The 144,179-nt window shown below is 37.1% G+C and overlaps 4 protein-coding genes and 2 pseudogenes across 8 annotated transcripts; 2 read left to right on the top strand and 4 right to left on the bottom strand.

Moving 5' to 3' along the window:
• Positions 1-5,492: 5,492 nt before the first annotated feature.
• On the top strand, positions 5,493-17,822 carry LOC142621579 (uncharacterized). The gene is made up of 13 exons (XM_075794871.1): positions 5,493-5,818; positions 7,017-7,191; positions 7,333-7,416; positions 7,899-8,140; positions 8,247-8,490; positions 9,053-9,132; positions 11,387-11,471; positions 12,050-12,181; positions 12,260-12,373; positions 13,554-13,601; positions 15,232-15,316; positions 17,141-17,191; positions 17,303-17,822. Exons 1-13 carry the CDS (start codon positions 5,688-5,690, stop codon positions 17,392-17,394), a joined length of 1,563 nt encoding a protein of 520 aa, XP_075650986.1. The 5' UTR covers positions 5,493-5,687; the 3' UTR covers positions 17,395-17,822.
• A 1,878-nt stretch (positions 17,823-19,700) lies between these two features.
• On the top strand, positions 19,701-25,562 carry LOC142612763 (protein phosphatase 2C 50-like). Of its 4 annotated transcripts, none has more exons than XM_075784939.1 (6): positions 19,701-19,966; positions 20,538-21,841; positions 21,965-22,282; positions 22,384-22,489; positions 24,343-24,679; positions 25,060-25,562. In XM_075784939.1, the coding sequence occupies exons 2-5, from the start codon at positions 20,960-20,962 to the stop codon at positions 24,675-24,677; spliced, it is 1,641 nt and encodes a 546-aa protein (XP_075641054.1). In that variant the 5' UTR covers positions 19,701-19,966; positions 20,538-20,959; the 3' UTR covers positions 24,678-24,679; positions 25,060-25,562. The 4 variants fall into 4 exon arrangements, with proteins under 4 accessions (XP_075641054.1, XP_075641048.1, XP_075641033.1 ...); XM_075784933.1 differs by having other exon boundaries at positions 25,048-25,562; XM_075784918.1 differs by lacking the exons at positions 19,701-19,966; positions 25,060-25,562 and adding an exon at positions 19,983-20,128 and having other exon boundaries at positions 24,343-25,005.
• Positions 25,563-45,262: 19,700 nt separating this feature from the next.
• LOC142613071 (aminopeptidase M1-like) lies at positions 45,263-52,018 on the bottom strand. Of its 2 annotated transcripts, XM_075785269.1 has the most exons (19): positions 51,655-52,018; positions 51,444-51,589; positions 51,244-51,346; positions 50,887-51,073; positions 50,709-50,802; positions 50,382-50,535; positions 50,154-50,258; positions 49,947-50,063; positions 49,728-49,841; positions 48,583-48,765; positions 48,147-48,429; positions 47,926-48,047; positions 47,750-47,847; positions 46,655-46,832; positions 46,461-46,575; positions 46,311-46,378; positions 46,122-46,196; positions 45,874-45,951; positions 45,263-45,704 (listed from the first exon to the last, which is right to left on the bottom strand). In XM_075785269.1, the coding sequence occupies exons 1-19, from the start codon at positions 51,880-51,882 to the stop codon at positions 45,519-45,521; spliced, it is 2,634 nt and encodes an 877-aa protein (XP_075641384.1). In that variant the 5' UTR covers positions 51,883-52,018; the 3' UTR covers positions 45,263-45,518. The 2 variants fall into 2 exon arrangements, with proteins under 2 accessions (XP_075641384.1, XP_075641375.1); XM_075785260.1 differs by having other exon boundaries at positions 50,709-51,073.
• Positions 52,019-54,828: 2,810 nt separating this feature from the next.
• On the bottom strand, positions 54,829-87,390 carry LOC142618006 (aminopeptidase M1-like; annotated as a pseudogene).
• A 5,884-nt stretch (positions 87,391-93,274) lies between these two features.
• Positions 93,275-105,579, bottom strand: LOC142639632 (aminopeptidase M1-like). The gene is made up of 20 exons (XM_075813785.1): positions 105,418-105,579; positions 103,336-104,076; positions 102,866-103,011; positions 99,522-99,624; positions 99,052-99,238; positions 98,868-98,961; positions 98,545-98,698; positions 98,324-98,428; positions 97,938-98,054; positions 97,719-97,835; positions 96,912-97,094; positions 96,477-96,759; positions 96,257-96,378; positions 96,081-96,178; positions 94,938-95,115; positions 94,739-94,853; positions 94,583-94,650; positions 94,408-94,482; positions 93,868-93,945; positions 93,275-93,654 (listed from the first exon to the last, which is right to left on the bottom strand). The coding sequence occupies exons 1-20, from the start codon at positions 105,445-105,447 to the stop codon at positions 93,514-93,516; spliced, it is 3,135 nt and encodes a 1,044-aa protein (XP_075669900.1). The 5' UTR covers positions 105,448-105,579; the 3' UTR covers positions 93,275-93,513.
• Positions 105,580-112,364: 6,785 nt separating this feature from the next.
• On the bottom strand, positions 112,365-139,067 carry LOC142639639 (aminopeptidase M1-like; annotated as a pseudogene).
• Positions 139,068-144,179: the final 5,112 nt, after the last annotated feature.

Below are 144,179 nucleotides of genomic sequence, written 5' to 3'. Positions count from 1 at the left end.
GGGCATTCAAGGGTTCACCCCTTTTAACCATTGGTCTTGACCGTGTCATTCCCTAACCTGTACCATGAAGTCCCGGGTTCTCTGGTGTCAGTCCGAGGATAAGTTCACCCTCGGCTGAGTCCTCGGACCCTCGGCGCATGGGCCGACCCATAGTATTAACAACTTCCAAACCCAGGGTCAGGTCGGCCTTCCTTAACACGGCCCAAAAGGCCCACGTTCCCATCAGGATCTTTTTACCCCCCACAAATATTACAAAGAAAAATTAATTATTCAAAATGTATTTAAAAAAAGGAAGAAAATTTTAATACATCTACATCACCGAAAAAAAAAAAACCTAAATATATAAAGTTTTACAATTTCTTTCTATTATTAAAATAAAAATGTAAGAATAAATTGATAAGAGATTAAGTGAGAATTGAAAATGTTGAGATTAGAATAGTAAAGTTAAAAGAGAGTCTAAAATAATGAAAAAAAAGTAAGAGAAAATTTGAAAAATGACATGTGGAGCCATGCATCCATGGTTTACTCCTAGGGATAAATGTTTTATATTGAAAGGCGAGTTTCCATGTCGTAATATATATAGACATCCGTACAAAATTTTTTTTATCTTATGCTTGATAATTATGCAGTTTTCTGTTCGATTATTGTATAATTATTCATATGTTATCTTTATTTTCTCCATGGAAGGTAAAAGAATAGACTATTACCTATTTGAAGTAGGCTTTTATGACGGAGGTGTTGCATACAATACAAATGATCGGATGCTATTATTATAGTTTTATTGCCACATTCTTTCTTTTTGTGGTACTAATTTATTCCAATTATTATTTCAACTAATGTAATACAATTTCTCCTTGATTTTGTTTCCCTCCCACACATTTTCACAGTTGCAATGTTGTATAATGCCATGGATCGACCCTCAAATGATTTCTCACACATGTTGTTTCCTTCAAGTAATGATTGACTCTCATATTAGTCAATCAATCATGATGGATGATAGAATTTCAAACATGCATTTTGTATATTTTTAATTATTTATATCATTGGGTTTTCGTTTTCTTTATGAAGCACAAACATCAATAAAAGAAAATTTGTATGGTTAAAAAATCATTATGACACCAGAACTTTTACATGACTTTTCCTTTTAAATTGTCATATGTGAATTTATGGAGGTTGTTTATGCCATTATTGGAATATTAATGTGGAAATGAGTTCCACTTTTCTTTTCTTTTTTTGGAGAAAAAATGAGTTATACTTTTGATAGCAAGTCTTTACTATTAGATTAATTTCTTTTAATGTTAAATATCATAAACATATTATAGTATTACTTTTTTTTTTAGAAGGAGTTTTAACTTATGACGTCCGCTCCTGATAAGAATTCTTTATCTTATCATCAGACCAATATACCAATTGATCATTGGTGTTAGAGAGATCGAAACTCAAACTTTTATGATTAAAACATTTACTAGTTAAGTTAACGAAACCCACGATTATAATATTACCTAATAGAAAAAATTCTTCTCTAAACCGAGTGCGTGCCTTACACATGCTACCAACATTAGTTTTGTTTGAAACTTATTAATTCGTCTAATGGGTTTGGATTTTTCTAAAATGTGGGGAGGATCACATTCTTAAGTGATTTTTACTGTAACCTTTTTTTAGTTTGTTCAATAAAATTTCTACGGTTCACTTCAGAAATAAAAAATTGCTTGTTAAGTCCAACTTGTTGATAGAGTTGCTTTATCAAACCATTAATTTGGCATGCGAAGTTTTGAAGGAATAGGTCCATTAAAGACAGACTTCATCCCTTGCTTGGCTTCCTTTGTACAAATGGAGAAATTTTTAATCTCCATTAATTAAAGAAAAAGTCACTTTTAGTTGGTGCATCAATACATGAATTTTGACATTTTAACAAATGAAAAGTTACCCACAAATACAACTAGCTGTTTTGCAGAAATTTTAAAAATTAAAGAGAGATTCTGAATTCCAGATCAGACCCCATTGCTTCTAAACAATTACTACAACAAATTAGTCGGCTCAGGTTATGTTAATATATACATATGAGTGTGGCATTATTTCTTCCTACTCACATCATATGCTTGCTGAACTTAACATGTGGGATGTGGTAGAGGCAACTTGGAACAAACAATTAATTAATTAATTATGTGAACCTAAAAACAACACATTTTTCTGCTTTTAAAGCTACTTTGGTACTGGTCCAAAAACAGTAATTAATAATTAAATGGATTAAATTGAAACTTTATCAAATAATTGAAAATTTCAAAGATTTTATGCATGTTTTGTCCTAGATCTGCAATTGTATATGACAGATCTCATCTCATCTCAAAGACTACAACACCAACCTGACAGCTAGCTAATTATTAGGAAACCTCGTGCTAAACTGACATTTTTAATTTGAAAAATGGTAGAAGAAGAAAGAAAGCAACAACAGCACAGCAGTACTGCAACTGCAACTGCAAGAAGAAGAGTGTAATGTGATGCTGATGCATCACCTTTGAGAAGTTCTAGGACCAAGACCAACCCACCCACCATGCACAGTACTATTGACACGTCTTAGTGGAAGTGGCATGCACCAGATTCTTCCACTTCTAATTATGGTACAACCCATACCACTTTAGAAGATAACATTTGTTCTGGCTGAATGCTCCCGGTTCACACTTCAATGCTTGGATTTCACTGGACTTTTTCTTTTGATAACACACTGGACATTTGTTTATTCTTAAATACCTGTCTACCTTTTTAACAAATTAAAACACAAAAAATACAACTCTATTTAGTCCAAAAATACAAATTGATATCCCCAAAATTATGCGCCTATTGATAAATCCTTTTGAAATTAGAGTCTTGTTAATGGATAATGTTATGGAATGGGTTAAGGAAAATCAAATATTCAATTATTATTGGTTCTCCTCGAAAGTCTTGTGACATGGCTGTTTGCTTAACAGTTAACACAGGCTTTTTGAAGGCTCCATATGCTTAACCAATGGTGAATTGGAGAGGCAGCAGCCCTCACTCTCATAGGGAGGGGAGGTAAGGTTTAACTTACCATATAGGGGTAGTTAATGCAGGAAGCTCCATGGTAGTAGTAGTACTCCTTAAAGAGAGTTCAGTAAAAGCTCTATTATTGATAGATGAAAGGGCTAAGAGAGAATTGTAGAAAGGTATTAGAGTCCTATAGGCTATAGCTATTCCTATCATTGCTATTACTATTGTACTATTGTTAGATGTACTTTACTCTATATTTTTATACAGTTTAATTTTGTACTTTAAAAGGCCAAAAAGAAGAGAGAGTACACATCAATTTGTTCCCTTGTGACACTCATGACCAAATATATATCAAATTCATATTATTTGATTTTTCTTGGATTTTGAATTGATTCCCCAGAATCTGCATTAACTTCAATATGTTGAACAATATTAATGGGTCATGAGAGTGAATTGGACCCTAAATCAAAGACCATATATAATATTGATTTAGTAATTTGGAACTTGAGAAACCTATGAATTTCTAGAGTATGACGTGTCTATTGACTTGAGGATCCCTTCCTCTCAATTGATCGGTCACTATAGTCACCTTTAAAATAGTCAGTTCACTGACTATTTTATGGCCTGTTTGGGAGTTTAGAGAGGGAAGAGAGTAGAGGAGAGTAGAGGAGAGTAGAGGAGAATGATTACCCTTCACATTGTTTGGATGTTTTTATAATTAGTAAGGAGGAAGGGAGTAATTAGCCATTTCCCTTGTTTTTAACATTGTAATTTTATAAATATAATAAGGGTAAATTAGGTAATTTACTTTATCAATAATTTTATGTGCTCTACTCTCCCTCCAAATCTCTCCAATTTAGGGGAATTAAAAATGAGGGGGTTGGAGGTAGTTGAAATCCCTTCAAACCCCTTCAAACCCCTCTCCCTCCTTCCTTAAAAAACTCTCAAACAAGGTAATTGAATTACTCCCCTTCTCTCTACTCTACTCCCCCTCCTTTTTTAAACATCCAAACAGGCCATTAAGGATATTTCCACAAAATATGACTCCACAGGCTCTATGAATATGCCTCAGTTCTACTTAATGAAGTACGTAGATTCATATGTTAAGAACCTGCTATTTCCATTTCTCATTCTCCTTGTTGTTTATTGGTTTATTGATTTAATCATACCAGTTACCTCTCAATTGATCTAGACTAAACTAAAATTTTCTTCTTGGTAGGAGTACTAGCATACCCATCTTATTGTAAGGATTCGTCATTGTTTAGTCACTATCGTAGTCCTTGTTGCAATTCCATTGTTTTATCTAAAAAGTATATTGACTTTCAAACCTTGTCAATTATTATACTTATTTTTTCAACCTACCAATAATTTTTTAACGAAGGTATTGAGAATTCAAATCACCATTTTCTATTTTACAAACTATTAAATTATTTTGATACAAGATAGAATTCTACTTTAAAATAATCTAAGTGTATATGTGTGTGAAACTCCTTCTCAGAGGCTTAAATTCTGACCTTTACCTTTTATATTTTACAAGTATTTATAAAGTGACCACCTCACTAAAGATGCGTGGTAGTAAAAAAAAAAAAAATATATATTTATTAAATGAGTGTGATTGTGAACTGCTTTAACTCGCAATAGATTATGGAAAAAAAAAATTTTAAAGTTAAAATTGGCTCAACTCCCTATAATAAAAAATAACATCGATTGCATTATAAAATGACAAAAAGTGGCAGTTAAGCGAAGGAGCTAAAACTTGGTAGTAAAAAAGTTAAGGCCGGGGCCCGGGAAGCTGAAAGACAAAAGAGTCCTAATAAAATCCTAATAAAATGCCGCATAAATTTCACACTACAGTAAATGCAAAGTGCGAGAGAGAGAAAGAGAGAGTAATACAAAGGAAAGACACTCGTAAGCAAGCATAAGCATAAGCACAATAGAGTCTCTCTCTCTCTCTCTCTCTCTCTCTCTCTGTCTGACTCTGGAGTTGAGAGACAACCCAATGACTGACAAGAGAATTTAATATACCCCCCCCCCCCAAATCCGTTCAAGGAGAGTGGAAACCACGCCCCCCGAACACGCAAAATAAAAAAGTGGGACCCACCTCGTGGCTATTCCCACTTTTTTCAGTTGTGGTTAAAATGTCATTTAAATATCTGACACTGATACTCTCTCCCGCAACGTTGATTGCTACACACGCACACTATCCAGCGCGTCAACCTACATCTCTCTCTCTCTCTCGGACAACCACAGCGAAACTTACTGATTAATTTAATTTTAAATATAAAAAAGAAGGAGCCTACGATCCTCTACTTTCACCTAACTAGAAACTCCTGCCGCCGGATACTGCCACGTCAGAAATAAAAGGAAAGGAATCCACGTGGCATTCGATAAAGTTATGATGAGGCGTGTTATGTATACGGTGTGGTCACAGGGGATAAAAAGACGACCCCAACAATCGGGTTTTTTAGTTTTACTCATCGCCTCTCGTTGTTTTGCTGCAATAAATATTAAAAAATAAAAAATAAAAAATAAAAAAAGAGCTTAATAAGCAGCAGCAGCTTCTGCTTCTTCTTCTTCTGCTTCTTCTTCTTGTCAACACAACACAGATACAGATAGTGGAAGAGAGGGTTTTAGAGTGAGAAACTGAAAGAAAGTGGTAGTTGTAGAGAGAGAGAGAGAGAATGGAGGATCGAGAGGAGGAAGAAGAGGTGTTAGGGTCGAGCTTGACTATGGAGAAAGTAGCGGCAGCCAAGCAGTTCATAGAAAATCACTACAGAGCTCAGATGAAGAATATTCAAGAGCGCAAAGAGAGGTGAAACTTAATTATATATGAATTATTTTAGCTATTAATGGTTTTGCTATATAGCCTTTTCCTTTTATTGATTAAGAGTTTTAGTTTTACTCACTGTAGGTGTAGGGTGAAAATGTAGGAAAAGTGAATTAGGCATTCGTTTGAACTATAAAAGTCTTGCAGTTCTGATTGCATTTACTACTAGCTGAAGTGAAACTGAGATTGCTAGGCTTTAGATCTTGTTGCTCAAATTTTTGTTTTCAATTTCTTTGTCTGGTGGCTCTGAAAATGTAGGATGAGTAAAGAATCCAATGCTAGGGGCTTTGGATTTTGGAAACAAGGAGATTCCCTCACACAACTGAGACTCAAAGAGGGTGTTTTTTTTTTTTTTTGACTGTTGAGTTTGCTGCAGTGAGTGAGTGAGTGCATCCCTTCTTGTTTTGAATCAAACTCTAAACTGTATGATTATTTGGAATATCAATTTCTAAGAGGGAGCTCTTAAATCTAAACCAGCTGGCTTAATTTTGGACTTTGTTCTTTCTGTTGTCTTTTTGTCTAATACGGTTGATGAGTCTAATTACTATATGTCAACTGGAATAGGCGGAGAACATCATTAATGAAGTCATGGATTTATCTTAAAGCAAAAATTAAAACTTTCCCAAAAAGTGTCTCTCCCAAATCAGAAAGGCCACTCTCAAGAGTGAATCTGAAATTTGCTACTGTCCATTATCTCAGAATCTGCTTCACTTTCCCAAACATTACACTCTCCATAAATTGGGGAAATATTTACTCGTAATGATTGGGCTTAAATAAATGTGTGTGGATACCTTGATTGGCTGAGACAATGGATTAAGAAAATGTGAGCTTATAAAGATTTAAAATTTACCAAAGAAAACAACAACAACAATAATAATAATGCCAATGAGCTGTAGCTCAAATGACACTTCCTTCTCCCACAAGAATGGATGGAGGTTGTGTAACTTACCAATCCAAAAAAGGAATTTAAAGATAAATAAATAAATAAAGACCAGACAGCTAAGGTTCAATTCTCTGGATTGCTGCAATGTATGTGGGTTGTGATTGAAGTTGTGCATTCATAGGAATTGGTCTCAACTGAAATCGGTTGGAGATAACCCAGCAAAGTAAAAAGAATAAAAATTGGGAAACAAAGTTTCAGTTGGATAAGTAATAACCCATATTTTTTTTGTTTCCATTGCAGACGATGGGTGTTAGAGAGGAGATTAGCTACCTCAGATGTGCCTGAGGAGGAACAGATCAACCTGATCAAGGATTTAGAGCGAAAAGAGACGGAATTTATGCGACTTAAAAGGCACAAGATATGTGTTGATGATTTTGAGCTTTTAACCATCATTGGGAGGGGGGCCTTTGGTGAGGTCAGGATCATACATAATATCGTACAATTGATATAATTAACCATTTGGGCAACTGCCATTGTGAAACTATCTTCTTTTTTCCTTATGTAGACTTGTTATGAACAGCTATTTAGCATATACTAATACTTTCTCAATCTACAGGTCCGATTGTGTCAGGAGAAGAAATCTGGCAATATTTATGCCATGAAAAAGTTAAAGAAATCTGAAATGGTTAAGAGAGGACAGGTGAGAACATACAAAATTACATTTGCTACAGAACCTACAGCTGATGCTTAACTTAAGGGATTTCTTTTAGTCATCGCCTTTTTGTTTCCATGTAGGATATTAGTATGTAAGTTCCTGTATATTGGAGACCCACACTATGCACTTTTTAGATATTATTTACAGATTTGTACTAATGGTTGGTACTCTCAATATTATGAGATGCATCTTCATGGGTTTTATTCTCACTATAACATATCATCTCTATTTTGAATTGCTTTGGCTGTTGCTTAGTTCATTTGTGATTTTTCTTTAAAATGAGAGAGTTCGGCCATTTTCAGTAGTTTATGGCGAGTGTAGATTTGAACTAGCATGTGGGAAAGCAGTTCTGTGTATGTTATTTGTTATTTGTCAATTTAAGAAATGTAAGCTATGTATATATTTAATATTTTTGTACCTTATGTCAAATTTGTTAACTATGCACTCTCCTTTTCTTTTGGCCATAGGTGGAGCATGTTAGAGCTGAGAGGAACTTGCTGGCAGAAGTAGCCAGCCATTGCATTGTGAAACTTTATTACTCATTTCAGGATGCTGAGTATTTGTATTTGATTATGGAATATCTGCCTGGCGGGGACATGATGACTCTGCTGATGAGGGCAGACACCTTAACAGAAAATGTGGCTAGATTTTACATTGCTCAGAGTGTCCTGGCCATAGAATCTATTCACAAGCACAATTACATTCACAGGTGAGTATCTTACTGTTGATGATGTCATCGAATCAATGTGTTAGATGCTGCAAGTGTGGTAAGCCTTTTAACATTTCTCATAAGTTTACCATCGCTGTCTTTCCAGAGATATTAAGCCTGACAACCTTCTTCTGGACAAAAACGGTCACATGAAGCTCTCAGATTTTGGCCTTTGTAAGCCTCTTGATTGTACTACTTTACCTGCACTGCATGAAAATAGAACCATGGATGATGAAAATTTGACAGAACCAATGGATGTTGATGGATGTTTTCCTGATGCGGTTAATGGGAGTACTTGGAAGAGCCCCCGTGAACAGCTTCAACACTGGCAGATGAACAGGAGGAAGTTGGTAAGTCATCTTCAGTAGTTCAGTGACATTTTTGTGGTATGTATCTTTAAAGTAAATTTCAGTTTATATATGTACAACAAGCATTAGGGCTAAAACAGTATTAGTTAAAAAGGGTTTGCCTTTTTGGATAATTGTTAGATGAAAACGCTCTGTTGTTTCTTCCTATTTTGACTGGACTGTGATATTTTATGGAGGCAATGGTCCACTGCAAGGTGTTCTAGTTCATGTCTGATTTGCTATTTGAGTGTGTCTCTTTGGATCTAATGGCAAACTTGCAGACATATTTTTCTGATAAGTCACACCAAAGCTATCCGCACCTACCACTCAGCCATCCTGATGTTCTTAAAATTTCGAAGTCAGTGTTTTTAGTTTTGGAAGTGGATTGACAAAATAACATCACTATGGATAACCATTACAATCATTATAACTTTGAAACCGTAACAAACAGTAACATGTCTATATCATGGTCATTTAATTACTAGTTCACTTGGTTTGTACATTACTGTTGTTGCTAAGATTGTAAAACACTTCTTTATTCCCAATTGATGCTTTGTTTTGAAAGGCATTTTCAACTGTGGGAACACCGGACTATATAGCTCCTGAAGTATTGCTGAAGAAGGGATATGGAATGGAATGCGATTGGTTAGTCTATTCTTAATGTTGTCTATCTTATCATTCTTGCACAGTTTCTTTTGTTGTTTATTTATATATTTGTTGGATAAGAGAAGAATTTTCCATTGGTTTTTTTTTAATAAAAAAAATCTAATTTTAGTTTTTAGTCTTTATTTCTGTTGTCTTCAGACTCCATGAGTTATCTGTTTTTCTTGTCCTTGATGTGCAAGTTGTGACCTTGAACTTCAAAATGTCATTAGCATCCTTTTGTTGAGGCTGACATTTTTGGAGAAATCTTAGTTGCCTTTACAATCAGTGATGAATTCTGAGTGTATAGCTAATGTTTAAACATGACACTTACTCCCTCCATCCTAATTTGTTTGTCCTTAATTCCATTTTGTAATGTCCCAAAATATTGTCTTGTTTCTAAAATTAAAAACCATTAATTTACTAATGTTCCTATCATGCCTCTACTTTATTTTTAAAAACATTTTTGATAAATTTATTTAAGAGTTGTTTTGAAAATTTATACATTTTATACGACAGATAAGACAATAGATGATATTCTCTTAAAAAATTGGATTTTTGAAATAGGACAAACAAATTGGGACGGAAGGAGTATTAAATAAGACAGTTTCTGCTTCAATTGCTACTTCTTATATGCAATAATAAAATAAAAGTGCTTCTACTTCTATTATCTTATTTGAGCTATTGTATTGTTATGGTTGGACTATTAAGAAGCAACATGTTCATAAAATGGGTATAACTGAAATGATAATGTTAAAATGGATAAGTGGAAATACAAGAAAAAGATAGGATTCAAAATAAGGATTTGCTTAAGGATAGAGATGGTCCCTATTGATGAAAAGATGAGGGAATGATAAAAGGTGGATGAAGACCTAAAACAACATTAGTAAAAGTAATAAAAAATGACATAGCAATTAAGGAAGTAACAAAAAGTATGGAGGAAAAGAATCATATGGCCGATCCTGACTAGTCTAGTGAGGATCCATAACTGACTGCAAATTTTGAGACAAAGGCTTGTTGTTATTGCTGTACTTCTATATCTACTTCTTATGTATGATTTTATTTACTAGGCATACAATTCCTTAGGTTGCTGATTCTTATACAATTTTATGTATCTGTTGAAGAGAAGGGGGAGGGGTGGGGGGGGGGGGGGGTAAAGCCACATTGTTACCCATATATAGTCCTTTTAATTTTAACAAAATGATGGCATCTTGAAATCTTTGTGTTTGCATTTGTAATATGTTATGGCAAAACACTATTATGGTTGCTGATATCTTAATTTTTCCCCTACAAGATGGGTCAGTAATTTTGTGACATCTTGCTAGTTTTTCCTTTAGGAAACTACAATTTACCTTCTATTTTCTTGAAGACCAAATCAAAACATTGATTGTCATAGAAAATCATGGGATTGGTTAATAAATCAATGGATTGATTGCTCAAGAACGTTGTGTAGTATTCATTATAAATATGGATTCCATTGTAATATATAGTCAAGAAAAGTAAATGAGAAAAATGTAGCCTTTGGCTCTGGTCCATGAATGTAGACCGCGTGGTCAAACCATGCAAGATCCTCATGCCTTCTCTTATCTCCCTCAAATTATCACAAACTTCTACATTTCAAAGTTCTTATCAAGCCATGGATTAAGTATTATCTTTAATGTTGTAAAAAAAAAAAAAACACAAAAAATAAAATAAAAATAACAATAAGCCCCACAACAAAAGATTTAAAGTGGTTTGACAAACTCTATGCCTACATCCACAGGTAATGCCAACAATAATAGGAATTATGACTACATTAAAACTCTCACAAACCTCACAATTATAAATTAATCTGAATCCCCAATAAAACCCACGAGCGTCCTCACAATAGCACACTAGACATAGCTTAGTCTTTAACTCTCTCACTAGACAACACTTTGTCTTCTAGCTCTCACTGTCTCACACACATACTCAACAAAGATATACCACCACTATTTATAGAGACTATCACACCCCTGCAATTTTTTCTTATGAATGTGGGACTAATACTTCTAATGGAATTAGTGTTCTCATCATTGGGATTCCTAAACCACAAGGAACCCCAAACTTATCCTCTCATGGACCGGACTTAACATATACTCTGCAAGTATTATGTTACCCTTTTTTTAATTGAATGAGCAGAATGTTATTGAAACAAACAAACAGGGGAATTATTTTACGTTTTTTTTTCCCCTTTTTTGAGATACTGCATGTATTTATTTATTTGGACTTGAAACAGGTGGTCATTGGGAGCAATAATGTATGAAATGCTTGTTGGTTACCCTCCCTTTTATTCAGATGATCCAATAACCACTTGCAGAAAGGTAACATGCTCAAAACTCTTTGCATTGAAGTTTAATTTCTGTAGGCAAGAAACTTCTTCATGTCATTAGTTTGAACTAATTTATGACACTTTAACCTTTACTATATTTAGTCATGGCATCGGTTGGAATAAAAGGAGATCTTTTCATAAGTCTTCATTGAGTTAATGCCAAATGAAATTTCTTTTGAGTTACAGACTATCACTATAAAGTTCCTTCTTGTAGGATAGGCACAGTTTTGAAATGTCTTTGGATATAACGTATTGCACAAAATATATTGTTATGTTATTCATGTCTATCTCAAGAGAATATAGTTAACTTTCATAGATCAAATTTTGGCTCAGCTGCCTTAGTAGTTAGCTCAGCTCACCTGCCATAAGGAAAAATGTGACGCCATCTTTATTTAGCCTCTTCTTTTGACATCTTTACCATTTCCCTGCTATTCTTCTTCTACTGCTGGTGCCTGTTTTCCGAACTATCTCCTCATGTTTGACTTTAATATGTAAGGTCTTTCAATCATGTATATTTAAATGGATGGGCATATAATTCTTCACTGATAGAATATTGTCAATTGCTGCCAGATTGTTCACTGGAGAAATCACTTAAGATTCCCAGAAGATGCAAAGTTGACACCAGATGCCAAGGATCTTATTTGCAGGTTGCTGTGTGATGTTGAGCAAAGGCTAGGCACTGGAGGGGCACGCCAAATTAAAGTAAGGTTTTTTTTGTCCACCAAAATGTTACGGAGTCTATTAGCTTTCTTGTCTGCCTTCTAAAAACTGTTTTATCAGGCTCATCCTTGGTTCAAGGATGTCGTGTGGGATAAACTCTATGAAATGGAGGCAGCATTTAAGCCAGAAGTCAACGGGGAGCTAGATACACAGAACTTTATGAAGTTTGATGAAGTATAAGTCATCTACCACAACTATTATTACTGCTACTAATTTTTCACCATACTATTATTGTTGCTTCTGCTGTCATTCCTTTGCTACCACTAATACCGCTTAATCTATTTCCACCACCAAAAGCATCAGATTATCTTGAGTTACTGGCTGTCACTCTCTCTTGCTATGATTTAAGAGTTGTTGTTGATAAAAATTTTTTCTCAAAAAACTGAAGCTAGTTGGAGAAGGTGAAGTTAATCACTTAATCGTTAGTCTAACACTCCTTCTCACGTGTGGGTTAGACTCTCCCTCAATAAATGAGGTCCAGCATGTAAAATTTTTATCTATTTTAAATGGGAGGTAGAGTGGAGACAATATGTGAACTTAGAACTACCTACTCTAATATTATGATAAACTACCACTAATCCCAAAAGCTTAATCTGATAGGAAATGATGAATTTAATCACTTAACTATTATTTGTTAACATTTAAGGGAAACTCTAATTAATATAAATGGTTGATAAATTAGTTGATATTATGGTGTTGCGGTCACTGCAACAAGCAGCAGCATTCATAAATGGGTGAAAGCTCAAATTTGCATCAATTGCAAAATCATGGCCAAGCTTACACTTTTCTTGAAATTATCATGCTATTTTCATACAATGAACTAGGATGATATTCATAGGTTAGTTACTCTTTGTGTGCATTATGGAGTCTCCACTCCATGTTGAAATCTCCTTCAAATAGGATGGACATTGAAAGTATTCAATGAGATTGGAGCTTCTATTATTTCTTTCATAGTGGAATGAATGGAAAGGTTTTTCTTTCGTACTCTCATGATTTTTCTTGATTATTGTCTATACTTTTGGGATCTCTCACCATTTTCTTACCCATGGAACTTCTAATTTGGCACAAATTTAGGTTATATATCTTATATCTTACTATTTTCCTATCTTCAAAATATTGATGGGTTTCACATAAAATAGAGTAAGAGAATGCTCGTGGACGTTACAGGTTAACTCTCTGGAAATGCATTTTAGTAATTCTGCAAATTGAAGGTCCACTAAACATTGACATGTTTAGGTTTTCCTTATTTCATTGTATGTTGTATCTAGATGCTTTCTTCATTACTCATATGTCTATTATGACCCTTTATAGATTTCCTTGTCTAATGAATTGGATACTTTGAATTTGCTTTTAGTTGGATCCTCCAGCCCAAGCAAGAACTGGCTCAGGCCCCTCGCGGAAGGTTTGTTGCAATTATGCTGTGTGGTGCTTTGATTATTTGCCTGCTTGCTTTCACCTTTCTTAAGAATTCATGAAATGACACTCACCTCCAGACTACGGACTAAATTACATCCCCCTTTCTTTCTTGCAAGATGAATGTGCATTGATCATAAATGATTTGGTAAAGCTAAAAGATTCTGAAAGCACTAGGAAAAAGGGTCGGTAACAAATAAAAAAAAAAAAAAAAAAAAAATTGAAGTATTCTAACGCCCCTGCAAAAAAAAAGGATGACTAAGAAATAAGAAACTGAAAACCCAATGCATTTGAAAAGCAAAGATGAGCTGAAGGATCATATATGATTTAGTACTGCTATAATTACTTTCTAATACTAACAATATATGCAAGCTGAACCACCACAAGGTTGTTTCCTCTTCATTGAGGTGAAGCTCTCTGATAAGCTCTGATAATCCCACTCACATTTTCTGATCAAACCATGGATGCTTCAGAAAACTGCTGCTTAAGTTTCTGCTGTGCATGATTATCTTTCACACTCAAACTTAGTACGGTAACTTATATTCTATTCTTTGCCCGTTTGGCATCTCACAACCCATCTTCAAAATGCTAAAAATATAAGTGGTACCAAACAGGCCAATCCAAAATCCCCAATCTCCAATGCTTAGGTTTTTCACTTACTCATAGCTCCCATCCCCACCAACGGCAGCCAACAACAAAGAATCAAATCCTTGATCTAGGGCTTACCCAAAATCACAACTAGCGCACACTGTCAACCACTTTAAGATGATGAGTGAGAGCCATAGAACTGTCTTAGTGAAATGGGTTTGGCTGCAAAGAGAGAAACCAGTGGTGAGGAAGAAGAGGCAGAGAAAGAAGAGAAAAAAGGGGCATTCTTGGGTTTTCATGTTTCATTAAAGGGAAATATGGGGTTTCTGTGTTTATTCCAGGGGTAATCTTAGGAATTTTATAGTTTGTGGGCCTTTTTGGTTGAAAATTGTTACTCATGGGTAAATGGTCATTCTACCCATGTAGAAAGGGTAAAGTAAGAGAAATTCTTAGGTCCTCGTAGTAGACAAGTGATATGGTTCAATATTTCACTAAAAGACTCCCACCTGTTTAAAATTGTTGAGTCAAAATTTTTTTTTATATAGAAATTGATTATTTACTCAGCAATTTTAAACAAGTGGGAGTCTTTTAGTGGAATGGTGGACAAGTGACGTGGTCCACCATGAGGTCCACTATGAGGACTGTATAATTTCTCGTAAAGTAGAAAGATTACTTTTAACCAAGGGGCAGATAATCCAAAAAATGCAAATGCTCATTTCACATAGTTAGGTCAAACCTCAAGTTTATGGTTGATTATCATTTTGATTAAGGTTTGGGAAGAAGTGTCATTTTGTGAAACATCAAAGAGGGTTGTTGTAATTTTACCAAAATTTTAATTGATGCCATCTAATATGACTAAAAATGTTATTCAACATCTCAGGCATTCCTGTCTTTTGGCTATAGGGTGCATTGTAATTAAAAGAACTTGCCAGTTTCTCCAGACACCATTCTGTTGATTATATGAATTTTAAGCCTGTTTTATTCTTAGAATTAGTATGAAGTTTGATGGTTTTACTCCTTATGTCATGCAGATGCTATTAGCCCCAAAAGATCTAAGCTTCGTTGGCTATACATACAAGAATTTTGATGCTGTGAAAGGACTTAACCAAACTTTTGGTATGCATTTTTACTTTTGATTTCAATAGTTTGCTTTCTCTGAATAATTGCAGCATTTACTTTTCTTGTATTAGTCAACATGCTTGAATTCCTCTCTTAGTGGGCATCTGCAAGTGTAGTTGTTTATGCATCCTCCTTTAGTTTTCTTTCTTTCTACTTATTTATGTATTTAGAATGTTCTGAATTCCATTTCAGACCTTTTATGGTTTGTCCATTGTAAAAAAATACTTCAGTATCGGTCTATTTCAGCCTAACATTTCGGGGGTTACCACCAAAGTTATGTATATTAACTAATTTATATACCATAGGTTTGCATCCCATGATATTATACCATATCAAATTATTAATTCAAAATCAAATAATGTACATTTTTAATATCATCATTACATAATATAAGTATACAACATGTCATATATAAGTAAAGAAAAAATATATATTAATGAAGAAAAAAAAAATGTCATATGTGGGTAAAGTAAACAAGAAAAACACATTGTCAAAGGAAAATAATAATAAAATGTCACATGTGAGTGAAGTAATAAAAAAAATTAGCTTAGGAAAAAAATACTGATTCATTTATATACTAATCAAAATCACCATAATCACCATACCGGGTGGAATTTAGTGGGATGGACTGAAATAGGTGGAATGGAGCTGAAAGGGCCGAAATTTAGAACGAGATGGAATAAAGGAGTGATTTGTACTGGTTAACTAATTGGAATGGAAAATTCCGGCTGTTTTGGGCGGAACCGAACGGAATTCAAAACTATAATTCACCATGGGAAGAAAATGAAGTACATATTTCGTGTTATACCAGTGCTGGCATTATGGTCAATTTTATTGTCCATGTTAATGTTGATTTTGAACGTGAATGACCTGTCCAAACCCTGATTCTTTCAGTGCTGAACAAGATGTCAGTATAAAGGTTCAGGTTTGGGAGGACAGATTATTGAAAGTAGAGTGTACAGATGCTTTTCAGACAGGAATAGTTTATCCAACAGTTCTTCCCTCAATGGGTTGGTTAAGTTGGGCTGTTAAGTGGGTCCAATGAATTGCTGGTCCTCCTTTTTTTCTGTGTGGGGAACAAAATCTAATGAATTGTGTCTCACAAAAGAATGATAGGACGAGATTCATTAGTATGAGAATTGGGGCTACAATCTTTTGTTGGGCATTAGGGTTTAGTAGCACTTATATTTTTTAGTAGGGCACATCAATGAGTGCAACTATGACATGGAACCAACCCAACAGTGGTTGAACCCAATCATGGCCAAAATAATGCCTTTGGGAGGGTTCCTAGGTAGTGCACTTGCATGGGTGAAATCCACTTAAGGTAGAATGGAGGTTTCATGCTTTCCCATAAAATGCTTGTGTTCAAGTGGAGTTTTTCTGGAAAACAAGGCAACTATTCTCATGATCTTATTGGGTGAATCCAGGGTAAACAGTGTGACAATTAGTGGAATCTGACCAAAAAAACCCTTTTGCAAGTACTTCTGGTTCAGTGTTCAAACATCCACTCTGTGCCCCAATTTTCATGTTAATACAAGGAGTGGAATTTATAGTTTGAAATATAGTTAATGTCATACTCATATCATAGGATGAGATGTTGAAATAATTATTAAGCATATTTGGAATACAGAGCACCTATTTATTTAATGCCATAGATATCATGCAATGATATGTGTCTGTGCTATCTCCAAATGTCCTTGTGGTTATTTTGAATTTCTGGTAACGGTAAACTTTTGGGATACTTTTTGAAATGTTCCAATTTTTGTGCTTCTCCCTATTAGGGAAGAAATATGATTTTTTGAACTCTTTTAACCTTTACAGATCTCAAAAGAAGTATGTCACCAAAACGGCCATCTATCGATTCTATATTTAGTAAGGAATCTTCTTTTATCATCTTCTTCTTCAAGTAAAGGATATATTCATAACAACCAGCAAGTTTTGTGTAATTTAAATGAATGGAAAATTGATAGCCAGTATTTGCAGGTAATTCTAGGACAGATTATACTACTAAACAGACAGCCGAGGACACAGAGGTGCAGATGCTTGCATCATCAGGTGATCCCATGTTACCATAAAATAAAATCATGGGGTGACAAAGTGGCAAGTTTGCTTGCCACCTGGATGTTTGCATATGTTGTGGCTTGGCTGCCATGGCAATTTTTACATATAACCACCATTTAAGTGTACAGCAGTATTTGAAGAACTTCTTAAAGAGCCCAGTGGAGGGAAAATGAGGCTTTAATTAGCTGAAAGAATTTGTGTATTAGAATTAAGAATTTAGAGCAGAGAGTTCTGGAACTTGTATCCTGGCTGCCCAGGTTGGCAGAGTTATACTTGCCTTCTCTAGTGGCAGTTTCTGGTCAAATTTTAATTAATGCCAAGTTACCAGGAGACTCAATAGACGTGTTAAATTAAGAAATTATTCACTGCAACTGTTTGTAAGCCTTGATGGGCACAAGTGACAAACTAGCTATTTAAATATATTGCCGCAAGGTATAAGACTCGTGAGGTGTTAGAATGTGTCATTTAATTACTTTCTGAATTTTGATTATTCTAGCTATGGAATGTCTTTTTAAAGTTTACAGTACATATAGAGGATTTTGAGTCTTGAATCTTTATATCGCCACGCTCTCTCTCTCTCTCTCTCTCTCCTAATCTTCTGCTCTGGCATCCATGGTTTGTACATGAAGTTAATATGCAATGCAAAAAATGAGAAGGTATTTCATGTATTAGATATATTTATCTTTTCTGATTTCTCTCATAGCTTGTGAGTTTTATGGGATGGTTATAGGATTAACACATTGTGAGAGGAATGATGTATATATCGAATGCATTCAATATTAATTATTAAAGGGATAATTATTAAGGGAAGAGAGATTGTAGTTGTGGTCTTTGGTTTTGTAGGAAGAAATGCTAACAAAGTCACCCGTGGGCTATCTACTAGCTACTCCAAGAATGAGCATGCGAGTCACGAGGATCTTACTGTAATGCTTGGATTTAAAATTTATATCCTCTTTTGGCTGGAATCGAGAATACATCTTTAACGAGGATGTCTTTTATTTTTTTTGAGAAGATTGAACGAGGATGCCTAGTTGTAACATTTTCTTGGTATCATTTCCTTGTAGTCAGCATATATATATAAAAGAAATTCAGTAAAAAAGAAAAGAAAAGAAATTCAGTAAAAAAAAAAACTACATTTTCTTGTTTGTTTCTTTTTTCCTCTCTGCAAAACAATAAAACAATTTTCCCCTTGCAAGGTTGGAACTCCAAGGTCCAAACTCTAGAAAAGAGAAATACCATAAGTCACGAGACTAGTACTATCCATATAATAAATTGATGATAATACAAAGCAATAAAAAAAATCTGTTTTAATGAATAACCCAAATTCATCTTAGATACACATGCATGCATTATCTTTTTTTTCCTCTTAATTAAGGAAGGATGGTAATGAAGGAGGCATAATAAGTCCATACAGCAAGCCAATGGTTGCAAAAGTCTACATTTTTCTTCTTTGCACGTGCAAATGTAGTCATGCATCTTCATAGAGGAATTGAATTCATTATGTTGACATTTACAGACAAATTAAAACAAAATAATTAAAGAAGTTGGACAATTTTGCCACATACAAGAAGCACGTGATCAATTAAATTCATTAAAGTGTGTTATATCAACCTAGCAAATCTAGAGTCTTATTGGTGGCCCAATTTAAATTTGCAATAAATAAATAAAATTCACATGTATATGATATATTCCACTTTAATTTTTTTTTCATCTACACATCTATTTTATTTAAACTAAAATTAGTTAAATTTCCTTACATACAACACTTAAGGTTTTTCAATTAAATTAAACTATGTGATAAATTGGATTTTATTTTATTTTTAATTTTTTTATAATGTGATATAACATGTTTATATGTAAATAATTTGAATCCTTACGTAGACACAACTATATTTTGTTTGTTTCAAATTCATAACATGTTTGTATATTAATTTGTGGTTGGCGATTATCACATCCATATTGATAACCATTGATTATTGCGAAAAAAAAAAAGATTTAAGTGTATCATTCACAAGCTAAATATTGTAGATTTGGGTGTGGAAAAGATTAACGTCTCTAAAATTTTCCATTTGGAAAACAACAATCCTTCTAATAATTCAAAGTTGTGAAATTCAATAGTTACTTCATCTATGATGTATTGAAACAAAACCCAAAAGCAATGCAATGCAATGCAGAGTGTGCACTGTTGTGTACGTAAGAAAAGTAATTTTTGGATGGAGTTATTAGGATTAGAAAAATGAAAAGGAAGGGGAAAGGAGCATGAGATGAGATGAGATGGGTGGAGATGCTTTAATATGCTCTTCTAGATTTGACATCTGTCCTTCTCATAACACATCACACCACCACTCTCTCTCTCTCATACCTTTTTTCTATTTTTATTGATTTTCTTTTTAAGTAATACTGGTGTTTATTTATTTATCTATCTATCCATCTCTCTTTACTCCCTTTCTTTGTTGCTCTTCTTCCAAGTTTCATGTTTGAGTTTGAACTTTGAAGTTGAAGTTCAACTTCAACTTCAACACCCACATCAATACAAATTTATTATTAAAAAGAAAGACTTCATTTTGAGATGTTTATTTTTTAATGGTAAGCAAACCTTTTCCAAAGTATCTTTTTTGTTGCTTCATTCTTTTATTCTTTCAATGGCTTTCATATGTCAAAAAGTCTTATGTAAGAGAGAAATAAAGAAACTAAAAGAAAGAAACTAAGAAAGAGATAGAAGAGAAGACTCCACTGTTGACAAATTAGGTAGTCACTCTGACTTTCTTCTTCTTCTTCTTCTTTCACCTTCTTTGTCATGATTGATTAATTAGTCCATAGAGAGAGAGAGAGAGAGAGAGCTGGGTCTATTACTAGAGGCTGAGATGGGTTGCCTCAGATCCAGGGAAGTCTAAGTAATAAGTGAAAAAAGGTGCCATCTTTTCTAGGGTTTTCCTGTGATTCCTGGGACTTTGTGTTTCTTTGTTTTCTTTTTCATGACACCCTTTTATCTCTATCTTTCTTGTGTTAGGGGGATAAGGGGTTGGTTTCAAATTTAATTTAATGTAATTTCGTTATCACAGTGTTTATTTTATTTATTTTTTATTTGGCTTTGTATGTGTGTGTGTCCAATTAAAGTTGTTTTCTTTTGTTTCTGGATGTTTCTCTCTCATTGTAGTTGATGATGGAAGTAGATAAAGAAGAGTCCAGAGATGAAGTTGATAAGGCCCCAACTGAAACAGGTCTATGCTATCCATTTTAGGTTTAGGCTTCTATTTCTATATATGGAAGTTGGGGATCCCATGTTGGTTATGTGTTGACCAGATCTGACTTTTACTACCCATTTCCCTATCACAACCTTTTTAGCTCAACCCTCAAAGCAAAGCAAGGTAAAGTTAGCATCATAAGTCATAACCTGAATTTTAGGCAATGGGGGGAATTAATGGTGTGCTGAGACCCACCATTCACATTCCAATATCATTCTTATTAATCAGAAGAAAAGAAGGTAATGGATTAGTAGTTGAAAAATGACAGGCTGTGAAGGTTTGGGGGGTGACTTTTTGTACTACTGCTGCTGCCTAGATAAGGGTTTTGATTTTGATGGAGGAGATGTCTCCGGCGGTCACGGTGCCATTAAGAGTAGGTAACTCAGTCTCAGTGTGTGATAACCCGACCATAGCTACCCACATAGATATCAGTAGTACACTTAAGCTAATGGCAGACACGGCTGGTCTATTATCTGATTCTGTTGCTGCTGGTGATGTGGTGGACTGTACTTGTGGTGATTTGGTGAATGAAGTTAAGGTGTTGGATAACGTATCTCAAAATGAAACCAATTGGGCTGCTGCTGCTGCTGATGATGATAACAGTGAGATAGCCCGTGGAAGTGAGGAAGATGATTCCTTATCATTGGAGTTGGAGGGTGATCAGATTCTTGATAGCTCTTGTTCTCTTTCAGTGGCGAGTGAGACCAGTAGTTTATGTGGAGAGGGAGAGGATATCTTTGCTCTTGATATAAGAATACCGACTTCCATAGACATTGAGAAGAACATATGTGGTGATGTTGATGTTGATGTTGTTGCTAAGGCCCCCAATTCAGAAGAACAAAATGATGAGACTAAGACAGAGATTGTGAGTGATCCTGTTGCTGTGCCTGTGAGCCCTGATGAAGGAGCTGGTGATGGTTCTGACCCAAAGCCATCTGCAATCGTTAATCAGTTACCTCTGCGTCTGGAAAGAGGGGCCAGTGGAACATCATCCGGCCGCAGTGTTTTTGAGGTAGAGTTTGTGCCTCTTTGGGGATTTACATCTATGTGTGGAAGAAGACCTGAGATGGAAGATGCTTTTGCTACTGTGCCTCATTTTCTGAAGATTCCTATCCAAATGCTAATTGGTGACCGTGTACTTGATGGCATGACTAGATGTTTACCTGACCAGACTGTTCATTTCTTTGGAGTCTATGATGGCCATGGAGGCTCTCAGGTACCATTTATTTTGTTTCCCTCCTTTACATAAGCTCTCTCTTTTTCTTTTCCTTACTGTCAAATGATGCATAACGATCTTCGTGACAAGTAATTTACTCCCATGAGGTACTTATTTGTTCAGGTTGCAAACTATTGTTGTGATCGTATCCATATGGCTTTGGCTGAGGAGATAGAATTTGTTAAGAAAGGCCTAACTGATGGAAGTATCAAGGACAATTGCCAAGAGCAGTGGAAAAAAGCATTCACCAATTGTTTTCTTAAGGTTGATGATGAAGTTGGAGGAAAAACTGGTCTTGAGCCTGTCGCCCCAGAAACTGTTGGTTCTACAGCCGTGGTTGCCATTATTTGTTCCTCACATATCATTGTTGCAAACTGTGGAGATTCAAGAGCAGTTCTGTGTCGTGGAAAAGAACCTATGGCATTGTCAGTTGATCATAAAGTAATAGACCTCTAATAGTAGTTTTGCATCTTTCTATAGTAACAATTGATTTTAGGAAACTGCTAATCATTAAATAAATTTTTTTGTTGATATTGTTTCAGCCAAATCGAGAAGATGAATATGCTAGAATTGAGGCAGCCGGAGGCAAGGTCATACAGTGGAATGGTCATCGTGTTTTTGGAGTTCTTGCAATGTCAAGGTCTATTGGTGTGTGCTTCTTCATCATGACTTTATCCAATCTCATTGCATGTTTTGATCTTTGGGTTTCCCTGAGGTTGCCCCCGCACCAGGGGTTTCTTTTGTCAATAGCTTTGTTATAGGCTGGTTGCCCCATCGTGATGTTAATCACTAGTTACATTTTAAATAATTTGTATGGTCATATGAGATATACCAATTCTGTTCCACATGTATATTTGGATGCCAACCTGGAGTTATGTTTATGAATGTATTGCATTTTGTATGTGCCAATTTGTGGCTCACGTAGTTTACAGCATTAAAATTAAGTGCAGTTGTATTTCTGCATAGTGCAATTTACATTGATCTGACCACTTTCTGCATGTCTGATGTATTTCTGCGTAGTGCTTAGTTTCTGCATAATTATTTGTTTCTGCAGATAATTGTTCTGTTTTTCTGCATAGTTGCTGTTTGTGCAGAATAGGTCCGGCATTGCTGTTTCTGCAGCAGGTTGTCCTGTTTTTGTTTAAAGGGTTTGGATGTAATGTTTTGTTTCTGCAGAATTTTTTGTTGTTGTTGTTGTTGTTTTTTTTTTTTCTGCATAATTGTTATGCTGTTAGGAGAGGATCAGGTTTCCCTGTTTTGCTTAGGTTGTGGTCTGTCTTGTCTATGCAGAAGTTGTTGTTTTTTAATTATAAGTGTTGCTGTTAGCAGAGGGTCAGAGGTCTGGTTTTCCCCTGTTATGTTTGTACAGGGTTCTTATGTACTGTTTTTACATGTTTCACTAAATAAAATTTCTATCTTTTATCTCAAAAAAAAAAAAAAAAAAAAATTGCAGTTGTGTGCTGAGGTGTTATGACCTCTGGAGATTCTTCCTCTAAATTTTTTGGGCTAACCTTGAGATGTAAGCTTCACTATGCTGCTGATTCAGGATACTGATTGGATTAGTCTGATTTCATCCTCAATTAATTTGTAAAGAGGGAAATGAAGGGAAACTGAAATTAGCAGATCATATTTAAGCAGTTTTTATAACTGGTTCACTTTAATTATTTCACCATGTTATGAAAGCAAACTTTTGAGTTGTCAATGAGAGTTTCTGATTCTTGTGCTCGTGGAGGTGCCTTAGAAAGTTTGGAATACCTGTTTTATCCTGATTAACTCTATTTTGGGTTGCATTTGGTATGTATGGACAGTTTTCTAACTTCTAAGTCTGCTAGGCTTTCATGTAAGAAGAGTAGAACATTGCGGACAGACACTATTCTTTTAAACTTTTAAAAGCCTACCATCGTTCCTCAAGTATATATTTTTAATTTGTACAAACCACGTCTTCTGTGTTAATATCCTTAAATTTTGGAAATCACGTAGAAACTAGAAACTAAATTAGCGGATGTCTTTTTCTGTGGTATTTGAAATAATTTTATTCTGGTTCTGTCAATATTATGTAATTAATTTATATTCCAAATGAGGGCAGGGGTCTCAGGTTCAACTCCTAAAGTTGACCTGTGAACACACACAATGGAATGTTGATATTTGTAAAGGACATTGATGCCTTTCTGAAATCAAACCTCATAATAATTTACTTCTTTATTTGTTTATTGTAACGGTCTTATGCAGATCATTTCAAACTAGCTTCTTCTTCCTTAGAGTTTGTAACTCTTATCATTTTCACTTTACTGTTGGAGCCTAACTTCATCCAAAAAAAATGATAGATTATGTCAATACGCAGTATAACACATTATGATTTTTCCTCGTGTGATTTTCATGCTACTTAGACTCCAGAGATGATAATTTATTCTTTTTAGTTAAGTACTTTAGCAATTACATATCAAAAAGAACTTCAGCAATTAAAATACAAGTAGTTTGTCTGACTTGGTTGTGGGTTGCAGGCGATAGATATTTGAAACCATGGATAATTCCAGAACCAGAGGTGATGTTTATTCCACGGTCAAAAGAAGATGAATGCCTTATTTTAGCTAGTGATGGTTTATGGGATGTTATGACAAATGAAGAGGTATGTGACTTGGCTCGGAAAAGAATACTTTTGTGGCACAAAAAGAATGGTGTTACTCTTCCCACTGAAAGAGGTGAGGGAATTGATCCTGCAGCTCAAGCAGCAGCAGAACTCCTCTCAAACCGTGCTATTCAAAAAGGAAGTAAGGACAACATAACTGTGATTGTGGTGGATTTGAAAGCTCAAAGGAAGTTCAAAAGTAAAACATGATGGTTCGTTCACCCTCCTATTAGCTGTTTGATTCATGATTGTACGTTGGAGTATAAAATATGATCCAATATAGTTTTGCTTTTTCACCTGGGCTTTATGGCTTATTGAGAATAGCAGTCTGTATTTACTATAGAATATCCATGATTCTAGAACTCCTCACTGTTTCAAGAGTCTTGTTGTACACTGTGCTGAGTTCTGGGTGTGTAAATCGTATCAGCTTATTGTAGGACAACAGATGGTGACAGTTCCATGTTTTTAGCATTGTGGCTAAATTGTATTCATTATGCCTCCGAGTTAAATGGCTCTGTGAGGTATTTACCTCGTATTATTTCAACTGTGTGGTACTTAATGAATTTTTTTCAAGTCTCAGACATTGTACCAGTTGCTTTTGCTAGAACTCTCTGCTCATTTTGTGAGATAGCAATGGATATGGTGCGGTATAAGTGGCAGCTCTGCTGATAATGGCAATGGAACAGTGGCATCAAGTGATAAAGGTGAATTTGCAGCAGTCTATGGTTATAACGATTCTGACAACATTTGTTCATAACAATGAAGTGGCATGTTGTGATTGGTGTTAATAAAAGTGATGTTAGTGTAGGCCACATGTAATTTGTCAGGTCAGTCATTGTGAATTGTGAAAAAGATAGTAAAAATTGTTGTTTCTAGTATTAGTGGTTCAGATAGCGATGGGCAGTATTTGAAGATGATTGAGTGGGATCATTGATTGCATTTACCTATAGTAAAAGTGACTAAATGGAGGTGTTAGATAAAGGTTAGGAAACGTGTGTTGTGTTTTCTGCATGCCATTAGTAGCAATGTGTAACTGATTGGAGTGTGTAATGTTCATTTCAGATGTCCACTTTTAACTTTGATGGATTTGTCATATATTTGTTTTAAGCTCGTACAATTAGAAGCCAACAAATCCTCAAATTTTTTGCGTCTCTTAACAACAATATGAGTAGGATTCTTGGAAAGCCACTTATTAAAATGTGAATTGGCGTGAGCCACCCATCCGAAAAGACATCTTAGTTGTGTCAACTCAATGAGACTTGAATGGAATCCATTTTTGGTCAACAAGGCTCATGATCATTGAAATGGTCTCTATGTAACTCAAGAAATCCAATCAAATAGAATTTGATTGATCAGCAATCTATGGGGTCAAGGATTGAGGGAAAACAGCTGTTGGAAAGCAACAAGGGAATTTAGACTGATGGAAATCACCTCCTGTATTACATGTTATCTTGGTTTAAAAATCTCATGTATTAAACGCCCTCTTGTTTAGTTTGTTTTTATGGTAGGGCCATTAGATCCAACGGCTCAACCATGTATCAAACATCCTCTTGTTTCATTTCTACTCAGAGAAAGTCTAAAAATAACAATAAAACATGTCTTACAATTTTTATCACAACTAGTCAAAAACTCGTGCGTTGCGCGTGATAATTTTTTAGATAAAATACTATTTTAGTCTCTAGACTTTATAGAGTTAAAAAAAAAAAAGTTTTTATCATATTTTTCATAATCTTGTCTATAACATTTTTTACCATTATCATATATTTATTGGTTGATAATTTGTATAAAATAGACATTAAATAAGAGGTAGAACTATTTAATAATTTTTTTTAAGTCATGGTATGAAGATTATGATTTTATATATATATATATATATATATATATATATATATATATATATATATATATATATAAAATTTCCCTAGTTAGAGTTTGATTAGTTTTAAGCTTAAATTTTGTATTATTATATTGAATTTGTGGGGAGTGAAAAAACCTAAGTGGGTATTTGGGCCTTGGGCTTTATCAATGGGCGCTAGTTCGTTCTTGACTAAAGGCTTTTAGGGCTGCGAGTTGGCTCACAAGCCGAGGGCCCGATGATTTATCCGAGGAAGAGTCTTTCCTTGGATAGACCCGTGATTACTTGGAGATTCACTAGAAAGATCAAGACAGAGTTCTAGAAAGACTGTAGGTTAAAGAGGGGATCTAAATACCCTCTAGACATGGCGGTGTAAGAGAAATATCTCAGAAAAAGGCTGCTGCCTCCACATTAAAGACCCTGTACCTACCTCCCTGGCCGCATTAATGGGGAAGTGACTCCTGAACAGTAGAATTCAGCCTCTAGCTAGTATTTAAAGATTTCAAGAAGGTGGTGGAAGGAGATTTTGGGTGACACGTGGATAAAAGGAGAAGGAAATGAAGTATTTAAGGAGAGAAGGGGGTAGAAGAGAGAAAAGGGAGGCCTTTTTGAAAAGAACTTGAGAAGGACTAGGAGCTGTAACCTTTAAAAGGAAAAAGAGAAATAATATATAAAGGGTCCTTGGCTTACGTCCGAGGAGGTTCATTTTGCCCTATTTGTCCATTGTTTATAAATACTGTAATATTCAGGCCCGTTCATCAAGTTTCGAGCACCATCGAACTAGATTGCGAACCCACACTCTACAAATTTAATTGTTTAAGGCTCATTGGGCCTGAGCCCACATATGTTTTTGGGTCCAGGTACAATTGTGCACTTACAATTGGCGCCGTCTGTGGGGATCTAGCGTTGGAAGAACTCGAACATCATGGCAGGCTTAGGCTCACACCATGCAGAATCTCAGGGATTGCAACCTGAGGATCTTTTCGAGCGTCTTGAGCGCCGGAGGGATCGAAAGGGTAGCGCTCGCACCGAGTATCCTAGAACGAGTCATACTCACAGTGGAGAAGACAGTACCACCCATAAAAGATGGTGCTAAAGCCATGCAAAGGGAGATTGATCACCTTAAGAAGAAGCTGCGTCGCGTCAGGCGGAGGCGTGCTTCACCCTCATCCAATACCTCTTCGGGGGAATCCCGGGGAAGTAGTTACAGTTCGAGGTCATGGTCGCCCCTCAGCAAAACATCCTCTTGCGAAGAGGATGGCCTACCAGGTCATAGGAACAGGAAGCTCCCTTCCAGGGGCTTAGGGAACGATGCCATGAGTCGGGCGTTGCACCAACTCTCTAAATCGCCATTCTCATGCAGGATTGAGAATGGGAGGCTCCCCAGGAGGTTCACCCAGCCCACCTTCACCATTTATAACGGCCAGACCGACCCGGTGGAACATGTGAGCCACTTTAACCAGAGAATGGCTGTTCATTCTCACAATGAGACCCTGATGTGCAAAGTCTTCCCTTCTAGCTTGGGACTTGTTGCTATGAGGTGGTTCAACGGTCTTAAATCAGGGTTTGTAGGTTCGTTCAGGGAACTGACCAGAGCATTCGCGTCACGGTTCATTACGTGCAGCAGAGTTCCTCGACCATTGGACTCACTGTTGTCTATGGCTATGAAAGAGGGCGAGACGTTGAAAGCATACTCCGACAGGTATTGGGAGATGTTTAACGAGATATATGGTGATTTTGATGAGGTGGCGATCAATACTTTTAAAGTGGGCCTTCCCACTGATCATGACTTGAGGAAGTCATTGACCAAAAAACCCGTATGGAGTGTACGTCGCCTCATGGATCGTATCGACGAATACAAGAGGGTTGAGGAAGACCAACAGCAGGGGAAGGGTAAGGCGAAGGTTATCCTGCAGGAGAGAAGGGATTTCAGGTCAGACAGATATCACAACAACAGGCCGAGAAGAGATTACTCCCGGCAGTCTGGCTCGGCGGCAACTCAGACTGTTAATACTGTATTCCGAGAACTAGTGCACTAGCTACTGGAGAAAGTCCGTAAGAACCCTACTTCAGATGGCCCAGTAAGATGGCGGGGGATCCTGCCAAGAGGAATCAGAATCTCTTTTGTCAGTACCATCAAGACGTGGGTCATACTACCGAGAACTGTCGGACCCTCTGGAACCACTTGGAGCAGCTGGTCAACGAAGGAAAGTTAAAGCAGCACCTGTACCAACCTAGCGGGCAGGGCAGTCAGTCTGGCTCGAATAATCAGAGGAATAACTCATCTTGCCCTCCTTTGGGAACGATCAACGTTATCTTCACTGCGCCTGGCAGAATTGGCTCATGTCCCACGAGGGTGATGGCAGTTTCGCACTCCCAAGCCAAGGAGGGGGGCTCCAAGCCGAAGAGATTGAAGCTGAATGTGCCCGTCTTGGGATTTTCAGAGGAAGATAAGGTTGGGACCATCCAACCCCATGACAACGCCCTAGTAGTTACTCTTAGGATAGGGAATTATGATGTGAGAAGGGTAATGATTGATCAAGGCAGCGGCGCGGATATCATGTACCCTGACTTATTTAAGGGGCTGAAGTTGAAGTTGGAGGACTTCACCCCTTACGACTCGCCGTTGATAAGTTTTGAGGGGAAGGTCGTTATACCGAAGGGACAAATCCGGTTGCCTGTGCAATCTGGCTCGGAGACGGTCGAGGTGGATTTTATTGTGGTCGATGCATATTCCCCATACACAGCCATCCTTGCCCGACCTTGACTGCACGCTTTGGGGGCTGTTTCCTCCACCTTGCATGTCAAGGTTAAGTTCCCTTCAGGGGAGTACATTGAAGAGATTCTTAGCAACCAACTGGTGGCCAGGCAATGCATATCGGCCGCAGTGCTGCATCAGACCGAAGCACAATCCTCGCTCTCGGCTGTGAAAGACCCATAGCAATTAATGACTTTGGATGCGCCCGATGTGGTGGCAGCAGAGGAAGCCATATGCGAAGACCTGGAAAAGTTTCTGATATCGGATGATCCCGAAAGGTTCTTTCAGGTTGGGGTATGTTTGCCACACTAAGAGAAGATGGAATTGGTGGAGTTTCTAAAGAACAATGTCGATGTTTTTGCCTAGGACCCCTATGAGGCTCTGGGGGTGGACCCAAGCTTTATTTGTCATCATTTGAACGTCAATCCCGCTATTCCTCCTAGAAGGCAGCCCCCTCGGCGTTCTTCCAAGGAGCACTCCGAAGCCGTTAAGGAAGAGGTGCTCAAGCTCAAGAGGGCTGGGGCTATCAAGGAAGTTTTCTATCCGGAGTGGCTGGCACACACGGTTGTGGTAAAAAAGAAAAATGGAAAATGGCGGGTATGTGTGGACTTCACAGATTTAAACAAAGCCTGCCCAAAGGACTCGTTCCCGATGCCGTGCATCGACCAACTAGTGGACGCCATCGTCGGACATCCTCGGATGAGTTTTTTGGACACTTTCCAGGGTTATCACCAAATTCCACTGGCGGCAGAAGATCAGGAGAAAACTGCCTTTATTACTCCGACAGGGAATTATCACTATAAAGTGATGCTGTTCGGATTGAAGAATGTTAGGGCTACTTACCAGAGGATGATGACTAGAATGTTTGAGTTGCAACTTGGAAAGACCATTGAGATATACGTGGATGATATGGTAGTGAAAAGTAGGACGATATCTGCACACGTGAAAGATTTGGACGACACTTTTCAGGTACTTAGAAAGTACAAGTTGCGTCTTAATGCCTCGAAGTGTTCATTTGGTGTGAGTTTTGGGAAGTTCTTGGGTTATATGGTTACTCATAGAGGGATAGAGGTGAATCCAGCGCAAGTCAGAGCTATTCAAACCTTACAGCCACCTCGGAATCTGAAAGAAGTTCAAAAATTGACCGGAATGATCGTCGCTCTTAGCAGGTTCATCTCTCGGTCAGCTGACCGATGCAAGCCTTTCTTCCAACTTTTGAATAAGTGGAAGGGGTTCCAATGGTCCGAAGAGTGCGTTGTAGCCTTCCAACAACTTAAGGAATATCTTTCCCGGCCACCCATTATGTCTCGGCCTAAAGTGGATGAGGTCCTGTTTGCGTATCTGGTAGTGGCCGTCCATGCGGTCAGCCTGGTCCTCATAAGGGACGACGGTGGGGTGCAAAGACCGGTCTACTATGTCAGTAAAACTCTGAATGACGCCGAGGTGCGTTACTTACTTTTGGAGAAAGCACTCTTAGCCATAGTTCATGCCACGCGGAGGCTTCCTTATTATTTCCAGTCCCACACCGTTGTAGTTCTGACCCAACTGCCTCTCAAGTCAGTTTTGCGTAGTGTTGACTACTCTGGAAGGGTGGCTAAATGGGGAACTATTTTAGGAGTTTTTGACATCAAATATATGCCACGCACCTCAATAAAGGGCCAGGTTCTTGTGGATTTGATGGCGGAGTTCGCGGAACCATTGAAGAAGCTGTAAAGGAATCACACATGGATGAAAAATCAGTGGGCGTGATCACGGGCATAGGAACCCCGACTTGGGAGGTGTATGTTGATGGGGCCGTTAACTAGAAAGGGTCTGGTATCGGACTTGTCCTGGTATCCCCCGAGAGAATTATTTTTGAAAAATCTCTGAGGTTGGCGTTCTCGGCTACCAATAATGAGGCCGAGTATGAAGCAGTCTTGGTCGGCATGAACATGGTGTATAAGATGGGTGGAAAGGGAGTTCATATGTGCTTGGATTCTCAATTAGTGGTCGGCCAGGTAATAGGGACCATGGAGGCTAGGGACCCAAGAATGCAAGAATACTTGGCCCAGGTCAAACGTTTACAATCTAACTTCGATTCCTTTATCCTATCTCACGTTTCTAGAAGTGGAAATACACATGCAGACTCCTTGGCTACCTTAGTGACATCCTCGATTCAGAGTTTGCCTAGGACTATCCTTATTGAAGATTTGCTAGAGCCAGCTCTCACTACTGTTTCTGCAGCTCGGATCCACTTAATAAGGCCTGGACCTAGTTGGATTGACCATATGGTATCTTTTCTGAAAAATGACATTCTACTCGACGACAAGTCTGAAGCAGACAAGATTCGTCGAAAGGCAACGCGTTTTTGGTTGTTCGAGGATCAGAAACTGTATAAACGATCGTTCTCCGAACCATATCTGTTATGCGTGCACCCCGAGTCAACGGAGGCACTTTTGGAAGAACTGCATGAGGGGATTTGTGGAAGCCACACTGGAGGAAGGTCCCTAGCCCATAGGGCCCTGACTCAAGGATATTGGTGGCCCAATATGCAGAGGGAAGCTCAGGATTATGCAAGAAAGTGTGATCAGTGCTAGATGTTCGCTCTTAACATCCATCTGCCTAGAAGAGCCCTTAACCCTCTCTCCAGTCCGTGGCCTTTCGCTCAATGGGGATTGGACATAGTAGGACCATTTCCGAGGGCTGTAGGAAACAAAAGGTGGTTGCTTGTGGGGACTGACTACTTCACCAAATGGGTAGAGGCTGAGCCCTTGGCTAATATTAGGGACGTCGATTCCAAGAAGTTCATCTGAAAAAATATCGTTACTAGATTTGGGGTACCACATACACTCATTTCGGACAATGGGGTTCAATTTGACAGTAGAGCTTTTAGGAAATATTGTAGTGACATGGGCATCACAAATAGATACTCCACTCCAGCTTATCCTCAGGGAAACGGGCAAGCCGAGGCCGTTAACAAGGTTATAGTTAGTGGACTTAAGAAAAGGCTAGATGATGCGAAGGGCAGATGGGTGGAAGAACTACCGCATGTCCTATGGACGTATCGAACTACGCCGCGTAGATCCACAGGAGAAACACCATTCTCTATGACTTATGGGGCCGAGGCAGTGATCCCTTTAGAGTCTGGTTTCCCCACACTAAGGACGAGTACTTTTAGCCCAGAAAATAACAACGGCCTCCTGGAGAAGAGCCTAGATCTAGTGGAGGAGCGGCGAGAGACAGCTATGGTCCAAATGGCTTATTATCAGCAGAAGCTTAAACGAAGGTATGATGCCCATGTGAAGCTCAGGCCACTAGCGCCTGGGGATCTGGTTTTGAGAAAAGTCGTTGGTACTACAAGAAACCCAGCTTGGGGAAAATTAGGACCGAACTGGGAAGGACCATATCGGATTATTTTTGTAGCAGGCATAGGGTCATATCGACTAGCTGATTTAGATGAAAAAGTTGTACAACGTCCATGGAATGTAAACAACCTTCGAAGGTATTATTATTAATAAAAGGCACTTTTGTCATCTGTGGTTTAACTTATAAATGTATATGGACTTATCAATTACAACTCTTGTAATATCAAACAGAAACTTGGTATTGCGTGGTTCTCGGACTACATACCTAGTGGAAATTGATATCTTATTATTTGTTAAACAGAACCTTAGTTATGCCGGGTCCCCGGACTTTCTACTTTGGGGAAATTAACATCTTAAGTTATTATTACTAAGTATCAAACAGAAACTTGGTTATGCACGGTCCTCGGACTACATACCTAGTGGAAATTGATATCTTATTATTTGTTAAACAGAACCTTAGTTATGCCGGGTCCCCGGACCTTCTACTTTGGGGAAATTAACATCTTAAGTTACTATTACTAAGTATCAAACAGAAACTTGGTTATGCACGGTCCTCGGACTACATACCTAGTGGAAATTGATATCTTATTATTTGTTAAACAGAACCTTAGTTATGCCGGGTCCCCGGACCTTCTACTTTGGGGAAATTAACATCTTAAGTTACTATTACTAAGTATCAAACAGAAACTTGGTTATGCACGGTCCTCGGACTACATACCTAGTGGAAATTGATATCTTATTATTTGTTAAACAGAACCTTAGTTATGCCAGGTCCCCGGACCTTCTACTTTGGAAAAATTAACATCTTAAGTTACTATTACTAAGTATCAAACAGAAACTTGATTATGCACGGTCCTCAGACTACATATCTAGTGGAAATTGATATCTTATTATTTGTTAAACAGAACCTTAGTTATGCCGGGTCCTCGGACCTTCTACTTTGAGGAAATTAATATCTTAAGTTACTATTACTAAGTATCAAACAGAAACTTGGTTATGCACGGTCCTCGGATTACATACCTAGTGGAAATTGATATCTTATTATTTGTTAAATAGAACCTTAGTTATGCCGGGTCCTCGGACCTTCTACTTTGGGAAAATTAACATCTTAAGTTACTGTTCTGAAGTATCAAACAGAAACTTGGTATTGCGTGGTCCTCGGACCACATACCTTGTGGAAATTGATATATAATACTAAAGTGTCAAATAGAAACTTGGTTTTGTAAGGTCCTCGGACCACATACCTTCTTAAGATTGATAGTTGATTTTTTGTCGAACAGAACCATGGTCAAATTGAGTCTTAAGTTATATATCTTTAAGTATCAGGCAGAAATTTGATAAGGTAGGGTCCTCGGACCCCACACATTACTAAAATTAGCGTTTCAACTGCTGAAAGTGGACTTATTTATCTCACAAGGCTTTACCCCACGCTTTACTTCACAAGGCAAGTATGTGTATTGCTGTTTAAAGTTTTAATTGTTCAAACTGCTGAAAGTGGACTTATTTATCTCATTCTTTCTTTTCGCTGTGTGCTAATGAGAACTTTTATGGTAAGCATAAAGATGAAAAGATGAAATAAACACAACTCAGATGAAAATCAAATAAAATTGTCTTTCATTAATTATGTCGATATACATCATTACATGGAAAATTTCAAGTATAGAGAAAAAGAAGCCCTAAGCTCGGCCCTAAGCTTTTGGAGGGGGTCTTGCTGAGAAGTACTGCTAGCCTCGGTGCTTTTTAATTCCAATTCAAAAGCAGACAGGACTTTTTTCCCTTTGTCTGTTGTAGTGGTTGGAGGGACGATAGGCTCCATACGTTGGCTTAGGCCCTTCTCGGCACCCCACTCCCTTTCTTCTCTTTATTGGAACATGAAGGTTCTGTAGGATCTGGAATGAGCTCTGGGACTATAGGAGGAAGAGCAGGAGGAGCTGCCTCAGGGGCAAGAGCAACAGCAGGAGCCTTTTCTATCTCCTGTATGTCAAGAGGAAGCCAAACGTTCTCGGATTTCCTCAGCTCGGAGGCTGAAGGAACCCCTACTACGTTTAGGGCTTCCCCTCAGACCTGCTGACAGTATTCTCGGCACAAGGCCGCGAAAGCCTCTGTCAGCTGGTCTTCTGTTGCAGCTACCCCTTCTTTGTAACTTGCTTGCTTCGCGGCCTCCAGAGAACGCTTGAAGGTGCGAGCTTCCTCCTTCATTTGCGCAAGCTCCTTCTCCAAGTCCGAGCGTTCCTTCTGGGCTTGGGAGAGCTCATCATCCTTTTGGTGGAGAAGCTTGTGCTGCCCCTCCACTTGAGTCCTCATAGTTCTCAGGCTGGCCTCGGCACTGTCTCTTTCTCTTTTTAGATCAGCCAGCTAAGAGGAGAGTTTCTCGTTTTCTACGAGGGCCTGGCCTAGGGACTTCTCAGTCTCCATCCGAATTTCCAGCTCCATTCTAGCCTTCTTTCGAGAGTCCTCTATGAACTTCTCGGCGACAAAGACTTCTTGAACAGCCTACAACAAAGTGTTAGAGAGTTAGATATAGCAAAACGCTCACTAATAATCCGATATTATGAAAAATGAAATATTCATAAGAAGTTAAACTTACAAGGGCTAATTCCCTTTTTAAAGACAGGAACAGCTGAGGTTGGCTCATTTTTTCCAAGGTTTCCATATCCTTGGGCAGCAGAAGGGGGCGTTCCAACGCGTCGGCCAGGTGGTGGGCGTGGCCTTGTTGAACTGCCCTAATGCTGGACTGGCAAGAAATTGGTGCTCCGTCCAGTCTCAACTCAGGAGACCAGGTAGCCAGTGCTCGGCGCACTTCGGCCATGTCTCTAATCTCCCTACTCTCAACTGAACGAGCCCGTCCTTTGCCCTTGTCCAGCTTCTGCTGCTGAGCTTGCTGTGGCTGTTGTCTTGGCTTCTTCTGTTTTTCGCCACCAGCCTCCTCAGTCTTCCCCTTCCTTTTCTTCTTGGGCTCCTCAACTGGAGGTTTAGGTTCGGCTGGAGGAGGGGGAAGTGGCAAAGACGGAGGAACTTGGGACCCTCCCGCTCTTTTTTGGGCAACTTTCTCGCCTCTCTTAGTTAGAAGGCCTTGAAGCTTGTCCATTTCTTCCTCCTCGGAATTGTCTTCTGGATGGGCAACTACTAACCCTGCAACTTCGGAGGCCTCGGCGGGTTCTTCTTCCTCGTCAGAAAGCACGACGAACTGGTTTCCTCGGGGTCTTTCGACGTCCTCGAGCTGAAACTTGTCTATCTCGTCGTCCAACGTGTGCGAAGAGGACACTTGCTCCTCCGGGACAGCAGTTGCTTGAGAGTGCGTCGAGAGAGGGATCGCCGCAATGGGACGCGTGTACAGAATGGTGTTGAGGTCGTCGGGGATGTCGTAGTCAGCAAGAAATTTCGGTCTTGCTACATTTATTCTCTTGCGCATCCTATCTCCCGCGATAATCGCGTTCTCTATCTCCTAGAAGTTTGAGGATATTGGGTTGTACCCTAGTATTAGGTGAGCCGCTCTAAGCTGCAAGTCTTCACTCACGAAAACTTCTGAGCGCAGCACGCGGTTCAGGTCAGCGACGTTGCAATGGCTCAAGCATGGGCGCACGAGTTGTTTGTCTGTGGAAAAAGACACCCAAAAAGGCAAATGTGGTCAGATTAGTAATGCATATAACAAATCGGAGTTAGACAGTTTGTGAAAGTAAATAAGCATTTAAGGATTTTTAGATGGAATTACGGGGTTGGGAAATTAGATCCTAAGGAGTCACACCTGGATCTCCCCATACGACTGGGCAGTGTGGGCCGTCGTGCCAGTTGCCTGAGGCGATGAGGTAGTCGTCCTTCATGCCTTTATTGGACTTGGGCAAACAAGAAATTAACCTAACTACACTAGACCGGGATTTAATGTAATAGCCTACGTTCCTAAGTTTGTGGCATTCGTACATGAAGACAACGTCATGCCAAGTGAGGTTCAAGCCCATCTGCTCATTTAGGGCGTCGACACTTCCTAAGACCCTAAATACATTGGGTGCGCACTGGTCAGGGCACAACCGGTGATTGCGAAGATATTCCCTAGTTGCGCTTCTCATAGGGAGGGTCATCCCACCTTCTATGAAGGCAATCATAGGGATGATGACCTTTCTCGTCTTCCTAGAATCACCTACGGCTTCCACCAGACAGTATTTCAAGCCTACGTCGCTGGGAATCTGGTATTTGGCCCTAAAACCTTTCATCCCAGCGGCGGTATCAACTAAACACTTAAATCTACCCATCTATGAGAAAGGAAATGGCAAGTTTTAAGAAGGAAAGTGGTTAAGAAGGGAGCCGAGGATAGAATCCGAGGAGAAAGGAGTAAAAGAAAAAGTAGGAACTTACGAGTTCGTAGTTATGCGAGTTTCCACGGATTTCTTGAGAGAAAAGGCAATGATTGATGTTTTGATATGATTAAGTTCTGAAGAAATAAATGATGGCGCATATTTCCAAAGCGTTATGACATGCGAGAAGCGGCCTCGAAATTGGATTCATCCCGCCAAATTTTTAGGGGGCAATATGGACCGTTGGATGTTCATCTCACCGTTGAATGTGGGAAACAAGGTGTAACATGCGGTCATAAATGCGCGCGTTTTGAAATTCGAAGTGCCAGACGGCATTTTCTGGGAAACGAAACGATTTCCACACAAGTGGTGAGGTACGAAACATGTGGGGAAAGTTTTGGTCGGATCAAAACTCCATTTTTCTCCTCGGATAGGGAAAAATAAAGTTTTGAGGGGCTATTGTGGGGAGTGAAAGAACCTAAGTGGGTATTTGGGCCTTGGGATTTATCAATGGGCGCTAGTTCGTTCTTGACTAAAGGCTTTTAGGACTGCGAGTTGGCTCACAAGCCAAGGGCCCGAGGATTCATCTGAGGAAGAGTCTCTCCTTGGACAGACCCGTGATTGCTTGAAGATTCACTAGAAAGATCAAGGCAGAGTTCTGGAAAGACTGTAGGTTAAAGAGGGGATCCAAATACCCTCTAGACATGGCAGTGTAAGAGAAATATCTCAGAAAAAGGCTGCAGCCTCCACATTAAAGACCCTGCACCTACCTCCTTGGCCGCATTAATGGGGAAGTGACCCCTGAACAGTAGAATTCAGCTTTCTAGCTAGTATTTAAAGATTTCAAGAAGGTGGTGGAAGGAGATTTTGGGTGACACGTAGATAAAAGGAGAAGGAAATGAAGTATTTAAGGAGAGAAGGGGGTAGAAGAGAGAAAATGGAGGCCTTTTTGAAAAGAACTTGAGAAGGACTAGGAGCTGTAACCTTTAAAAGGAAAAAAAGAAATAATATACAAAGGGTCCTCGGCCTACGTCCGAGGAGGTTCATTTTGCCCTATTTGTTCATTGTTTATAAATACTGTAATATTCTGGCCCGTTCATCAAGTTTCAAGCACCATCGAACTAGATTGCGAACACACACTCTACAAATTTAATTGTTTAAGGATAATTGGGCCTGAGCCCACGTATGTTTTTGGGTCCAGGTACAATTGTGCACTTACAGAATTGTTGATTTTATTGTACTATAAAGTTTTTACTGTCCTCTATATAGCCATTTCTATTTTATTTCTTACTCCTCTTTTCCACCTTTTTATTTTCCAAAGAACAGTTATTAATTGACGTTTGATTTCATTTCTTTTTTTCTTCCGTCATTTATTGTTTATTACTTTGTATGTTCCATTGCTAGTTGTAAATTTTATGGTTATTAATAAGAAATAGATATCATGGATGGTTTAAATAGTTATATAGATGTAGTTAAGTTAGTGGTATGTCAGAGGGTTTTTTTTTTTTTTTTTTTTTTTTTTTCCCTTTTGAATTTTTCAAGAAAATATGAAAGACATTTATCTAGTTTGGTCTCAATCAATTAAGATGTCCGTAATATATTAACGGAAGTAATAATGAGCCTTAAATCTTTTATTGTATGAAATGGTTAGGTTAGTGGTATGTCAAAGGTTTTATAAAATTTTTAAAAAATAATTCAAAGGAACTGTAAAAGGCCTTTTTTTGAAAAAAGAAATTGTGACTTTTTGAATTGTATAAATATGATTGTTTTAATTATCTTATTTATAGATTTCATTATTAAGTTATAAACATCTAAATTAAAGTAGATGAATATATCAATGCAAAAATATATTTAAAGTTACAACCGCACAAGATAAATATATATATATATATATATATTTGTTATTCATGAATCATTATTTCATTGTTTACTTATAAATATCTAAATTAAATTTTTATTTTTGGAAAAAAATCTAAATTAAAATAGATGAATGTGTAAAACATTTTTAGTAGATTGTAATATAAAACATTTTTTTCTCAATATTTTATGTAACTTTTCCCATAAGATCAGTATTGTTGGCATCTTTTAAAGATGAAACATAATATTTTTGAGAAGAAAAAGAAGAAGAAGCAGAGACGATGCTAACATATAATATAAAATTATTGAGTTTGAGTGATTTAAATATGAGGCAAATAAGTATTAATGTATTTATGATAAAAGTTTTTATCTAAATGATATATAGTAGTTCATATTTTTTTAGACTTAATTCAAAAAGTTCATTCTCAATAGCCTTTTTTAAGTCTACAAATTGCTCAATCTATGGGCCTAGTCACATTCAAAGGGTGCTATCTAGATTATAAATTATATGACCCTTTATCACACAAATATATTGATTCCCCCATCATATGGTAAAGGAAAACAAGTTTATGTCTAGCCATTTTCTTGACTTGTGCCACATAATTTAACAATATGGAGGATGTGACTGGATTTAAATGTTAAATAAAATAAGATGAGAGTAAAAAAGAGTAAAAATAAACTATATAGCAATAAACATCAAATTATCCAAGTCATTCTATGTAATATAATAACATTATATTATTATATACTATATGCATAATGTAGTAGGATAATATTTAATCAAAGAGAATATAAAAGATAACAACTTAAAACACAAAAATAAATTGCATCAACCCAAAGTAGAATTCTAATTAACATAAAAATCATCAACTTGAAGAATTGATGCAATGAAAATAAAAAAAATCAAACAAAAAATGAAAAAAGTTGAGAGAGAGAGAGAGAGAGAGAGAGAGAGAGAGAGAAGTCACATTTTTTGTATGAGAAAACTATGCATAGAATGAAAAGGAAAATGTCAAATTTATAGTAAGATGTTGAGAATAAGAAGAGACAAAATAAAGGAAGACAAAAAGGTAGAGAAAGAATGATATTAAGGTAGAAAGTAGTGGGAAGATGAAGAGGTAAAAGGGAGGGAGAGCTTTGGAAAATTAATAATAAAATAATGGTTAAAAGATATTTTAATTTTTAAATAATGGAGTTTTTAAGTCATCTTAAATGAGAAAATTTTTAAAATATATATATAACAAACATTGGAAACAAAAAATGATGACGTGGTTGCAGATATGGCTCAACGTGAGTGTAGCAACATTAAATGCTACGCTTCAGCTTTTAGTAATATATAGATTTTGATGTGGTCAACTATGGGTAAGAAAAAAAAGTGGTGAGTTCATATGAAAATGAATACCCACTGCTCACAATCAATTACTAAAATATGGGTGGATTCCAGTTAACTTAACTGGTAAAGTTTCTAATGGTTGTATAAGAGATCTGGGGTTTAATCCCCGTCTACACCAAAAACTGATTGGTGTCTTAGTCTGATGATAAAGAGCTATCATCAGAAGTGGATGCCATAGGTTGAAACTCTTTAAAAAAAAAAAAAAAAAAAAAAAACTAAGATATGGCTATCATAATAAGTTTTATATTATTGGCAGAAAAGTTGGTTATTTTTGGTTAAAACTTAAAAGTAGGAAAAGAACCCGCCACTTGGTCATTTGAGCCACATTAGCGGCTATGCCATCCTTTTCTTCCCATCTTTTAATATATATATATATATATATATATATATATATATATATATATATATATTAATGTATGCAATAATACATCATACATTTACACATTCTCAAAAGTCAAAACTAATTGTAACTTGCTAATCATGATAGGACCATCACTTTTTATTACCATAACTTTACACATTCTTGAACTTAAATGTAACTTATAATAAACATACATATAATACAAACAACTTGGGCAAAGACACTATTTATTTATTTATAGCTTATACTCACACGAAAAAATCCTATTCCACCACTATATTCATAATTGTATGCTAGAGTAGTATTCAAGGTTAGATTGAAGCGTCTAGATTGCCTCCTACTTAGATAACCACATGTCATTTTCATTAACTTCAAGAGATAGGGATAATAAACACCCAATTTGGTTCATTTAGGTCTATTTTGGTTCAATTTAGTTCATTTTGGTCCATTCTAGTCCACTTTGGTTCAATTCAGTCAATTTGGTGTATTTCAGTCCAATTTGGTCCTCTTTGGTCAAATTTTATTTAGTTCGGTCCAATTCAGTCCATTTTGTCCAATTTAGTCCATGTCGGTCCATTTCTGGTGAGTATAAACTAAAAATAAATAAAGTTGTTATCTTTACTATTTCTATCTCTTAAAGTTGATGAGAATGACATATGGTTCTTTAAGTGAGAGCGAAATTATACATTTCAACTTAGCCTTGAATCATTAGCATACAAATATGAATACAATTGTGGAATATCATTTTTTTTTTTAGATGAGTATAAACTAAAAATAAATAAAGCTGTTATCATTTTTTTCTTTGATTGTTAGATATAATCATATTTTATAATAAATATAGTATATAATGATATAATGCTATTTTATTACACAACGTGACTTGGATAATGTGGTATTTACATCTATACTTTTTATTTTGAATATTATTCTCATTATATTTTATTCTATAAATTTGCTATTCTCTCCTTAATGTAGCGTTTGGTACGGGAGAATCCACATTACTCTTGGCATCCAGATTTTTAGGAATGTAATTTCTAGGAATCACATTCCTAGGAATGTAGCTATTCCTATGTTTGGTTTCATTGGAAATCTCTTAAGATTCCTAAGAATGTGAGATGATAATATTTGGTTTATTCCCTAAAATCTTAAATGAATTATTTATTTTTCCCATTCTATCCTTAGATTTGAATGTTAACTACCAAGTCTTAAAAAAAAAAAAAAAAAAAAATCTTCCTCTAAATAAATAATGAAAAACCAAATATAAACTATTAATTATGACAAATTTATTAAAATTACAGTCTAACATTTCAAAATGACAAATACAATACAAAAATAACTATTTAAATTCTCAAATGCTTTTATTCTTAATAATAATTTTTAAAATAGTTTAATCCATAATAATTTGCTTTATATTTTATCTTAATTGCTTAAATGATAAGGAAAAATAGTTAAAATTGTCAATTTATAAAAAATACAATTTCCTTTAAACTTGGAAATCTGGATTTCTATCTGTTTTAAAGGGAATCCACATTCCTACTGAGAGGGGTTTAAGGGGGGAATCCAGATTCCCTTGGCATCTGATTCCCTAGTTTGATTTGGAATCAAACATGGGAATCTTTAAACATTCTTATGAATCCTAAAACATTACCCCGTACCAAACGCCATATAAGAAAAAAGTGGTTATGCTATCTCTCATTCTAGATTTTTAATTCTTTCTTGCAACTTTACTTTAGGTTGATGAATTTTTATATTTTTTAGTATCTCTACTATGGGTTGATATGTTTTGGTGTTGTGTATTTTAACTTCCCCATCATATGTTCTCTCTCTCCATCTTATAGCTTTGGTTTGATCTTTTTTTAGTTAATCCTTTGTTAATTTGGAAGTGTGAATTTGAATTTATATCAAAACACAATCTATATGGCTATGTATCTGAATGTGCCTATCTATTACTTGAGTAATATTAATTGTAATTATGTGATAAGTTTTGATTATCATAATAATTTCCTTAAGATAATGAGAAATTTGAATAATAAATTTGAAGTTTGAAAATTTTAGTTCTACCAAAGGAAATTAGGAAAATATAATGCATAATAATGATAGTTAGAAGAACATGAATCACTTCAAAAAAAAAAAAATATCAATAAAAAATACCAAAAATGATAAATGTAAGGACACAATTTTAGCCCGAAACCACCAGTTAGAATGGAATGGGCTTGGAAGGCCTTTTACAATTAAATTTGTAGAGAGTGAGCTTGAAATCTAGGTTTTAATGATGTTAGATAACAAAAATGATGGGTCTTGATCACAACGACACACAACAAGGAACTGTTTACAAGTAAGAACCCTCTCCTCGGACACCAACTAAGGATGATTTTTATTATCTCTACCCAAGATGTGATACAATTATGGATGATGAGGTATACAGTCTTTTTTCTATCTCCTTTTCTGATCCCTCTTACTGAAGGTCCCCTCTTCTTTTTATTTCCCCTCCTTCTCTTCTTTCACTTCTTTCTCCTCCTCCACCTCATGGTTGGATTGCTCGTTTAGATACTTGTCCCATCCAGCTTCCCTGAAGTCTTTGGAGACAAGACCCTGGCTTCTCTCTGACGCTCAGGCCTCACTTCTCCATTAATGCGGCCAGAACAGTAGCTGTAACACATTAAATGCGAGGGCGGTGACAACAGCTTTATCTTAAATATCTCACTGTCCTTCTTATCTTCTACGTATACCATGCCTACCTTTACCTATAGGATCTTCTTGAATAGTGTCTCCGGCGGTCAATCAGCATTTCTTCAACCTTGACTCAAGATAGCCGAGGGCACATTCATCCTTGGACCATTCTCTTAGATATGCTTGACTAGATACCACTTCTTTATTTTTTAGCATCGCTTCATGGGCTGACTTTTACACATCCTTGGACAATTCAGTATCCTCGGATTGGGCCCTTAGCCCACAAATACCTTTGGGCCATCCTAGTATATGTTTACTAGGCCCATGGACCCTACAATAAAATTATATATTTGTGTTGGAGAAATTACCAATAAAATAATATTTTGATTACAATAAAAATAAAAAATATAATCGAACAATGTCAGACTAAGGCACGGAAATATCGCTTTCTTGAAGGAGATTTAAGCCCTCTGCGGTTGGCAACACGTAGAAACTGATGTAGCAAAAATTCACTTATGACTTGTCCCCTCCAAGATACAACAGTTTAACAGTTCATTGTGTAGCTTGGGCTAACTTTGCATAAGTGGTTGAGCTCAAAGCTCCACCAAAAGAAACACCTTTCTTTGGCCCTAAATCTCTTAAGTATATAGGAGTATCATTAAATTCACTCCCTCACACAATACTCTATACTTTAACTATTTATCTTCACCACCGCACATCCTTGGTGTGATGGTCACTTCACAAGTATAAGTGCTTGTGGAGTGTGGGGGGCAAGGGCCAAGATTCAAGTCTCCAAGAGGGAGTTTCACACACATATACACTTAGATTAGGCTAGAATAGAATTCTATCTTGTATCAAAAAAAAAAAAAAACTATTTATCTTCATTCACTTTTGATATGAAATTAGTCCGTAGCATAGCCATATATATAGTCTTCCAATCCTTCTCATAACCTACATGTTATTTATTATTTTAGAGAACTCTTAAATTTTATTTAATTTAATTTACATACAAGTTAACTTTTTCTTTAGCAAATTCCACTATAATCATCTCTTTATTAATCTTCAGTTAATTTAAGTTTTAACGTACTTTAAATTAAAATGCACTAACAATTTGTAAAAATTAAGAGATAGAAATTACTTTTATAAATTGTTTAATTTGTAGGGAGAACAAATTATCTTTAATAAAATTTAAAGAATAAATTATACGTTATATTTATACTACATCTCAAAATAATTATATACTCCCATGCATAGGTGAGTCTGTGACTAGTAATATTTAAAAGCTGAAACGTAGAATTTATGGTTTCTATGCTCCTATTGAGCTACATCAGCCTAGCATTTTAGTCAACTTTGGTGATGTTTTAGGAGAAAAGGTTTGTGTAGAAAGAAGAGTTGCATTATTGACAATTATGTCACATTCTTAATGTAATATTGGTAGGTTCTTAATAAAATTACATTTTTCTTATATGTTATTAAAGTATTGTATTTAAAAAAAAAAAAAAAGTGATGGATTTACTTATATCTACTTCATCTTTAGGCCATTCAAGACATATAGAGGACGGACTATTTGTAAGAAGCACTAAAAACAAATTCTAACTGCATATTACATTATTTACAAAATAAATAATTGAATGTAAAATGTATTATGTTTCCTTAAAAATAAAAAATAAAAAACTTATAAAATTTGAAACACTTCAAATAACACATAAAGATTACCTAATTTAAAAAACCTAATATATTATGTCAACTATACTTTGTTAGAAAATAATGACAATATTTTAAGAATGGTGTGACTAATATTTATAAGTCTCATTTACTATTTTCATTTTCATTTATCATGGGCCTAAGAAACTTTAACTAGTTAGATTATAATATGTAAGTTCTAGCATAGCAGTGAATCTCAAATGATATCCATTGGTTTCCTTTCGACCTTGGATTTTAACTTTTAAGATGGGTTTATTTTCTTAAAAAAAAAATTTTGACGAGTTTATTTATTTATTTATTTTTTTGAGAACATGACGGTTTTATTTTAGTAGTAAACATGTATTAACACATATATGCCCTTCGAATCATCTATCTCCTTCAATAGTGGTACTTGTCAAAGAACTTTAAAACTTTTAGTAGCAGTGTATGTTGTCTCTTATAAGGATAACCGGAGTTCAAATTCTCTCTCCTATATTGCCTGTGTTGTTGTAACTTGTAACTGTCAAACTATTAACAAAAATAAATAAATGAAATAATATGCAATTTGAACTTCTATGGAAGGGCTTTCTCAAAAAACACTTCTATGGAAGGGGGTAAAATAAATTCATTCATACAGCTTTCATACACGCAAGATACAAAAGGAAGAAAAAATGAAAAATAAAGGCAAAACCCTAATTAAGAACCGACTCCAGAAAATATTATTAAGAGTGCTGTTGTTTGGGAATCACTTTGATAGGGCATATTTGAATTTATGAAAAGAAAGGAAATTTGATCCACTAGCTTTATTGTAAAATGACAACAAGGCCAAATAAGGTGTTTCCTAGTACTTCCTGTGTGCCAACTCCTTCACGGCCTCGGCAAGATGTTTCTCATTTTGAACATTCTGAACCCAATTTGCATTGATGTGAATTCGTTCAATGCTCTGTTTCAGGGTTCTTGCAATAGAGGGCACACTGCGGCTTGCAAAATACTCCTCTATTTCCTTGGCCTTCTCGAATGACGCAAACTGGGGGAGTGGAAGAACCAAATGAGACAAAGGCTAAGCATTCGTAATAAATAATTAACTTCATTTGAATTTAAATTCAGCATAACATCTGTAATTGATACAAAGGGCACAAACTTGATACTAGAGAACTAACTACAGAAGAGATCAGAGGAGGGAGTGAGAGACAAACCGGAGAGACAATTGCACTGACAAAGCGAGTTATTAGAAATCCGGAACCCCAGGTTTTTGATATATGCTCCCAGTTATCCTGTATTTCGATCATATTCATAAGGGAAAAAAAAAATACATCAGATAACAAGCAGCTCATGTATGTTTTCGACTTTTAACAACGCTACACCTAATTGTTTCAAGGACAATATATCATGCAAATATTATGCAAACCAAAATGTCCTTTTTACATTACTGATCGAGTATTACCTTTAGCCATGTCCAACCTGTTTCACGTCCTTCAATACTTATAGCAAGTCCAAAAACAGCATCTTGGCTACGAACCTTAATGAAGTGGAAAATGAAGTCCACATCAGTGTCCAGTGTTCCATTTGACTACAATTTATCAGCTCAAATGAAATTTTTTTTAACCTCCACAATTATATTAAACCAAGATACCTCAGAAGACAATAAAAAGTTGAGAACTTCAAGAATTATGTTGGGGTCTGGAGAAGATGCTAATGAACCTACAAGCACAATAAGATACATCGTTCTAATTCAGTAAAGAGAATCTGATGCTCAACATCTTAAATAATGATATGATATTACTTAGGATGCGTGTTTTCTCCTGGCTTAAATCAGTTTCTTTGTACAATCTCAGAAGAGATTCAAAAGCCAATTTGTTCGAGGTGCTGACCCTCCGCATTACAGCCACATATGCTGCCTGCAATCAAACCCACAATATACATCAATAGCAATTGTAAATGGATAAAAACTAGCGGACCAATGCTTGTTTCACCAACCTTTCTTGTGTCAGGAGGGAGGAGTGGAGTGTTTTTGTCATCCAAGAATGCATGAAAACGCCTGCTTGCTTCATTTAGTGTCAGATCATGTCCAAACAAAGCAAGGGCATTCAAAACCTCTCCTCTCAACATTGCATCTAGATGGCTCTCACCTGTCTTAGGGTCCCAACCAAGCTTCCTGCAAAGAAATTCAAACATTAAAGAAAAAAAAAATGGAGAAATAAATTAAAAAAGAAGCTAAAAGGTTTTGAGTGCTCATTAATTGACACTGGGTTTCCATTAGCATGTAAGGTCTCATATAACTCATTGGTGGTCTGCAATTCCCATGTCAAAGACCTCTTCTCACTAACTTTTCTGACATCCTAGCAGCTTCTTTAGTAAGTATTATACAGATTATACTAGCAACTTCCAAGGTGACCACTAAGGTTCATTCAATATACTCAATAGAAAGCATGACAAATTTTTTCAGACTAAGTATACATTAGATATCCTCAAAAACAAAGATGAATATGCAAATACAATTTGCCTATTAAATATTGCAAGAAATATCTACATCCTAGATCTTGGGGCAAAAATTTGTAAAGTTATCCCTACAAAATTCACACACACACACACACACACACATATATATATATAAGTTTTGTACATTTATCTCTACAAAACTTGACAGTAAAATAAAGTAAACCTTAATCGATTGCTATTTTTTTCTTTGGGTCTTTTTCTTCTTCCTTAAAGCTGTTTATATCCACATTTATAAATATTAATATTTTCTGAGACATTAATAGATATCTATAGACGCAATCAAGCATTAACTCCAATTGTTTATTTGCTAATGGCAGCTTTATTTATGAAAGAAATTTAAATCAGAAAATGTCACACTCACACACACACACACACATAAAAAGCTTGGAATATGTGGGCTGCCTTTTTGTACACTACAGTACCTCAAATTACCTAATGGCTAATGCTTATAGTCAAATATCTCATTGGACTCTAAAAGGTCATGCTAAGAAAGAAGTCGACAGCACAGCCCTACGGACTTATAGACAAGGACCACCATAGGAATTTCAATTATTTCTATGTAAAAATACTTACTCTGCAGAACACTGGAAAAGGCTAACAAAAAATTGTTTAATGTAATCCACTAAATCAGGGGTTGCATCAGCTGCAATTCTTACAATCTTATAACTTATCTGTGAACAAAGACACCAGAATTAGGATTAAGAGCATAACTGAAATAAACATAAATGAGGTAAGATGGTGAACATTACACTAATCAAATTAGACAGCACGGTATATTCAACTTCCTCCCGGTAAGCACCCATCAAGGTTAGCAATGAGGTCAAAGACTGCTTGCGAGCCATACAAAGGGCAAATGAATCATCCAGAATGCCTGTTAAAGGAAGTTGTTGTCGTTAAGTGCTCTTTTCTAGCATCAATGGAAAAAAGAAAAAGAAAAAAAGCAAGTACGATTACAAAATAGCCAATTTACCAAATCTGTCTGTTGCAGATAAGTAATTGTTCTCTATTGCATATCTAAGTCTAGCAGCAAGGTCCTCATCATATTTCACCCTATAGAAACCAGCTTGATCAACATTAAGTTTTATCCAAGCAGATGCTGAATTGCTTTTATCACTCAGGAATTCCTTGATATTAAGAGTTTCAGATTTTGTCTGCAGTAGAAAATTCTTGCGCGCATCATATAAGCCACAGCATAATGTTATAGGGACAATCCATTGCCCATCCCCATGGGAACCACTTGACAAAAATTGCGACTGCCATTATTACAAACATTTGTCACAATTTAGAAAGTTCTAAAACATATTATTACGCGAAACTCATTACAAATTGAAACAGCTGAATACACGACTAAGTTAAAGTTGTTATTTCAAGGCAAAAATGGCTGAGAGAGAGCAGACACAAGAAACCTGCTCAAACACCAATGTCTGATCTTTGACTTCCACAGAGACAACTGGGTATCCCTTTTGCTTTGTCCACGAATTCATTAGTTTGTTCACAGGCTCACCAGATCCCTCCTCAAGAGCAGCCCATAAGTCTTCTGTCTTGGCATTTGAGCAAGCATATTTTTTTATATATGAAGCAAGTGACCTCTGATTACATACACAAATCAGAAAAAAAAAAAAAGGGGGGGAAGAAGCATAAATGGTCAATTAAAACTACAAAAAAATTGGTAATGCAAGAAAAAAGATAATTAACTTACAAGTACATCACAAATATTTCTCATCTCAAATGAGCAGCCCATAGTATACTTCTTAATTTCAATACAGAATCAACCACCTAATCACAATTACTATCAGATATTAAAAAAAACCATATTTGTATATTTTCCTTACAAGCCACCTGAAAGCAAAAGGTACAAGGAGATACTTTCTCGTTCTCTACACAGAACTGATTGCTTCTTAGAAAGGCATTGACATTAACTGACCATATGATGGATGTTCATAATGCTGATCGCACAAACTCAGATCCAACAACCAGCATACTCTATTGAACTACGACTTAATCTAATAATTCTTTCAAATAAAATTTGAAAAATTAATCCCATGAAATGCAGAAGGTGATTGGTTGACACCAATGGAAATGAAAAGGCACAAGCCTCAACAGCACTCAATTCAATAATACCTGGTAGCTACTCTAGCAGGGGTTATGTCACCAGATATCAGGTAGATATGCTTTCTAATTATCTCTAATCTAGATGACCATCACAAACTTCATCTCAATATAACTAGAATGAAATACTTTTTAAATTATTAATTACATAGTATACATCACATTATTGGTTATCTCCAAAACCTCTTTCAAAAAATTTATTTTATAATTCCACATTACCATCAAACCATTTTCTAAAAGAAAAATCTCTTAACCTCTTCTGAAGTCGCAATAAGGAGATTTAATTGCCTATTTTTCTATGTCTGAAAGCTTATAAGGTTTTCTATAACATAAATTTCAGGAGAATTTTGGTTAATGGACGGAAAAAACAAGTTTCTTCAATCATAAGAAATATTTTAACTTGTACAAGACGCATATAAAAGTGATAAACATAATGACCAACCTGAAAGCATTCAGCACCAAGATAGCTTTGCAGCATCCGGATAACAGATGCACCTTTTCTATAACTTATGGCATCAAAAATTTCATCGATCTCACTAGCATGATTTATCTCCACCTAAAAAAACAGAGCGCTTAAATTGAGATATGCTCATAAAATTACTAATACTAATACTTTAAAATAGATCATACTGAGACAAAAACATAGCCCATGCACAGTTACCTCAATGGGGTGTGACTCTGCAAGCCCATCCAGCCTCAGACCCTCTGTGGTTTCATCAAGAAACTGAGTCCATATTTTCCATTCTGGAAACAAGCTATCAGTTGCTAAATAGCTAACCTGAACACACACACAAATAATTGACATAATTTACAAGCATATTTTGCACCTATGTATAAGATTATATGGGCATACGACTAATGAATATACCCATGTTGCGAACCCCTCATTCAGCCATAAATGAGTCCACCATTCCATTGTTACAAGATTGCCAAACCACTGGTGTGCCAATTCATGGGCTACGACAGTCGCAACCTTCATAGTATCCAAAAGAAATGATTATAAGTTTTGTGGGGGTGTTATTATATCAATAGCTCCATATTGCATTTGCCAAACTAAATACAAACAAAAAGAGCAACATTCACAATTGCACATTACCCTCTGCTTATTGGCAGCTGCAGAATGCTGTTCGTCGTAGAGTAAAGCTGTTTCCCGGTATGTAACTAAACCATAATTCTCCATGGCCCCAGCAGCAAAATCAGGGATTGCAATCATATCCAATTTGGGAAGAGAGTAAGGCACTGCAAAGTATCTGTAGAAAGTATCATGGTTAATCTGAATTCCTGATAAGTGCCAAAATGCAACAACTTAAGGAATCACTAGCACCCACAAGCCAGTGTCCAATTATATGTATTTCTCAGCTATATAATTGCAATTCTGTGACAAGCAATTGTTAATTTGGTGGAAATTCACAGAAAATCTTACTCTTTGTATAATCCAAGTGTCTTCACAGCAACATCCAACGCAAATTTCCCTTGATCTGCCTTACCTACCTGACAATACACTCGAACTTTGATCCCTATATGGAGATGTAAGATTACAAATGTCAACAAAAAAAGCTGTAATCTCACAAGACGAAATGAAAATAGTGGATGAAGTTTACCATCAGATGTGTGATCTTCCACATAATCAAACAATCCAACAACAACTGCCACCAAATATGTAGACATTATTGGTGATTCTTGATATGAAACTGTCTTCCGATGCCCATCCACTTTTTCTTCAATGATTGGCATGTTGGAAAGAGCTATTAATTCAGATGGCACATCCAGAGTGATTTTGAATGTAGCCTACAACACCCAATGCCACAAAAGAAGGGCCAAATAAGCTTTTTATTTGTGTTCATTTGAAACGTAAACAGGCAGATCTACTTCTAAATCAAAGAATTCTTTAGCCACAAAATCAAATCACAAGCTCCATTCTTAAATTAACCAAGAGAGAGAGAGAGAGATTGTGACACCTTGCAAGCAGGTTCATCCCAACATGGAAAGCATCGCCTAGCATCAGCTGGTTCAAACTGCGTAACTGCCATATTCTTTTTCTCACCATTATGCTCATATGTACTACGAAGAAGAAGAAGAAGAAGAAGTCAATTAATAAAAGAAGAAGAAGAAGTCAATTAAATAGATAAATGTTTGTATGTATGTATAAAGCTTATACCTTCTATAGAAGCCCTTCATTTTATCGTTCAAAGTTCCTTGAAAAGCGATATTGAGAACTCCGATTCCAAGGGGAAGCGTGTGAGGGAACTCCAGAACCAAAATCTCATCCGCTTCAACCAATTCAATTTTTGAAGGCTCCAAAACCTAAACGAATAAACATAATCAATCTGAAGATGAAAAGAAAGGTCGAAGATGAAGATGATGATTACCTTAGAAGAAGAAGAAGAAGAAGAGCCAGAGTCGAAGGAAAGGGAGGCAGAATGGACGGAGAGATCGGCGGCATTGAGGACGATGAAGGTGGTATCGGCGACGATGTGGAGGTGGATGGCGACGGAGCCGGCGAAGTTGCAGGCGGTGAGGTCTGGTTTGAGGTGTATGTCGTAGCGTTTCGGAACGGCGAATTTGGGGAGGCGAGACTGCCCTTTGAACTGCTCCATAGATTTTGATTTATGAGATTCTCTTCTCTGCTCAACCAAATCCAAAAGCGGCGATAGAGATTTTCGATGAGGACACAAGTGAGAAGTCACACACCACAAGCAATGAATGCTCTCTCTGTCAGGTGCAAATTACAAAATATACCTTTTTTTTTATTTTTATTTTTATTTTTTATTTTTAGAAACACACACGGTGTGTGTATGTATATATATATATATATATATATATATATATATATATATATATATATATATATATATAGACACCAAATTAAAATTTTTTTCTTTAATGTAATTTTTTAATTTGAATTTGTCTATTGTTAGAGAATTTAAAAATGAGTAAACATTATGTGTTAGTTTTTAAAAAAAAAAAAAAAAAAAAAACTACCCACATTATCTAAAACAAACAAACAAACAAACCACAATTGAACTCCATATCTTTTATTCAATCATAAAAAACTTTACCAATTGAGCTGACTGGAACCTACTGTATTGTATTTTCTTAACTACGTATAATGTGAATTGGTAACTTTATAACATTCTATGAAGCATGAACTATATGAAAGATGTTATAAAAAATTTGGTTATGAATTGAAAATTATGATATTAAACCAAAAAAAGAAAAGATACTCTATATATATATATTCTGATAAACATTACCAAATAAATAATTATCATAATAATAACAAAAGAAAAATAAATGAAAACATTCATAAGATGCGTTATTTAAAAGATCTCATTGTTTGATTAATATTAATTTAAGAGATAATTATGGTAAACCCACATATGGTTAGACCGGTTTTCACTTTGCCTACCTGTGGTTTAAAACTTTATACTTTACCCACTAGATATTTGCTCTATTAAGGATCCGTTACCTTCCTCTCCATTTGCCGTTAAACAAACACATTTTTAGACGAACAAACATAAAACAAATAAAAAAACTAAGGTTTCCAATTTTTACAAAAAAGGTATGATCATTAGAAATGTGTGAACATCACTAGTGTTTTGTTTTCTTTACAATAGGAAATGATCTATCTAATACAAGTTGAAAGCATTAAATCTAACACAATCAACACCAAATTCTTAGCAAATCAAACCCATAAACCTAGTAAACAAACCAACCCAGATCAAACCTAGATAAAAAAAACCAATCACAACAAACCTTGAAAAGCACAATCAAACCTAGATCAAACCCAGGCCAACACAATCAAACCTAGATCCCACCACCCCTGACCAACACAATCAAACCACCACCACCACCCCGCCGACCAAACCAAAGATCCACCCCATCAATCAGTCACCAAACCCACCTAACCAATCACCAAACCCTTCGATCAGTCAACAAACCCACGCCAACAAAGTAACCAAACCCACTACCACCATCGTTGATCAAAAAAAAGAAAGGAAGAGAGATTTCACAATCATCAACGAACTGGGCGGAGGCCAAGATCGAGCTCCATTTTGGCCGAGATAGAGGTTGAGATCGGGACGGAGGTCGAGATCGAGCTCCATTCTCTCTAAACTACCGTCGGCCTTCTTCTTGGATTTGCTCCAAACCGCCGAGACGGAGGTTGAGACCGAGATAGATGCGAGACCCATGAAACAAGAACGAAGGAAACCAAAGATCCACCCCACCGATCAGTCACCAAACCCACACAAAAATCAGATGAACCCACAACCAAAACCACAAAAAAATGAAACCCATGAAGTAAGAATGAAGGAAAATGAAACCCATTGCTGTGCTATGGTGGCCGATGTCCTCTTTAACTCCACCATCGGAGAGAGAGAGAGCAAAGAGATGAGAGAGAGAATGTTGTAGAAGAATAGGTGAGAGGAAAATATGATATTTAGAGTGGTTGACTTAGGTTTAATTTTTCTGGGCATATGTTCTCATAGAAGATTTTAAGCAATCAAAACCCTAGTTTTTTTTTTTTTTGTTATGTTTGTTTTTTTTTTCCAAGAAATGTGTTTTTCTAATGGCAAAAGGAGATGTGGGTAACAGATCCTTAACGAAAGTTAGCTCAGGTGGGCAAAGTGTAAAGTGAAAATGGGCCTAATCACAGGTGAGTTTACTGTAATTATCCCTTAATTTAAAAATTTCTTAAATGATTTCTTGTACTAAAAGATTTGGACAAAATAATTAAGTTAACTCATTTATTTATTTACTAATAGATTTTACAATTGAAATGGATTGGATGGATCAAATTGGACTGAAGTGGATTGAATGGACTGAGATGGAATAAGATGCTACATTGATGTGACACAATAGGAGTATAAAAGATGCTACACAATCATGACCAAAAAAAAAAAAACAAGAATAAAAGATCAAAATAATACTAACATCAAAGTTTGAGGATGAGATTTTAAAAACACTAGATGACATTGCTCAAAAAAAAAAAAACACTAGATGACAATGGATTAGAGAGGACTTAAACTCATTATCACTTTTTTTTTTTAATTTTTTTTAATTTTTAATTTTTTTTTAATTTTTTTAAGGAGAAAGATAGTGCATGTCATTTAAGGGAAGCCACTAAAATCAGCCTGTAGCACAGGAAAAAAAATACACCCGGTTTCGGGTGCATATTTCCTCACACTCACAGTTGGTGGGACCCACTAATTATGGGACCCACTCAATTGTGAGTGGGAGGAAGTATACACTTGAAACATAGTATACTTCATTGTAGTGCAAAGATAATATGTGGGGAACATGCATTAACACCAAAAATGCTATATTAGACTTTTACTAAAAATAAATTGAAGAAAGAGAAAATAAACAAAAACACATTCACACAAACAAAAGGGAGACCAAAAGTAGAAACTCGAAAGAACCCTCCAAAAGATATGTTATTAATATACAAACAATATATATATATATATATATATATATATATATATATATATATATATATATATATGTTTGATTCATTATTATCACACTTGTTCGGCAAATTTACACTATGAAAAGTTGTGAAATTTGTAGTCCACTTGCTTTCTTCTTGAGTCTCGACAGCAAAGGCCTAATAAAAGTGTCTCCTAGTGCTTCCTGTGTACCAAGTACCAATTCCTTCACAGCCTTGGCAAGATGTTATTCATTCTGAACACTCTGAACCCAATTTGCATTTATGTGAACTTGCTCAATGCTCTGCTTCAAGGTTCTAGCAATCTTGGGCTCAGCACGATTTGCAAAAAACTCCTCTATTTCGTTGGCCTTCTCAAATGAAGCAAACTGGGGGATAGATAGAACAGAACATTGATGATGCCCAAAAGATCACCAGTAAGCTGCTAGTACTTCACCGATTTGAAGCAACACCTGCGAAGAAAAAAAAAAGTAGGTGGTTGGCAGAGAGCACCGGTGTGGTGTCGGCCAAAGACCCTCCGACGATCAAGTTAGAATCTTTAAACAACCCTAGAGTGCCAGAGTTGAGGTAATTGTGCGTACCTTTGGGTCATGAGGGTCTTGGGGTATATATAGTGGTGTGTGGCCGAAATATGCGCCTTGGTGAAGAAGCACTTTCCTTTTTAAGAGAGCAATTCGCGGATCTTTGCCTATTGTATTGAGCCCTTTCCTTATAGGAATCTTATTAATTAAGTCGAACGCGTAGCGCAAGAACTTTCCTTATGCTCACATAAGCAGAGGTCCAGATAGGCTAAAAATGAAAGTTGGGTTATTCCTTCAGCCTTCACCTGCCATGGTCGTCAGCCCACGTGTAACTCCTATACTGTCGTCAGCTTACGTACGCCAACGTGGTCCGTCAGCCAAGGACATCAGCCAAAGACCTTACAGCCAAGGTCGTCACCCCTGACTCGTCCACGTGATCCGTCAGCTTAATGTTGCTGCGTAAGGGGCATGGCCGTGAATGCTAAAGGGGTGTCAATGACAGTAGTTGACGGATAGCGTATCGCCGTCGGCTTCTTAACGTGCATTCAGTATGTAACAGGTGAACTTCCGTCAGCTTCTTAATGTGCCGTCACCTTGTCGAATAGGTGCTTTGCCAAGGAGGGGGTGATCACCCGTCTGAACGAGCGCGTCAAGTACCTAGCTGACGGCCAAGCGCAGTTCAAAGAGGCAAACAAAATTTTGGGCATGGAGCTGAGAGACTATAAGGAGAAGCTGACGGAGGAAACCCGTCGCCGGGAGCTGGAGACGGAGGCCAAGGTGGCGGCAGAAAAGGAGCTAAGGTCCATCCTAGTCCAAGTGGAAACGGCTAGGAATGACGCTGTGAAGGAGTTTCAAGATTCGTCAGCCTTCATAGACGCTTGTGCCGCCTACTATGGTGACGGGTTTGAGGACTGCCTGAAGCAAGTAAAATCGGCGTATCTTGACTTGGATTTGTCAAGGATTTCAATGGATGAGTCCATCCCGTCAACCCCTGCAGGTGACGCCGTTCCTGAAGAAGCTGACGCCAACAGCCAGAGGGTCAACAGCGTCGTCCTAGCTCAGCCAGCAGCGGACCACTCCGTCACTCGACTCGGCAAATCCTCATAATGGCGACCCAAATGCCGCCAGCCCTTCTCTCTCATGTGCCCAGCCTGTTGATGTCGAAGACGATGGAGGACACTGACGCTCCCCTAGAACTTAAAGTTTTCTTCTTTTTTTTCTTTTTTTTTTTTCTTTTTTTTTTTTTTTGAGAAGTGTAGACGGAGTAGTAATACTTGACGCCCATTTTTCTGGGCCTTTGTACAGACATTGTCTACTTTAATTTTAATGTCGTTTTATGCTTCAATTATGTGTGTTTTGTGTTGTAAGTCAGAATTATGTTCGTGATGAGCTTCGTCAGCTTAGGGGCGACGGGGTTTTTCTCTTTCAATTCAATTTTTGAACTGATGACGGCGTCAGCTTCTTTTCCATGAAAACTCAGGGTCATTTTTTATCATTCCGTCAGTTTCATGGGCGACGTCATTTGATAACTTAATTGCATGCCCGATAGTTTTCTAACGGCGTCAGCCTTTTTCTTTCAGCTAATCTGGCTTGATGTATCCATTTGGCAATGCGCCCATTTTTCTATGAACAATGCCGTCAGCTAGCTTTGAACATAACACTGTTATTAAGTCATCACTTTGAACATAACGCCGTCATTTTGAACATAACGCCGTCACTTTGAACATAACGCCGTCATTTTGAACATAACGCCGTCATTTTGAACATGACACCGTCATTTTAGGTGTAAGACTGTCCACTTTGTGGACTTATTTATGACGCCGTCCACTTTGTGGACTTAGATGTAGATCGTCCACTTTGTGGACTTATAAGCAGGTCGTTCACTTTGTGGACTTGGATGTAGGTCGTCCACTTTGTGGACTTAGACGTAGGCCGTCCATTTTGTGGACTTATAAGCATGTCGTCCACTTTGTGGGCTTAGATGTAGGCCGTCCACTTTGTGGACACAGACGTAGGCCGTCCGCTTTGTGGACTTATAAGCATGTCGTCCACTTTGTGGACTTAGATGTAGGCCGTCCACTTTGTGGACTTAGACGTAGGCCGTCTTTGTGGGCTTAGATGTAGGCCGTCCACTTTGTGGACACAGACGTAGGCCGTCCGCTTTGTGGACTTATAAGCATGTCGTCCACTTTGTGGACTTAGATGTAGGCCGTCCACTTTGTGGACTTAGACGTAGGCCGTCTACTTTGTGGACTTAGACGTAGGCCGTCCATTTTGTGGACTTATAAGCATGTCGTCCACTTTGTGGACTTATAAGCATGTCGTCCACTTTGTGGGCTTAGATGTAGGCCGTCCACTTTGTGGACACAGACGTAGGCCGTCCGCTTTGTGGACTTATAAGCATGTCGTCCACTTTGTGGACTTAGATGTAGGCCGTCCACTTTGTGGACTTAGACGTAGGCCGTCTACTTTGTGGACTTAGACGTAGGCCGTCTACTTTGTGGACTTATATGTAGAGGACCTGTTGTTTTCTTCAAGACATAAAAAATTCACTAGTCGTTTCCGAATGAACCTCCTCTTATTATGTTAAATGCATAAGTAAAATTTTGCTCAAAAATGAGAAAGATAAGTTTTTAGCCCTTTGGACTTAAAATATACTGTAGACAAGAATAAGCTGAGACAAATAACTAAGGATCATAAACTGGTAATGAGGAGTAACGTTCTGCTTGTTATCTTCTACTGGTAGTACTTTCTGAGGTGCTCGGCGTTCCATGGGTGTCGCAGTTTCTGCCCGTCGAGAGTCTCTAGGTGATAGGTGCCCTTTCTTCGCCATGATACGATCTTGTAGGGTCCTTCCCAGTTCGGGCCGAGCTTTCCTTGTGTGGGATCTCTGGCCGCGCCCATTACTTTCCTTAAAACAAGATCTCCGATTTTGAAGTCTCGGTGCTTGACTCGGGAGTTGTAGTGCTTGCTTACGAGGTCCTGGTATCGCGCGAGTCTCCGCTCGCCCACCGCCCTTACTTCGTCAATTAGATCCAATTGTAAACGAAGCTCTTGATCATTTCTTCCCTCGTAGTGTTTGGCCACCCTATTACTTGTGAGTCCTTTCTAGGCTGGAATGACCGCTTCACTTCCGTATGTCGAGCTGGAAAGGGGTTTCTCCCGTAGGGGTTCGCACCGTCGTTCTATATGCCCACAACACGCCGGGTAGCATCTCGGGCCATACGCCCTTTGCCCCCTCGAGCCGAGTCTTGATGATTCGCGGCAAGGATCGGTTGGTGACTTCTACTTGTCCATTTGCTTGAGGATGGGCTGGGAAGAATAATGGTTCTTGATTCCTAACTCTGAACAGAAGGCTCGGAAGGAGTCGTTGTCAAATTGTTTACCGTTGTCTGAGATTAGGACTCTTGGAATTCCATACCTGCAAACAATGTTTCTCCATACAAAACCCCTTATGTTCTTTTCAGTAATTGTGGCTAGGGCTTCAGCTTCAACCCATTTGGTGAAGTAATCGATGACGACGACGAGGAACTTCACCGCCTTGCCGCCATCGGGAATGGTCCCATGATATCCAACCCCCATTGGGCGAATGGCCATGGGGCAGTTATGGGGGTCAATTCTTCCGCCGGTTGCCGAGTGATGTTGCTGAACCTTTGACACTTGTCGCAAGCTCTCACATAAACCTGGGCGTCATTTTGCATTGTTGGCCAATAGTACCCGGCCCGGATCAGCTTTTGTACCAACGACCGTGATCCAGAGTGGTTGCCGCATATCCCCTCGTGTACTTCTCTCATAACATAGTCTGCTTCTTCGGGGCCTACGCACCTTAGATATGGTCGAGAAAAACCCCTTTTGTAGAGAACGTCCTTTATCAAGACAAACCGTGCAGACCGGACCTTCAACTTCCTGGCGGCCTCCTTTTCATCAGGCAACGTGCCATCTTTTAGGTAGGAGATCAAGGGCATGGTCCAAATGTTTTCGGAACCAATTTCCTGTACGCAGACAACGTCAATTAATGGTGAGGACTGAATGAAAGAAAGTACCTTGTCGATGGGGGTCATAGTTTCCGCAGATGCGGCTTTGGAAAGTCGGTCGGCATGTTCGTTTTCTCCTCTTGGAATTTGGACTATTTCGGCTTGCAGTCCGTCCACCCTCTTTTTTGCTTGCTCCCAGTACCTCTTCATTCTTTCACCCTTGCACTCGTACTCGCCGTTTACCTGGCTTGTGACGACTTGGGAGTCGCAATGAACAACCACATTCGTGGCCCCTACAACTTGAGCAAGGTCTAGACCTGCTATCAGGGCTTCATACTCAGCTTCATTGTTAGTTGTAGGAAAGTCGAGGCGAATCATGCATTTTAGCTCGTCGCCTTCCGGAGAGTTAAGCACGACCCCTACCCCGCCAGCCTTCTTGTTGGATGACCCGTCAGTGAAAATGCCCCATTGGGGAGTCTTTTCTTCTTCGCCTCCCGCGTTGGTGAACTCAGCAATGAAGTCAGCCACCGCTTGTCCCTTGATGGCGACGCGGGGGCGATATTGTATATCAAATTCACTTAGCTCTACGGACCACAGCGCCATCCTTCCGGCAGCCGCAGGGCTGCCCATTGCCCGCCGCAAAGGTTTGTCAGTTAGGACGACTATTGTATGGGCTTGAAAATATGGCTTGAGCTTACGGGCCGCTGTAACCAAAGCGAAGGCAAGTTTCTCCATGGGGGGATATCTCTCTTCTGCACCGTGCAATGCCTTGCTCGCATAGTACACGGGTCGTTGGACATTATCGTCTTCTCTAATTAGGGCCGCGGCGGCGCTGCTGGGGAAACGGCCAGATAGAGGAACAGTTCTTCTCCTGGTTGCGAGGGGCTTAGCAATGGTGGGGAAGAGAGGTAGGCCTTTAAATCTTCGAACGCTTGTTGACACTCGGCAGTCCATTCAAATGATTTTTTCAATGTTCGGAAAAAAGGTAGACATCTGTCTGCAGCCTTCGACACAAACCTGCTGAGCGCGGCGACCCTACCGTTGAGGCTTTGTACTTCCTTGATATTTTTGGGAGGGGCCATCCCCATAATGGCCTGAATCTTGTCCGGGTTGGCCTCGATCCCTCTTTGGGATACCATGTATCCCAAGAACTTTCCTGCCGTCACTCCAAAGGCACACTTGCTTGGGTTGAGCTTCATGTTGTAGGAGCGAAGAGTATCAAATGTTTCCTTAAGATCCTCCAGATGAGCTTCTTCCTCTTGGCTTTTGACCAGCATGTCGTCGACATACACCTGGACGTTCCTTCCAATCTGCTGTGCAAACATCTTGTTCATGAGCCTCTGATAGGTTGCGCCCGCGTTTTTCAGGCCGAAGGGCATGACCTTGTAGCAAAAAAGGCCTTGGCTTGTTACGAACGAAGTCTTCTCTTGATCACCCTCGGCCATTCGAATCTGGTTATACCCGGAGAATGCATCCATGAAGCTTAACAGTTGATGTTTGGCCGTGGAATCCACCAGGACGTCGACCCGCGGGAGGGGGTAGCTATCTTTGGGGCACGCCTTGTTTAAGTCCGTGAAGTCGACGCACATCCTCCATTTCCCGTTGTTCTTTTTGACCATTACGACGTTCGCCAACCAGTCGGGGTAATACACATCCATGATAAATCCCGCATCCTGCAGTTTGCGGACTTCTTCTCGCTATTGCTTGGTCTCTTTCTTGGGCGAAGGTTCTTTTCTGTCGGACGGGCGGAAAGGATGGTGACACGTTCAACCTGTGCACCATGACTGACGGGTCGATTCCCGGCATGTCTTCGTGGCTCCATGCGAATACATCTTTGTTTTCTTTCAAGAAAGTAGCAAGTTTCTGACGTACCGCCGGGTCGGCCAAGGTTCCGACTTTTGTCGTTCGCTCGGGTGGGCTTCGTCGAGGTGCACGTCTTCGAGCTTTTCGACGGGTTCGTCGCCACCCGACGTTCTTCTATGTTCATGGCCTGAATGTGATTGTCCATCTCCATCATGGCCACGTAACATTCTCGTGCGGATACCTGATTTCCTCTTAATTCTCCAATCCCGTGATCAGTAGGGAATTTTATCATTAAATGGTATGTCGAGGTTACAGCTTTCCATGAGTTGAGGGTTGGACGTCCTATGATGGCATTGTAAGCCGACGAGCAATCGACTACCAGGAATGTTACGTTCCGGGTGACTTGCTGTGGGTAGTCTCCAACGGTTACTGCTAAAGTGACAGTGCCCAGCGGATGCACCCTCGCCCCTCCAAAGCCAATGAGTGGGGCATTAACCGGAGTTAGTCGCTCCCTTTCAATTCGCATCTGTTAGAAAGCGGGATAGTAAAGGATGTCTGCTGAGCTACCGTTGTCTACGAGAACCCGGTGTATGTTGTAATCTCCCGCCTGTATGGTGACGACCAAAGCGTCGTCGTGGGGGTGATGGAGGCGCTGGGCGTCTACTTCCGAGAATTCAATGGGGGGATTTCCAATCCGCGGCCTTCCAGGCGCAGGACTTGCCGATTGGACATTCTGGACCGCTCTGATGTATGTCTTTCGGGCTTTCTTGGAAGATCTGGCCCTTGTGGTGCCTCCTACAATCATCCTTATGTCTCCTATGGGTTGCCTGGGGCGATCATTATCTCGCCGAGGGGCTTGATTTTGTGGCGGGTCTGCCCTCTCTTTGTTGACAAACCTCTGTAACCTCCCTCGCCTAATGAGAGCTTCTATTTGCTGTTTCGGTCGTAGCAATCGGCGGTGTCATGGCCGTGGTCTTGATGAAATCGGCGGTACTTATCCCTTGGTCTCCTGTTGGGATCTCCCTTCGGCTTTCCGGGAAAGGCCAAAGTTTCCTTGTCTTTAATCGCATCAACACCTGGTCGATGGGCGCATTCGGGGAGTGAAGTTCGTGTACCTTCCCGTAGGCGGCTTGGGTCGTCGATCATCTCGTCCCTCTCGGTTCTCCCCTCTTTCGTCCATTATCGGGTTTCGTATCTTCCTGTCTCTCCCTTTTCTCGGGTTTGTAGTCGTCCACGGCCGTGAAGGCATCCTCCGCGTTCATATACTTCGTCGCCCTGTAGTATACGTCGGACATAGTCTTTGGGTCGTTCTTGCATAGAGAGAACAAGAACTTACCCTCTTGTAACCCGTTCATGAATGCTGCCACAAGTGTCTTGTCGTCTGCCTCGTCTATCGAGAGGGATTCCTTGTTAAAGCGGGCTATATAAGACCTTAATGTCTCACCTTCTCGTTGTTTAATTCCCAGTATACATGCAATAGACCTCTTGCGTCGATGACTTCCAATGAAGTGCGATACAAACTGTGCACCTAATTCCTTAAAAGTGCCGATGGAATTAGGCGTCAACCTGCTGTACCAATCCCTCGCAGGCCCTTTCAAGGTGGTGAGGAAAGCCCTGCACATGATTTCGTTCGGTTCACCCTGAATATGGATTTGTGTTCTGAAAGACTCCAGGTGGTCCAGCGGGTCCTTGGATCCGTCGTAGTTTTCCACATGGGGCATTTTAAACTTTGAAGGGACGGGGTATGAGTTCACCAACGCTGTGAATGGTGAATCCGTTCTATGGACTAGGTCGTCCAGATTGCTGGATACCCGTCCCTTAAGGGCGTTCATCATTGCATCCATGCGCTCCCTCATCTCTTGCATCTCGGCTGTGATATGAGGTGGCAGGGAGTCCGAGGCGGATGGCGGGTTTGTCTCCGGCCGCTCCAGCCTTGTCGGTGCGGTACTACCTTCAGGCCTGACGGCATTCCTCCCCTCCGGGCTCGCTACTTCCTGGTCCTCCCCCGGCGCACTTTGGTGCGCCGTCATCTGCCGTAGTTGCTCTTCTAAGTCGTGGTTCTGTTTAGTAAGGCGCTCGACAGCGGCAGCCAGCGTCTGAACTTGCCTTTCTAGCGCTGTAGCATGCGGTTCGTCGCCTTGGTTGTTGACTGTTGCCATCGATCGAGTGAGTACCATACAACTTTTTGTCTCAGGAATAGAGCAAGGCTAAATGCTTGTTTCTTTCCCACAGACGGCGCCAACTGATGATGCCCAAAAGATCACCAGTAAGCTGCTAGTACTTCACCGATTTGAAGCAACACCTGCGAAGAAAAAAAAAAGTAGGTGGTTGGCAGAGAACACCGGTGTGGTGCCGGCCAAAGACCCTCCGACGATCAAGTTAGAATCTTTAAACAACCCTAGAGTGCCAGAGTTGAGGTAATTGTGCGTACCTTTGGGTCATGAGGGTCTTGGGGTATATATAGTGGTGTGTGGCCGAAATATGCGCCTTGGTGAAGAAGCACTTTCCTTTTTAAGAGAGCAATTCGCGGATCTTTGCCTATTGTATTGAGCCCTTTCCTTATAGGAATCTTATTAATTAAGTCGAACGCGTAGCGCAAGAACTTTCCTTATGCTCACATAAGCAGAGGTCCAGATAGGCTAAAAATGAAAGTTGGGTTATTCCTTCAGCCTTCACCTGCCATGGTCGTCAGCCCACGTGTAACTCCTATACTGTCGTCAGCTTACGTACGCCAACGTGGTCCGTCAGCCAAGGACATCAGCCAAAGACCTTACAGCCAAGGTCGTCACCCCTGACTCGTCCACGTGATCCGTCAGCTTAATGTTGCTGCGTAAGGGGCATGGCCGTGAATGCTAAAGGGGTGTCAATGACAGTAGTTGACGGATAGCGTATCGCCGTCGGCTTCTTAACGTGCATTCAGTATGTAACAGGTGAACTTCCGTCAGCTTCTTAATGTGCCGTCACCTTGTAATAACGTCACTATCAAACATGAAAAAAGAAAAAAAAAGAAAGATAAGCAATAGCAATAACAAAGTGTAACTGAATTTAACTATACATTTGTTTTTTTTTTTTTTTAAAACTAAACTTAACTTCTATGCATGTGTAATTAAGATACAAAGGACAAAAGCTGATACTTGTGGAACTAACAACAGAAAAGAGAGAAAGGAGGAAGAGAGAGAAAGGAGGAAGGGAGAGACAAACCGGGGAGACAATTGAGTTGACAAAGTGAGTAATTAGATATCCAGAACCCCAGGTTTTTGAAATATGCTCCCAGTTATCCTGCATTTCAATCACATGTAAAGTAGAAAAAATGCATTAGACAACAAAGTGGAATGTACTCGTAAATTCGTAATGAACATGGGAATAGAATAATACGAGATCAGTGCCAAAGTAAATCAAAACGAAGTACCCTTTCATTCATGTATACATAAAGAATTTAGCGACAATAAGCTAGAGAAACAATGGTTGAAGACTAGCATCAAGGAATTAACTAGAGAAACACAACTTTAATGTAAACTAGCAGTTTCGATATAGACGTGGCTTCATTTCTCAGCACATCAACCCAAATGATTACAATTTACACCTCTAGCATTTCTCAATTTTCCTTTTTATCAGCAATAAGTACATGAGATATACAGCCATGCATGTTCTTCCCACAGGAAAGAAGATGAGTGCCCTGTCCCCTGTATATGCTTATCAAATCTTAGAAACGGCCTCTTAATTCTTCACATTGATGTGCTTTTTGCATTTTACATTACTAATGGAGTATTACCTTCAGCCATGCCCAAGCTGTTTCACGTCCTTCCCTACTAACAGCCAACCCAAGAACAGCATCTTGAGTACGAACCTAGATCAAATGGGAAATAAAGCCAGCATCAATATCCCAAGCTCCATCAGACAATATTTATCAACTAGCACGGAAAAACATTTTAACCTTCCCAATTATACCTCAGAAGACAACAAAAAGTTGAGAGCTTCAAGAATTATGCTGGGATCTGGAGAAGATGTTAATGAACCTACAAGCACAAAAAGAGACATGTCTCCAACATACTAGAGAGATTCAAATAATTTTGCAACATTTCAAACAATGATATGTTATTACTTAGGACGCGTGTTTTCTCCTGGTTCAAATCAGTCTCTCTGTAAACTCTCAAAAGAGATTCAAAACCAAATCTGTTTGAGCTGCTGACTCTCCGCATTGCAGCCACATATACTGCCTGCAACCACAGCCCATAAGAAAACTTGATAGGTATTGTAGATGGGTAAATACTAGTAATTGACCAATGCTTTTCTTTTTGCCAACCTTTCTTATGTCAGGATGGAGGAGTGGTGTATTTCTGTCGTCCAAGAATGCATGAAAACACCTACTTGCTTCTTTTAGTGTCGGATCATATCCAAACACAGCAAGGGCAGTCCAAACCTCTCCTCTTAACATTGCATCTAGATGGCTCTCACCTTTCTTAGGCTCCCAACCAAGCTTCCTGCAAAGGAATTCAAAAATTGAACAAAATAAATGGAAGAAGGAAAATACAAAAGAAGCTAATTTTGCCCAATACACACAAAAATAATATTTCGATAGTTACAACAATGTGGGAGGGAGATTTGAATCTTGGTTCTCCTCATAAAGGAGAGCAAATAATGCCACTGAGCAATTTAGCTCTTGGACTTGCTCAAAGTTTTTAAGGGCTAATTATTTGTGTTAGTGATACAATCATATATACAAACTGGGTTTTCATTAGCATGTAAGGGCTCATATAAATCGTTGGTGGTCTGCAACCGTTAAGTCAGAGATCTCTTCCCCTTAAAGCTTTTTCTAACATCCTACATGCTTCCTTAGAAAGTTTTATTCATATTATGCAACTTCAAACCTAATGTCTAAGGTTTATTCAATATAATTATTAGTATATATGACGATTTTAATCTTGACAAATCATATATAAAATATCTCCAAATAAAAGAAATAAATATTCATATAAGTCAAATAATGCAAGAAATATCTGTATCCTAGATCCTGAGGTAAAACTTTGTGAGTCGATCACAACAAAACTTGAATGAGGAATTGCAACGATCCTTAAGTGACTTTTTGTTCTTCCTTACCAGCACACTTTTTACATTGAGACATTTACAGTTGTCTCTTAGATTTAAAGAAAAGATACCTCTGTCTGCTATTTATTTGGTATTTGCAGCCCTATTTAAATACGAAAAAATTGACTTAATTCAGAAAATGTGAGATATGCAAATATTATTATTAGTAGCATATCAATCACCTATTAATAACCTAATTATTCAGTATAAAAGAAATGATACACTCATGCTATAAATCTGTGGAAATGTATTTTCAGACATTCTAGTACCTCAATAGTTAACATCGTAGGGGGCTTTCTCAATCAAATGGAATAAAATCAACTTCAAAGATATCAATTTGTTAGGTTTTAAGACCTTAGGGACTAATGTATTAGAACTACAATATGTAATGTGTTGGTAAACTATGATCAAAACATAGAGTCTAGGTTTAAGCTTGCTCAAAGTATGTTTGATTGTAAAATTGGAATCAAGTGATTGTAGAAATTATTGGACAAAATCTGTAAGGCTCGATCAGTCGAAAATTAGATTCGATTGATTGAGAATCGTGCAGATTTAATTTTCTATAAAATTTCCAATTCAGCCTAAGCCCTTTTAACATGTAGGGTTTTATGTTTTACTTCACATATAAAAAGAAAAACCCTAGCTACGTTTTAGAGGTCTTTGATATGCTGTGTGTTGAATCTCTTGTGAGATCTAGAGGTTTTTACCTTCATACACACTTAGGGTTATCAAGATCAAGATTCATGTCAAGAACTTGGTGATCACTTCAGTTGTTGCATAAAGAACTTAAAGAAGATTTGAAACCTTTGAGTGGAGTCTCAAAGTCATAAGTAGGAGAACTTGTGTTTGCAGTAGATCAAGGAAAGAAGTAGTCTATGGACTTGGAGTTGTCACGTAGTCATGATAGTAAGTTTTTTATTCGAGGTAGCAATAGGATGTTAGTGGTCTAAGTTCTATTGTACAAACTTCAATTCTTTTATAGTGGATCTGTTTTACCTTGAAGATAGCTAGATTAAATCCTCCCTAGGTTTTTTACCGATTTTATTTTCTTGGGTTATTATATCGTTGCATTCTTTATATTTCCGCATTATTTACATGATATGATTTTATTGTGTTAACCTTGATCTGTGAAATTTATCTAAGTAATCACTTGGCTAAATAACTAGGTTAAACAACTTGTGTTAAAGAGTCTAAAAACTTATACAATTATATCGAAAAAACAGTAGACAGAGCAACCAGAATGACTTATAAACAAGGACCACCAAAGGGATTTCGATTATTTGTATGTAGGACAACTTACATTGCTGAACGCAGGAAAAGGGTAATAAAAAATTGTTTAACGCATTCCAGCAACTCGGGGTTTGCATCAGCTGCAATTCTTTCAACTTTATAACTTATCTGTGAATAGAGGGATTAGAATTAGGACTAATAGCACAACTGAAATCTACTAAGTCTTAAACAAGAGGTGAACGTTACGTTGATTAAATTAGACAGCACTGTATATTCAAGTTCCCTGCTATAAGCACCCATCAAGGTAAGCAATGAATTCAAAGGCTGCTAGCGAGCCATACAAAGGGAAAGTGAATCATCCAGGATTCCTGTTAAAAAAAAAAAGGTTGTGTTAAGTGCTCTATTCTACCATAAGCACATACTATCATAAGATAATAGCAGGTACGAGTACAAATATCAAAATGACCAAATCTGTCTGTTGCAGATAAGTATTTGTTCTCTATTGCATATCGGAGTTTAGCTGTAAGGTCCTCATCATATTTAACCCTATAGAAGCCAGTCTGATTGACATTAAGTTTTACCCAAGAAGATGCTAATTTGCTCCCGTCACTCGGGAGCTCTTTCATATCAAGAGTTTCAGACTTTGTTTGCAGTAGAAAATTCTTGTGCACATCATATGAGCCACGGCATAATGTTATTGGAACAATCCACTGCCCATCCCCAAGAGAACCACTTGCCAAAAATTGTGACTGCCATTATCATATTGATTTGTCAGAACTCAGTAAATTCTCAAAATATTATTAAGCGACACTCATAAGAAAATGAAACGACACAGTATGCATTAGGGTTAAGATATGTTATTTCAGGAAAAAACGAGTGAAAGAGACCAGACACAAGAAACCTGCTCAAACACTAGTTTCCGATCTTTGACTTTGACAGAGACAATTGGGTACCCCTTTTGCTTTGTCCATGAATTCATTAGCTGGTTCACAGCCTCACCGGATCCCTCCTCAAGTGCAGCCCACAAATCCTCTGTTTTCACATTTGAGCAAGCAAATTTTTGATATATGAAGCAAGTGACCTCTGATTTACAGATGCAAGATAAAAGATAATTAACTGATATACAATTACATAAGAAATATTTTACAAATGAGCAAAAATGGACTAGCTGATCTTCTTAGTCCAATGGAAAAATTAGAACAATTATCTCATATATTGCCGAAGATGATTGGTTGACGAAGATGGACCAAAAAAGAATGAACAGTAACTGCAATCACTTAAGTAATACATGGCAGCCTAGAAAGAATCTGGAAGCTAATCAAGATGAAGGGTATGTCACCAAATATCAAGTAGATAAACTTTCTAATGGTATTTCTTATCTAGATAAGTATCACCATTGTTACCATATATAAAAGAAATGAGCACTTTTCAAAATAGTAGTTATATAGTTTTCATCATGATAATGGTTTGTTCCTAAACCTGTTTCATACTATCCTACAATTTTTTTTTACCAAAACCACTGTAATCTCTTCAGAACTTGCAACTAGAAAGTTACTATTGTTCTATCTTTCTCGAAGACAAAATTTTTGAAGGGTTTCCATGACATAAATTTCATGTGAATTTGGGTTGGACGGAAAAGAGTTTCTTGATTAACAAGAAACATTTGTACTTGGGACATGAAGCATATACCAAAAGAAAATCCAACAACCAACTTGGAAGCATTCGGCACCAAGATAGCTTTGCAGCATCTGGATAATAGACGCACCTTTTTGTCACTCATTGCGTCAAAAAAGATTTCATCAATCTCTCTAGCATGATTTATCTCCACCTAAAAAATTATGCTTATGTAAAAATATACTCTAAAAAGTAACATTACTAATTTCTTAAAAGCAATTATACCAGAAAAAAAAATAGTGCATGCAGAATTACTTCAATGGGATGGGACTCTGCAAGCCCATCCAGCCTAAGTCCTTCTGTACAGTCATTAAGAAACTGAGTCCACACTTCCCATTCTAGGAACAAGTAATTAGCTGCTAAATAACTGACCTGAACACATTCAAATAACCGATATATAATTTAAAAGCATGTAGTGTAATAAGGAATAATATATAAAGACATGACCCATGTTGGGTGTAAATAACAGATCCATTTATGGAGAGCTTGGGCTACGTTCCACAAAAAGTAGTTATGTTAGTTTACTTTAATAATCAAGCCAGGCTCAAGCCAACCTTTGAGGCTTGATATATAAACAAACCATATTGAAATCTTAATAAACAACTCAGTTTGGATCTATTGCAATCCAATACAATATATACCCATGTTGCGATCCCCTCATTCAGCCACAAATGAGTCCACCATTCCATTGTTACAAGATTGCCAAACCACTGATGTGCTAGTTCGTGGGCTACAGCAATCACAACCTAGAGAAAAATAATAATTAAACACTTTGTGTAGTTCTATTAAAAAAATAGCTCCATACTATATTAGGCAAACGAAATTCTAAATAAAAGAGTAGCATTCACAACATGCATATTACCCTCTGCTTATCAGCAGCTGTGGAATGCTGATTGTCATAGATCAAATTTGTTTCACAGCATGTAACTGAACCATAATTTTCCATGGCCCCAAAAGCAAAATTAGGAATCGCAACCATATCCAATTTGGGAAGAAAGTAAGGCACAACAAAGTATCTACATAAATTATCGTGGTTAATTGGAATTTCAAATAACACAACACAAGCACCAAAATGTAACAGCTTGAAGGATCGCCAATATCCATAATCCAACATCCACTTAAATGCATTATTTAGCTAAAAAATTGTATACTATGTCCCGTGATTAATAGTTTGGTGATGATTCACAGTAAAACTTACTCTTTGTATAATTCTAGTGTCCTAACAGCAACGTCCAATGCAAAATTCCCCTGATTTACTTTACCAACCTGACAGTATACTCAAAATTTAATTCCTGTAAAGTGATGTAAGATTACACTATCAAGAAGAAGGATCATAATACACAAGAAACAATGAACATAGTGTATTTTTTTTTTTACCATCAAATGTAAGATGTTCGACATAATCAAACAAACCAACTACAATTGCCACCAAATATGTAGACATGATGGGTGATTCTTGATATGAAACTGTCTTCAGATCCCCATCCACTTTTTCTTCAATAATTGACATGTTGGAAAGAGCTACTAATTGTGATGGCACATCCAATGTAATTTTGAACATCGCCTGCAATGCCAAATAAGAAGGGCCAAATAAGCTTTTGTTTGCATTCTTTTGAAATAGAATCAAGCAAATCTACTTTTGATCCAAAAATAATTTAGACTCAATAATCAAAACACTTGCTTCATGAGAGGTACGCTAGCTTCTAAAATGCTGCATTAAGTGCAGTCGGTTATATTCTCAAAAAAAAAAGAAAAAAAAGAAAAAGGTGCAATCGGTTATAAAATTTGATTTTAGCAAACAAAGCAAAGAAGCACAAGATCTTAAATAAACCAAGAGAGAGAGATTGTGACACCTTGCAAGCAGGTTCATCGCAACAATGGAAAGCATCGCCTAGCATTAGTTGGTTCAAACTGTGTAACTGCCATATTCTTCTTCTCACCATTGTGCTCATATGTACTAGAAAGCAAAATAACAACTTAAATATATACACACATTACTAGTAAAATTCTCATTTAGCAAAGAACAGAAGACATTCAACTCCATTTATAAGTAAATAATGAAGATTGAACTCATTGCTAGGTTCAATCCCATTAAAGAGAGTATATACATCAACTTAAATCTTTAGTTGCTATGCTCAAAGGCCTGCTTGATAATCTCAATCATCATTGGAAATAAAAAATCTAATTGTTCTAAGTATATTTGAAAGAACTTTTTATTTTATTTTAAAATATACATATGAGGACACCCCTTAACCAAAAAGCTTAAGCCAATAAGTTTGAGTCCAATTATGTCATATTAATTGCTCACTTTTTTCAATAGTATCCAATGTGGACTTCACTACTTCACCAACTATGGTACTACTCACATATTCCAACAATGGGTTTAGCATATGCTTTTTTATTTTAAGCTTGAAAGTTCACTCACACACACACACACACATTAATAGTTCATAAAAAGAGTTATGTAATAAAATTTGTATTATTATTGTAACAAGCAACACTTGAGTATTGTACCTTGTATAGAAGCCCTTCATTTTGTAGTTCAAAATTCCCTTAAAAGCAATGGTGAGAAGTTCAATCCCAATGGGAAGTGTGTCAGCAAAGTCCAAAACCAAAATCTCATCTTCTTTAATCATATCAACATATAAAGGCTTCAACACCTGCCCAAGTCCAAAAATTAATTCATTCATTCATTCAACATATTTTATTTTATTTTACTTAGCAATGTGTAACACAAATTCAGGTTTTCTAGATTGCTCAGGGTACTTTAGCAGGTAGAGTTCTTTAAATCCTGACAATTCTTTTTATAATATAAGGTCTAGATGAAGCCATCGCAAAATTCCACTTACAAAACCTTTAAAACAGTAATTTTACCCTTTCTACGTAGAAAAATAACGTTTGCAAGAAAAGAATCAAGTCCTCACTCTCTTTCTATAGCAGTCCCCACTTCGTGCAGACATCAATGAAAGAGGGCAGAGGCCGATCAATGGTGGAAGAGAATCCTTGCAAATCTTGTGTTACGCATGAAGGAGTCTGTCTATCTGTCTTTCTTTGTCAAGTTTGGTTATAAATGACAAATCCGAGTTTTCTTGTATCTATGAAGTGATAGAATTGGGATTATGCTTAATTGTTTTCAGTTTTGATTGGCCACAACTAAGTCATTGTGCAACTTTTTTGAAGATTCTGTCTGTTATAACTTGCTCATTGCTCAGTTCCCAATTGATATTGGTCATTGTTATGAAAGGTTTTAATTGATTTTTAGTCTGCTATCTCCCCTCTTTGTTGATGTCAATCTGATTGGCACAAATTGGGATTGCTATAGAGGGGGAGAACGAGAGGGAGAGATTCTTTTCTTTTCTTTTCTATACTTTGCAAGAGTTGTTCATGTTAACCACGTAATAGTTGAGTTAGTGAATTCTTTTTTTTTTTTTTAAATAATATTGTTTTAAGGGTTTTTGTTAGTGGGATGTTGACGTGGAAAAATCTAAACCTTTACCTTATAAAAGAATGGTTAGCATTTAAAGAATTCTACCTGTGCGGCATACGGCAAGAGGCCCACTTCCGTTGAGCCCAAGTTAGAATAGGCCCATGAAGAGTACTGCCCATAGGCCCATCCCGTCATGATTGGTCCATGAGCGGCCCAAAAGCAATAGCCTATTGCTCGTGATCTCGGTATACAGATACACCTCGGGTACCCCATGATCGGTAGGTACACCGATGATGCTTGGTTATACCTTGGCAGACTGGAGTGCCCTAGGAGATTGCACTACCGAACAAATTTCGGTGGCCAGCACTAGTTCAAACGTACCAACTCCCATTCCCAATGAAACATATTCCTTGTCAGGAATATTTAAGTTGGGCCCTACCCACATGAGCAAAACCAGAGAATAATTATGATTCTACCACTAACCTCAAGCTATAAATAGTTAAAGGTACAATGAAATGGGGGTTGGATAATTAAGGGAGAAAATTGAGAGGATTGCTGAGCACCCAATAGAGAGTTTGCAGAAAGAGAAAGAGAGAGAGAGAGAGAGTATAAGTAGTTTCCCTACTAAACGTTTCAACGAACCCATTCAGGAATTGCCCATTGTAGGATACCCAAAACTCATAAAAAAGTAAATTGTGAGCTCCTTCACGAGGCACACCTTGTGGAAATCTCCTACTTAGCTGTGTTTCTGCTGAGGTTCAATTAGATAAGCATGTCCGACCATCATTTAGTGAGCTACGTCGAAGGTGGGTTTGGAGGGTCATCGCGGAGTTCTAGCTGGTGAGAAATGATATATAAGTAGAATGAAGATCGTAGACGTGAACAGGATGAAGGACACTTTAATTCAGGGGAGGGGTCGTTTCAGACGTACCGATTAGCTCTGAGGTTTCTGAACAAGGTCGTTGTGATAGAAGGGATCAGGAATTAGAGCGTTTGCGTAGGATGGTGAGGGATTTGGAGTTGGAGGTACGCGACAGGCGTCGAAGAAGGAATTGTGATCAGTCCCCTGAAGAATCAGGCAGTGTGGGGGGAAGTCATAGAAAAGAATCCTACTAGACTAGTTCTCATCAGTCTAGAGATAGGTCATGAGATTTCGTGGACAGAGGCTCGGCATCCCCTAAGCGGCATAGGCCTCCAAATGATGCGTTGGATGCTATGAGCCATGCGTTGCGTAGGGCAGTCCGGTCTCCATTCTTAGACAAGATAGAGCGAGCCCAGAAGCTGAGCAGGTTTAGTAGACCGCCATTTATCTCTTATAATGGGAAGACAGACCCCGTTGAAAATGTAAGTCATTATATTCAAATGATGTCCTTGTATAATCAAAATGATGCATTGATGTGTAAGGTATTCCCCTCTAGTCTTAGGCCCACGACATTAAGATGGTTTAATGGGTTAAGAAAAGGATCGATTCACAACTTTGGGGAATTGATACAGGAGTTCGGGGTTCGGTTTATGACTTGTAGCAGGGTACCCCAGCCAGTGGACGTGTTGCTCTCTATGAAGATGGGGGTTGGGAAGACGCTTCAGAGTCATGCTAGTAGATACTGAGAGTTATTCAATGAGATTAGAGGGGGTAACGAGAAAGTTACTGCAAGTACTTTCAGATTAGGTTTACCCGAGAATTCAGAGCTGTGAGAATCATTAATGATGAGGCCTCCTGATGATTGACAACTGAATAAAGGGAAGGCACCAGTTACATCACAGTATATAAAGGAGTCTCGGCAAAGGGGTTTTTAGTTGAGGCCTAGGAGGGATTTGAGAATCCAAGAACCTAGTGCTTGGGCAAGAGAAGTGAACGTGGCGTTTAAAGAACCAGTGCATAAGATTTTGGAACGAATAAAAAATAAGCCTTATTTTCGGTGGTCGAGTAAAATAGGGGGAGATCCGTCGAGAAGAAACCAGAATTTGTATTGTATGTATTATCGGGACAAAAGGCATACTACCAAGCAGTGTAGGATATTGAAGGATCATTTGGAGCAGTTGGTTAAGTTCGGTCATTTGAAAGAGTTCATCCTAGAACCTAGAAGTGGCGAGATCGGGCAAACCACAAGGCCTCATGGAAACACACTCCCACCCTTGTTGGGTGTGATAGAAGTTATTCATGCAGCTTCAATTGGCACCTTGGTAGCGCGACGAAGAGGGGTATTGACTGTGGTGTCTACAGAAAGTAGCCGAGAAGACCAACCACTAGGGAGGAGACTGAAGCCTACCAAGGAACTGATTGCATTTAATAATGATGATTTGGAAGGAACTACGCAACCACATGATGATACGCTAGTGGTTACTGCTCGGATGAATGGGTTTATAGTGAAAAGGTATTGGTGGACCAAGGAAGTAGGGCCGAGCTAATGTACCCTGATTTGTTTAAGGGGCTAGGTTTGAAGATTGAAGACTTGTCTAGATATGACACCCCCTTAGTGAGATTTGATGGTCGGGTGGTGGTCCTTGATTGGCAAATTTCACTTCCCGTGAACATGGAAGGAAAAGAGGTAATGGTGAATTTCATAGTGGTCAGTTTGTTCTCTCTATACATGGCTATTCTCAACAGGCCGTAGATTCATGCGATGGGGGCTGTCCCATCCATATTACACGATAAAGTAAAGTTCCACACTGACCATGGTATTGCAACAATGAGAGGAAATCAGCAGGTAGCGAGGCAATGTGTGGTGGTGGTTGTAAACTGAGAATTAAATCAAAAAGAATCGGCCGAGGAGGTCCCTTCATAGTAATTACAGGAACCCCAGGGGGAATCGGGGGTCGGCAGTGTCGAGGATCTCATTAAGGTAAGCATATTGCCTTATAAAAATAGAAGTTTTCAAATAGGAGAAAGTCTGAAGTATGAGGCACATGTTAGCTTGTTATTGCTGTTAGTCCAGAATTTGGACGTTTTTGCATAGAGCCCTTACGAAGTGCCAGGAGTTGATTCAGAATTTATAAACCACTGGCTTAATGTGGACTCGTCATACCTGCCTAAGAAGCTGAAGTCGAGAAGGTCGGCAAAAAAGCATGTTGAAGCTGTTAAGCAGGAGGTTAAAAGGTTGAGAGAGGCCGAGGAAATAAAGGAGGTCTTTTTCCTGGAATGGCTAGCCAATATGGTGGTAGTGAAGAAGAAAAACGGTAAATGGAGGGTATGTGTGGACTTTACTGATCTTAACCGAGCATGCCTGAAAGATCCCTTTCTGGTGTCAAAGATTGATCAGTTGGTAGACGCCACTTACGGACACCCGAGGATGAGCTTTCTAGATGCTTTTCATGGTTACCATCAGATTGCTCTAGTTGTAGAGGACTAGGAAAAGACGTCGTGTATCTCTCCTGAAGCTAACTACCATTACACGGTAATGTCATTCGGCCTCAAGAACAAGGGGGCCACATATCAAAGAATGATGACCAGAATGTTCAGAGAGAGGATTGGTCATATAGTGGAAGTATACATTGATGACATGGTAGTGAAGAGCAAGGAAGAGCAGGGGCATATTGGTGATCTCACAGATATATTTGAAGTACTTAAGCAGCATAGGTTACGTCTCAATGTCAATAAATGTGTTTTTAGTGTGGGAGCTGGTAAGTTCCTTGGGTACATGATCACTCACCAAGGAATAGAAGTGAATCCTGATCAAATCAGCGCTATAGAGCGGCTCAAGTCACCGAGTAACCCAAAATAAGTGTAAGTATTGACTAGTATGTTGGTTGCGTTTTATCGATTTGTTTCAAAGTCTGCTGATTGGTGCCACATGTTCTATCAATTGTTGAAGAAATGGAGAGGTTTTCAGTGGACCGAGGAGTGTGAAGAGGCTTTCCAAGATTTGAAGAAGTATTTGGTAAGTGCACCGATATTGTCCACTCGGAGATCGATGAAGATTTGTTTATGTATTTGTCAGTATCCGAGCATGCCGTAAGTGTAGTACTATTGAGAGATCAAGGAGTACAACAACCAGTTTATTACATTAGTAAGACCTTGGTTGATGTAGAGACGAGGTATTTACCTCTAGAAAAGTTAGCATTGACATTGGTACATGCTACTAGAAAGTTGCTTCATTACTTTCAAGCCTACACCATTTATTTGTTGATCGAGTATCCGTTGCAATCTCTGCTAAAGTGATCCGACTTCACCTTGGAGGGTATTTGTGGATGGTGCATCTAGTGCAATGGGAGTGGGGGCTGGAATTGTTATAATCACGGCGGAGGGGATAAGGGTGGAGCATTCTTTTAGCTTAGGTTTTAAGGCTTTGAACAATGAAGTCGAGTATGAAGCCTTACTTGTTGGATTAAAAGCTGCTCTTAACCTAGGGGAGACCAAATTAGAAGTACACTTGGATTCACGACTATTTGTTAGTTAGATAGAAGGTAGCTTTGAGGCCAAAGATCCTCGGACTACTTGCAGTTAGTAAAACAAACCATGAGTTAGTTTCAGAATGTGAGGTTGGTTTGAAATTCTCGAGGGTAGAATAGACACGCGGATTCTTTAGCCACATTGGCATCATCACTAACTGAGGAGGTGCCACGGTTGATTAAGCTGGAAGTGGTGAAAGAGCCCAGTATAGATGTAAAGGTGGACATCTTGGCTGTTATGGTATCTGAGTTGTGTTGGATGGACCCGATCATTGAATTTTTAGCCGACAACCATATGCTGAGCGATGGGAAAGAAGCTCAAAGGGTGTATAGAGTTGCTGCTCAGTTTTGGTTTTCTGAGGATTGCAAATTGTATCGGAGGTCTTTTGGGAGACCTTACTTGCTGTGTCTCCATCCTAGCAAAGTTGATGAGCTCTTGACTGAGCTCCATGAGGGGGTATGCGATAATCATGTCGAAGAAGGCTCATTAGCTCATTGAGCAATGACCCAAGGGTTTCGGTGGCCCAAGATGCAGAAAGATGTCGCCAACTATGTCTGGAAATATGAATAGTGTCAGAAGCATGCCCCGTTGATACATCAGTTGGCAAGAAGCTTGAATCCTATTAGTAATCCATGGCCTTTCGCTCAATGGGGACTAGACATCATTAGCCCGTTCCCTCGAGCTATGGGATACCGAAGATTTGTTTTAGTAGCTATGGATTATTTCACCAAATGGCTTGAGGTTGAAGCACTAGCCAATATTCGGGATATAGATGTCAAGAAGTTCTTGTGGAAAAACATAGTGACCAGGTTTGGAGTGCTGGAATCCCTGGTGTCAGATAATAGGTTGCAATTTGATAGCAAAACCTTCTATAAGTATTGTAGCAACCTCGACATCAAGAATAGATATTCAACTCCGGTATACCCACAGAGTAATGGTCAAGCCGAAGCGACAAATAAAGCAATTGTTAATGGGTTAAAGAAGAGGCTGGAAGGGACCAAGGGAAGATGGACTAAAGAGTTGCCAAACGTTTTGTGGGCCTACCGAACAACCCCCCCAAAAAATCCACGGGTGAGACCCTTTACTCTTTAACATATAGGGCAGAGGCTGTTATATCGGCTGAAATAAGTTTATGTAGCACTAGAGTCTCGAGTTTTTCCTCAGCCAAGAATGAAGGGTTAATGGTACAGCAACTGGATTCATTAGAAGAATGCCGAGAAGCAGCGACCATGCAACTAGCTGATTATCAATAGAAACTTGTTTGGTGGTACAACAGAGACGTGAGGAAAAGGGAGTTTGGTGTTGGGGCCTTGTATTACGGAAAGTAGCGGGGAGTGCATGAGATGCTAGTGCTGGGAAGCTGGCTCTGAATTGGGAAGGATCGTATAGAGTCATTGCTATTGCCGAAGCAGGAGCATATTATTTAGAGGACATGGAAGAGAGACCACTTCCTCGGCCATGGAATGTTCAGAATTTAAGAAAGTTTTATCAATAGTCGTGTGAGGTGTAGTAACTTGGGTTATGTATAAATCAATATGCAAATGACAATGTTCGTGTATGTACTATTTGGAAGTCTTGGTTTAGTTATCTAGTTAAATATTGTCTAAGGAAAAAAGCCTTGGTTCGGTTCGATCTCGGTCACCGACCAGATGGAAACCTTATTATGAAAATTGTCTAAGGACAGAAGTCTCAGTTTGGTTCGATCTCGGTCACCGACTAGGTGGAAACCTTATTATGAAAATTGTCTAAGGACAGAAGCCAATGCTCGGTTCGATCCTGGTTACCAACCAGGTGGAAACCTTGCACTCCTAATTATCTTCATGATAGCATGCTATGTCTACGTCAGGTGGAATGGCAAACCTAGCCCTAAAATTGGCTAAGGCAGCCTCGATTCTAAGAAGATGAGAAAAACCCATTTTAAAGCTAGAATGCAAAAGGAATCTAAACAAAGGTAAGGACTAAGCTAAAAGGAACTTATTGTGGGTTCTAGGAAATGATCTCTCGGTGGAAAGATATATGCTTGGTAGGAGAGTATACGCTCGAGAAGGAGGAACTTAGAAGGATGAAGAAATGAAAAGATAGTTTGAAGGGAAGCGGGTTATTATTTATAGGGGAGAAGCAATTAATGAAAAGAGGGGTGGGAAAACCTTTTCAAATTACTTTTTGTAACTTCCACATGCGTGGCCTCGGTTCATGAACCGTTAGGTCATGATTACTACCGAATGTGACAGGCTGTCATGACGTTTTTTCCAAAAAATTAATTGTAGTCTTATCCCCCATTAATGATTGATGATTCGCATTCCCGAGGAACGGTTCGTATATTGACGTAAGTCCTTGGCCACCAGACATGAATCAAGGGGGGGCTATTGTACGGCATACGGCAAGAAGCCCACTTCCCTTGAGCCCAAGTTAGGATAGGCCCATGAATAGTATCGTCCATAGGCCTATCTTGTCATGATTGGCCCATGACACATCATCGTGCTGACATTTATTTTTTTGACACTGTTTCACAACTATTTTCAAATCAAAACAACAAACAATGTAACAAACCCAAAACTCAACGGCTTATTGTGAACATGCACCATTAACTTGACCAGATTAGGTCCACAACGGCCGCAATGGCATTGGTAATGATGGGTTTTCTTTCTTTTCTCTTTCTCTTTTCTTTTGCTCCAGTATTTGATTTCGTTGAGTCTATACTGATCACAGGTAGACACATAAAGACTCAAAGAGAGCTACATTTTTTAGCTTTGACAATGGAGGCGCCTCTATTTGCTTCTTCTTATATTCACTCGCTTTGATAGCTTGACCATTGTCGTTGTCTTTATCTTCATCTCTCTTATTTTCTCACAATAGTTTCCACAAAACTTAATATTTTGCCAAATTCAAATCTCCTAGAAACCTCTCCATCTGAGCCTCTAGGAATAGCTAGGTTCGTGGGGATCATGATATGCAAAAGAGAAAATTTGTGGTTTTGGGTTTGTTTGCTGCTTTTATTTGGGAATAGCTGTGAAAGGATGTCATGTAAATATGTGGAATTGTATTTTGCATTTTGGGAAAATGGTGCCGTTTTTGGGGTTAATTTAATAAAAGAAAAAAAAGTCAGTATGATGATGTGTCGCTTAATAGCCAAAACTAATTGATGGTATGTTTTTGCTAATGAAACTGAACTTCAAAGTCTAAAATCAAATTTCTTAAACTTCAAGATGTGAAATCTAAACAATCGAAATTTCAGTGATGTACTTTGCAATTTACTCTAATTTAAACTAAATTTGAAAGTAAAGTAATTTGGGTGATAGAAAAATAAGATAGGTTAGATAATCGTGACCTGGTTAGAATTAGAAGAGCTTGCAGTAGCTGGGTGAGTGAAACATATAGAGGCAATATCAATGGAGAGTTCAGTAGCATTGAGGACGATGAAGCTGGTATCTGTAATGATGTTGAGCTCAATAGCCACAGACCCATCAAATTTGCACGTGCTTAGGTCTGGTTTCAGCCATATGTCGTAGCGTTTTGAGATAGCGAATTTTGGAAGTCGAGGTTGCCCTTTTAACTGCTCCATCCTTTTTTTGTGAGTTTCGAATTTCTCCTTTGCATCCTCCTCCTCTTTTTTCCTTCTTGCATCCTCCTCCTCTTTTCTTTTTCTTGCATCTTCCTCCTCTTTTTTCCTTCTTGCATCCTCCTCCTCTTTTCTTTTTCTTGCATCTTCCTCCTCTTTTTCCTTTTTGCATCCTCCTCCTCATCTTCCTCCTCTTTTTTCCTTCTTGCATCCTCCTCCTCTTTTTCCTTTTTGCATCCTCCTCCTCACCCTCCTCCTCTTTTTTCTTTCTTGCATCCTCCTCCTCTTTTTTCCTTCTTGCATCCTCCTCCTCTTTTCTTTTTCTTGCATCTTCCTCCTCTTTTTCCTTTTTGCATCCTCCTCCTCTCTCATTCTTCTCCATCTTGCATCCTCCTCCTCTCTACTTCTTCTCCATCTTGCATCCTCCTCCGCTCTATTCTGGTCCTATTACAAAAGTTTACAATAGGGCATCAATAGAGCAGAATGCGTGGGAACTAAAGGAGTATATTAAGGAACTTTATTTGGGATCTTGCAAGTGTGGAAATGGGACTAGCTTGCCCAAGTGTTGGGCAATGATTAAATGCTTGGAAGTATTTGAGGTATTCCACCAGTGAACTTCATTGAAAAAAATCTCATAAGTGAAAACTGTAATATATATATATATATATATATATATATATAGAGAGAGAGAGAGAGAGAGAGAGAGAGAGAGAGAGAGAGAGAGAGAGGTGATTTGGAATTTTTATTTTTTTTAACTATTTTGAGAACATATGATTTGCTAAAGGAAAATCAGAGTTTTGTTAATATTTGGAGGGCTGTAGGTTGAGAAATAGGTTAGCTAAGAATTTTATTACTTTTTTGGTGGTATTATTATTATTATTATGTCAAATTGATTCTGTTGGGTTTTACTTTTATTGGACTAGTTTAAAAATTTGATGGTCAATTTAAATTTTGAAAAAGCAAAATTTGAGGGGGTTGAATAAATTTTTAGGTTTGGCTTACCCGCTAGTAGTTTTTTAACTGAATATTTAGTTAGTTTCTTATTGAGAAAGAATGATGTGGTGGTGGATTTTAATTTGCACATTTTATTTAGTTAGTGAGTGATATGACAGTTTCTTATTAAACCCCCCCCCCCCCCAAATAGTGAACATACTTTGTATTATGATAAAGCCAACTTTTTTGTAAGAGACTGGTTGTTTCTAATTAATATTATGAACATGTTTAACAAAAAAAAAAAAAGAACATGAATTTCTATAGTGATTAAATGCTTATGTATGTATGGATGTATGTATGTATAAGTTATTTGGAATTTTTATTATTAATTTTTGTTTTTGTTTTAAGAATTGGTGATTTGGAATTTGTTAAAAGAGAATTTGAGTTTTGTTAATATTATTGGGAGGGCCATGGGTTGAGGAATGAGCTAGCTAAGAATTTTATTTCTTTTTTGATGGTTTTTTTAATCAAAATTATTATAATTAATATTTTGACTAATTGATTTTGTTGGGTTTTAGTTTTATTGGACTAGTTGAAAATTTTGGGGGCCAATTTAAATTTTGAAAAAGAAAATCTAAAATTTGAGGGGGGTGAAGAAATTTTTATTTAATTTGTAATTTGATTTGCGATTTAAACCCTCCCAATAGTGCACATGACTTTGTATTGTGATAAAGCCGAGCTTTTTTGTAATAGATTGATTGTTTCTAATCAATATTATAAGCATGTTTAACCAAAAAGAACATGACTTCATATAGATTAGAATGAAAGAAAAAAAAAACATAAGTTGAGTCTCACTAGTCTGTTGAATATCTATAACCGATCTTTTAAAGTTTTGAGAATGAAGCTATTTATTGTTGTTGTAAAATCAATACAATTAATCTATATACAATTACATTATATATTAAATTGACATCTTTATCCACGCTATCATCCTAGATGGTTTTTCTTTTTTTGATAAATAGCAACCTAGCTAGATGGTCAAATGCTGATGACAATTTAAATAGAATGAGGAACTGTGCAAAAGATTTCAATAATACGGTATTTTAGGATTGGTTAGGAGATAAACTATCTATTATTACTCATGTGTTAGCTTTTAGACTTTGGATATGGAAAAACTTAACGTTTGAAACTAAAGTCAAGAAAGTTATGTGATTGGTGAGACGCTTGTAGTTTAGTTGGCATATTTCCATGTATAAAGTGCTTGTGGGTTTAAGAGGAAAATATTTAAACAACAAGAAGTTATGTGATACATAGTTAAAAAAAGGTTTATTCATACTGTTGAATTGATAACAAGAAATATGAATATATTTCATACCAGTTGCGGAGAGGATTGTTCTTGTCCCATGACGATGGCACTGCTAACTGTACGATATAACACTTTCTGGAAAATTTTAGAAATACCCAATTAGAGAAAATAATAAAGTCAGACGTTAAGAATCAATTTCAGAGCTTTCTCAGTCTCTAATAAGGCTTGCCTTATTATTTTTAGGTTACGTTTGTAAGGACACACAGAGCTTCTTAAATATAGGAGCAGATGAGTGAATGAAGAAGAGATTGAACCTTAAGCTTGATATGGAATGAAGAAAGCAATCTATTCTTTTCTTTTCTTTTCTTTCTTCTCATTCTTTTCTAAATTCCAATTTTCATCATCAAGAATTTTATTTTGTATTTTGCTTCCTTTCTCTGCCATTCCTTATTATGATTTTTATATACTGGTCTCTGTATGAATTTTCTTCTCCTCCTCTCTATTATAAAAAAAAAAAATTAAAGAATCAGTTTACTTTGAAAAATGGCAACGAAACTGGTTTGAAACATTTTGATTCTCACTTAGATGCAAAGCCCCAATATATCTCTATTCCTCTGATGTTGAGGAAGCTTGAAGAAAGTATACACAATGCTCACTTTGATGTAGAGATACTAAATGATTAGTTTCTGGGTAGTAAATCTCGAATCTACGAGAGATTCCTTGAATCCACATGGTGATGGGCATGGAATCCACAAGAGAAATCAATAGACAAAAGTTTGAATTTTTATTGATAATAAACTATAAAAAAAAATGTTTATAGACTTAGAAGCCTATTTAAGGGTGCTGTAAAACTTGACAGATAAGAAAATATATTTTGAAATTAGTCCTAACTAGTCACTAACCTGTGCGATGCACGGGAAAGTTCTTAGAAATACTAAAATTTTCCAATTAAGGAGTGGTCAATTTAGTGAGAAAATGAATGTCACTATTAATGTTTTTGGAGGGTTGAGAGAAATTTAGTTAAGATAAATGCACCTTTTCACTATGGATTTTAAGGAATAAGTCACACCAATGGTTAATTACTACACTAATATTCAAAGGAATACACATAATTCATTAGAATGTAAAGGATTTGAGTTGGTCAGCCAAGGTGTGTGTGTATATAGTGATCTTGTCTCATATTTCTTAGTCTACCGACAAAATTCTGAAAAATAATATGATGTTTAAACATTGGTTATTGTCTGCACAACAAAAAGGGTAAAATTTCAAATCAAAATATTACATATCACATCTAAAAGAAACACTAACAAAAAGTAAAAATATATGACATGCTCTAATAACAAAAATTTATAATATTTGAAGAGTTTTGCAAATCAACTCAACAAAATCTTATTAAATTAGTCAGGGGCAGCTTCACTAACTATATTTTATCAATATAAATAACCTTCTTCATAAGACTTTTGCTTAAATTATCATACTAAATATGAGAAAACAGGTGCAAACATATTGTTGTTGACTCTACAGTGTATCCCAAAGAGTTTCTCTTGGATTGCTTTGTTCTTCTCTCAGGCTTTACAGCTAAAGCTCCCCCATCATAATGTTCCTGCCTTGTAAAACTTTGCAGAAAAAAGCAGAATCACTCCACCTTTGTTTATCTCTCAATAATTAAGATAGATAGCTAACTTACACATTTCCAGAATTTTCATTTTCTACTTTTGTAACTCCCAAAAAAAGTTGTCCTGATTTTATCAAAAGCTTGCCTACCATTAGTATTAAAATTCTTAGTATATACACTATTAGCATAGATACAAATTAATTCAAGAGTAGCCTTGTTTTAAAAAGGCCATAAAGCTCAAATATCACTAGCAACCAAATAAATGAAATCATCGTTCAGTGCTAACAATAAAATTCTCATTAATCTAGTGCAATATAGTACAAATGTAGATTTTATAAAAATATCCTATAATTCGTATACAATATATCTTACTCCCATATTCATGTGCTAAATGGTTTTGCTTTAATATATAACATAATAACAATTTGTGTCAATACTAATATGCTACAAACCTAATGTAGATTTTGCTCTCATATATTTTGTGCCTTAGTGACAAAATTCACAAAATTCTCACTGATATTTATTGAAAAAGGAATGAAATAAAAAAATAATTAAAAATCACAAAATGAAGAACCAAAAATCAAGAACATAGAGGGAGATTGTTGGAAGCAGAATTAACGAACCTAGCATGAATTGTGAAGAGTCAATTGGTAAGATTTTAGACTCGATTAGAAAGGAAGTGTATGTTTTTAGACCCCTTAAAACACAAGTTGTTTGACCTAGTTATTTATAAAAGTGATTAACTTAGGTAAATTATTCAGATTTAGGTTAACACAAGTAAATCATATCATTGAAACAGTGCGGAAAGTAAATAATACAACGATATGATAATTCAGGAAAACCAAACCGGTAAAAAACCCGGGGAAGATTTAATCTAGCTATCCTCAAGGTAAAACAGATCCACTATGAAAGAATTGAAGTTTTACAATAGCGACTTAAACCACTAACATCCTATTGCTACCTCAAGTAGAAAACTTAATACCACGACCACGTGACAGCTCCGAGTTCACGAACTACTTCTTTCTCAGATCCACAGCATCCACAAGTATACCACTCGTTTTTCTTTAAGCTCTTTATGCAGCAATTGAAATGATTACTAAGCTCTCGACATCAATCTCGATCTTAATAACCCTAAGTGTGTATGAAGGCAAACACCTTTAGATCTCACATGAGATTCAGACACACAACATAAACAACAACCTCAAAACGTGGCTTGGGTTTTTCCTTTTATACTTAAGGCAAAACATAAAACCCTACATGTCATATGGGCTTGGGCTGAGTTGGAAATTTTGCTGAAAAAACATTTTGCTCGAGCTTCGATCGAATGAGTCTAATTTTCGATAGATTGAGCCTTACAGAAATTGAATAGTAATTTTTTGCAATTGCTTGATTCCAACTTTACACATACATCACTTTGAGTAGCCTAAATCTAGACTTTAAGTTTTGATCATGGTTTGCTAACATTACATATTGAAGTTCTATAACATTTAGATCCCAAATCCTTAGAACCTAACAAACTCCCCCTTTGGCAATCCGTGACAAAACACATAATAAAACAAAATGCTCAAAGTTACAAAACAACCCATTACATTAAAATTGCCCAACAAAAAACAACCAACCTAACTACTATCTATCAGTTGTAAGTGTAGACAGCAGCACGATTGAATCAACCTGTATATTCTTAATACACTCAACAAACACATAAACGCATGTGTGAAAAATACAAGTAAAACAAAATAAATTCTTGATTTCACATAACATAAAATAAAAGATATACGTCATGAATAACCTCTTAATATAAATCAATAGCCAATGTAGCAAAATGTGAAATAAGAAATAGAAATAAAAACATAATGTCTCTCCCTAACATATACAACCTATAAAAATAAAAACATCATGAGCCTAAAAAATAAGTACAAGATGTAGCACCTAGATACAATCTAAAGCTTCACAGCTTCAAAATAAAAAAAAATCTCCACCTATCTCCATCCATATGTACTCCCCCTTTTTGTGACAAATTGCCAAAGGGCAATCAAAACTCATCAACAAAAGGTGGTGGTGGAGGGGACCGTCTAAAGCTCGCCAAATTTGCACGCAAAGCTTGAAGCTCCATGAGCACATTCACCAAAAGCTGACCATGAGCTGCCTAAACGGTCATGACAGTGTTCAATATACGATGAATGCTAGAATCATCCGAAGTAGAAGGTGGAGGAGCAACAGCAGCAGTTGGATCAACAAACTCCTCAGCAGTGGGATCACCTGAGGAAGGAAGAGGAGGAGGAGAAACACCCAAAGAAGACTAAACCCTAGGGCGTTTAGAGCTAGCTCTCATCTGAGTAGCTCTCTACCTAAGGAAGGTGGCACTAATAGGAGCAATAATGTGTACGAGCTCAGAAGCAGGAAACTCATCTAAACCAAAATGTAATAAAATCCGATGAATAAAAACCGAGAAGAAAAGAGCATGAGCAAAAGAACTACTTCTATGGACCTCAACCAAGGATCAAATGAAAAGATGAGGAAAACTCATAGGAGCATCTGTCACAAAGGCATACAGAATTGCACAACGCTCAATAGGAGTGGTGTGAAGGTGAAAGATGGGCTAGATGGAATGACAAGAAATCCGGAATAACAAATAATGAATCTATGTAAACTCATGAGAGGTAATTCGAGGATTAGTACCCCACTGAATGGAAGTACCAGTGATATAAGACATAATGTCATCAAGTGGAGGGGTCTCAGAATAAGGGTAGATAGGTTGTCGAACCAAAGGTACCTCAAGAGCAGAAGCCACTATTAAAGGAGTAATGACATACTCTTCATCTCGTATCTAACTCTTCACAAACTGAGTGTTGGAATCAGTGGAGTGGACAGAGAGGTTCGAGAAGAACTCTCTAATCAAGGTAGCCGAAGGAGGATGATCTATATCCAACAAAAGCAACCAGCCTCTACGCTCAAAGTTCCTCCTAATTTTTGGATCAAGCTCATCTAAAACAAATTTTCTCTCAGCCCACACAGACCTAAGGATGTTCAGCTTCTCATAGGTCTCTAGGTTTTTCTCACTGAGAAACCTCTCATTATCAAAAGTAGGAGTAGAGGTCGAGGTAGATGTCCTATGAGCTCTAGTCTTCCTAGCCATGATGCTAAGATTGGAATAGGATAGACAAAAAAGAAATCAAAGAACTAAAAATAAAGAAAACCCAAGGGCAGATTGCCTCAGACATGGTTAGAGCACAAAAAAATAGAAAATAACAATCTAAATGATGCATGAACAGAATAAACACATGATGCATGCTTTAATGCATTGAGAACAGTCCAAATATATTTTAAAAACACAAAATTGGTTTGAACTTAGAGTTTTAAAACAAAAACCCAAACTTTGAAAAACCCAATTTCAAGAAATCCCAACAAATTGATCAATATATCATTACACAAGTTAGATAGCAGTATATAATGACATAATTAATCAATTACACAAACCAATTTTATCAAATTAAGCCCAATTGTACAAAATCCCAAATTTCCTAAATTTTCAAGCCCTGAAAATTTCAATTTGTTCCAAATCACAAAATTAACCAAATCAATGCAGGGGAATCATGTTAATAGCATCTAAAAACAAAAACCCATGATTAATTTTGAAAGAAACCAACTCAAAAATAAAAAATCCCAAATTTCTATAGGTTCGAAAAGTACACCTAAAATGCATGAAAAAATGAAAATAAAATGAAAAAGAAGGGGGTAATAAGGTCTTACCGGCACTTGAAGACAAAAACCTTGAGAGAATTTAGGAAGAAAATGACAAAAAAATGCTAGGATTGGATTGATCGAGCAAGAGAAGTCAAAGAACTTTTGAAAACGGTATGAACAATGTGATGAACACGTGAGAGAGAAACCTTTTTGAAAAACTCATTGACCGATTTTGGATAAATCGAAAATTGCATTTGATCGATCCAGCATCAATTGAGCAGCAATCGAGCTAGGCAGATTGGAACCAAAATTTTTATCGCAATTTTGATCGGTCGAGAGTTAGATTCGATCGATTGAAAATCTAGAAAAATCAATTTTTTGAAAAACAGAGCATTTTGATGTAGAAACTCCTCAAAGCACATTGTTTTATGAATAAAATGCATGAGTATGAGATGAAAAGTTTTTCAAAAACCCTTGAATTTAACCTAGATCTTCCAAAAACAAGATTTTCAACCAATTTGTCCTAAAAAACACAAACTTTAAACACATTTTGCATTAAAATCAAGGTACTTTTAATCTTGGATGGCCACAACAAGATCATACACAATATAATGTACTAAGTTTAGTAAAGAGTAACTTGTGTAGTGTGTGCAACTAGCAAGAGCTTGAGATACATGTGAGGTGATAAGTAGATAGAAATCAATCAAAATTTCTATAAAATTCATCACATAAAATTGAAAGAGACTATCACTTAAAGAGTTATATCATATAACTCCCACATCTCCTAGAAAATAAGCTTGCAATCATGTAAATTTCTTATTTTGCCTCATAATGTACACACCAATTTTATTAGATTTGGAAATTATTAGAATAGTCAAGATAATGTACACACCAATTTTATTTCATTGTGAATTGATTATAACCCAATAATGTACACACCAATTTTTAGCATTAATTTGAGGCTACACCTTATGTTTTTTTTTGTGCATGTGCTACATTTTCTCGAGTACAAAATCTTACAATATGCACTAAGGTATTCATGATTGGCTATTAAACAGTGTTGAGATGGTTATTTATGTCTTTCTCATTAAGTTCAAGTCCAAAAATTAAAAGTTCGTGACTTTAAGATTAAGATCAAGTGATCAAAAATTATAAACATTTCCCACACAACATGCACTACAAAGCTCAAACTAGTAAAGTGCAATAAAATAAGCTCATCCAAACTAAACAAAGTACATAAACAAGTTATGTAAAGTTAAGATGGCCAGCCTTGATTTCAAATCCAAGAAAAATAATGCAAAACACAATTTTTTTTTTTGTTTTTTTGAAAAGAATAACAAAAATGACCTAGCATGAAATGCATGAATGTTATGCAATGCAAATCCTAAAAAAAAAAAAAAAACAACAACAATAAAAGAAGAATTGGTCACAAAGAGTAGAGAGATGAAGTATAAGGACCATGTCAGAAAGACTTAATTAGATTGAGCCTTTTACATCCAAAACTTCTTAAATGCAACTCTAGCATTGAAGTTATTATTTTGATTAGAATGATGAGCAACTCTAGGATTAAAATAAAGGTTTTATGCCTTTACCAACTCACCAATAAGCACCATAGGATCTTGTGCTTGAGGCACAGGTACTTTTGGCTTATTTGCACGCTTAGCAGCTTGTAACTTTAAACACTTTGGATGAATATGCCCAAACTATCCACAAAAATGACAAATCCAGACTGGTCTATCATGCAACTTATCCTTAGGAGGGTTAGGGGTTTTAGGCTTAGACTCTTTGAGATCAACCCTAATCTTTTTAGGAGGTGTAACTTCCATTGGTTTGACACTCTCTCTCATGTCATGGGAGGCTCAGAAAAAGAAACAAAATTTCTGAAATGAGTTTCAGACAAAAAGATGCTTTCTACAAAACCTAGACTAGTTTTGTCTAAACGAGACTTCTGAACACTCAACATGTGATCAAGTTTAGAATTAGCAGACCTATTAGTTTGTTCTCTAGCAACAGATAATTCAAGTTCCAAGTTCTTAATTTTATCAAGCAATAACATGTTCTCAGTTTTCACCTTATCAAGCAACAACAACAAATTTTTCTTATCAAGTTTAAGAGAAGTAATTTTCTTTAAACCTAAATCAACATTCATAGCATCCTTTACAACAACCTTGCAAAGCTTATTATAGGCTTTTTACAAATCAGCATTTTTAGAGAGTTCCCTATCTGAAGTGTTTTCATCAACCACAACACTTTCATCAACTACAACAGTAGCTGTGAAAGTTATGAAGTTTCCATTCTCATCACTACTAGACTCATTATCAGAAACTTCATCATCACTAAGGGTTACAACCATACCCTTACCCTTTGATCTCAAGAATGTAGGACATTTTGATTTTACATGACCATACCCTTGAGAATCAAAACATTGTTAACCCATAGAATTATTAGAGGATTGACCTACTTTCTCTTTAGGTTTCTTAGTATTGTTCACTTTAGTGGGATCATTCCTCCTAATCAAGGTTCAGCATTGTTTTTACCTTTTGCCCCTCTATTGTTGTTCCTAAGAAAATTTCTAAAGTTCTTGGCAAGATATGCAATTTCTATAGCAGAGAGTTCATCATCAAATCCATTTCCATCTACATCATCAACTGACTTAAGAGCCATTGATTTGGACTTGTTTGTCTTGGGTAGGTCTAATTTATAGGACTGGAGAGATCCTACAAGTTCATCAATAGGGATGGAGTCCACATCCTTGCTTTTAGTAATGATAGTCACTTTGGGTCTAATCCTCAGTCAAGGATCTAAGTGTCTTTCTAACAATCTTAAGTTGGACATAGATTTCACCCAAATTATAAGCAGAAACAACAATGTCATTAATCTTAGCATAGAAATCATCAAAACTTCCATCATCAGACATCCTAATGCTTTCAAATCTAGTTGTTAACTGCTGCAACTTATTGATCTTACAAGAGTAGTCGGCTTCTTCCATCCGTATTCAATGGAATTCCAAACTCTCTCATCAATGGATTTTAGGAATGCTTTCATCCTTACTTTCCAAGAGACATAATTGTTCCCATCAAAGTGAGGTGGGATCACAAGAGAGTGACTGTGTTCGATGACAATAGGGGTTAATGATTAACTCTTAGATCAAAGGATCTAAACACTAGAGCTAACTTGCTCTGATACCACTTGTACATTTTTAGACCTCTTAAAACACAAGTTGTTTAACCTAGTTATTTATCTAAGTGATTAACTTAGATAAATTATTCAGATCTAGGTTAACACAAGTAAATCATATCGTTGAAACAATATGGAAAGTAAATAACATAACGATATGATATCTCAGGATGACCAAACCGGTAAAAAACTTGGGGAGGATTTAACCTAGCTATCCTCAAGGTAAAACATATCCACTATGTAAGAATTGAAGTTTTACAATAGAGACTTAGACCATTAACATCCTATTGCTACCTCGAGTAGAAAACTCACTACCATAACCACGTGACAGCTCCGAGTCCACAAACTATTTCTTTCTTAGATCCATAACATCCACAAATATACCACTTGTTTTTCTTTAAGCTCTTTATGCATCAACTGAAATGATCACCAAGCTCTCGACATCAATCTCGATCTTGATAACCCTAAATGTGTATGAAGGCAAATACCTTTAGATCTCACAAGAGATTTACATACACAACATAAAAAATAACCTCAAAACGTGGCTAAGGTTTTTTTCTTTTATACTTAAAGCAAAACATAAAACCCTACACGCCATATGGGCTTGGGCTGAGTTGGAAATTTTGCGAAAAAGACATTCTGCACGATCTTCGATTGATCGAGCCTTGCAGAAATTGAACAATATTTTTATGCAATTACTCGATTCCAACTTTACACATACATCACTTTGAGTAGCCTAAATCATGACTTTAAGTTTTGATCATGGTTTGCCTACATTACATATTGAAGTTCTAAAACATTTAGATCCTAAATCCTTAGAACCTAATAGGAAGCAACTCTAAAAGTTGAAACTCGCCAAGCTCTCTTGCATTGTTTTTGTACCTCTTGAGGTAGGGATACCAAGGGTTTTACTGGATGAGTAGCTAATAGACCAAACAAATCGGCCCGTATTTCAACCATCAATAACACACCCAAAATGAAAAAAAACCTAAATAGATTAAAATGGAAGATGGCAAAACAACTTAACAATTTATTTATAACTGTTGAAAATGTTATAGGATTTCCAAAACTGCTAAAGTTTGTTAGAGTTAACAAATTTTATATACCTAATGGAAGCTCTTACTTGGTTCTTCATCTCAAACACTTATATAAAATTAATCTATTCAGTTTAGGCAAAGAAATGTTAATGAACAACCCACATTGAATTATGTATTTGTATGATTCTAATTCATAAAGTCTATAACTTATCTATAATTTTTCAATCTAGTCAAAGAGTTAAACAAATATGTAAAAAATCAGGGAGAGATTATAGGCACATTGTGTAATTGGGTAGATCTAGGATGGTTTAAGTCTTTAAGCAACATTGTGTTCAAGTCAAGAATTAAAGCCATGCAAGTGAGATTTGCTGTATTTTAAAGCTCGACAGATTATATCTATCGAGGTTTAAAAGAAGTTTTTAGCTCAAAACTCGACAGCAGCTCGACAAATAGCTTATCTATCGAGGATTACAAAAATCAGATTTTCAGATTTGTTTTTCACACATATCTAAGCTATTTGTGTAGGGTTTCTTTTCTTACAACTCTAGACATCTATAAGGATTATTTTAAGGGCCGTCTAAGGTGATGCAACTTGACGCAAAATGATTATTCACTTAAATTGAAACCGGAGACAATTTGCTCTAGTTCATTTTTCTCTTGAAGAAGCAACTGCGTTTGTACATCGTAGGGTTTTGTAACTAAGGAGCTTCTTGATCTTCATCGTGTGGATAAATTGAAGAACTTTGCAGCCAACATCCTTCTCAAGTTGGTGTGTAAGCTGCGTACTGGGATTCATTCATCGATTGGTTAGTCACGTACTGGGAGTCGTGCATTGAAATGAGAGATTGTCACTATATTGCAAGTCCAATTGTGTATTGGAGTAAGGGTTCAACTGTAGGTTGGTATAAAGTACTGTGATTCCTTTATTTGTAACTGCTTGTTTTGATAATAGTGGATTCTCGAAAGTGGTGACCTTAAAATTACTCGGTGGGATTTTGCCTCAGTGGTTTTTTCCATTCGTAAACAAATCACCTATGTCAAATTTATTTTTCGTTGCATTTAACTTAGTTGGTGATTTGTTTGTGCTACCACGCTTATTGCATGTTAAATTGACTTAATTAATTGACTTAGCTAATTAATTGGTTAATTTACCCAAGGGGTCAATACATTCTTGGCCAATCAATATATGTGTGTGTGTGTGTCTGATTCATTATTATCACACTGGTTCGGCAAATTTACACTATGAAAAGTTATGAAATTTAGTCCACTAGCTTTCTTCTTGAGTCTTGACAACGAAGGCCAAATAAAAGTGTCTCCTAGTGCTTCCTGTGTACCAACTCCTTCTCAGCCTTGGCAAGATGTTATTCATTTTGAACACTCTGAACCCAATTTGCATTTATGTGAACTTGCTCAATGCTCTGCTTCAAGGTTCTAGCAATCTTGGACTCAGAACGGTTTGCAAAAAACTCCTCTATTTCACTGGCCTTCTCAAACGAAGCAAACTGAGGCATAGATAGAACAGAACATGAAAAAAGAAAAAGAAAAAGAAAAAATGAGTAGCAACAAAAATAACTAAATGTAATCGAATTTAACTATATATCTGTTTTTTTTTCCTAAACTTAACTTCTGTGTATTTGTAATTGAGATACAAAGGACAAAAACTGATACTTGTGGAACTAACAATAGAAGAGAGAAAGAGGAAGTGAGAGACAAACCGGGGAGACAATTGCGCTGACAAAACGAGTTATTAAATATCTAGAACCCCAGGTTTTTGAAATATGCTCCCAGTTATCCTGCATTTCAATTGTGTAAAAGCAGGAATGTACTCGTGATGAACATGGGGATAGAATAATAGGGGATCAGTGCCAAATTAAATAAAGAAAAAGTACCCTTTCATTCATGTATACATAAAGAATTTAGCGATAATAAGCTAGAGAAAGAATGGTCTAAGACTAGCATCAAGGAAATTTCTGACCAAGATAAACTAAAACTCTACTTTAGTTTAAACTAGTAATTTTGACATAGATGTAGCTTCATTTCTCAGCACAGCAACCGCATGATTAATTTACACCTCTAGAATTTCCCAATTTCCCTTTTTATCAGCAATAAGTACATGAGATGCACAGCAATCATGTTCTTCCCACAGGAAAGGTGAGTGCCCTTTCCCCTGTATATGCTTATCAAATCTTAGATCAGCCTTTTAATTCTTCACATCAATGTGCTTTTTACATTTTACGTTACTAATGGAGTATTACCTTCAACCATGTCCAAGCTGTTTCACGTCCTTCCCTACTAACAGCAAGTCCAAGAACAGCATCCTGGGTACGAACCTAGGTCAAATGGAAATAAAGCCAGCATCAATATCCCAAGCTCCATCAGACAATATTTATCGACTAGTATAGAAGAACATTTTAACCTTCTCAATTATACCTCAGAAGACAACAAAAAGTTGAGAGCTTCAAGAATTATGTTGGGATCTGGAGAAGATGTCAATGAACCTACAAGCACAAAAAGAGACATGTCTCCAACATACTAGAGAGATTCAAATAATGCTTTGCAACATTTCAAACAATGATATGTTATTACTTAGGATGCGTGTTTTCTCCTGGTTCAAATCAGTCTCTCTGTAAACTCTCAAAAGAGATTCAAAACCATATCTGTTTGAGCTGCTGGCTCTTCGCATTACAGCCACATACGCTGCCTGCAACCACAGCCCATTAGGAAAATTGATAGATATCGTAGAAGGGTAAATACTAGTAATTGACCAATGCTTTTTTTTGCCAACCTTTCTTATGTCAGGATGGAGGAGTGGTGTATTTCTATCATCCAAGAATGCATAAAAACGCCTATTTGCTTCTTTTAGTGTCAGATCATATCCAAACACAGCAAGGGCAGTCCAAACCTCTCCTCTTGACATTGCATCTAGATGGCTCTCACCTTTCTTAGGCTCCCATCCAAGCTTCCTGCAAAGGAATTCAAACATTGAACAAGATAAATGGAAGAATGAAAATAAAAAAAGAAGCTAATCTTGCCCAATACACACACACACACACACACACATATAAAATAATATTTCGATAGTTACAGAAATGTGGGAGGGAGATTTGAATCTTGGTTCTCCTCAGAAAGGAGAGCAGACAATACCACTGAGCAATATAGCTCTTGGACTTGCTCAAAGTTTTTTAAGGGCTAATTATTTGGGTTAGTGATACAAACCAGGTTTTCATTAGCCTGAAAGGTCTCATATAAGTTGTTGGTGGTCTGCATCCATCAAGTTAGAGATCTCTAAGGTTTATTCAATATAATTATTAGTATATATGATGATTTTAATCTTGACTAATCATATATAGAAAATCTCCAAATAAAAGAAATAAATATTCATATAAGTCAAATAATGTGAGAAATATCTGTATCCTAGATCCTGAGGTAAAACTTTGAGTGTCGATCACAACAAAACTTGAATGAGGAATCGCAACGATCCTTAAGTGACTTTTTGTTCTTCCTTAACAGCACACTTTTTACATTTTGAGACATTTACAGTTGTCTCTTAGGCTTAAAGAAAAAATACCTGTGTCTGCTATTTATATGGTATTTGCAGTCCTATTTAAGTATGAAAAAGATTGACTTAATTCAGAAAATGTCAGATATTTAAATATTATTGATAGTAGCATATCAATCACCTATTAATTATCTAATTATTCAGTATAAAAGAAATGATACACTCATGCTATAAATCTGTGGAAATGTATTTTCAGACGTTCTAGTACCTCAAAAGTTAACATCGTAGGGGACTTTCTCAATCAAATGGAATAAAATCAACTTCAAAGATATCAATTATATCGAAAAAACAGTCGACAGAGCAACCGGAATGACTTATAAACAAGGACCACCAAAGGGATTTCAATTATTTGTATGTAGGACAACTTACATTGCTGAACGCAGGAAAAGGGTAATAAAAAATTGTTTAACGCATTCCAGCAAATCGGGGTTTGCATCAGCTGCTATTCTTTCAACTTTATAACTTATCTGTGAATAGAGGGATTAGAATTAGGACTAATAGCACAACTGAAATCTACTAAGTCTTAAACAAGAGGTGAACGTTACGTTGATTAAATTAGACAGCACAATATATTCAAGTTCCCCACTATAAGCACCCATCAAGGTAAGCAATGAATTCAAAGGCTGCTGGCGAGCCATACAAAGGGAATATGAATCATCCAGGATTCCTGTTAAAAAATAAAAGGTTGTGTTAAGTGCTCTATTCTACCATAAGCACATACTATCATAAGATAATAGCAGGTACGAGTTAAAATATCAAAATTACCAAATCTGTCTGTTGCAGATAAGTATTTGTTCTCTATTGCATATCGGAGTTTAGCTGCAACGTCCTCATCATATTTAACCCTATAGAAGCCAGTCTGATTGACATTAAGTTTTACCCAAGAAGATGCTAATTTGCTCCCGTCACTCGGGAGCTCTTTCATATCAAGAGTTTCAGACTTTGTTTGCAGTAGAAAATTCTTTTGCACATCATATGAGCCACGGCATAATGTTATTGGAACAATCCACTGCCCATCCCCCAGAGAACCACTTGCCAAAAATTGTGACTGCCATTATTATATTGATTTGTCAAAACTCAGTAAATTCTCAAAATATTATTAAGCGACACTTATTACAAAATGGAACGACAGGGTGTGCATCAGGGTTAAGATATGTTATTTCAGGAAAAAACGAGTCAAAGAGACCAGACACAAGAAACCTGCTCAAACACCAATTTTCGATCTTTGACTTTGACAGAGACAACTGGGTACCCCTTTTGCTTTGTCCATGAATTCATTAGCTGGTTCACAGGCTCACTGGATCCCTCCTCAAGTGCAGCCCATAAATCCTCTGTTTTCGCATTTGAGCAAGCAAATTTTTTTATATATGAAGCAAGTGACCTCTGATTTACAGATGCGAGAAAAAGATAATTAACTGATATGCAATTACATAAGAAATATTTTACAAATGAGCAAAAATTGACTAGCTGAGCTTATTAATCCAATGGAAAAATTAGAACAATTATCTCATATATTGCCGAAGATGATTGGTTGACGAAGATGGACCATAAAAGACTGAATAGTAACTGCAATCACTTAAGTAATACATGGCAGCCTAGAAAGAATTTGGAAGCTTATCAAGCTGAAGGATATGTTACCAGATATCAAGTAGATAAACTTTCTAATAGTATTTCTTATCTAGATGAGTATCCCCATTGTTACTATATATAAAAGAAATGAGCACTTTTCAAAATAGTAGTTATATAGTTTTCATCATGATAATGGTTTATTCCTAAACCTGTTTCATACTATCCTACAATTTTTTACCAAAAGCACTGTAATCTCTTCAGAACTTGCAACTAGAAAGTTACTATTGCTCTATCTTTCTCGAAGACAAAATTTTGACGGGTTTCCATGACGTAAATTTCATGTGAATTTGGGGTGGAGGGAAAAGAGTTTCTTGATTAACAAGAAATATTTGTACTTGGGACATGAAGCATATACCAAAAGAAAATCCAACAACCAACCTGGAAGCATTCGGCACCAAGATAGCTTTGCAGCATTTGGATAACAGATGCACCTTTTTTGTCACTCATTGTGTCAAAAAATATTTCATCAATCTCTCTAGCATGATTTATCTCCACCTAAAAAATTATGCTTATGTAAAAATGTACTCTAAAAAGTAACAATACTAATATCTTAAAAAGCAATTATACCAGGGAAAAAAATAGTGCATGTAGAATTACCTCAATGGGATGGGACTCTGCAAGCCCATCCAGCCTAAATCCTTCGGTACAGTCATTAAGAAACTGAGTCCACACTCCCCATTCTGGGAACAAGTGATTAGCTGCTAAATAACTGACCTGAACACATTCAAATAACCGATATATAATTTAAAAGCATGCAGTGTAATAAGGAATAATATATAGAGACATGACCCATGCTGGGTGTAAATAATTAATCCATTTATGGAGAGCTTGGGCTGCATTCCACCAAAAATAGTTATGTTAGTTTATTTTAATAATCAAGCCAGGCTCAAGCCAACCTTTGAGGCTTGATATATAAACAAACCATATTGAAATTTTAATAAACAGCCCAGTTTGGATCTGTTGCAATCCAATGTAATATATACCCATGTTGCGAACCCTTCATTTAGCCACAAATGAGTCCACCATTCCATCGTCACAAGATTGCCAAACCACTGATGTGCTAGTTCGTGGGCTATGGCAATCACAACCTAGAGAAAAATAATAATTAAACACTTTGTGTAGTGCTATTAAAAAAATAGCTCCATACTATATTAGGCAAACGAAATTCTAACAAAAAGAGCAGCATTCACAACATGTATATTACCCTCTGCTTATTAGCAACTGTGGAATGCTGATTGTCATAGATCAAATTTGTTTCACAGCATGTAACCAAACCATAATTTTCCATGGCCCCAAAATCAAAATCAGGAATCGCAACCATATCCAATTTGGGAAGAAAGTAAGGCACAGCAAAATATCTACAGAAATTATCATGGTTAATTGGAATTTCAAATAACACAACACAACACAAGCACCAAAATGTAACCACTTGAAGGATTGCCAATATCCATAATCCAGCGTCCACTTAAATGCATTATTTAGCTAAAGAATTGTATACTGTGTCTTGTGATTTAAAGTAAAACTTACTCTTTGTATAATTCAAGTGTCCTAACAGCAACGTCCAATGCGAAATTCCCTTGATTTACTTTACCAACCTGACAGTATACTCGAACTTTAATTCCTGTAAAGTGATATAAGATTACACTATCAAGAACAAGGATCATAATACACAAGAAACAATAATGTATTTATTTATTTATTTATTTTTTACCATCAGATGTAAGATGTTCAACATAATCAAACAAACCAACTACAATTGCCACCAAATATGTAGACATGATGGGCGATTCTTGATATGAAACTGTCTTTAGATCCCCATCCACTTTTTCTTCAATAATTGGCATGTTGGAAAGAGCTACTAATTGTGATGGCACATCCAATGTAATTTTGAACATCGCCTGCAATGCCATATAAGAAGGGCCAAATAAGCTTTTTTTTGCATTATTTTGAAACATAATCAAGCAAATCTACTTTTGATCCAAAAATAATTTAGACTCAATAATCAAAACACTTGCTTCATGAGAGGTACGCTAGCTTCTAAAATGCTGCATAAGTGCAGTCAGTTATTTTCTCAAAAAAAAAAATGAAAAAGGTGCTGTTGGTTATAAAATTTGTTTTTAGCAAAAGAAGCAAAGAAGCAAAAGATCTTAAATTAACCAAGAGAGAGAGAGACTGTGACACCTTGCAAGCAGGTTCATCCCAACATGGAAAGCATCGCCTAGCATCAGCTGGTTCAAACTGTGTAACTGCCACATTCTTCTTCTCACCATTGTGCTCATATGTACTAGAAAGCAAGATAATAACTTAAATCTATACACATTACTAGTAAAATTCTCATTTAGCAGAGAACAAAAGACATTCAGCTCCATTTATAAGTAAATAGTGAAGATTGAACTCATTGCTGGGTTCAATCCCATTAAAGAGAGTATATACCTCAACTTAAATCTTTAATTGCTATGGTCAAAGGCCTGCCTAATAATCTCAATCATCATTGGAAATAAGAAATCTAGTCATTTTAAGTATATTTGAAAGCACTTTTAAAAAAAAAAAATTTTCAATAAAAATTTGTAAATAGAGGTGAGAGAACTCTTAGGGGAGACTGCAATTGAGTAGTTTATATAACACACGAAGACACCACTTAACCCAAAAGCTTAATCCAATGGGTATGAGCCAAATTCTATTATATTAACTGCTAACTCTTCTCATTTTTCTTTGTTGGTGCAAGGTGCAAAGTGCAAAAAACAATATTAATGGTAAAATGCTCAAACAGTCTTCATTGTGGACTTCACTACTTAACCCACGCTATTACGCACATCTATATATATATATATATATATATATATATATATATATATATATATATATATATATATATATATTACAAAAGCTGAAATGTAGCATTTATTGTTGCTACGCTTTTGTTGAGACACACCAGCAGCCACGTCATCCACTTACTTCCAACTCTCTCTCTCTCTCTCTTTTAACTCTTTTTCTTTTCATTAATTTTCTTAACTAATTGTTACACATTCTCAAACCTTTTCCCCTCCCTTTTACCCTTTTTACCCTTTCATCTTCCCACTACTAACTACTTTAATATCTCTCTTCTTCTATCCCTTTATTTTTGGCTCTTCTTATTCTCATCTTCTTATTATAATTTTCCAATTCTCTCTCACATTCGGTGCATAGTTTTCTCACACACAAAATGTTGTTTCTCTCTCTTTCTCACAATTTTTTTTTTTCATTTTTTGGTGGTCTTTATCTCCTATTATGTGACTCCTATGGATTTGTTGTGCTAGAGAAATCATGGTCCACTCCCAATCCTTTGTGATCATGGTTCAGTGTATCAGAAGTCTTTTTTTTTTTTTTTTGTATTTATCATTAATATTTGTTTGGAGCTCATTTGCATCAAGCCATATCATAGAATTCATGTTTGTGATTTCAACCAATCTGATGTAGATATGGGAGTAAGGAATAAGTATACCACTAATGCTTGGGTAGCCTAAGTATACCATTGTTAATTGTCAATTACAATTGTTGGTTATTTTATCATTGTTATGTGTTGAACTGAAGAAATGAACCTATATACTTGGCCTAAATTGAACATGACCATGCCAAATTTTGAGATGCATATCCTTTTGAGTTATCAATATATGCCTAGACCATATAAATTTCTAAGTTTTCATTGTTCTTTCGTTGAGATAATGAGTTCCTTTCCATAGCATTATTGATAATTGTGGATTGAAAAGTTTCATAATTATTTTCCTTCTTATATATATATATATATATTTTAATTTTTTACATCCTATAATGTGGTTGATGTGATATGGCTAGGTTCATATCACACTATAAAAAAGTGCAAGTATATTTTCAGTTATTGAATAATTAACGTTCTGTTGTAGGTTATCGAATTATTTCAGTCTCATATTATCAATGTAAGTTGTTTTCAAAGATTACTTTAAGTTGATGAATTTTTATGTTTTTTAGAACTTTACTTTAGAATGATGTGACTTAGTTTTATATTTTTATGATGGTGTTTTTTTTTTCTTTGATTCAAAAGATGCCATCTTATTACATTATAAAGATAGTATAAAAATATATCATTATTACATTATATATCATGACTTGAATGATTTTTTTTTGAGAAACCATGACTTGAATATTTTGATGTTTATTACTATATCTTATATTTTTAGTCTTTTTGTTCTTATATTATTTTTTTTATAAATTTGTTTCTCTCTCTCTCTCTCTCTCTCTCTCTCTCTTGATTTTTTATTCTTTCCTGCAACTCTACTTTAGGTTGATGAATTATTGTATTTTTTATAACTTTATTTAGGGTTAATATGTTTTAGTGTTATATTTTCAAGTGTTCCATCACAGTTAATCTGTCTCCCTCTTATAGTTTTGGTTTGATTTTGGTTTGAGTTACTTAGTTGTTTTGTATATGAGAATTTGAATTTATATAAAAATAAAAATAAAAAGTCTTGGCTATGCATTTGAATCTGTCTATCAATTATTTGAGTAATATTAAGTGCAATTTTTTATGATTTTTTATTATCATAATAGTCTTCTTTAAGAAAATGAGGAATTTGAATGATTTATTCAAAACTTAAAAAAGTTTAATTGCACAAGAAAAAAAATTGGAAAAACAAAGTGCACTATAACATAATTTAGAATAATATGGACCACCTCATAAAGGAATAATATCAATCAAACACAACCCAAAATAATAAAATGCTATATTGGTAGAGTTAGAAAGATAAAATAATTTTAGAAATTGCTTAATTTTTAGGGAAAACAAAATTATCTTCAACAAGATTTAGAAAACAAATTATATTTTATATCACAATTATAAAATAATTATCTAGTCCCACGCATTGCGTGGGTTTGTGACTAGTGTGAATAATAGTCCATCAATGGGGTTAGCATGTTATTTTTTTATTGAAAGAATTACACTTCTATCACTTAAATTTTGAGATAATGACACTTTATCCCAAACTTAAAGGAAAAAAAAAAAAAAAACACTACTCTCCCTTGACATTTGAAAAAGTTAACACTACCACATTTTGTTTATATTAGTAATGAAATATTCTCAACTTCTATAGGAATTTCTTTACAAAAGTTTAATCATGGTTAATAAAAAAATATTGATAGATTTAGAATAAAAATACAAAATTTATCAAGTATTTCATACTTAATATTTTTTAAATAAACTTTAATTAAAAATCTAAAACAATGAATTTTAATTCTGAAATGGAAGATAGTTTTTGAAAACAAAAGGCAGGTTACCACACAACATTTTAAACAATTTTAATTTAACAAAATTTGATCAATCGGATGTTAAGATAGGAAAGTGTTTTTTCCCTTCAAGTTTGGGGTGGAATATCATTTTCCCAAACCGCAAAGGATGGGAGTGTAATTACCCATCTTTTATTTTATGCTTAAAAATTGACACACACACCCTAATAGTGAGAGTTATGTAATAAAATTTTAGTATTATCATAACAAGCATCACTCGAGTATTGTACCTTGTATAGAAGCCCTTCATTTTGTCGTTCAAAGTTCCTTTAAAAGCGATGGTGAGAAGTCCAATCCCAATGGGAAGTGTGTCAGCAAAGTCCAAAACCAAAATCTCATCCTCCTCAACCACATCAACATATAAAGGCTTCAACACCTGCCCAAGTCCAAAACTTTATTCATTTAGCATTTTATTTTTAAACGACATGGCATTTGGTTTGGCATGATAAATGCAAACTCAGTAAGTTAGTTTCGCATTTAGATAATAAAAAGGTTGACTATTTCTTTGATCAGCTTAATAAGCTAGAGCTCAACAACATCAACAACATCAATAAAGCAAACAAAGCACTAAACTAAAGTTTTAAAAGACATTTTTAGAAAGTTTATATGTATGTTAAAGCAGTTATATTAGTTTAAACTAACTTTTAAAGTAAAAGTAGGTAGGGTGATAGAAAGATAAGATAGGTTTAATAACCGTGACCTGGTTAGAATTAGAAGAGTTTGCAGTAGCTGGGTGATGAGTGAAAGATAAAGAGGCGGTATCAATGGAGAGTTCAGCCACATTGAGGACGATAAAGCTAGTATCCGCCATGATGTTAAGCTCGATAGCTACGGACCCAGCAAACTTGCATGTGCTTAGGTTCGGTTTTAGCCATATGTCGTAGCGTTTTGGGATAGCAAATTTTGGAAGCCGAGGTTGCCCTTTTAATTGCTCCATCATTTTTTTGTGAGATTCGAATTTTGCCTTTGCATCCTCCTCCTCCTTTTTCCTTTTTGCCTCCTCCTCCTCCTTTTTCCTTTTTGCGTCCTCCTCCTCTTTTTTCTTTTTTGCATCCTCCTCCTCCTTTTTCCTTTTTGCATCCTCCTCCTCTTTTTTCCTTCTTGCATCCTCCTCCTCTCTTTTCCTTCTTGCATCCTCCTCCTCCTCTCTTTTCCTTCTTGCATTCTCCTCCTCCTCTCTTTTCCTTTTTGCCTCCTCCTCTCTTTTCCTTCTTGCATCCTCCTCCTCCTCTCTTTTCCTTCTTGCATTCTCCTCCTCCTCTCTTTTCCTTTTTGCCTCCTCCTCTCTTTTCCTTCTTGCATCCTCCTCCTCCTCTCTTTTCCTTCTTGCATTCTCCTCCTCTCTTTTCCTTCTTGCATTCTCCTCCTCTCTTTTCCTTCTTGCATCCTCCTCCTCCTCCTGTCTTCTCCTTCTTTGATTTTCTTGCTCTCTTTCCCAATCCTATTACAAAAGTTCACAGTAAGGCATCAATGGAGCAAAATGCATGGGAACTAAGGGAATATATTAAGGAGCTTTATTTGACATTTGGCAAGTGTGAAAATGGGACTAGCTCGCTCTCAAGTGTTGGGTAGTGATTAAATGCTTGGAAGTATTTGATATGTTCAACTAGTAACCTTAATTTTTTTTGAGGGGGGGGGGGGGGTTTATAGAGGATTTGTATTTGCAACCTAAAAATGATCACATAAGTGAAAACTGAAATATATATATATATATATATATATATATATATATATATATGTATATGTATGTATGTATGTTTGTATAAGTTATTTGGAATTTTTATTATTAATTTTTGTTTTTGTTTTAAGAACCGGTGATTTGGAATTTGTTAAAAGAGAATTTGAGTTTTGTTAATATTATTGGGGGGCCATGGGTTGAGGAATGAGCTAGCTAAGAATTTTATTTCTTTTTTGATGGTTTTTTATTTTATCAAAATTATTATAATTAATATTTTGATAGATTGATTTTGTTGGGTTTTACTTTTATTGGACTAGTTGAAAATTTTGAGGGCCAATTTAAATTTTGAAAAAGAAAATCTAAAATTTGAGGGGGGTGAAGAAATTTTTATTTAATTTGTAATTTGATTTGCGATTTAAACCCTCCCCTCCCCAATAGTGGACATGACTTTGTATTGTGATAAAAGCGAGCTGTTTTTTAATAGATTGGTTGTTTCTAATTAATTTTATAAGCATGTTTAACCAAAAAGAACATGACTTCATATAGATTAGAACGAAGAAAAAAAAATATAAGTTGAGCCTCACTAGTCTATTGAATATCTATATCCGACCTTTTAAAGTTTTGAGAATGAAGCTACTTATTGTTGTTGTAAAATCAATATAATTAATCTATATACAATTACATTATATATTAAATTGACATCTTTATCCACGCTATCATCCTAGATGGTTTTTTTTTTTTGGATAAATAGCAGCCTAGCTAGATGGTCAAATACTGATTACAATGAATATAGAATGAGTAACTATGTAAAAGATTTCAATAATACGCTATTTTTGGATTGGTTAGGAGATAATCTATCTATTATTACTCATATGTTAGCTTTTAGACTTTAGATATGGAAAAACTTAACGGTAGAAACTAAAGATTAAGAAAGTTATGTGATTGGCAAGAGGCTTTTTAGTTTATTACTTTATTGGCATATTTCAATGTATAAAGTGCTTGAGGTTTAGGAGAAAAAGGATTAAAAAATGAAGAAGTTATGTGATACATAGTTAATTTGGTCATACTGTTGAATTGATAACAAGAAATATGAATAATTCATACCCGAGGCGGAGAGGATTGTTGTTGTCCCATGACGATGGCACTGCTAACTCAACGATATAACACTTTCTGGGAAATTTTAGAAATACCCAATAAGAGAAAATAATAAAGTCAGATGTTATGAATCAGTTTCAGAGCTTTCGCAGCCTCTAACAAGGATTGCTTGTTTGTAAGGACAGACAGAGCTCCTTAAATATGGGAATAGGAGCAGATGAGTGAATGAAGAAGAGATTGAAGCTTAAGCTTGATATGGAATGAAGAAAGCAATCTATTCTTTTCTTTTCTTTCTTCTCATTCTTTTCTAAATTCCAATTTTCATCTTCAAGAATTTTATTTTGTGTTTTGCTTCCTTTCTCTACCATTCCTTATTATGATTTTATATTTTTATATACTGGTCTCTGTATCAATTTTCTTCTCCTCCTCTTTATTATAAAAAAATTATTAAAGAATCAGTTTACTTTGAAAAATGGCAACGAAGCTGGTTTGAAACATTCTGATTCTCACTAAGATGCAAAAGCCTCAATATATGTATCTCTATCCTTCGAAATTCCGTGTCTGCACAATCTAAGGTGTTGGATGAAACTGAACTTGTAGCTCACGTGAGGGAATGGGAATAATGGAATTTGGAATTTGGAATTTGGAAGGAATCAAGGTTTTGCATAATTTTTTTTTGGTGCGTATACTACTACTACTAAAAGCAATTCAGTTTGAACAAAATTTAATAACAAAATTAGTTGTAGTTTTAGGCTACAACCTTACATAATATTTTTTTTATTTAATTTGAATTTTTACAAATCTACCGTTGGATTATATTTTCTTCTTATATCCTCATACTTGTAAAATTTATAGAAAATTAAAGATTAATAACTATGTCATCAATAAATTTTTTAAATTGCAAGTTTTTGTAGTTTAAAATTATGTATAAAATATAAGTTTATAGATTATATAGTAAATAATATCTAATTGACACAAAAGTTGACATGTGTATTAATAGTGTAAAGAACATGCAGTAATGTTTATTTTATTGAGTAAAGTTGTAGACTTATGCTACAACCAATTTTGTAACTAAATTTTGTATATTCAATTTTATATCACATGATTTTTTTTTTTTGAGAAACAAAAACACACACAAGAGAGAGAGAAAACAAATTATAGCTATGTTAGAATAGGTGCCCCTCAAAAACCAATATTATACATTTTTATTTGATTATAAATTACATTTTCACATACATGATTATTATGGGTATTTTCATTGTTTAAATGTGGCATGTGATGTCACCTATGTAAAAAAAAAAAATCATTTTTATGGTTAAGGAACAAAAAACAGGGAGTAATGCTTTTTCATAAATTATTTAATTATTCTAAGTGGTGGATATTAATCAGGGATGGACCCAAACGGGCCCAATGGGCCCTACCCCCCTAATGCAAAAAAAAAAAAAAGTGTAGGTAAATTGGGTATTAAAATCAAGTTTAGGGCCTTTGGGCCCCTCTAAGAACATATCAGCCCAGGCCCCAGCCCAACAATAAAAGATACACCGTTTAATCTAATTTCAAATTAAAAATAAAATAAAATAAAATAAGAGAGAGAGAGAGAGAGAGAGAGAGAGAGAGAGAGGGAGATAATCAAGCATCAACCACCGGCCACTGACCCACCGACCATGCTGTCGGCCTCTCCATTTCGATCTACCCAATTTCAAGTATTTATTATCTCTTTTAAAACCTAATACTGATATGATTTTTCTCTAATGCTGTTTTTCCACACCATACGTTTATAGTTGTGCGAATATGTGATTGTGGTGTTTGTGTTTTTTTTGCTAAGGATGATTGTGAATTGAATATATGAATAATTGTGTTTGTGAATTTGTTTCTCACTCTCAGAGTCTGAAAATTATATAACTTTGCTGTGAGTAAAGTTATATTATTATTATTATGGGTCCGATTAATGTGTGGTCTTAAGGCACACATTAAGCTATTTATTTTTAGAAATATTTTCTTGGAAATTGAAAAAGTTGTCAATACCTTTTCAATTTCCGAGAAAATCTTTTCCAAAAATGAAAATTATTGTGTGCTCTTGGGGCACACATTAACAAAATCTTATTATTATATACAAAGAGTAGGGGCTGTAAAAAATAATATATATAAAATAATGTTCATTTGTTTGACTGCTCTGCAACAATAGGAACACGCACATTGCACAGACCAGCAGATTCAGGAAAAAACAATCCAATAGTTAGGAAAAGTGTGTTAGTAGCGCATTATAAATTCATAATGTTGTTTTTTCGTGTCTATGTTTGTCGTTTTATGGTTTTGTAATGTCGTTTGCTTGGCTTTTGGATTAGGTCCATTTAGGATTTAACAAGTTTGGGTATTGCTGGTTAATTTTGTCTTTTGAGATATGGATGTTTTTAATGTGTTTTTGATATTATCAGCGGTATCAGGTATGGAAGTGTGAGTTCAGAATGCTCAAATATATTCATATTCATAATGTCAGTAGTGGGTAAGTAAGGGTGTGTTTGGGGCGTGCGTGAGTAACAAAGATAATAAAGACAATTAATTAATATATTAAACATTTCACAATTTTTTTTTCTTATATTTCGGGCCACTTTAGCTTGAAATTCTCGGTCTATCCCTGATATTAATTGAATATCACCACTAGAGCTTACGCTTGCATAATATTAGCTCATTGAGGTAGTAACTTTAAGCAGACAAGTAGGTATAATGTAAAAAGTACATACATTGAACTATATTCGATCAAGAATATCTTAAGAAGTGATCACCTTTAGTTAAAAGGTTGTTTTATCAAAATCATTTTCAGACTCCTGACCAATTAATGCAGCACTAGTTAATGGGGGTGAATCACCCAAATCTTGAATCAACTAGTAGATCATCAACACAGGGGCCCAATTCATTCTCCAGATGAATTGGGAGCTGGGCCAGCCAACGTGCAACATATTTCTTATTGTCCTCAAACATGAGAGGTTTGTGTATATTTATTTATTATGCACATAGCTTTGACAATGTTAATTGGTGATACTATTTCAAAGGCTATATATATACAAACATGTTGGTTTATATGTGTAACGAGTAAAATATGTAAATGCTCAATGATGAATCCACCGGTTTCTAAAGAAGGTAGTATATTTAGTTGATTTTCATATTGGAGTTAGGCTAAAGACAAAATTGGCCAATGACTTTTTTCAAAAGTATTTTTCAAAGATATTTTGGAGTCCAATAAAATTATGAAATTAAGGGTTGCATAAGCTAGGGACATGACAGTAATATTAATCCAATCCTAGTGGCTTATGGGGAATATAGCGTGGTGGGAGGACAAATATATAAAATTGTAAGTAAAGGAACCTCATATGTAATTCTCTAATCTTTAGGGGTCAATTGCAATGTGTTGATGGACATTATTGCAATTTGTAGAAGTCCAAATATTTTCTTGATATGATTGAGAATATTAAGGAATAATTTTTGAAAGATTTTTAAGCTAAGTCAATAACCTTAAAAAATGTTATTGATTGATCCTACAACTGAAGATTGAGATCCCTAAGGATCCCGCGTAGGGTTTTACTAAAGTCTTATAAATAAGATTTTTCACATTAGTAGTTGGCCATTAGAACTACTGAGTGATATTGTACTTATCTAAAAAGCCAAAAAGAAATAGAGAGAGACGTGAATCCCTTGGGAGGCAACACTCTTGGGTTGCTAAGAGAGGTACGCAATTTTGTTTTATTTAGAATCAATGGTTGTGTGGTACAACGATCTTTGAATAAATATAAATTTTTTATTTCATATTGCTACTGCAAAACTATCAAGCTATCTCCTATTGTTTACTTCAACTTTGTGACTAACTGCATGTGACCTTGAGATGTTCCTCATATTATATTTTGGACATGCGGCAAAGGAGTAAAGGAAAGGAGAGTGAGGAAAAAAAAGGGAATGAGAGAGAGGATGAAAACAAGAGGGGCAGGGGAACCTTCTTTTTTTCTTTTTAAATCACAATACTTCCCCAAAGTATCTTTTTTTGTCGGGAGAAGGGCCGTCAAGATTTCTTCTATAAGAGATGCTTACTAGTAGAGCTATAAATGAGTCGATCTAAGTCTAGTATTAAAAGTTCATTTAGTTTTATTTCGAATGTGAGCCGAGTTAAAGTTCATTACCAAATAAAATTACATGTTTAAGTTTGTTTCATTTTCTTGTTAAACAAACTCAAGCTTGTTAACAAACTGCTTATTTAGCTTATTTCTTTTCCCGTTTATAATAAAACTATGACTTTTTTTTAAAAATATTTTTTTATACGAGGGAAGTTTGAAATATCATAGACCCTAGTCAATCAAGAACAATACAAATGGTTAAATTTTTTTTTAACCCTTTCAAAAAAAAAAAGAAAAAAGAACTATGACCAGCTTGATAAATTTGACTTAAAAACTTTTTTATAGTATTTAAATTTAAATTAAATATTATTTATTTAATTTTTGAAATTATACAATATATCCATTCTTTTTTCTTTTTTTTTTTTTTTTTTGTTTCAAAACTACTAATTAAGTTTTTGCTAATATTTTCTTTTTAATTGATAATATGACTAATTCACTAAAACTTTTTGCGAGATAATCAATCTTAAATAGGATTTTGTCAATTTTAACTTTGAAAAAAAAATCATTTTTGCTTAAACAACTATAACAAATATTGCCAATAAAATTATGTTAGTGATATATGCATTTACAAAATAAAGTAGTCTTTCTATATAATCAAGAATTGTTATAATATATATTTGAACATCATTATAATTAATTTCGTTGTTAAATTTTTACTGTATTATTTCATTCGTTTCTAATTCTTTTTATAATTTTCTAGTTTTTTTTTTCTAATATAAATTTGTCGCTGTATTTTTTATATTACTAATAATAAAATTATGAAGAGATCTTATTTGTGATTCAATTAAATTTTCAATATCCAACTTGATATTTTCTAATAGATATTTATAATTACAAAAAAGAAAAGAAAAAAAAGAAACACCGTCTACAATATTTAGTTGGTTCCATAAGAATTTAGTGTTAGTTACCCATGTTGGTGGAGTTAAACTTGTCACATTAAGCCAAAGTTTGGGCTGGTGCTTGCTCAATTGCTAAATAAATAAACAACATATTTTTCCCTAGTTAAATCCAAGCTATTTATAAATGGTTTAATTCATTTACAAACTTAACAACAATATGACTTAAACTTACAAAAATTTGGTGAAAAAAATATTTTTTGTATTCGGTAACTTGAATGTATTGATTTGGAATATCACATCACCTATATTCCTTGAACACCTAATAACTTTCCTTTGTTTTGTTATTCATTTACTTTTCTTCTTTATGCCTTTGAAGATACTAATGGCAATATATGCGTGATCGCCAAGCACCTGAGCTTTGAACGATCAAGGAATTAATGACTCATTATAATATTATATGCACCTCTAGCAGTTATAAACTTCTCTATTTATTTGGATGAAAATATGACGTGGAAAGATTCTAATGGAGGGTATTTATAGGAAACACCATGTATTCTCCCAGTTTTTCCCCCTTTTGTCTTAAGTATTCTCTAGTAAGAGAGATTAAAATGTATAAAAGGCCAAGTATGCCCAATATTGTCTATATATTTCATAGTACCTATTAGGTACCCAAAATATAGGTGACTTGTTACTTCATCATCATCTTCTTCTTCTTTTATTTTTATTTTTAGAAAAGGGTTACTCCACATAAATACAACAAGTGATTAATTGCAAAAATATAACATAAAATCAAAAAGTCGGGTAAATTTTTTTTTTTGGTATTAGGTAACTTAATTTTATTGGTTTGGAGTATTATGTTACCTCTACTCTTGAGGAACCTAATGATTTTCATATGTTTCGTTATTCCTTTATTTTCTTCCTTATGCCTTTGAAGATACTTAGCCATGCATGAAAAAACCTTACGAGTTCAAGATCGATGCAAATGTATAGTGTTTGATTTTTTGGCACCCATGGTAGTAAAGTTTTCGTTGGATAGATAATAAATGGGTTAGTTATACTTTTTGAATTTGAAATTTGGCATAGGTTTGATTTTAGCCCCTAAAATTAAAAATGTCCCAATTTGGTCATTGAAATTTCGAAAAGGAAGCAATTTGGTCCCTCCTTTTTTTTTTTTTAAATTTTTTTTTACATGACCAACTACCATTAATCCAGGAACACCATTTTTGAGGGACCAAATTGAACCGTATATAATAAATATCATGTTTAGAGGACCAGAATCAAATTGACCCCGTAGATGGAGGGACATAATTTTTTTTTGTTTGTTTGAAACTTCATGGATTAAATTAATCTGAATTTTTTAAATTTGAAGGATCAAAATTGAACTTATCCTAAATATCAACGACCAAAAGTATTAGGTAGAAGAGCTCATATATTCACAATGTAATTAAATTTCATTACTCTTTACTGTAAAATATCACAAATGTAATATACACTGTTTTAATTATTTAAAACAAGAATAAAATTTTCAGATTAGTAAAAAAAATCAAATAAAAGATCAAATTAACATTGACGTCAAAGTCTAATTAGTGAGATTTTAAAAACACTAGATAACAATGGATTAGAGAGGACCGAAGCCCATTATAACTTTGTTTAATCTGGGAAACATACACTAACACCAAAATTAAATGCTATTAGGAAGAAAGAGAAAATAAACAAAAACACTTTCACACAAACAAAAGGGAGACCAAAAATAGAAAGAACCAACTCCAGAAGATAATATTATTAATGTACAAATGGTATATATATATATATATACACATGTATGTATGTATGTATATGTCTGATTCATTATTATCACACTTGTTCGGCAAATTTACATTATGACAAGTTGTGAAATTTAATCCACTTGCTTTCTTCTTGAGTCTTGACAACAAAGGCCATATAAAAGTGTCTCCTAGTGCTTCCTGTGTATTAACTCCTTCACAGCCTTGGCAAGATATTATTCATTCTGAACACTCTGAACCCAATTTGCATTTATGTGAACTTGCTCAATTCTCTGCTTCAAGGTTCTAGCAATCTTGGACTCGGTACGGTTTGCAAAAAACTCCTCTATTTCTTTGGCCTTCTCAAACGAAGCAAACTGAGGCACAGATAGAACATAACATGAAAAAAAAAAAATGATAAGCAATAACAATAACTAAATGTAATTGAATTTAACAATATATATCTTTTTTTTTTTTTGGTTTCTAAACTTAACTTCTATGTATTTGTAATTGAGATACAAAGGAAAAAAACAGACACTTGTGGAACTTGTGTGGGGCAAAAGGATCCTGATGGGAACGTGGGCCTTTTGGGCCTTGTTAAGGGAGGCCGACCTGACCCTGGGGTTAGAGATTGTTGGTATTATGGGTCGGCCTATACGCCGAGGATCCGAGGATCCAGCCGAGGATGGTTTTCCCCTCGGACTGACATTAAAGAGCCTGAGACTTCATGGTAAAGGTTAGGGAATGACACGGTCAAGACCAATGGTTAAAGGGAGAGAACCCTTGAATGTCCTAGAAGCGCCGATGTTGGAAGAATATCAGAGGCAAAGGCTGCTACCTCCACATTAAAGACCCTGCACCTACCACCCTGGCCGCATTAATGAGGAAGTGACACTTAAACAGTGGAAGGGAAACTTCTAGTTACTGTTCAAAGGCACTAAGAAAAAGAAATATCTAGGCTAAGGGGGGAATTGGGGGTAACACGTGGATAAAGTATTAAAAAGAGGAGTATTTAAGGAGGGACCTAGGACAGAAACGGGACGGAACTTTTTGTAACCTAAAAAGAAAAAGAAAAAGAGAGAGAGATATAATATAAGAACAGCTCTCGGCTTACGTCCGAGGAGGCCTATTTACATTACTCCTTTTTGATTCCAAGTGCTTGCAATCTTTAGTTTGTCATTTCATCCTCATACACTTCTAACCTGGGTTTCAAGCCCACGCTCTACAAATTCATATTGTTTAAGGCTCATTGGGCCTGAGCCCATGCTCGTTCTTGGGTCCAGGTGCAATTGTGCACTTACAATTGGCGCCGTCTGTGGGAATCTAGTCTAGAAGTAGTAGGGATATTATGGCAGGCTTAGGCTCTCATCATGCAGAGTCACAAGGATCACAACCGGAAGATCATTTCGAACGTCTTGAACAACGTATGGATCGTGAGGGAAGCGTCCATACAGAATATCCAGGGGCTAGCCATACTCGTGGAGGGGGTAGCACTACCCACGATGAGGGTTCTAAATCCATGCAGAAAGAAATCAATCGTTTAAAGAAGAAGTTACGCCGTGCTAAACGTAAGGTTTCCCCGTCCTCGTCTAGTTCTTCCTCAGAGAAGGATAGGAGAGTTGGCTACAGTTCGAGGTCATATTCCCCCACCAGCGCAACATCCTCTGGTGAGGAGAACGACCAGCCAACCCGCAGACGTAAGAAGCTTCGTTCTAGGGGCTTAGGCAACGATACCATGAGTAGGGCGTTGCACCAACTCTCTAAGTCTCCGTTTTCACGGAGGATTGAGAGGGGGAGGCTTCCCAGGAGGTTCACCCAGCCCACCTTTACCATCTATAATGGCCGGACCGATCCGGTGGAACACGTGAGTCACTTCAACCAAAGGATGGCAGTGCACTCTCATAACGAGACTTTGATGTGTAAAGTTTTCCCCTCTAGCTTGGGACCTGTGGCTATGAGATGGTTTAACGGTCTCAAATCGGGGTCTGTAGGCTCGTTTGGGGAACTAACTAGGGCATTTGCTTCGCGGTTCATTACTTGTAGCAGAGTCCCTCGGCCATTGGACTCGTTGCTATCCATGGTCATGAAGGAAGGGGAGACACTAAAAGCATACTCCGACAGATACTGGGAGATATTTAATGAAATAGACGGTGACTTTGATGAGGTGGCGCTTAATACCTTCAAGGTGGGCCTCCCTACTGATCACGACCTACGAAAGTCTTTGACGAAAAAGCCCGTCCGCAGCGTACGCCGTCTTATGGATCGTATTGATGAATATAAAAGGGTGGAGGAAGATCAGCAGCAGGGAAAAGGAAAGGAGAAGGTTATCCCGCAGGAGAGAAGGGATTTCAGGTCGGACAGATACCACAATAACAAGCCAAGGAGGGATTACTTCGGACAATCTGGCTCGGCAGCACCCCAGGCTGTAAATACTGTGTTCCGAGAACCAGTGCATCAGTTATTAGAAAAAGTTCGTAAAGAGCCCTTCTTCAGATGGCCTGGCAAAATGGCAGGTGACCCTGCGAGAAGAAATCAAAACCTTTTCTGTCAGTACCATCAGGATGTGGGCCACACTACCGAGAAATGTCGGACCCTGTGGAACCATTTAGAACAGCTCGTCAGTGAGGGAAAGTTAAAGCAGCACTTGTGTCAGCCCACTGGGCAGGTCAGTCAAGTTGGTTCAAACAACCAGAGGAATAGTTCATCTCGGCCAGCATTGGGGACGATTAATGTTATCTTCGCTGCACCTGGTAGGACCGGCTCAGGTCCCACTAGGGTTATGGCGGTTTCCCATTCGCAGGCCGAGGATGTGGGTAGCAGGCCGAAGAGATTAAAGAGCACTTTACTTGTCTTGGGTTTCACCGAGGAGGATAAAGTAGGGACTATCCAGCCCCATGACGATGCTCTTGTGGTTACCCTCAGGATAGGGAATTATGATGTGAGAAGGGTGATGATAGATCAAGGCAGCGGTGCAGATATTATGTACCCCGATCTATTTAAAGGGCCGAGGTTGGAGTTGGAAGATTTAACTCCTTATGACTCCCCACTTATAAGCTTTGAGGGAAGGGCCGTTGTGCCGAAGGGGCAGATCCGTTTACCCGTTCAATCCGGCTCGAAACGGTTGAGGTAGATTTCATTGTGGTTGATGCGTACTCTCCATATACAGCCATCCTCGCTGTGCCATGGCTGCACGCTTTGGGAGCCGTCTCTTCTACCTTACATGTTAAAGTAAAATTCCCCTCGGGGAGCATGTTGAGGAAATCCTCGGCAGCCGGGTAGTTGCTAGGCAATGCATATCGGCCGCGGTGCTTCGTCGATCACGAATTGAGTCATCAACCTTGCCCATCCAGGAGTCATAGCAATTAATAGCTCCGGAGGCACCTGGAGCGATGATAGAGGATGAGGCTGTTTGTGAGGAGTTAGAGAAGTTTGTAATAACCGATGATCCAGAGAGGTTCTTCCAAGTTGGCATACGATTGCCACACCAAGAGAAGATGGAGTTGTTGAAATTTCTGAAGGATAATCTAGATGTCTTTGCATGGGACCCCTATGAGGCTCCAGGGGTAGATCCGAACTTTATTTGTCATCATTTAAACGTCAATCCGGCCATTGTTCCGAGGAGGCAACCACCTCGGCGATCTTCCCGAGAACATTCTGAGGCTGTGAAGGAAGAGGTTCTTAAACTCAAAAGGGCGGGGGCTATCAAAGAAGTTTTCTACCCTGAATGGTTGGCTCATACTGTTGTCGTTAAGAAGAAGAACGGCAAGTGGAGAGTGTGTGTAGACTTTACTGATCTGAACAAAGCCTGTCCTAAAGATTCATTCCCAATGCCACGGATTGATCAATTGGTAGATGCTACTGTCGGACATCCTCGGATGAGTTTTTTGGATGCCTTCCAGGGTTACCACCAAATTCCCTTGGCATTAGAAGATCAGGAGAAGACTGCTTTTATTACACCAACCGGGAACTATCATTATAAGGTTATGCCATTCGGGTTAAAAAATGCGGGGGCTACTTACCAAAGAATGATGACCCGAATGTTTGAGCAGCAACTGGGGAAAAACATAGAAGTATACGTGGATGATATGGTGGTGAAGAGTAAGACGGTACCTTCGCACATGACAGATTTGGCCGACACCTTCCAGATGCTGAGGAAGTATAAGTTGCGCCTTAACGCCGCCAAGTGTTCTTTTGGCGTGGGATCTGGAAAGTTCCTAGGATATATGATCACTCATAGGGGCATAGAGGTGAACCCAGTGCAGGTTAAGGCTGTTCAGAATTTGCAGCCGCCGCGGAACCCAAAGGAGATACAGAAATTGACCGGAATGATTGCTGCGTTGAATAGATTTATTTCTCGGTCAGCTGACCGGTGCCGTCCTTTCTTTCAGTTGTTGAACAAGTGGAAAGGATTTCAATGGACTGAGGATTGTGAGTCAGCTTTCCAACAGCTTAAGCAATATCTTTTTCGGCCACCCATTTTATCTCGCCCTGAGGTGGACGAGGTGTTATTCGCTTATCTGGCCGTGGCTATTCATGTGGTGAGTCTAGTTCTTATAAGGAATGAAAATGGAGTGCAGAGGCCGATCTACTACGTTAGTAAGTCCTTGAATGAGGCCGAGGTGCGCTATCTGCCCTTGGAAAAAGCGCTTCTGGCAGTAGTCCACGCCACGCGTAAACTCCCTCACTATTTCCAGTCTCATACTGTGGTTGTTTTGACCCAGTTGCCTCTCAAGGCTGTGTTGCGCAAAGGCTGATTATTCTCGCAGTGGCAAAGTGGGGAACTATTTTGGGAGCCTTTGATGTTAAATATAAGCCTCGCACCTCGGTGAAAGGTCGTCCTCGCCGATTTGGTGGCGAGTTTGCCGAACCATTGTTATAAGAAACTTCAAAGGAAGCACACATGGGTGAAAAATCAGTTGGTGTGATCACAGCCGTATCGCCCTCGACTTGGAAAGTTTACGTGGATGGGGCTGCTAATCATAAAGGGTCTGGCGTTGGACTTGTTCTAATGTCCCCTGAAGGAATTGTCTTTGAAAAATCTTTGAGATTGGCCTTCTCGGCTACTAATAATGAGGCCGAGTATGAAGCGGTCTTGGTAGGCATGCAAATGGTACGTAAGATGGGTGGCAAGGAAATCCATTTGTTCTCGGACTCTCAGTTAGTAGTCGGCCAAGTCATGGGTACCATGGAAGCTAGAGATTCCGGAATGCGGGAATATTTGACCCAGTCAAGCGTCGCCAAGCCGAATTCGACTCCTTTGCCTTAGCTCATGTCTCTAGGAGTGGAAATACTCATGCATTCTTTGGCTACGTTGGCAACATCCTCGGCTCAAGGTCTACCAAGGGTTATTCTCGTTGAGGATTTGGTAGAACCTTCTCTTATAGCCGCTAACGCACCTCGCGTCCATCTAATAAGGCCTCGGTCCTAGTTGGATGGATTCGATCATATCTTTTCTCAAAAATGACATCCTTCCCGAAGACAAAGTTGAAGCGTAAAAGGTACGTCGAAAGGCGCCGCGTTTCCGGTTGTCCGAGGACCGAAGCTATACAAACGATCCTTTTCGGGACCGTATTTGTTGTGTGTACACCCCGAATCAACAGAATCATTACCGGAGGAATTGCATGAAGGAATTTGTGGGAGTCACACTCGGGGGAAGGTCCTTAGCTCATAGAGCCCTTACTCGGGGTTATTGGTGGCCCAATATGCAGAGGGAGGCTCAGGACTATGCCGTAAAGTGTGATCAATGTCGAGGTTCGCCCCTAATATCCACCAACCTGGAGGGGTTCTTAACCCTCTCGTCTAGTCCTTGGCCTTTCGCACAATGGGGCCTGGACATTGTCGGGCCATTTCCGAGAGCTGCTGGCAACAAAAGATGGTTGCTCGTGGGAACAGACTATTTCACTAAATGGGTTGAAGCTGAGCCTTTAGCCAATATCAGAGATGTTGATTCGAAGAAAGTGATATGGAAAAATATTGTTACTAGATTTGGTATACCGCACACACTTGTCTCGTACAACGGCGTTCAATTTGACAAAGCAACGCCTTTAGGCAATATTGTGGTGACATGGGTATCACAAATAGATATTCTACCCCGCCTTATCCTCGAGGGAATGGGCGGTGCCGAGGCCGTTAACAAGGTAAAAGTCAATGGGCTAAAGAAGATGTTGGATGATGCGAAAGACAGATGGGTAGAAGAGCTCCCTCATGTTCTCGTGGACATATCGGACCACACCGCGCAGTCCACCGGAGAAACACCATTTTCCATGACTTATGGAGCCGAGGCGGTGATACCACTAGAATCTGGTTTTCCTACTCTAAAGACAAGTTCTTTTAGCCCCGAGAATAACCAGGGACTTCTGTAGAAAGATCTTGTTTTACTTGAGGAACGGCGTGAGGCAGCTATGGTCCAATTGGCTTATTATCAGCAGAAGCTAAAACGAGGATATGATGCCCACGTGAAGCTAAGGCCACTTGCACCTGGTGATCTTGTGTTAAGGAAAGTTGTAGGCACTTCTAAGAACCCAGCATGGGGTAAACTAGGACCTAACTGGGAAGGCCCCTATCGCATTGTTTCAATAGCAGGCATAGGGTCGTATAGGCTAGCTGACCTAGATGAACGAGTTGTACCACGTCCATGGAATGTAAATAATCTTAGAAGGTATTATTATTAATCAAATAAGCTTTTGTCAATTAATATTTCAAAGTTATGGCTAGCTCTCATATTTGAAGTTACAATTATTAAGAATCAAACAGAAACTTGGTTAAGTGTAGTCCTCGGACCATAAACCTTGTGGAAATTGATGTCTTTTCATTTGTTAAACAGAACCTTAGTTATGCCGGGTCTTCGGACCTCCTACTTTGGGAAAATTAACATTTGGAGTTACAATTATTAAGAATCAAATAGAAACTTGGTTAAGTGTAGTCCTCGGACCATAAACCTTGTGGAAATTGATGTCTTTTCATTTGTTAAACAGAACCTTAGTTATGCCGGGTCTTCGGACCTCCTACTTTGGGAAAATTAACATTTGGAGTTACAATTATTAAGAATCAAACAGAAACTTGGTTAAGTGTAGTCCTCGGACCATAAACCTTGTGGAAATTGATGTCTTTTCATTTGTTAAACAGAACCTTAGTTATGCCGGGTCTTCGGACCTCCTACTTTGGAAAAATTAACATTTGGAGTTACAATTATTAAGAATCAAACAGAAACTTGGTTAAGTGTAGTCCTCGGACCATAAACCTTGTGGAAATTGATGTCTTTTCATTTGTTAAACAGAACCTTAGTTATGCCGGGTCTTCGGACCTCCTACTTTGGGAAAATTAACATTTGGAGTTACAATTATTAAGAATCAAACAGAAACTTGGTTAAGTGTAGTCCTCGGACCATAAACCTTGTGGAAATTGATGTCTTTTCATTTGTTAAACAGAACCTTAGTTATGCCGGGTCTTCGGACCTCCTACTTTGGGAAAATTAACATTTGGAGTTACAATTATTAAGAATCAAAAACTACCTTGGTTAAGTGTAGTCCTCGGACCATAAACCTTGTGGAAATTGATGTCTTTTCATTTGTTAAACAGAACCTTAGTTATGCCGGGTCTTCGGACCTCCTACTTTGGGAAAATTAACATTTGGAGTTACAATTATTAAGAATCAAACAGAAACTTGGTTAAGTGTAGTCCTCGGACCATAAACCTTGTGGAAATTGATGTCTTTTCATTTGTTAAACAGAACCTTAGTTATGCCGGGTCTTCGGACCTCCTACTTTGGGAAAATTAACATTTGGAGTTACAATTATTAAGAATCAAACAGAAACTTGGTTAAGTGTAGTCCTCGGATCATAAACCTTGTGGAAATTGATGTCTTGTCATTTGTTAAACAGAACCTTAGTTATGCCGGGTCTTCGGACCTCCTACTTTGGGAAAATTAACATTTGAAGTTACAATTTCTAAGAATCAAACAGAAACTTGGTTAAGTGTAGTCCTCGGACCACAAACCTTGTGGAAATTGATGTCTTATCATTTACAGTTACAATTTTGAAGAATTAAACGAAAGATTGTTTAAGATTTATCTTCGGACTATGACTTTGATTAAACTTAACTTCTGATTGTGTTTGGATGTTAATACCTACTGTTTATTAACTTGGATCTTAAGTTTTATATCTTTAAGTATTGAGTAAATTTGTGTAAGGAATGGTCCTCGGATCTTACATCCTACCAGAAACAGTGTTGTGCACTATAAGGGCTTAACCGTTATATGAAGTCCTCTTTCCTTTTTTAATCAAGGCATTGTTCAAACGTATTAACTATGTCACATTGTATTAAATCTTTAGTAATATACGCATGATAATGTGGAAGTTATGATTGTGCAATCCTTGGAATTAGATTTTTATATTCTGAGAAACTTTTGATATGACTTAATGGGAAACTTTTGTAATAAGTACAAAAAAAGAGTAAAGTAGAAACAGAGACAATCCAAGTGAAAAGTAAACGAAATCGTTCTTCATTAATCAATTGAGTATGCATTACATATAATTCAAAAAAAAAAAAAGGAAAGGAAAAAGAGAAGCCCTAAGCTAAGTCCTAAGCTGTTGGAGGAGGATCTTGCTGAGAGGTACTAGTGCCCTCGGTCTTTCTCAACTCCAGCTCAAAAGGAGTCATAATCTGCTTTCCTTTATCCACTGTCGTTGTTGAAAGGACGATGGGTTCCACTGTTTTGCTCAAGTCCTTCTCTGCATCCACTCCTCCTTCCTTCTCTTTATTGGAACCAGAAGGTTCTGTAGGATCAGGAATTTGCTGTGGGACCATCGGAGGTAGGGCAGGAAGAGTTGGCTCAGGGGTAGGAGTAGCAGCAGGAGCCTCTTCAATCTCCTGTATTTCTAGGGGAAGCCAAACGTTCTCGGACTTCCTCAAATTCGAAGATTGAGGAACTCCTGCTACGTTTAAAGCTTCCCCCCATACTTTTTGACAGTATTCGCGGCATAAAGCCGCGAACTCCTCTCGTCACCGCTCCTCGGTAGTGGCTACCCCTTCATCAAAACTTGCCTCGCTTGGCGGCTTGAAGAGAGAGTTGGAAGGAACCGGCTTCTTCCTTCATCGGCGCCAATCGCTTCTTCGCATCCGAGCACTCCTTTTGAGCTTGGGAGAGCTCTTCATCTCTTGCATGAAGGAGCTTGCGCTGTCCTTCTATCTGGGTCTTCATGGTCTTCAAGTTTGACTCGACCCCATTCTTCTCTCTCCTCAGCTCTGCTACCTCCGAGGTCAGCTTCTCGATCTCGCCGAGGGCCGTGCCCAAAGACTTCTCGCCTCCATCCCGACTTCGAGCTCGCTTCCGGCTATTTTCCGAGTGTCTTCAATAAACTTTTCAGCTACAAAGACCTCCTGAATAGCCTGTAACAAAGTATGATGGAGTTAGGAGTACCAAAAACAAACTTACTTACGAATATTGTTAAAAGGAGAAACACTTACCAGCGCTAAGTCTCTTTTTAGGGAGAGGAATAGTTGTGGCTGGCCCATTTTCTCCAAGGTCTCCATGTCCTTGGGCAGCAGAAGGGGACGTTCCAAGACCTCGGCCAGGTGGTGGGCATGGCCTTGTTGAACCGCCCTTATACTGGACTGGCAGGAGATGGGAGCGCCGTCCAGCCTTAGATCGGGGGACCAGGTGGTCGGTGCTCGGCGCACTACAGCCTCATTCCTGATTTCCCCGAGTTCAACTGAACGGGCTCTACCCTTGCCTTTGTCCAGCTTCTGCTGCTGGGCCGGTGGGAGTTGTTGGCGTGGTTTCTTGGGGTCTTTAGTAATCGTCCCCTCATTATTCCCCTTTCTCTTCTTCTTGGGGTCCTCGGCTGGCAATTTTGGCTCAGCTAGAGGAGGAGGAGGAGGTAAAGCTGGGGGAACTTGGGACGTTCCCGCTTTCTTCTTCTCTGCAACCTTAGCAGCCCTACTAGTGAGAAGACCCTTCATTCGTCCCATGTCTTCTTTAAATTCGTCCTCGGGAAGGGCAACTACAAGCCCTGCAATTCCAGAAGCCTCGGTGGTTTCTTCTTCCTCGTCGGAAAGTACCACAAACTGGTTCCCACGAGGTCTCTCGGTGTCTTCGAGATGGAATTGATCTATCTCGTCGTCGAGTGTGTTTGAAGAAGACACCTGCTCTTCCGGAATGACAGTTGTTTGTGAGTGCACGGCAAGGGGAACCGTCGCTATCGCCCGGTTGTATAGAATGGTGTTAGGAGCGTCTGGGAGGTCACGGTCGTCCAAAAAATGGGGCCGAGCTACGTTTATCCTCTTTCGTCTTCGGTCGCCTGCAATAATGGCGTCCTCTATCTCCTGGAAGTCTTTGGAAAGGGGGGTGTACCCTAGAATAAGATGAGCAGCTCGGAGTTGCAGGTCTTCACTAACGAACACCTCGGAGCGAAGTACTCGGTTTAGATCTGCGACGTTACAGTGACTTAGACGAGGACGCACGTGTTGCTTATCCGCAAAAAAGACATCAAACAAACAAACTTGGTCGATTTAAATAGAAGTTTAACAAATTTAAGCAAGTGTGAATGCGCATTTCGTGTGTATGTGTTAAGAGAAGTTGAGTTGTGGGGAGATTAATCCTACGGCGTCGCACCTGGATCCCCCCACTCAACTGGGCAGTGGAAGCCGTCGTGCCAGTTCCCGGACACGATCAAGTAGTCGTCCTTCATGCCTTTGTTTGACTTGGGCGGACGGGGAGATTAGTCTAACGGTGCTAGACCGAGATTTAATGTAATAACCTACCTTAGAAAGTTTATGGGACTCATATAGGAACACGACATCGTGCCATGTGAGATTTAAACCCATCTGCTCGTTTAGAGCATCTACACTACCTAGGACTCTAAAAACGTTTGGGAGGCATTGATCGGGACACAACCGATGGTTGCGGAGGTACTCCCTAGTTACAGGTTTCATTGGTATGGTCATCCCACCCTCTATAAAGGCTATCATAGGAATGATAACCTCTCCCTCTGTCCTAGAACCGGCCACGGCTGTTGCCGGGCAGTATTTTAACCCTACGTCGCTGGGAATACGGTATTTGGCTCTAAAGCCTTCCATCCCAGCGGCGGTATCAACTAGACACTTGAATTTTCCCATTACAGAAGGACGATGGACTAGACTTTAGAAGAGAGAGTGTTTGTAGTGATAGCCGAGGACAAATATCGGGAAAAAAGGTTAAGAATAGGAGCAAGAACTTACAAGGTTGAAGGTGTGCAAGTCTCCACGGTTTTCTGCAAAGTAAGGTATGATGGCTTATGTCTTGATGGGATTACCCCCTGAGGAATTAAATGAAGGCGCGGGTTCCCGAAGCGTCACGACGTGAGAAAAGGCGGCCTCGAAATTATGTCTGTCCCGCCTAGAATTTCGTGGAGTAATGAGAACCGTTGGATGCCCATCTCACCGTTGAACGTGGCAGAGAAAGAGTAACTTACAGTAATAAATGCGCGCGTTTTTGAAAATAAAACCGCCAAGTGTCATTTTCTGGGACGCGAAACGATTTCCACACGTGCTATCACTTATAAAGTGTGTAGAGGGGATCCTCGTCAGATCAAAACCCTATTTTTCTCCTCGGATGTCGAAAATTAGAGTTTTGAGGGGCTATTGTGTGGGGCAAAAGGATCCTGATGGGAACGTGGGCCTTTTGGGCCTTGTTAAGGGAGGCCGACCTGACCCTGGGGTTAGAGATTGTTGGTATTATGGGTCGGCCTATATGCCGAGGATCCGAGGATCCAGCCGAGGATGGTTTTCCCCTCGGACTGACATTAAAGAGCCTGAGACTTCATGGTAAAGGTTAGGGAATGACACGGTCAAGACCAATGGTTAAAGGGAGAGAACCCTTGAATGTCCTAGAAGCGCCGATGTTGGAAGAATATCAGAGGCAAAGGCTGCTACCTCCACATTAAAGACCCTGCACCTACCACCCTGGCCGCATTAATGAGGAAGTGACACTTAAACAGTGGAAGGGAAACTTCTAGTTACTGTTCAAAGGTACTAAGAAAAAGAAATATCTAGGCTAAGGGGGGAATTGGGGGTAACACGTGGATAAAGTATTAAAAAGAGGAGTATTTAAGGAGGGACCTAGGACAGAAACGGGACGGAACTTTTTGTAACCTAAAAAGAAAAAGAAAAAGAGAGAGAGATATAATATAAGAACAGCTCTCGGCTTACGTCCGAGGAGGCCTATTTACATTACTCCTTTTTGATTCCAAGTGCTTGCAATCTTTAGTTTGTCATTTCATCCTCATACACTTCTAACCTGGGTTTCAAGCCCACGCTCTACAAATTCATATTGTTTAAGGCTCATTGGGCCTGAGCCCATAACTGTTCTTGGGTCCAGGTGCAATTGTGCACTTACAGAACTAATAACAGAAGAGAGAAAGAGGAGTGAGAGGAAAACCGTGGAGACAATTGAGCTGACAAAACGAGTTATTAGATATCCAGAACCCTAGGTTTTTGAAATATGCTCCCAGTTATCCTGCATTTCAATCAAATGTAAAAGCAGCAAAAATGCATTAGACAACAAAGTGGAATGTACTCGTGATGAACATGGGAATAGAACAATAGGGTATTAGTGCCAAAGTAAATCAAAACAAGTTACCCTTTCATTCATATATACATAAAAATTTTAGCGACAATAAGCTTGAGAAAGAATAGTTAGACTAGCATCATGGAATTTCTGACCAAAATAAACTATAACTGTACTTGAAATTAAACTAGCAATTTCGATATAGATGTGGCTTCACTTGATATTTCTGACATAAAATCAGAGATATATTTCAGAATCTAAAGATCCTACAACTTCATCTACTCTGGAGCTCAGTTATCAGTTTTTGATCAATCCAATGGGATTTCACAAATACTCGAGCCTTAAATTTATTAAAACAAAAAAATCAGACAACACTTAGGCATAGAGATCGCAAAGGTTCAATGGCAGCTCTTCTTGCATTCTTTGAAGCCAGGAAAAGCTAGAAGGACTACTAGTTATTTTCTTTAAAAAAAAAAAAAAAAATTATATACTATAATTCCTTTGTCTTCCTCAAATCCACATGTCAAATCTTAGATCAGTCTCTAAATTGTTTAAGAACAATTTTCATCAATGTGAAACATGGATATTGTGCATGCACATGATCGTCTGAATTTCTTCACTGCAATGTGCCTTTTGCATTTTACTTTACAAATGAAGTATTACCTTTAGCCTTGTCCAAGCTGTTTCGCGTCCTTCCCTGCTAACAGCAAGTCCAAGAACAGCATCTTGGGTACAAACCTAGATCAAATGGGAACAGCATCAACGTTCCAAGCTCCATCAGACAATATTTATCATCTTGTACGGAAAAACATTTTGACCTTCGCAATTATACCTCAGAAGACAACAAAAAGTTGAGAGCTTCAATAATTATGCTAGGATCTGGAGAAGATGCTAATGAGCCTCAAGGACAAAAAAAAAAACGTGTCTCCAACATACTAGAGAGATTCAAATAATGTTTTGCAATATGTCAAACAATGTTTTGCAATATGTCAAACAATGATATATTATTACTTAGGACGCGTGTTTTCTCCTGGCTCAAATCAGTCTCTCTGTAAACTCTCAAAAGATTTTCAAAACCAAATCTGTTTGAGTTGCTGACTCTCCGCATTACAGCCACATATGCTGCCTGCAACCACAGCCCATTAGAAAACTTGATAGGTATTGTAGATGGGTAAATACAAGTAATTGACCAATGCTTTTTTTTACCAACCTTTCTTATGTCGGGATGGAGGAGTGGCGTATTTCTGTCGTCCAAGAATGCATGAAAACGGCTACTTGCTTCTTTTAATGCTGGATCATATCCAAGAACAGCAAGGGCAGTCCAAACCTCTCCTCTCAACAATGCATCTAGATGGCTCTCACCTTTCTTAGGCTCCCAACCAAGCTTCCTGCAAAGAAATTCAAACATTGAACAAAATAAATGGAAGAACGAAAATAAAAAGAAGAAGCTAATCTTGCCCAATATACATATATATTATTAATATTTTGATAGTTACAGTAATGGGGGAGGGAGATTTGAATCTTGGTTCTCTTGATAATGGAGAGCAAACAATGCCACTGAGCAATAAGTCTCTTGGACTTGCTCAAAGTTTTTAACTGCTCATTATTTGGGTTAGTGATACAAACCAGGTTTCCATTAGCACGTAAGGTGTGATATAACTCGTTGGTGGTCTACAACCCTCTAGTCAAAGATCCCTTCCCCTAAAGCTTTTTCTAACATCCTACATGCTTCCTTGGAAAGTTTTTATGCATAATATGCAACTTCAGACGTGAAGTCAATGGTTTATTGAAAATAATTATTAGTATGTATGACGATTTTAAGCTTTACTAATCATATATAGAATATCTCCAAATAAAAGAAATAAATATGGATATAAGTCAAATAATTCAAGAAATATCTATATCCTAGATCTTGAGGTAAAATTTTGTGAGTCTATCACAACAAAGCATGAAAGTGGAGTCGCAAAAATCCTTAAGTGACATTTTCTTCTTCCTTGCAGCGCACTTTTACATTCTATGAGACCTTGACAGTTGTCTCCAAGATTTAATGAAAAAAATTACCTCTGTCTGCTATTTATTTGGTATTAGCACCTCTATTTAAGAAAGAAAAAGATAACTTAATTCAGAAAATGTCAGATTTATATTATCGGTAGTAGCATATCAATCACCTATTAATATTCTAATTATTCATTATATAAAGAAATGATACACTCATGCTATAAATCTGTGGAAATGTATTGTCAAACATTCTAGTACCTTAATTTAGTTAATTAACATCTCACGTGGCTTTCTCAATCAAATGGAACAAAATCAACTTCAAATAAATCGCTTATATTGAAAAAAAGAGTAGACAGAGCAACCAGAATGACTTATAAACAGGGACCGCCAAAGGAATTTCAATTATTTGTATATAGGACAACTTACATTGCTGAACGCAGGAAAAGGGTAATAAAAAATTGTTTAATGCATTCCAGCAACTCAGGGTTTGCATCAGCCGCAATTCTTTCAACTTTATAACTTATCTGTGAATTAGGGGTCAGAACTTGGACTAAGAGCACAACTAAAAATCTGAAATATACTAAGTCTTAAACAAGAGGTGAATATTACATTGATTAAATTAGACAGCACAGTATATTCAAGTTCCCCACTATAAGCACCCATCAAGGTAAGCAATGAATTCAAAGACTTCTGGCGAGCCATACAAAGGGCAAATGAATCATCCAGGATTCCTGTTAAACAAATAGGTTGTGTTAAGTGCTCTTTTCTACCATAAATACATATCATCATAAGATAATAGCCTGCATGAGTACAAATATCAAAATTACCAAATCTGTCTGTTGCAGATAAGTATTTGTTCTCTATTGCATATCGGAGTTTAGCTGCAAGGTCCTCATCATATTTAACCCTATAGAAGCCAGTCTGATTGACATTAAGTGTTACCCAAGAAGTTGCTAAATTGCTTCTGTCACTCGGGAGCTCTTTCATATCAAGAGTTTCAGACTTTGTTTGCAGTAGAAAATTCTTGTGCACATCATATGAGCCACGGCATAATGTTATTGGAACAATCCATTGCCCATACCCAAGAGAACCACTTGCCAAAAATTGTGACTGCCATTATTATATTGATTTTTCAGAATTCAGTAAGTTCTCAAAATATTATTGAGTAATTACAAAATGAAATGACTCGGTATGCATCAGGGTTAAGAAATCTTATTTTAGGAAAAAATGTGTGAAAGAGACCAGACACAAGAAACCTGCTCAAACACCAATTTCTGATCCTTGACTTTGACAGAGACAATTGGGTACCCCTTTTGCTTTGTCCATGAATTCATTAGCTGGTTCACAGGCTCACTGCATCCCTCCTCAAGTGAAATCCATAAATCTTCTGACTTCGCATTTGAGCAAGCAAATTTTTTTATATATGAAGCAAGTGACCTCTGATTTACAGACGCAGGAAAAAAGATAATTAACTGACATACAATTACATAATAAATATTTTACAAATAAGCAATAATTGACTAACTGAGCTTCTTAATCCAATGAAAAGATTTGAACAATTATCTCATATATTGCAGAAGATGATTGGTTGACAAAGATTAACCATAAAAGAACAAACCGTAACTGCAATTATTTAAGTAATACATGGCAGCCAAGAAAGAATCTGGAAGCTAATCAAGCTGAAGGCTATGTCACCAGTTATCAAGTAGATAAGCTGTGTACGAGTATTTCTTATCTAGGTGAGTATCACCAATGTTACTATATATAAAATAAAAATGAGTACATTTATATAGTGTTAGAAATACTGAATTCAATAGTATTGTATTTCACACTAAAATAATATACATGAGTGCCTTTATATAAGAGGCATATGAGTGCTGTACAAGTAGTACAATGTGTGCTCCACAAGTAAGTGATCTAGATGGGCCAAGCCCACATATGAGTGTACGTTAATAGCCCCCCTCAAACTCAAGGTGGATGTGAGAACAACTTGAGGTTGTCAACCAAATCACGAAGGCGTCCCTTAGGATGAGACTTGGTGAAGATGTCTGCAAGTTGATCTTTGGAGGAGACGGAGAAGAGCTTGAGAGCACCATGAACAAGATGATAAAGGATAAAATGACAATCAATCTCAATATGTTTAGTCCGTTCATGGAAGACATCATTGTGAGCAATGTGAATGGCACTCTGATTATCACAATAAAGAGGTGTAGCAGAGGATGTAGACACACCTAAGACTGTAAGAAGCCATTGTAACCAAAGAAGCTCAGATGTGGTATCAGCAAGAGCACGATATTCTGCTTCACTATTAGAGCGGGCCACAAAGGTTTGTTTCTTACTTCGCCAAGAAATCAAGGAAGAGCCAAGTAGAAAACAATAGCCAGTGGTGGACCTACGATCAGTGGGATCTCTTGCCTAATCAGCATCAGAGAATGCACGGAGTACAAGAGGAGATTGAGCTGAGTAGAAAAGGCCATGGAAGAGAGTGCCCTTCAAGTATCGAAGAATGCGCAGAACAGCAGCATAGTGAGTCGACCGTGGAGCAGACAAATACTGGCTGACCTGATGAACAACATAAGAAATGTCTGGACGAGTAACTGTGAGATAAACTAGGCTGCCAACTGATTGTCTGTAAAGAGAAGGATTAGACAATGGTTTCCCCCCCCCCAAGGGAGTCAGATGCGCATTAAGCTCAACTGGGGTGTCAACAGTCTTGCTGTCAGTGAGTCCAGCACGAGACAAAAGATCAGAAGCATACTTGGCTTGAGTAATATAAAGACCATCTGAGGAACGAGTGATTTCAAGACCCAAGAAATAGCTAAGATGTCCAAGATCTTTCATCTCAAATTGCTGACTAAGAAAATCCTTGAGTTCTTGTATGCCACTAAGGTCATCACCAGTTATAATCATATCATCCACATATAGGAGAAGTAGAATGGTGCCTTTATCAGTACGACGAAGAAATAAGGCAGCATCATAAGGACTGGCAGTGTAACCCAAGCGAAAAATAATAGAGCTAAATTTTGCAAACCAGGCTCGAGGAGCTTATTTAAGACCATACAATGCTCGGCGAAGGCGGCAAACCTTGTTGGAGTCAATGGAGAGACCTGGAGGAGGTTGCATGTAAACTTCTTCACTCAAGTCCCTATTAAGGAATGCATTTTTAAGATCCATCTAAAAAAGATCCCATTTGCTAGCAGCAGCAACAGCCAGGAGGGCATGAACAGAAGAGATGCGGGCAACTGGAGCAAAGGTCTCTTCATAATCAATCCCATACTCCTGTGTAAAACCTTTTGCAACAAGGTGAGCCTTATAACGCTCAATGGACCCATTTGAGCGAGTCTTAATCTTGTAGATCCACTTGCAACCAACCACAGACTGTCCAGGAGGGAGAGTAACTAAGTCCCAAGTATGGTTTTTGGTTAATGCATCAATTTCCTCTTTCATTGCAATCTGCCATAAAGGGTCAGTGGAGGCCTCACGATAGGTTTGAGGCTCGTGGAGTGTAGCAAGTGCAGTGTAACAATGGTAATCAAGTAAATGTGTAGGAATGGATCTTACCCGGGTTGAGTGACGAGGTGGAATGTCTTGTGGAGGTGGAAGGTCTTGTGGAGGATCTTCAGGCGGAGTAGGAGCGGGGGACCCAAGCTCGAGTTGGGGTAGCTCGTCATTAATCTACTCATCTTCGACCTGTCCAAAAGAGACATTAAAAGGATCGGGTGTTTGTATAGAGAAGTCTAAATGAGGATCAAGTGGGGTTGGAGAAGGAACATGAGACTCCTCTAGAAAAACTTCAAGTACAGATGAGGTAGTGAGGGAAGAACGAAAATGAGAGAGTTCAACAAACAAGCGGTGTTCCCAGAAGACAACATTACGAGAAACACGAAGGCGATGAGAGATAGGATCATAACATTGATACCCTTTTTGTGTTTCGCCGTAACCAAGGAAACAACAAAGTCTAGATCGAGGCTCAAGTTTGTTGTGCTCATAAGACTGAAGAAGAACGAAACAAGCAGATCCAAAAGAGCGAAGGTGATGATAGTCAGGGGGTGACCCAAAGAGGCGCTCATGCGGAGTTTGATTATGGATGACAGTGCTTGGAATGCGGTTGATGGTGTGAACAGCATGAAGAGCAGCTTCACCCAAGAATGGAGGAGGAACCTTGGCAGAAAGAAGAAGAGTACGAACAGTGTCAAAAATATGACGAAGTTTACGTTCAGCTCGACCATTTTGCTGAGAGGTACTTGGACAAGTTAGATGATTTACAGTGCCATAGGAGTGTAACAGAGCTTGAAAAGCATATTGAGTGTATTCAAGAGCATTATCAGAACGAAATATTTTGATTCTTTTGGAGAATTGGGTTTCAACCATTTTTCCAAAGTTACTGTATCTTGGCAAAATTTCAGAATGAGATTTCATAGGAAATATCCAACTGTAACGAGAATAATCATCGATGAAAATAACAAAATATCGAGATCCACCAATACTAGCAACAAGAGAAGGTCCCCAAACATCAGAATGAATTAACTCAAAAATACTATTAGAAATAGAATCACTATTATTAAAAGGTAAAGCTGACTGTTTTCCTAACTGGCATGAAGTACAATCAAAATTGTCTTTGGACACAGAACCTAACAGACCCTTAGAAGCTAACTGTTGTACCCGAGAAGAGGGTGCATGACCAAGACGAGAGTGCCAAAGTGAGAGAGAGGGTAAGGAAAACACCGCAGCAGTAGCAGCAGCAACAGACACCGGAGCAACAGGTGGAAGATGAAGATTGTCCACTGGAAACATACGCCCAACTCTAGGGCCGGTCCCAAGCTCTTGCCCCGTCCTTGGATCCTGCACAATACACCCAGAATAGTAAAAAATAAGGCGATAACCTAGTTCAGCTAATTGTCCCACAGAATACAAATTATAGGATAGGTCAGGAACATGGTAGACCCCAGGAACAGAGAGGTTGGAGGTTGAAACAAAACCAAGACTATTCCCATGCATGGTGGAACCATCAGCTATGTGAATATTGAGGGGATGTGGAGCATGGTCAAGTTTGGAGAATAAGGACGAGTGAGGTGTCGTGTGATTGCAACAGGCAGAATCAAAAAGCCAAGTTTGAGACTTACCGGGTAAAACTAAGAGAGCAGTGGAAAGAGATGCATTACCAGCCATACGAATAGCTTGAGCTATGATCTCTTGTAGGTCAGTGGGTGAGAGGTTGATAGTGGATCCTGAAGACTGGGACTCAGCTAAAATGGGAGGCATTGGCGGAGTAGACTCAGTGTTAGCAACTGCAGCAGTAGATTTGTTGCGACGGTAACAAGTCTCAATAGTGTGGCCAGGGCGCTTGCAATAGTTGTAGAACTTTTTATTAGTATGTCTGTGACGATTGCTGGAGCCAAAAGGATCACCTGAGTGCTAAGGTTGCTCTATGGAAGGAGTAAGGGCCAGAACATTAAACTTATCCTAGGTTCGAAGAGTTGCAAGGCGAGCTTCTTCTCTGACTAACTCATTCACAGCAGTATCAAGAGAGGGAGGAGGACAACGATTCAGAAGCTGACCTCGAATGGGCTCATAGTCCTTGTGGAGTGACATCAAGAACTCATAGAGACGAAATTCATCTCTAATAGCAGCATATTGTTGGGCATCTTTTGAGCATGCCCAAGTTGGATCAGAAAGGTCAATTTGGTCATAAATGAAGCGAAGCTGATCATAGTAGTCATTGATGGACTGCCCCGGTTCTTGCCTGAGTTGATGCAATTCAACCACTAACTGATATTTCATGGATCCATGAGTGGTAGAGTATCTTTTGGCCAACATATCCCATGATGATTCCGCATCATCAAAGTTGCCCAGCAAATTGGAAATGGAGGGAATGGAAGTATTTCGAATCCATGTGAGGATCATGTGATTGTGACTATCCCATTCAATCATGCGATTGAGAAAAGCAGCATCTTCTTCACTTGCCCCCTTCACAGGAATAGTGATTGCACCAGTGCAATAATGCCAGAGCATGCGACCCTTAAGGAAACTGCGCATAGCTTGAGACCAAGATAAGTAATTCCTAGTCCCCTCCAATACAGTATTGATGGGGCGAGGAAGAAAAACATCCTTTTTATCTATTTAGAGACACAATATGCAAAAACAGACTGCAAAAATAAAATCTACGCGAAAAACTGAGTAAGGAAAACCTGGACTGCAAAAAGTCAACTCTAGAAAAAGTCAACGGTCAAAGGTGACGTGGCGGTGACGTCAGCAGCGCGCTAGAAGGTGACGTCATCGATGACGTGGCAGGCTGATGTGGCAAGCTGACGTGGCAGGCTGACGTGGCTAGGGCTGACGTCAGCAGGATCAGTCTGGAGGGTGGAGGCGCGTGAGCAGGAGGTTCAGCACATGACAGCGCGTGGCGGCTCGGTTCGGCGCGTGGAGGCGCATGGGCGCGTGACCTGCAGTGCAGAAACTTTAGGCGGCACGTGAGGGCGCGTGGAGGCTCCGATTACTGTGAGGTTTTCACGAACAGGTAGATCGGAGCAAGACGATCTTCGTGGTACCTTCGAAAAATTTTTCAGAGCAATATTCACGGCGGTGCCGGAAAAGGCAGTGGTCTTTGCAATGTTCGAACTCTTCAACAGCGGCTGCTACAGGTCCGAAACCTGAGGACGATGTCTGGAAGACTCGAAGGTTCAACGGCGAAAGGCTGCGGTAGTTGTTGTGACAGCGGAAGTAATATTAAGAATGGAGTTACACCAATAAAGACAAGACTGCGAAGAAAATGTCAGAGTAGTGGCTCTGATACCATGTTAGAAATACTGAATTCAATAGTATTGTATTTCATACTAAAATAATATACATGAGTGCCTTTATATAGGAGGCATATGAGTGCTGTACAAGTAAATATGAGTGCAGTACAAGTAGTACAATGTGTGCTCCACAAGTAAGTGATCTAGATGGGCCAAGCCCACATATGAGTGTACGTTAACATATAGTACTCATCACGATAATGGTATCTTCCTAAACCTGTTTCATACTATCCTAAATTTTTTTACCAATACCACTACGACCTCTTTAGAACTCGCAACTAGAAGTTACTACTGCTCTATCTTTCTCGAAGACATAATTTCTGAAGGGTTTCCATGACATAAATTTCATGTAAATTAGGGGTGGAGGGGAAAAAGTTTCTTGAATAACAAGAAATGTTTTAACTTGGGACATGAAGCAAATACCAAAAGAAAATCAAACAACCAACCTAGAAGCATTCAGCACCAAGATAGCTTTGCAGCATCCGGATAACAAATGCACCTTTTTTGTCACTCATTGCGTCAAAAAAGATTTCATCAATCTCTCTAGCATGATTTATCTCCACCTAAAAAAGTATGCTTATATAGAGACATACACAAAAAAGTAAAAATACTACTTTCTTAAAAATGCATTATACCAAGGAAAAAAAAAAACAGTGCATGCAGAATTACCTCAATTGGATGGGACTCCGCAAGCCCATCTAGCCTAAGACCTTCTATACAGTCATTAAGAAACTGAGTCCACAGTTCCCTTTCAGGGAACAAGTGATTTGCTGCTAAATAACTGACCTGAAAACATTCAAATAACCAATATATAATTTAAAAGCATGCAATGTAATAAGGAAAAATATATATGGACATGACCCATGCTTGCTCCAAAAAACACAAACATTTTAGAAGAGCTTGGGCTATGTTCTAACAAAAAATGTTTATGTTAGCTTATTTTAATAATGAAGCCAACCTTTGAGGCTTGATATATAAACAAACCAAGTTGAAACACATTAAATAAAACAATCTTGAAATTTTAATAAGCAGCTCAGTTTGGATCTATTGTAATCCAATGCAATAAATACCCATGTTGCGAACCCCTTATTCAGCCACAAATGAGTCCACCATTCCATCGTTAGAAGATTGCCAAACCACTGATGTGCTAGATCTTGGGCTACGGCGATCACAACCTAGAGAAAAATAATAATTAAACTCTTTGTGTAGTGCTATTAAAACAATAGCTTCATACTATATTAGGCAAACGAAATTCTAACAAAAAGAGCAGCATTCACAACATGCATATTACCCTCTGCTTATTAGCAGCTGCAGAATGCGGATTGTCATAGATCAAATTTCTTTCATAGAATGTAACCAAACCATATTTTTCCATGGCCCCAAAAGCCAAATAAGGAATTGCAATCATATCCAATTTGGGAAGAAAGTAAGGCACGGCAAAGTATTTGCAGAAATTATCATGATTAATTGGAATTTCAAATAATACAACACAAGCACCCAAATGTAACAACTTGAAGGATTGCCAATATCCTTAATCCAGTGTCCACTTAAATGCATTATTTAGCTAAAGACTTTTAAACTATGTCTCGTGATCAATAGTTTGGTGATGATTCACGGTAAAACTTACTCTTTGTATAATTCAAGTGTCCTAACAGCAACATCCAATGCGAATTTCCCTTGATTTACTTTACCAACCTGACAGTATACTCAAACTTTAATTCTTGTAAAGTGATGTAAGATTACATTGTTAAGAACAAGGATCATAATACACAAGAAACAATGAACATATTGTATTTTTTTTACCATCAGATGTAAGATGTTTGACATAATCAAACAAACCAACTACAATTGCCACCAAATATGTAGACATGATGGGTGATTCTTGATATGAAACTGTCTTCAGATCCCCATCCACTCTTTCTTCAATAATTGGCATGTTGGAAAGAGCTACTAATTGTGATGGCACATCCAATGTAATTTTGAACATCGCCTGCAATGCCAAATAAGAAGGGCCAAATACTCTTTTGTTTGCTTTCTTTTGAAACGGAATCAAGCAAATCTACTTTTGTTCTAAAAATAATTTAGTCACAATAGTCAAAACACTTGCTTCATGAGAGGTATGCTAGCTTCTAAAATGTAGCATGAAGTGCAGTTGGTTATAAAATTTGATTTTAGCAAAAGAAGCAAAGAAGCACAAGATCTTAAATTAACCAAGAAAGAGAGAGATTGTGACACCTTGCAAGAAGGTTCATCCCAACACGGAAAGCATCGCCTAGCATCAGATAGTTCAAACTGTGTAACTGCCATATTCTTCTTCTCACCATTGTGCTCATATATACTAGAAAGAAAAATAAAAACTTAAATATATACACATTACTAGTAAAATTTTCATTTAGCAGAAAACAAAAGACATTTAGCTCCATTTATAAGTAAATAGTAAAGGTTGAACTCATTGCTAGGTTCAATCCAATTAAAGAGAGTATATACATTAACTTAAATCTCTAATTGCTATGCTCAAAGGCCTGCCTGATAATCTTAATCATCATTGGAAATAAAAAAAATCTAATCAGTCTAAGTATATTTCAAAGCACTTTTTTATTTTATTTTAAATATACATATGAGGACACCCCTTAACCCAAAAGCTTAAGCCAATAGTATGAGTCCAACTATATTATATTAATTGCTCACTTTTTTCAACAGTATCTGAAAACTCACTTAGTGTATAAAACACTTGTGAATGTTTAGATTCCCAAATACAAATTTTTTAATACAAGCTTATATTCAAACAATATATGTGCGGAATATGAAATATAAGCAAAACTCAAATTAGCAAACTACTCTAAGCCATTAATTAATTACAATTAGCAAAACTTAAAAGCTAAGAGTAAGGGAAAGTGATATGCAAACACAAGATAACACCGGCATGTGTTATCGAAGAGGAAACCGAAGAACTCAGCGAAAAATCTTTTCGCCGCCCTCCAAGTGGTAAATGATCCACTAGAAAATCAATTGAGATACATGAATAGCAATAGACCCTCCAAGCCTAACCTACCCAATGTGCCTAAGCCCTCCAAGCTTCTTGCTCCAACAAGGTTAGGCCGAACAATGCCTTCTCTAGCTTTCCGAATTTCGCAATTAGCCCATTGCATCAACTAATATGAATTGATTATCTCTTGAACTGCTTTCCAAACACCAAGAACCTTCTCACTACTCTGAATTTGGTGAGGTAAGGATTTGGTTTATGATTCTCTCATGGGTATGACAATGGAGAGGGTGAGAGTAAAGGAATTTGGAGAATGAAGTGTATAAGATTGAGGGTGAATCAATCTTGTTTTTCTTTAGGGTTTCTCTCTCAAATTCTCTCTGGAAGCTCTCTACATTTCGTGAGTATAAGGGTATTTATAAAACATGGTGCACTGGCGAGTTACCAAACTAGGTCAGACTGTACTTTTTGTCCTGTAGTGATCTAGCTAGCCTGACTCTTCATCTTTCTGCATGCTTCACATGTGTACTTCATTTTGAAGTCACCACTCGCGAGTCAGTGGCAAGTCCAGTTGCAAGTCACTTTCTTTTTGCACACTCTTGATCAAATCTTCACACTCTCTCACACACAACCCTTACATTATTTCCACCTAAACACATAATTTCTAAATGCTGAATTACAAACAAATTTGGCACGGTATAAAGCCAACACATAGTTGAATAAATTCAAATTTAAAGTATCCAATGTGGACTTCACTACTTCACCAACTATGGTACTACTCACATATTCCAACAGTAGGTTTAGCATATTCTTTTTTATTTTAAGCTTAAAAGTTCACTCATGTGCGCACACGCGCGCGCACACACACACACTGATAGTTCATAAAAAGAGTTATGTAATAAAATTTGTATTATTATTGTAACATGCAACACTTAAGTATTGTACTGTGCATAGAAGCCCTTCATTTTGTAGTTCAAAATTCCCTTAAAAGCAATGGTGAGAAGTCCAATCCCAATGTGAAGGGTGTCAGCAAAGTCCAAAACCAAAATCTCATCTTCTTCAACCATATCAAGATATAAAGGCTTCTACACCTGCCCAAGTCCAAAACTTAATTCATTCATTCATTCATTCAGCATACTTTATTTTATTTTATTTTACTTAGCAACATGTAACATGAATTCAGATCTTCTAGATTGCTCAGGGTATTCTAGCAGGTGGAGTTGTTTAAATCCTGACAATTCTTTTTATAATATAAGGTCTCGATGAAGCTATCTTAGAATTCCACTTACAAAACCTTTAAAACAATAATTTCACCCTTTCTACGTAGAAAAATACTCAAAAGTAATGTAACGTTTGCAATAAAAGAATCAAGTCCTCACTCTCTCTATAGCAGTCCCCACTTCATGCAGACATCAACGAAAGAGGGTAGAGGCCGATCAATGGTGGAAGAGAATCCTTGTAAATCTGGTGTTACGCATGGAGTCTGTCTATCTCTCTTTCTCTGTCAAGTTTGGGTATAATTGACAAATCTGAGTTTTCCTGTATCTATGAAGAGATAGAATTGGAATTATGCTTCATTGTTTTCAGTTTTGATTGGCCACAACTTGGTCATTGTAAATTTTTTTTGAAGATTCTGTCTGTTATAACTTGCTCATTGCTTAGTTCCTAATTGATATTGGTCATTGTTATGATAGGATTCAATTGATTTTTAGTTTGCTATCTCCCCTCTTCGTTGATGTCAATCTGATCGGCACAAACTAGGACTGCTACAGAGGGGGAGAGCGAGAGGGAGAGATTCTTTTATTTTCTTTTCTTCACTTTGCAAGAGTCGTTCATGTTAACCATGTAACAGTTGAGTCCATGAATTTAAAAAAAAAAAAAAAAACTGTTTTAAGGGTTTTTGTTAGTGGGATGTTGATGTGGCAAAATCTAAACCTTTATTTTCTAAAAGAATGGTTAGGATTTAAAAAATTCTACCTGATTAAGTACCCCAAGAATTCTAATGGATCTAAATCTCAAAAACACTGTCGGTTAGTGTAATTGTATTTTGCTTTTTGGGAAAAACGGTGCTGTTTTTGGGGTTAATTTGGCAAAAAAAAAAAAAAAAAGTCAGTACGATGATGTGTCACTTAATAGCCAAAACTAATTGCTGGTATGTTTTTGCTAATGAAACCAAACTTCAAAGTCTAAAATCAAATTTCTTAAACTTCAGGATGTAAAAGCTAAACAACCAAAATTTCAAGGATGTACTTTGCAAGTTACTCTAATTTAAACTAACTTTGAAAGTAAAGTAATTAGGGTGATTGAAAGACAAGATAGGTTAGATAATTGTGACCTGGTTAGAATTAGAAGAGATTGTAGCAGCTGGGTGAGTGAAAGATAGAGAGGCAGTATCAATGGAGAGTTCAGCAGCATTGAGGATGATGAAGCTGGTATTTGCAATGATGTTGAGCTCGATAGCCACAGACCCATCAAACTTGCACGTGCTTAGGTCCGGTTTCAGCCATATGTCATAGCGTTTTGGGATAGCGAATTTCGGAAGCCAAGGTTGCCCTTTTAATTGCTCCATCCTTTTTTTGTGAGTTTTGAATTTCTCCTTTGCATCCTCCTCCTCTTTTTTCCTTCTTGCATCCTCCTCCTCTTTTCTCTTTCTTGCATCTTCTGCCTCTTTTTTTCTTCTTGCATCCTCCTCCTCTCTCCATCTTGCATCCTCCTCATCTCTCCTCTTTCTTGCATCCTCCTCATCTCTCCTCCTTCTTGCATCCTCCTCCTCTCTTTTCCTTCTTTCATCCTCCTCCGCTCTTTTCTTGTCCCATTACAAAAGTTTACAATAAGGCATCAATAGAGTAGAATGCGTGGGAACTAAAGGAATATATTAAGGAACTTTATTTGGGATCTTGCAAGTGTGGAAATGGGACTAGGTCACTCAAGTGTTGGGTAATGATTAAATGCTTGGAAGTATTTGATGTATTCCACCAGTGAACATCAATTTCTTTTTTTTTTTGGGGGGAGGGGGGAGGGTGGTTATAGAGGATTTGCATTTGCAACCTAAAAAAATCTCATAAGTGAAAACTATAATATATATATATATATATATATATATAGAGAGAGAGAGAGAGAGAGAGAGAGAGAGAGAGAGAGAGAGAGAGAGAGAGAGAGAGAGAGAGAGAGAGAGAGAGAGAGAGAGAGAGAGAGAGGTGATTTGGAATTTTTATATTTTAATTGTTTTGAGAACCGGTGATTTGTTAAAGAAGAATCAGAGTTTTGTTAATATTTGGAAGGCCACAGGTTGAGAAATAGGTTAGCTAAGAATTTTATTACTTGTTTGGTGGTATTTTTTTTTATCAAAATTATTATTATTATTATTGTTATTATTATTATTATGTCAAATTGATTTTGTTGGGTTTTACTTTTATTGGACTAGTTTAAAAATTTGAGGGTCAATTTTAAATTTTGAAAATGCAAATCTAAAATTTGGGGGGGTTGAATAAATTTTTGGGTTTGGCTTACTGCTGGTAGTTTTTCAACTGGATATTTAGTTAGTTTCTTATTGAGAAAGAATGTGTGGTGGATTTTAATCTGCACATTTTATTTAGTTAATGGGTGATGTAACAATTTCTTATTAAAACAAAATGAGATGTCTAGTTAAAAAACTACAGAATGTAAGCCAGACCTTAAATTTTATTTAATTTTTATTTGATTTGCGATTTTAAAGAAATTAAACCCCCCCCCCCCCCCAAAAATAGTGAACATACTTTGTATTATGATGAAGCCAACTTTTTTGTAATAGACTGGTTGTTTCTAATTAATATTATGAGCATGTTTAACAAAAAAAAAAAAAAAAAAAAAAAAAAAAAAAAAAAAAAGAACATGAATTTCTATAAATTAGAATGAAGAAAAAAAAAAAGTTGAGCTTCACTAGTCTATTAATATATCTATAACTAACCTTTTAAAGTTTTGAGAATGAAGCTGCTTATTGTTGTTGTAAAATCAATATAATTAATCCATATACAATTACATTATATATAAGTGCACATCTTTATCCACGGTATCATCCTAGATGGTTGTTCTTTTTTTCATTTTTAAATAGCAACCTAGATGGTCAAATGCTGATGACAATGAATATAGAATGAGGAAATATGTAAAAGGTTTCAATAAATATATTAGGAGACAATCTATTATTACTCATATGTTAGCTTTTAGACTTTGGATATAGAAAAACTAAACGTTTGAAACTAAAATTTAAGAAAGTTGTGTTATTGTCAAGAGTCTTGTCGTATAATTGGCACATCTTTTTGTACAAAGTGTTGGGACCGGAGGTTTAGGAGATAAATGGTTCGAATTACTGGTAAGTAACATATTGTAATTATCTCAAAAAAAAAAAAAATTTGTGTAATACGCAGTACAAAAAAAAGGTTTGTTGATACTGCTGAATTGAAAACAAGAAATATGAATTTCATACCGCAATGGATTGTACGATTAACGGTACGACGCCGCCAGTGCTTGGTGCTAACCCCATTTTGGGAAATTTTAGAGATAGAAAATAATAAAGTCAGATATTAGGAATCAATTTCAGAGCTTTCGCAGCCTCTAGCAAGGATTGCTTTATGATTTTTAGTTTACCTTTGTAAGGACAGACCAAGCTTCTTAAAAATAGGAGCAGACGAGTGAATGAAGAAGTGATTGAAGCTCAAGCTTGATATAGGAATGAAGAAAGCAATCTATTCTTTTCTTTTCTTTCTTCTTATTCTTTTCTAAATTCCAATTTTTGTCTTAAAGAATTTTATTTTGCATTTTGCTTCCTTTCTCTCCCACTCTTTATTATGATTTGATTTTATATTTTATATACTAGTCTCTGTATCTATCAATTTTCTTTTCCTCCGCCATTATCAAAATTATTATAGAAACAGTTTACTTTGAAAAAAGGAAACGACACTTGTTTGAAACATTCTGATTCTTACTCAGATGCAATGCCTCAATAGAAATCTAAGGTGTTGGATGAAACTGAACTTGTAGCTCACGTGAGGGAAGGGGAATGAATAACGGAATTTCAGGGAATCAAGGTTTTGCAATATTTTTTTCCCTGAGTCCATATTACTGAAAGCACTTCAATTTTATATCACATTCACATGAACTGATTCTTCGTAGTTGTAGACGTGTAGCTAAAACAAAATCGTTGCGTTGCTTGTGCGATAGCTATCTCCCACTGTTTACTTCAACTGTGCAACTAACTGCATATGACCCTGAGATGTTCCTCATATTGTTTTGTTGCTTGACTAAGGAGAGTAAGAAGGGAAAAAAAAGAAAAAGAAAAAGAAAAGAACAGGAGAGAGAGGGTGAAAAACAAGAGGCGCAGGAGAACCTTTTTTTATATATTATTTTTAAATCACAATACTTCCCCAAAGTACCTTTTTTTTGGGGGGGGGGGGGGGGAGGAGGGGGAGAAGAGGGGTCAAGATCTTTTCTATAAGAGATGTTTATTTATTTATTTTTTTGAGAAATAGAGATGTTTATTAAGAGTGCTATAAACCAGCCAATTTAAGTATAGTATTCAAAGTTCATTTAGTTTTATTTTGAATGCGAGCCGAGTTCTAGTTCATTATTAAACAAGATTACATATTTAAGATTGGTTCATTTTCTTGTTAAATAAGCTCGAATTTTTTTACAAACTACTTAATTAACTTATATCTTTTCCCATATATAATAACACTACTAAATTTTTTTCTTTTCTTACAAGAGAAATTTGTAATATCATAGACCCTAGTCAATCAAGAACAATACGTACAAATGGTTTAAATGTTTTTTATAACCCTTTCAAATTAAAAAAAAGAACTATATTGGCTTAGTAAAATTTGACTCAAACTATATTGGCTTATTTATTTAATTAAATATTTTTTTTTCATTTAAAATCCATTTTTCTTGTTTTTTTGCAGAACTACTAATTAAGGTTTTGCTAAAATTTTCTTTTTAATTGTTAATATGACTAATTTACTAAAAATTTTTACGAGATAATCAATCTTAAATAAGATTTTTTCAATTTTAACTTTGAAAAAAAATCATTTTTGATTAACAACTATAACAAATATTTCCGATAAAATTTTGTTAGTGATACATTCATTTACAAAAATAATGTAGTCTTTCTATATAATCAAGAATTTTTATAATACATATTTTGAACATCATTATAATTAATTTCATTGTTATCCTTTTACTGTATTATTTCATTCTTAACTAATTCTTTTTATAATTTTCTTGTTCTTTTGGGTTTTCTTTTTAATATAAATTTGTCATTGTATTTTTTTATATTACTAATAATAAAATTATGAAGAGATCTTACTTGTGATTCAACCAATTTTTAAATTATTTTTCTCTTTCTAAATTTTTCCATATCCAATTTGATATTTTCCAATAGATATTTATAATTATAATTTTTTTTAAAAATGTCTACAATATGTAGTTGGCCCCATAAGAATTTAGAGTTAGTTACCCTGTTCATGGAGTTGGACTTGTCACATTGAGCCTAAGTTTAGGTTGGAGCTTGCTCAATTGCTAAATAAATGAACAAAAGATTTTTCTCAAGTTGAATCCAAGCTATTAATAGTTTAATTCATTTACAACCCTAAAAAAAAAATATGACTTAAGCTTACAAAAAGTTGGTGAAAAAAAATATTTTTTGTATTTAGAAACTTAATTGTATTGGTTTGGAATATCACATCACCTATATTCCTTGAGTACCTAATAACTTTAGTTTGTTTTGTTATTCATTTTATTTTCTTCTTTATGCCTTTGAAGATACTAATTGCAACATATGCATGATCGTGAAGCACCTGACCGCTGAAAGATCAAGGAATCAATGACTCATTAATTAAATTCACCTCCAGCAGTTACATTCTTCTCTAGTTATTTGGATGGAAATACAACATGGCAAGATTCAAATGGAGGGTATTTATAGGAAACATCATGCATTCTCCCAATTTCACCCCCCCCCCCCCCCCTTTTGTCTTAAGTATTCTCTAGTAAGAGAGATTAAAACGTACAAAATGCCAAGTATCCAGTATTATTGTATATCTATTTCAGAGTACTTATTAGATACCCCAAAATATAGGTGACTTGTTACTCTACATCAATACAACTTCAACAAGTGAATATTTAAAAAAATATGACATAAGCTCAAAAAGTTTGGTGAAAAAACAATATTGTATTAGGTAACTTAATTTATTGGTTTGGAGTATCAAATTACCTATACTCCTAAAGTAACTAATGATTTTCCTATGTTTCGTTATCCCTTTGATTTTGTGACGCCCATGGTAGCAAAGTTTTCGTTCACTACAAAAAAAGGTTCTATAACCGCATTTTTAAAACGTGGTTATAGCTCAAAAAAACGTGGCTATAGGACGATTTGGTCTATAGCCACATTTTTTTAGGCCAAGTTTTCAACTGTGGCCTAAAATACGTAACTATAGGTCTATCCAACATTGGATAGATTATAAAAGGGTTAATTATACTTTTCAACTTTGAAATTTGGTATGGGTTTGATTTTAGTTCCTCAAATTAAAAATTTCTGAATTTTGCCGTTGAAATTTTGAAAAGGAAGCAATTTTAGTCTCTCCAATTTTTTTTTTCTATTTATGTGACAAACTGGCATTAATCCAAGAACTCTATTTTTGAGGGACCAAATCGAACC

This window comes from Castanea sativa, chromosome 1, assembly GCF_040712315.1.
Source record: "Castanea sativa cultivar Marrone di Chiusa Pesio chromosome 1, ASM4071231v1".
Taxonomy (NCBI): domain Eukaryota; kingdom Viridiplantae; phylum Streptophyta; class Magnoliopsida; order Fagales; family Fagaceae; genus Castanea; species Castanea sativa.
Note: the sequence above shows the minus strand (reverse complement) of the source record. Positions and strands in the feature narration are given on the sequence as shown.

Excerpts from the sequence above, each read along its gene's own strand:
- LOC142621579 (XM_075794871.1), top strand. The coding sequence starts at position 5,688 with ATGGAGGATCGAGAGGAGGAAGAAGAGGTGTTAGGGTCGAGCTTGACT. Across the intron at positions 7,192-7,332 it reads GGAGGGGGGCCTTTGGTGAG|GTCCGATTGTGTCAGGAGAA; the intron begins GTCAGGATCATA and ends CTCAATCTACAG. Across the intron at positions 7,417-7,898 it reads AAATGGTTAAGAGAGGACAG|GTGGAGCATGTTAGAGCTGA; the intron begins GTGAGAACATAC and ends TTTTGGCCATAG.
- LOC142639632 (XM_075813785.1), bottom strand. The coding sequence starts at position 105,447 with ATGGGACAACAACAATCCTCTCCGCCTCGG. Across the intron at positions 98,699-98,867 it reads ACACTTGAATTATACAAAGA|ATATTTTGCTGTGCCTTACT; the intron begins GTAAGTTTTACT and ends TAATTTCTGTAG. Across the intron at positions 96,760-96,911 it reads GAAAATTGGTGTTTGAGCAG|TCACAATTTTTGGCAAGTGG; the intron begins GTTTCTTGTGTC and ends TAATAATGGCAG.
- LOC142613071 (XM_075785260.1), bottom strand. The coding sequence starts at position 51,882 with ATGGAGCAGTTCAAAGGGCAGTCTCGCCTCCCCAAATTCGCCGTTCCG. Across the intron at positions 49,842-49,946 it reads CAGAGTCACACCCCATTGAG|GTGGAGATAAATCATGCTAG; the intron begins GTAACTGTGCAT and ends CTGTTTTTTTAG. Across the intron at positions 45,705-45,873 it reads TCAGTGCAATTGTCTCTCCG|TTTGCGTCATTCGAGAAGGC; the intron begins GTTTGTCTCTCA and ends CCACTCCCCCAG.
- LOC142612763 (XM_075784939.1), top strand. The coding sequence starts at position 20,960 with ATGGAGGAGATGTCTCCGGCGGTCACGGTGCCATTAAGAGTAGGTAAC. Across the intron at positions 21,842-21,964 it reads ATGGCCATGGAGGCTCTCAG|GTTGCAAACTATTGTTGTGA; the intron begins GTACCATTTATT and ends TTATTTGTTCAG. Across the intron at positions 22,283-22,383 it reads CATTGTCAGTTGATCATAAA|CCAAATCGAGAAGATGAATA; the intron begins GTAATAGACCTC and ends ATATTGTTTCAG.